This window comes from Centroberyx gerrardi, chromosome 22, assembly GCF_048128805.1.
Source record: "Centroberyx gerrardi isolate f3 chromosome 22, fCenGer3.hap1.cur.20231027, whole genome shotgun sequence".
In the NCBI taxonomy this organism is placed as follows: domain Eukaryota; kingdom Metazoa; phylum Chordata; class Actinopteri; order Beryciformes; family Berycidae; genus Centroberyx; species Centroberyx gerrardi.
Genome location: NC_136018.1, coordinates 4,905,457 through 5,049,635, shown reverse-complemented (window position 1 = coordinate 5,049,635; position 144,179 = coordinate 4,905,457). Strand labels below are relative to the sequence as shown.

General features: G+C 41.4%; 1 protein-coding gene across 2 annotated transcripts; it reads right to left on the bottom strand.

Annotated features, from left to right (window-relative positions):
* Positions 1 to 24,592: 24,592 nt before the first annotated feature.
* On the bottom strand, positions 24,593 to 95,586 carry LOC139908716 (cadherin-18). 2 transcript variants are annotated; one of them, XM_071895514.2, is made up of 11 exons: positions 95,356 to 95,586; positions 83,576 to 83,870; positions 77,578 to 77,697; positions 64,226 to 64,393; positions 62,507 to 62,694; positions 61,121 to 61,374; positions 55,874 to 56,010; positions 51,641 to 51,762; positions 48,810 to 48,927; positions 34,949 to 35,200; positions 24,593 to 25,180 (listed from the first exon to the last, which is right to left on the bottom strand). In XM_071895514.2, exons 1-11 carry the CDS (start codon positions 95,584 to 95,586, stop codon positions 24,684 to 24,686), a joined length of 2,382 nt encoding a protein of 793 aa, XP_071751615.2. In that variant the 3' UTR covers positions 24,593 to 24,683. The 2 variants fall into 2 exon arrangements, with proteins under 2 accessions (XP_071751615.2, XP_078147384.1); XM_078291258.1 differs by lacking the exon at positions 34,949 to 35,200.
* Between the last annotated feature and the right edge of the window lie 48,593 nt (positions 95,587 to 144,179).

The following is a 144,179-nucleotide window of genomic DNA, read 5'->3' as shown; positions in this document are numbered from 1 at the left end:
TAGCCTAATATAATAAATTGTTATGTATTCATCTAAAATTCAGGTCAGTGTTGTATTGTGTTGTGACAGTGTTGTGTCAGCTTCACAGTTGCAAGGAAGTCAAACAGCAACTCTTTTATTGTGGTAGTCCCCAAATTAAGATACAGGTTATGATACCAACCTTTGGGCAGATTGAGATTCAAATGATTGTTTTCAAGGCCATTTCAACAGGGATGCAAACAGGTTATCGTGGGGATTGAACCTGTGACCGACTGGTTAGTCTTTCCAACCACCAGCAAAGAGATGTAAACACAAGCATATTTATTTGGGAACTTGGATTTTTCATAATGTTTGGGCACAGTCTTGAAGATATGTCCTTCTACCTTTAAAATATTAAAGATATACAGGTAAAATGCTGTGTAACATTTTTAGAAGAGTGTAACCTGCATGCACTCGATTATACTGGCTAGTTTAGCAGTCAACAAGAGAGGCGAATAAAGCAAAGATGGCTGACTCCAACTCCTTGAGTGGCAAGTCTGAATTTATGTTCTTCTTAAATGCCAAATGGAAATAGAATTCACTGAGATAAACACCAACCTCACTGTGTGATAAATGCTTCATTATTGAAAAGCGATGATCAGTAATTATCCTCTGATGTCTAACTGGCATGCTGTTCGCAGCCATACGCGCTAAATTAAGAATGCGTGTCAGGAAAATGTTCCCATTGTTCACAAAGTGCTACGCTCAAAGCTTTGTGCACAGCAGACGCAGGTGCAGAACTTGCATCGTATATGGATAATCCATTATTAATTCACCCATAGATAAAGCAACTATCAATCTTTTATAATAACTCTCATATCTAATGCCTCAGTCATAACCATTGAACCGTCTGTCTGTACATTTCAAGAGAGTAGTCTTAATTACCCAAGGTGATTAAGCACAGTGAAAGCCTTTCTAAATGCAGTCATTATGGCACATTCAAATTCAATCTACCGACAGGCAAAAGCTATTACAGCCAGCATGGATTCTGATTACTTGTTATGTGCTTTGATGACTTCGAACCCCTTGCCTGCGTGGCACACAATTTGAAGCAAGCAAACAACCTTTAATATCCATACCTTTATTGTTACCGCTCCCTTCTCACCTGCTGGAGCGATATCTCCCGTGGACTTCCCACTTTGTGATAATGGATTGCACGGGGGATGCGCTAGTTTTTGCTTATGGATGAGCGGAATGCGCATCTGTGTCCTGCCCAGTAGAGCGTCCCTAATACGGGAGCCATCCTATCACCGCATCTCAGGCGCAGTCTTGAAGAATACAGCGAAAGCCAGGTGTGACTGGACATTATCGGTGAGCACGAGCGGTTGACTGTGAAATAGAAAAAGGGTGTCAGAAAACGACAGGAGGAATGGTCACATTGCACTCCTCGGGGTTCACCATTGCTGCTATTTGGAAAATAATGAAAACTGACCTTGTTATTTAGATATTGGTGTGAAGAGAACACTGACATGGCATGGAAAGTCACCGCAGCAGAGAGTCATGGTCAGTCATGGACTGCAGTCAGGCCATGCACAGTCATAATCATATGATAACTGCTTTTCATGGTCCAGCAGCATGCGATTTAGATAACTCTCCAAAAGTAATCTTATCAGAATTGCTCATCTCGGGCAAATGCTTTGATTTTCAGTTCACAATTCTCACTTGATGAACCCAGTGTGTAGCACATTACTCTATATTAGAAGATTACACAATTGCAAAAATGTGTCAATTACAATCTGATCTAATCAAGAAAGAAGTAAGAGCTTTCATTTGGTTTGATAACCTTCTTGGAAGCACTGTATGCACAAAGACAGTTCTTATCAGTCACATCTTCTATATTGTCTGATCTATACTGAATTTCAATAACCCCGGAAGCCTTTTGATATGCTAAGTAATGGGTTCATGCAAATTTAAAACGGCACATGCCTTCATCTACATGTAGGTTATGTAGAGCCAAATGTGATGGAAAGAAGAGGAAAGAAGGGCAATGTTAATGTCAGTGTGCTGTGTGCTACAGTATAGGTCCAGACTCCAGCTGTGATAGTGCAGGCTAAGCATAAAAGTGACCTACCATTATTACCATTTTCTCCTGTCAGGACACACAGTTATTGAATAACACTTGTACAACACTTGTACCACTTGTAACAGACACCAATACAGTCACGGAAAGCGTTGAGGAATCTATTGAAAAGTAGTGGGTGGTAATTATTTGCAAAATGTGTGTGTGTCCTAATCTTATGTAATCTACACTGCACTGCTACACGGCGGTTCTCTTTATCCCTGGCTTTAGCAGACCCACATCGTGTTGTCGAAATCACATGGAAACAGGGAATGGAGTGCACTGCTTAATCCCATTTTTGCATTTAATTACCCAGTACTTCAGAAAGCTCATTGCGCCCCGGCTGCAGGACTGTTTGCAAAAACTAGGAAGTAGAATACCACTCCACAGTGCACTCTCCCCCAGGGAAAAGGGCTTGGCTGAACAATTGTTCATATTCCTCACATACGCGTCACATTAGCATATCTGGCTGCCTGCACAGACATTAAATGCAGGTGAAGCACAAGCAGGGTATTATCACACTTTGTTTATAACACAAAGGGAGCGTGCACGTGCTCTCCCTTTCACTTCATTTCCCACAGACAACAACATCAGGCGGCACGCTTTGCATATTCTTGTATTTAATTGCCTGCTAGGATTCAGATTCTGACCCATAATCTCTGTTCTCGCCTGCTTGTAAGCCATTTTTCTTTTGTCCTGTCCTTTATTTAGATGTGTTGTTCTCTTGTTTGTCAAAGCATTCGCGGAACACCGTCTGCACAATGAACACAGACATTTATATGCCTGAGTATCATCTTAATTTCACTGCAGAGTCAATGCAATCTTACAATGCGAGAATGAGTAATGAATGAATAGTTTTAATGTTATTCAACCCAACCAGGAGTCAATGGTCAAAAGTGCATGCACCACAATTATTTTATTATGGACACAGAACAAGCAATAGCCATGACTTTATCCAAAAACAGCATTTGCATCCAGCGAAAATAACATACACAGTCATTTCCATGGATATTTCTATCAGTGTAAGAGCTTGTATGAGGTTCAGAAGTCTCAATAGCAGCAAAATTATACCCGAAAAGGGAAAAAAAAAATACAGATATGTCCTCTATATCACCTCAAAGGACAAAGGAACAATTTCCAGAAAATTACCTCTTTGAACAACAAAGAGACCATGGGAAGGGATTGAATTAGACGGTTTTTTTTTTTCATTAAAAGTATAGAGGAGCTGTAGTCGTATGATGGATAACAATAATTTCATATCATACAATGGCTCTAATTGCGTAGCCAACAAAGTAAAGAACGGTGCTCAACTTGAGGTGATAATTAATTCAAGAGAACATTTGAGAAATTAAATCAGCTCGGCACACATAGTGTCTGCTGTCCGTATTGCATGTGTAAACACCGGACTAATAGCCTGTCTATGCCAAAACAAAAAACACAAAAATCCTTCCTCGGCCTCCTAAAAACCAACACAGGCATTCGCAGTCTTAAGAGTGTGATTGGGCTATTTACAATTCCCAACAGTGGCAGTCAGAATATACCAGCAATTGAAGCTGGGAACGTCTAATTAGTGGTGACACCTCTAAACACACGGGCTGTGTGATAGCATGCTGATTACCGCACCGACGACACGGAGCAGCCAGGCTTCTCTCCGCCTGCCGCGTCCTCTCAGTTTGACACCTGATAATGCGATGAGTCATCCATTCAGGACGTCTCCGAACGTATGCAAACACAACGCCGTCGCCGCCCTCTCCTTCCTCTTCAGACCACTATTAGTCAGGTTTCAGTCAGGTTAATCCGCGAAGGGTTTTGTTGTGAAGCTACAGGCTTGTAATAGGATCTGGAGGAGCATCTGGATCTGTAGTTCGCCGTGAGCTGTTAAGTTGTGTGAAAGCCTTGAAATAGGGCCTACCTCAGCAAATCATCTTAATGGATAATACCGGATAAAGTAATGTGTGAACGGATAACACGCTAACTGAAAATAAGATCGGACGGCTTACAGTATTTGATGCGATGTTAAAGGAAAAATCCACCCTCGGATACTCTCGCACTGTTATATATGATCAACCTGTGATTACTTTTTTTGGTGTACCCACTTTCCCTCGACCTGCCTCGTCTACTTCTACTTCAGTTAGTGATTTCCTACATTTCCCAGAATTAATTTTGACAACATCCAGAGAAAAAGGGGGTTTCTCTGTGCTGTATAGGTGCAGGTGGAGAGGGCGATAATGATAACGATAGTGGCGTTTTTTTTTTTCAGTCCAGAAAATACTCTTTGATTCTGAGGGACTGACAACAAAACCTGACGTTTACCGTTGATGTTTTAGATCGCCGAAACATTTTCTGCTATTAAACTCCATTGTAGCTCTGCTGGAAATTTCTTGGTGTGTGGCCAGTTATCCGCAGGAGTAAGAAAAACAACAACAAAATGGAAGGAAATGCAAATAAGCTTACTGTCATCATGCACCTACAGCATTGCACTAGGCGCTATGCAATCGCCATATGTGCATTCAAGAGGCTGTGTTGCTATGGATTCTTGCATGGCTATTTGAAGGCCATCATGGTAAATATTTCTCACTGCCTGCTCCCCCGTGCTCTCTCTCTCTCCCCCCCCCCCCCCTCTCTCTCACACACACTCACTCTCACACTCACACACACGCACACTTGTCTCCTCCACCTCTCTCCCTCTCGGCTGAATAACCTCATTGATCATAGGTGCCTCTCTCATTCAATACCAGCCATAGCTTGCTCACCTGGCGTCTGGCAGAGCTAAGCAACCTTTCCGTCCCCGGCCTGTGTAAATGCTGAAGTATGCTAAGTTTATCAATTAGGCTCAGGTAGATGTCTAGACGGGACAGTGGGGGCCTGCAACATACCGGCATTAACGATGTAATTATGTTTTAGATGGATAATGGCTTATTTACAAAACCCAGTCGCCGGTGGGGTCACGTTCATTCCAGATAAAGCAATTTGCTCTGATAGACCCTCAGAAACTGCTTGTCCATGCAAATGGCGGCATTCATTAATATGTGACTGCTCTCTGCGTGGCATAGAGAGGCTATTACCACCAGACACCGGGTGCCATTACCAGACTGAAGAAAGTGAGATGGATAGGCCTTGCTCTTCACACTATCCGTGGTTGATGTTATTAATTTGGCTCCTTGTCTGTGGGAGTGGTACGTGTTGCCTTTCAAACAACCCCCCCACCCCCCCACCCCCCCAAGTTGGTAATTGGCTGGGACATCTATTGTAGACTTGTTCTTCTGTCGGACTGTGATGTTTAGACTGTGCAGCCAGCACAGATGGGGGGATAGTTAGCGGCGTGTGATGGAGCGCTAGGAGTGCAAGCACACACAGTCAGTGTCATTGACATGAGCGGAGATGGCCCCGGACTCAATGACTCATTAATCACGGAGTGCGCTGAGAGAGGGATGACAGGCAGCTAAGAGTGTATACACATGCAGAATCAACGGCGTAATGACACCCAGTCCACACTAAAAACCTCTGCCGCTGTGTGTTCTGCTTGATAATGTTGTAGCTGAAGTGCAAATAAGCTCACATCTGCTTGATAACCTTGGCGTCTGGCTATGGCGGACATCACTACCAGGCCGCTGAGGTGATAAAACACACTCATTATGTGTGTGTCTCTTGGCCTAGTTTGAATCTAACAGTTATGTAAGAGTTAGTTTGAAGTACACACTTTGACCATGCAGCATCGTTGTACTTCACTAAGGGTGCCATCACTCCTATAGTTCATTTTCTGTGGTCCGAACCATAGCGGAAAAGTTTACTTTGTTGCATTTTTTTATTTGGTTCATTTACGTTCACACTGCCCAATTACAAGTGAACCAAGGCTTGTAAACAGAAGTCACATGACTCACGAGTAGCTTGTTTACTGGACAGAGTTTGGTAACCTGTCGTCCCGCCAGGTTAGAGATTTTGGCAGCGAGGGGAGTCCAAACAAATCTGGTTCCAGCCGCTGTAGCTTTAGCTTGCATGATGGACTTGGTGCTGTAATTTACCCTCTCTGGTGTTCATAACCAGTTAATAACACATGAAGAAATTGGTGATTATGAGCGTTGACTGAAACTGTTGTTGATGTTTACATCCATCTTTGCATACTCACAAACTAAACCTTGCGTTTTGGGGCCAATTCCTGTGTGGTTGCTATAATTACTTTCTCACTCTTAAAGAATTGCATAGCAGTTCGCTTGGAAAAGGACTGAGACTCGCATCTTCAGGCGTTTCGGTGCAGTTATTTGGCACCACCCGAGTTCGAATAGCATCGTCCTCACCTCGCCAAACAAACCAAATTGTAAACACTCCAGATTTTGAATAAACTGCTCCAAACATGCCAGGCGTGAATGCGGCTTAAAACTCAATGTGCCTTTTTTTGAAAATCATTTTATCCACAAAAATGTTTCTTTCACTTAAAAAAAAATTGCCCACATTTTTTTTTTTTTTTTAACATTCTCAACACTAAGTCAAAACAGCTCAGCTTGACAGCAAGACTTGGCAGAAATGTATGATCAGTCCTTGACACATCAGTGGGTCTCCGACAACAAACTGCTCCATAACACACCAGGAGACGCAGACGTAAAGCAAGCAACATGATAACGCATTATAGCCCGGTATTTCAGGAGCCGTTGCATCAGCTCTGGCTGACAAGCGGCATATGTCTACCGCTGTTACTGCCCTTCCCCACTCCTGTATGAAAGTACCGCTCTCCACGCTGCGGTCCATGCCAGAATATAAGTCAGCATTCTCCAAGGACTGTGCAGGTGGGGAGCCAGACAGCTTTAGCTTTGCAGGAGAGGCGGTGGAGGAGACAGGGAGGGAGAGGGAGCGAGAGGGAGAGAAGAAGAGAGTGTGTGTGTGTGTGTGTGAGAGAAAGGAAATAGAGAGAGGGAGGAAGTACTTAAGGGAAGATGAGAGACACACTTAGATGGGGGTAGTGGGGGTGCACGGATACAGCCAGAGAGGAAGACCAATAATGGATTGGGGGTAGAGCAGCAGAGAGGGGAAAAAAGAGCCTGCGAAAAAACCTGAGGGAATACATAAAGGTAGGAGTGGTGGTCCAAAAAAAAAAGGGAAAACAATGGGGGGAAAATGTTGAGTAATTTCAAGTGAGGGATATGAAGCAAGGGTTATATATATATAGCATGAGTGAGGAGGAGGAGAGAGAGGAGGGAGGAAAAAGGAAAGAGTTGGAGAGAGAGAGAGAGTTTAGGGATGGAAGTGATAGAGAAAGAGAGCTATATGTGAAAATGCATGTGAGATCACAGCAGCAGACGCTTGACACTGACAGCCAGCGTGCAGATGTTACGATGCACAAAGGTCCCAGTCGCCCATGATCACCGACAGCTTGACTGCGGCCCGCCCGGCTCTCCACGGAGCGGTCAGGTGGGCTGCAGGCAGGTATAATAAGATGGGCTATTGTGTTTGGATGGGACTGCAGAGAGCCAGGGCACTAGAGGTCTAATGAAGCATCGCGTTCCCGCAATCACACTTGAATACAATGCATGGCGGCCGCCCGATCGCTGCGGTCTCGTGTCCGACAGAAATTGAGCAGCCTGTTGGAGATAATGGAGTGCGAGAACCTCTGGCCTTCGATATAAATAACGATAGCATAAATATATAACCGATGGCCGATGGTCGAAATGCTCTTTCCCTTTTAGTACTCCTTTGTGTCTGTGCTTGTCTCAATGGGTGTGTATGCAAATTTGTTGTGTTGCGTTGTGAACATAAGCAGATCAGATGCACATACTGTAGTGTTGGCTATTAAAGGCTGGTTATTAGAGCTTTTGAGACTCTGGATTCGCACAGCTCAACCTTCCTGTATTGTCGGTTTGTTGCCATTTCTGTGGGTTATTTGGAAAGTTACTTTTAAACATGATGTGATGCTCTGGGCTCGAATCTGGCCTGCAACCTTTTTGCATGTTATCCCCCTTACTCAGTCTTTCCTGTCTGTCTCCACTTTCAACTATCAAAATAAAGGCAGAAATCTCCAAAATATAATCTTAAAAAAAAGTTACTTAAAAACAAAGTTACTCTTTACGTGGTTTTTTATTAGGTTTTGTATTAGCCACGTCAAAAGCATATTGTAGCAACATGGCTTGTGCTGCCTAGTGTTATTGATCATTGTTTTAAAATGCAAGACTTTGCTCTGTTTTTAAAACAGTAAGCCAATCTCTTTTATATCAAGCATACTTAGATTGCATTTTTTCAATTTGCAGCATTTTTTTTTTTTATTTGCAAAAAATGAAATATGTAATAAAAGTAGCAACATTCTAATTTTAAAAAAAGTAACTAATATAACGATAGCTACCACAAAAAAGTAATGAGTACTCTAACATGTTACCCACAAAATTGCTTACTGGGGTATGTTATGCCTTATTGCGTGTGTATTGTCAGTGTGACATCATGTGTGATGTTGGCCCACATCATGTTACAGTAACTGTTACTGGGTGACAAAGTGGGCAGCAGCTCACAAATTCAATCCCACATATTCCGTCAAAGTATCCTTGAGCGAAACACTGAGGCCCTACCTGCTCACTCCTGTAAATTGCAGCTGGATATGAGCATCAGCTAAAATGTAAAAAGTTATGGCTTTGATTTACAGCTCTTTTCCCACGCTGCGCACCAGCCCATCCTGCACGCTGGCTAAAGCAAATCCCTGATTCAGGTAAAGAGCAAATGAGCAAGTTGGCTGTCTCCCCCTTGTTCCAGGCTTGTGATCAGAGTGAATGTGTAATCGTTATTAGCAAGGCACCACTCTGAATTCAAAGAGTTCACCTCAAAAATGTTCTATATCCTTTTTTGGAAGATAAAAAAAAGGCATGATGTGATGTCCATCATTCGCTATCCCAATCATAGAAAATCCATCCAGTAAATGTGTCACCCAAGGACTTAAGATACTAATGTAGAGTGTTTTTGTGGTAGGAGGAGGTGTCACTCAAATGGGGGATATCTTATTATGGAAGAAAACTCTTAGTATGTATATTTCTCTTGGCTGTAGGGAATCTGCCATGTGTGATGATGTGGTTGGCAGTAGGGGAGGAAAAAAAAAGATATATGCTCCTCCCATACCGCTCATCATAGCTGTACCATTAAGATACTACATGTCTCAAAGTGTGACCATGGGGCTTTTGCTATTTAAGTGCCTGGCTAGGAGTCACTGCTGGTATTTTCAATCTTCCTGCAATGGCGGCCCTGGGGTATTTGAGTACATTAGTGCTTTTCAGGGTAGCTCAAAGCCCTTACCGTGCCACTGTGTTTGAACTCAGCAGAACTAAGGTATTTCCTTCCGCAGTCATTATTGGATCCATTTTCTTTCTCGATATGGCAATATATCTGCCGTACATTGTAGTGCGATGACTTTAACGAGATATGATGGGATGTGAGGGTCAGGTATCGTACACTTACGGGTAAACGGGTTAATGTCGTAGCTATTTCTCAAAGACTTTAAAAAGGTATCTTGATATCTTGAAAGACTTGGAGTGTTGTATTGCAGTTCTCTCATTCACAGGGATAGAAATTCATACTAAAGCTAGAGATTCACGCAAACTTTTTTTCTTGGAGGCAGAGGTGATCTGGAGGGACAAATAATGTTATTGGTTGAGTTAAACCTCAATGGGCGGAGCCAAAGAACCACAGTTTTTCTGGCTTAGTAACGCTAGACTGAAGCCAAGTGAAAAAGGCAAGAAGAGAGAAGGAAGCTAATTCAGCTAGCTGCTGCCTTGGCCAAGTCTCTCTTGTAAAAGAGATTATATCTCAAGAGACTTGTCAAAGAAAGGTTAAATAAGATAAAATAAAAATAGTATTATGAAGCCTAACTAAAAAATGCCATCTAACCATACCAAATTTGGATTAGGTTAGCTAGTTGGCTAGCTGACTTTCCATGTTCAAACTAGCCATACTAGCCTATAGCTAGCTAGGTAAGCTAGTTAGCTGCCTGCTGACCTTCCAAGATTATGAATGCCATGGTCATGATGAATGAATGAAAAAATAAATCATTGCCATTTATATTTTTTTAATTTATATTTTGACTAGAGTTCTTTGGCTCCGCCCATTGAGGTTTAACTCCACCAATGAGATTATTTCTGTCTCCAGCAGAGCAGCTCTGCCTCCAAGAAATGTTTGTATAACTAAAGCTGTAATCTGCCAAAAAGGTAACTTGTTGGTTGAGAGTTTTGTTTCAGAATATGCTAATTTAGTTTTGTTTCACCATATACTATCGAAAACAGCATGATATGCAGTATAAATGCATGAAGGATAGGCTACCTCTGCATAATTTAGTTGTAATGGAACATCCGCCCAAAGGGGAGAACAGCTTTCCACAAATTACAGAAAAATATTCAAATATTCATAGAAGAATAAAAGAAAGATTCACATTCATCCCTAAACACGTTCTAATTTCCTCCTCAACATCAGGCAGCCGGTGAAACCCAAACTGAGATGAGCGTCTTTACAGTAATATCCCTCACTTAAGAAAAATAGATCCAGTCAGCAAAAAATAAATAAACAAATAAATAAATATATTAGCCTCATGTTCAGTCAAGCTAAGAGAGGGAGGCGGCAGGCGAATGCAGGCTGACATCCTAAAGCGATATCAGTGTTTTTTCTTAATAACAGCCATAAATATTAGTCTGCGCTGCACGAGTCAGCAGATTTGGACTACATGCTGTTTGTGCTCCCTGACAAAAGTGCATTCAAATTCTGAAGAGCATGTTGAGGCGTGTTTGATTCATTCAACTTATTCAAGCATATGACAACATCTGAATTGTACTATGACTCTCAGCGGTGCTTTATAATACACAACTTATTCCCCAAGCTCTTCTGCCTCCCGTTCTACATGGACTTTTTGTTATATTCCTTAAAAAAGTCATCATCCTCAAAATATCACTGATTACTTTTTCCCCCTTGCTATATTTACCAAGCATCAACTGATGCTCTACTCTCCAAAAAACAGCAGGACCAAGGCACTTTTCACATTTACATAAAAATGCATTTATTGATAGAGCACTATACTATTTAACATTTTGCAAGATTAATAAAACAAAACGTTATTGATCCTCATGGGGAAATTGGATGGCCGCAGCAGCAAAAGTAATTAAACAATTAAGAAAATAAGCAATAAAAACAACAGAAAACATATAAGCAATAAAATAGAATATAAGCAATTGTGCAAGAGTATGACAGAGTATGGATTACTTACATATGGATTTACTTACAAAAGCTAAAATAGGAGTTTAAACGGAACGACGCCAGATTAATGAAGTAATTTATATTTGAAAGTGAACAGTATCTTGGTCCTCTTGTTTTTTGGATTCCATTAAAAGTCCCATTATCAAAAAACACTGCCTTCCACTTATTACTTTGATATTTTATTTCACATGAATCCTGCTCTCTTCTATTCTTTCTTTTGACACCGAATCATATTTATTACAACAGATTTAAAGGTAACCAGTGGCTTAATCTTGTGTTGGTTGAGTATTAGGTATAATGGATGAACTTAATTTAACATTAAGTTTCATTTGATGAGCACATACTGTGCATTTTTGGAAATTAAACCACAAATCCTGGCAGTATAAGTGCTATACTTTACCCACTGAGCTACACAGAACCAAAAAATCACCAATTTGTATTTAATATGGAGATAGGGAAGAAAATTGTGGAAGTTAGATACAGTTTTATACTTATAGAGGCCTATAAAAAGCAATTTTAAAATGTTTCTAGATTGTTGGCACATCAAATCCTCTTGTAGACTCAGTGTTTTCTTGGTTTGTTTGTTTCTCTGACATGTTCACCCAACCATACGTGGTTGTCACCGCTGAATACCAGCTGTGAAATGTAACTGTTTTTCAAGTAGGACAGATGGCAGTACATAGAACGCTACCAGTCTTACTTAATGACTGCTGGCAATAGCAAATGACTCATTCTTCATATTTTGCAGTTTATATATTCAGGGGTGACAGCCAAGTAGAATTGTGTCGACAGTCCAAAGAAATTGACATGTCACCCGCAAGTTGATGTTTAGTTTCGGTGATAAAAAGAAAGCAAAACAAATGAAAGAGAACAGAGATAAAGGTGTTTTATTTTAGCATATAAAACTGTGTTACCAGCTTGTAGAGATCAGTGATGAAGTGGTACATAAAAAGGCCAGTAAACTATGTCTTCTAGTTGGTGATCAACAACAACTAGAATGAACCAAATCTATTATATTTTCAGAAAACCATTGATATGTTTTTTTTTTTTCCGACACTGCAAAAACTGACAAACTTGTTGAATTATTTTATCTTGTTTCCAGACTTATCAAGCTTATTTTTGGATTTTTTAAGTGAAATCATCTTACTGCACTGGCAGATAATTTTACCAGTTTCAACAAATATGACTTTTTCTTCAGGATAATGCAACTTGTTTCAGGACATTTACTTGGTAAAATTGAAATTGTCTTGGAGAAAGTTTCTTGTTTCAAGATTTTCTTCATTGTTTTATGATGACTTGTTGAAAGTCATATTGACATGTATCAAGTGAAATTTATTGAAACCAGCAAGATTATCTTCCAGTGCAGTGAGATAATTTGACTTAAAATATCATGAAATAAGCTTGATAGGTCTGGAAACCAGATAAAAATCACTTGACAACATTTTTTGCAGTGTATCCTCATGTAGCTCACATCAGTTTGATACTTACTATGATGCATACTATGAATTTCCTGTATATCATGCAGATTTATGTCTTAGCCTATTCTGCAAACTGAGTTTAGATGGGTTTATCCCTGGTGGTGATGCCTCTTTTTCTTTTTCTATCTTTTCTTCTTCACTGGATGACACTGATGTGTAGCCAAAACGTTCACTGTGACTGCTCGACTCATTCGTGTTTTGAGAGTTTTGGGCCACTATTCCAGTTTTTGCACATATTCAAACCATTTGCACCTCAATTTGTCTTTCTGTGGTGTTTGAATTGGGTGCGTACAGCCTCTGTTTGTTCCACTGAACGCTCCTGCCTCGGTATCTGCACCTGTCACAGCGCCGTGAGAGATAATGTTCTGCAACATGTATAGGATTGTGAAGGATCCTGCAGGAGCGGGAGGCCCCCGTCCTGCAGCATGGGGGGGAAATAGTTTAGTTTCCTAATGAAGTAATCAGACCAGGGAAAGATGTTTATCACCTCAGCAATCACACACAGTCTGAAATTCACTGAAAAACAGACAGATGAATTACTTGAAAAAAGCCGAGCATATCAACAACTTTTCTCTGGCAGCTTTTTATCAGCACGTGCAGCAAAACCAGTGTCTCAGTGTAGCTTCTTGTGACTTGTTTTCACGATATGCCTCGTAATAGAATTATGCATATTGCTACTGTCACATACACACACACACACAAAAAGAAAATCGTGAATGCAATTTTGCAATTTGGTCTTTTTCTTATGCAGGGATCTCATGCAATTAATGAATTACCCTCCAACATCTGCCTCCATTCTTCATGACAGGAGGAAGATGGAAATCGCGTAAATAGAAGAAGAAGAAGAAGAAGAAGAAAAAGTGCCAAAAAACAAATTATGGCAGAAATTACTGAGAGTTTGATTTGCAATGGATTAGTATTATCACTGGAGTTCTCGCTTCACCAAAATACTGTGGTTAATTTGAGCTGGAGTTTTTACTTAACAAATTACAGATATGGCAGATTTGCACGGGATTAAAATCACCAACGGTCTCTGCAATTATCACAAATCACTGGACGTTCTTAAGTAGCCTAATATTAGTCCTGTGCAAAAAAGGCTATAGTCTCAGTATCTCTCTTTTTGCCATGTTGCTCTGAAGAATGAGTATTGGACTATTTCTACTTTGTGGCAAACTTTACTGTGTTCCACGGAAATACAGCCAACCCACCAAACCCTCTGCACCCACATGAGATTCCTTTCTGGGACGAGTCAAAAGCTAAACGGTCACACTGAAGGGATTTCGCTCCGTGAAATGCAACTTTTTTTTTTTTTGTTGTTTTTTTTTGGAGTGAATACCAAAGACAATCTGGAGACTCTGGATGCTGTCATCATTAATTGGCCGCTTGTTTTGTGTCGTCGTTTTTTTCTCCCTTTTTTTCATTGTTGTTGTTTTGGTTTGCGAACATCGCAGTCGCTGAGGGAATACAGTGGGAAGTGATAATAAAGTGCTGTGTAGCGGGGTTTCATTTGTTTGTTTATTTCTTCTAAAGCGTCGTATCAAATAAACTTCCCGTGGAGATTTGGATAGTCAGCTGGGACGCGGGTGTGTGCTGCGAGGCGGCCGCTGCGCAGGCTCGGGATATTAGCTTCAGAGAGGATCTAGGACAAGACTCAACGCCGCAGTGTGATTTCAATATGTCATCCACACATGTGGGTCGCAAACATTTCCCCAGAGTCTCGGAATCGGAGTCTGGAGAACCAATTGTGTTCCTCACACACACACGTACATGATAATCAAAATCATCTCGCCCACCTCTCCTTGGGGAAATCTCTCAGCACTACAAAAAGTAGTAATGCTTTGTCCATCTCTATTTGCTGCTGTGCAGGGTTTTTTTTTTTGTTGACTGAGTGTTTTTTTTTTTTTTTTAACAGTTTATTCGAAATGATCTGAGACATGAACACAGGTAGTGGATGCGAGAGTGGATGTGTTTGTACTGATGTTCCCATTACACTCGCCGCCTCAAACAGAAATAATAGCCCAGTGAACGAATTCCTCAAATCGGTTTGTAAACAGCCTCCCGAAGCTTCCCCATTTAAACAATAACCACCGTTCCATTTCGAGCGGCTTGCTGTTCCCTCTTAATCTCAGCGTATGTTTTGATCTCTGGAGGTTCCCGCTCATTTCGGAAGCAGCAAGATGCTGTTTAGCGCAAAAGTCGGAGCATGTGACCGCTGCTCTTAGCCTCTCTTAAGACACACGGACGCCGCGGGAAGTGTGGACAGCAGAGGAAGAGCCCGTCCCTCGAGGCTTTTTTTCGGTCTCACTGTCTTTTTATCTTCCGAAGAGATAATACGGGAGAATAACAAATCCCCGTGTGCCACACAAATATGCATAATCATGAGGTCGCCAACACTGACGAACACGGACCCTTGTTCTTTGCGTTACCTGTGGCATGTTGTTGTTTCTCCCCGCAGGTATTCCCTCATCACTCTGCGTGTCCTCGCTACACTTCTCAACTCAGATACGTCACTGCCATGCAGACCGGCTTCAGTGGATCTGTCATCTATAAGGAAGCCCTTCATGTCTTTTCCTTAAAAAAATTCTGCTGCTAGAGTTAGGGTTTTTGTTAAATATTAGATATCAGCCAGTCAGCGTCATCCATTGCCGATTTGATGGCGGTTCTTCCTTGATCGCAGCTGCATAAAAGCAGCCCATAAACCTGCAATGAAAATGAATTTTTTTTTCTTTTAATTGCATTCTAATTAATTGTATTTTTCTGTAATGAACCCCAGAGTTTCCCCTATCACTGAGTACATTTACATGCACACCAATACCCTGATTACTGTCGATAATCAGGTTAAGGCAGTAGTTCCATTACAATGTTTACATGGTTCAAAGTATCGTGATTTCTCTAATAACCTGGTTTACATAAATTCATTTAATAATCAGTCTACCGCTCCTCACCGCACCACAGAAGCCGAGAGCGGCTGCTAATTTGCTGCAAATTTGCTAATCCCGTTATGTCGAGATCATGAGAGATCACGACTTAATCAAACTTTGTTGTCTGATGATCACAATATATTATCTCATCATCATTAGATAACAAAACGTGTTTTTCTCAAGATCACGGCTTAAATAGGTAGGTTACTGACTGTTGTTGCAATTTCTACCTGTCAAACCTTGTTTAAATAAATGTGTTGATCAGCTGTGATCTCTCCTCCTGACACTATCAGTTCTACCTCAGACTTTTTACACACTGGGAACGCTATCTTGAGATAATGAGGTAATTAAGCTGCGATCCTGACATAACAGAATAAAATAACATATGAGCAACCATGGCCGCTCTCAGCTTCCGTACTGCACTGTACCATGTTGTTAGCTTTGTAAATTCAACTGCATCTGGTGACATGCGCAGTTTAAAAACGGCAAAAAGAAATCTGATAAGACGTTTTACATGCCCCAATAAATCGAAAAGCTGAGCAGAAATCTAACCGGATTATGCTTAGTCTTAGAGGATGACCTTACCCTGATTAAGATAATCAGATAAGGTGTTTACATGACAATTTCAATTGTCAAAGTATTGCCTTAATCGGGTTAAGATAGAATTATTCAAATAGGTGGCGTGGGTCATCCTGCCTTAAAGAGCAGCTTACCCTAGAAGAATTTGATTAATCTGGGTTTCAATGGAGAGTTTTAGTGTCCCATGATGGTGTAAATACTGTTTCAGAGGCTTTTCCACCATGCCAAGAATAAAATTCTGGGGGGAAACACTGAATCTTTGTAATTTTTTGGCATAAAAATTATCAAATTTAAAGATATTGGCCATCAGAAAGTTCAATACAAAAATACTGGCACCAGCCTTCAGAAAGCCATATGGGTCGAACCCTAACAACAGTGCTCTATGCTGTGTCACACAGATATGAACCGTACTGTACATTTACAACATTGCAGCGCACTTGACCGCTATTACCCGCTATCATCTATTATTGTTATCAAAAATGAAACGCCACAGTAACTCCTTTCAGAGCTCAATGGTTTCGTCTCTTGTGAGTATCATGAAGGCAAATCAATCAAAGTGCTTCATATATTCTGTCCCTCATTCAGTGGAATGTCAGGAACACTCAGCAGTGTCTCCCCAAAGACCTCATTATCCTCTTAATTTCCAATTATTTCAAAGACAAATGAGTACACCTGGCATCCCAAGCAAACCTGTCAATGACGAACACGGGAGACGATGCCATCCGCACTTCCTCTCACCGGAGACGAATGGGCCGACGATCAAACAGTTTTTCTTTCTTTTTTGTTTTTTTCAACTAGGCTGGATTTCAAGTAGGACTTACAGCTCTTCCTTTCATTCGGAGTGATGGGAGTGATGGGTAGGGCGCTGTCCGTCATGTCTGTTGCGGTGTAGCCGGTTTGCGGCTGACACGAGATCAGACACACCTGAGTGTTTGTACCATGGGAGCGGTGTGTGTTTGGAAGCGATGCTTACAGGCGTCCCAGTGGGTCAGTTGGCTGGAGCGCAATATCCTCGACTCAACTCTGGCCTGAGACCTTTTTTACATGTTATCCACCATCATCTCTCCTGTCTCTCTCTACTGTAAACGATCAAATAAAGCAAACATGTCAACAACAAAAAAAAAGCAGCATTCACCCTTGTTTGGATCCCTTTCTGCCCCATTAGAAAGGCTGGCATAGTGGTAATTTGTGAGATTATTGTTTTGATTTAAATAGTGTGTCCCAACAGTGTTCAGCTATCTGTTGTAGCTATCGCTGCTCATGCTAACCACCCAGTTCTTCTTCTATTTATTCTGAACAAAACGCTGTTGCTGCTGCTGGAAATCTAAAACATTTTTAAATATTTAAATTTTTCCCAGGAAAGTCCAACCAGACACCGGGTGTGTAGAACAGCAAATGGAAAAGGTTTCAGAACTGGATATAGGTTGAATCACTACTGCGTTATATCAATTGGCGATAGAAAGTAGCAAAACAGACATTTATTTATATGAAAAAGTTCATTGATTATTACTTTAAGTGAACTATCACAAACCAGTTGGATGACTTCTGCTTATAAAGTTGTCAGTCAAAATAAGGTTGCAGGAATTCTGAGGTCTTTGATGGTTTTAGCAAGACACAACATCTCATGTTGCTAGGCTACTCCCTACGATGCTAAACTAGGGTTAGCGGATGTCAAAGCTGCACAAGGCAACTGTGCACATTGGCAGCTCCAAATGAGAAGTGAGAGGCAAATGTTTGAAAACTGAACTTCAATACCCAGAAATCCTGTAAGGTGACGTCAGTAAACTGCCACAGCCCCGGCCCGTCTGTGATGCTTCATACCAAAGATACCAAAGGGATGAGAGAGGCAAAAGATCCAATAAGTGAATCCAGTTTTCTCTGGATGGAGCGCTCACTTGCTGCTGTTTTGGACAAAGACTTCCTACCAGTGATCACCTGCCACCAGAGTTTCATTTGGGCAAATAGGGGTTTATCTACAGCATCTCAATTAGTGGGGATGGGCCGCTTTTCTCTGTTGCAGCTCCACTTAGTGATTTAGCCTGATAAGAACGGGTGTATTCCTACATTAAAATCTTGCCTATAGTGCAGCTTTAAAGGACTGGCAGTGTGTGGGCGAGAGCTGGCATGCCATTGTGGTTATCAAGTGGGAACCTCCTATCACAGATGTTTCATTGAATTAGGCCCGCGACACGCTGATCAGACCCACACTCACTTACACCGCACCGACAAACAGGCTTACACTAAGCCCACAAGGGGCTGAGGTTATCAAGTTAGAAACACAGCGCGTCTCAAGTACAGTACAGTAAACCGAGCGCCTACCTGCTGAGCGCTGGGAATAATTTAATCATGCATTAGTACAGTGGGATACCGATTCCACGTGTGCAATGCATGTACGCTGCTGTACGTAGCTTAGTTTGGCATTGAATAATTTAAAACGTTATGATTTGCGGATGCCAGAGCGGTGGGGAGTACCAGCACACCCGGATAAATTGTTAATGTTCATAATATGTACTCTGTGATCATTTGTTTTGTTTATGGGGCTTTTCACAATGGGGAAGGTATGATGTATTTGACTCATTCCCAGGGAAGAGTTTACCAGAAAATGATGTAAACACACTCCAAATACTAACCATCTTAACTTAGCGATTTAATGCTGCGTTGAATCTTATTTTTCTTCAAATGAGTGAGCAAAAATCTGCCAATAGTGAGAGATAATTTCACTTGTTTCAACACAATTCAGCTTGATTCCCGAATTGACTGAAAAGGTGACATGATTATGATTATGACACGTTACTAGAAAATTCACAAGTGAAATTATCTGACTCCCCCATCAGATATATATTTACTTATTCCAAGACAAATTGGACTTTAAGACTAAATACACATTTAAACTACATTTTAAAAGATGGGAGTTTTTCTTTGCAGTGTGTTCCTGATTGGGTTTTTTCATTTCTAACCTCATGAAGCAGCACATGAATAAGTCTCATATTCATGAAGAGGTTTCAGTAGCATGATGCAGTGGTTTAAATTAGTCACACACTGGTGAAGCAAGTCAGCAGCCGCCTGTTGCCCCCCCCCCCATAAGTTTTCAAGGCTGTCCAGGTCGTCTGTCTCGCTGACGGTGGCGTTTTAAAACCCCTAATTTTGCATTCTTTGTTGTTTATTCTTTCATTTCATCGGAAATGGCTGCCACAGAGGTGAGGTGTCAGGGAGACATATGCTAATCAAGGAATTTTCAGACATATTTTCTTTTGCCTGGGAGCAACGCTGGCATATAAATGCCCCATAAAATGTGAATTATTTTACATTGGTGTAATTGTATTTTCTAAACAGGCTCACTTCAAAAGCCTAAATTCAGACGACTTTATTTTCCCCATAATGGCCTCTCCACCTCCACAAACATCAATGGAGGAAGATTTGACACTGATAAGTCACTCTGTGTCTCGGGTTGAAATTCCGAATTTAACCAAGTTGCTTTCCAACGGCAAACAAACCTTCGCAGCCTCCCCGAAGTTTGGGTAAAACAACTTTAATGATAGCAAGTTTGAATTTGAAGGGATTTTTTTTAAGTCTCTTTTGATCTTTTCTTTCCAATTCACCTTCAGATACTCGGGAGTCATGAACATTTATAATATGCAAAGCCCTCTTTTATTAAATCATACTCTATCTGAAAGCTTCAAGCCTTCAGTCTTCTTAGAAGTCTCTGACCTCAAATGCTGGGAGAAGTCTGTCAGCAGCGACTCTGCAGGCCCCAAGGCCTTAGCTTACACAACCTACTGGGAAAAAAAAAACATATACCAACATCTACTCACATTCATAAGAACCCCTCCCCCCCTCCCCAATTTATATTCGATAAACTAACACAAGCGCACACTCAACCCTGACCCGATATGAAAAATACAATTAACGTTGTTTTGCTGTAAACAAACCCCACTGCGTGATTCATGGCCGCTCTTTCAGAAGATGAGAGGGTGTTAAAGGTGAAGGAGGCGGTAAAGCATCAAGAGAAGCATCACCACTTCTCCAAGAGTTGTATTTTGTTAGATAATCCATTCTGCTTTTTTTGACAAAAGATAAGGCCGCGGGGGCTATTTCTTCCAACACACATCCGCACGCAGCCTGTGAGATATTGCCCCTGCCTTATCTCAGAAACATATGGGCAGCGCTTTGATAGATTGTGCCTCTATGCGGAAGAAATCTTTATTCAGGGAGTGACGGTTTAATTCCATGTAAACCTCCCTCTCTGTGTCTTCTTTACCACATTATCTTACTTTTCATATTCGGCGCGACGGCGAAACTTGGCGCTCCCCCGTAAACTTTACGCCACTTTTTAATTAATTATCATTTGAGTTCATTTCTCAGCTAAAACTTGTTCTGTTAAGTGTCATGTGTGCTTAATTACCTAACAAGTAACTAATTGCCTCGAGATTAGTTTTTCCAGTCATGGATGAAAAATCCCCCTCTTAAAGTGCTCTATTCCACGCAAGATTTATCTTCCACGCAAATTTGCAAGGCTTGGATATGAGAAGCGCATACTGTGCACAATAAAGTGGACTGCACTGGCTGTAGGGAATGATGTTGATTTCATGTTATCAGTCTAGCACGTAGAGACACTGCAGTGTAGCATTATACAAACCACATTTCCCATTAGGGGTCAAATTCATTGCCTTCAGAGAGAATGGGATTCTTAATTACACACAGTAAAATCAGCTAATTGTGCAACTAAATCAATTAGAGGTAGCAAATGATTTCCTGCTGCAGGGCGGACTTGGATATGCTGCATATGGACGTCATCATGCAAGGCTACAACGGGAAGAGACCGTGAGTTGTTTGAGGCTTTTAAAATACTGTACTACAATGAATAATAGCAGATGTAAAATCAACACTGGATACTTGTCTCCCTCAAATCTGACTGTAGATCTTTGCCGTCGAGTTAAAAAAAACATATATCTGCGACTTTTTCAGGAATGAGGAAAATGATGCTTATTTTCTTAGTGTGACCCATATATTTTCGAAAATATACAATGGGTTTTTAACAAGTTTCAAATGCCTCTCAAAGGGTCCCTCAGCAAATAAATGACCATGTAAACTTTTGATTCAAGTAAGGAAAAGAAAAGAAAAACAGTTGCATGGTTTTTAACTGAGAGCATTACAGTATCCATCTTCCAGATCAGAGTTCCTTCTTCCAAAGCCCTTTTCCTGTTTCCCGGTGCTCAGCTGTGTCCAGACACGGCCCTGCAGGCCAGGTTCTGATATATTTGCTGCCTGAGGTAAGAAATCTCGACACCTTAGGCGCCTGGCAGTCTTCTGAAAGTCGCAATTGCTTGTTGGCTATGTTTACTACGCTAAGAGAGACTGTTTGTTTAGGCTTGAATAGGCAAAAATAATTGAGGAAAGGGGGGGAACGGTAGTTTGCAAGAGTTCCATTGACTGCTGCTGCGCTCATTTGACAATCAAGCAATTAGGTTCAAATGGAAGATGGGAAGCTAATACTTACATCATTACCAATTACTGGCTTTTTGCATCAACTTTACAAATTTAAAAACGAAGAATTGAAGGAACAATCAGGGATAAACAAACAAACCGATAGCTATTGAATTGTGATTTCGGGCTCCTCTATGGTTGGCTCGGGCTCCGGCTACCTAACATGACCTGTGCCGAGGGCCAGCCCCGGGGCTCAGCGCAGACGTTGGAGGAATCTCTATGCCTGTCTCCTTGTTTCAGTCCAATTGTGAAAAGACAAAAACACACTCAGAGTTATTCTGTGGGCAGAAGGAGATAATGAGCAAGAGAGATCGAAATAGGGAGATACAGACAGAGGCAGAGAGAGAGAGAGAGAGAGAGGGAGAGAGAGGATTGTTATGGAGAGAAGAGAGGAGTGATGTCAGGAGGTGCGAGCAGAGGGGTCTGTAAAATATTCATCGCCCTCCCTTCTTCTTTCCTCAGACCCCCGTCAGCGTTTCTGAAGCAGCCGAGACCCAGAGGTCCAGGAGAGCATGACAGGACAGAGCAGTTAGGGTTGGGTGGACGCCTGCTGGGATTACTAAACAGCATGCTTAAAATGCCAAGTGCAACTGATGCAATTTCCGCAAGTTCTGATGTTAGTGCCTCAATACTTCTGTTTCATCCACGATCATGCTATGTCGTAATTATACAGAGTAGAGCTGAAGAGTTTTATGAGAAACTCACCATTTGAGACAGCTATTCACCCTTCATGACATCTGTTTTGCACAAAATGCTTGATATCACAAAATGAAAGCAAATCGCACTACTCTTTGAAGGTTAGTCTGCAACTTTAGTCCTTGGTTGGCAAAACAACACCGCTTTAACAGACCAGACGGATCCTCTATACTTCATTAGTAGTAAATGATGAATGTGAGGCAATGATCTTTTTTTCCAAAATGGACTTCCTCAACTAAGGAACATAATGATGCAATTCCTTTCACTTTAAGCCATATGTCTTACAGATATCACTGTTTTTTACTTTGGGAAAGAATGGCTCTTCTCATAGACAAGACTAGACTTCTCATGGCGGCTGGAGAAGGCAAGAAAGACATGTAAAGGGAAATGTGACATGATTAAAGTTATTGCTACGGTATAAAAGGCTCTAATCAATATTTGTGAACAACTCTCTCGCAAATGCAGGAAGCAGAAGAACTAAGACTTGAACCTCTGATGTCCTCCAGTAAAATCTGGAAGTCCTCTATTGTAAACAGGTATGGTAGCGCGCTTTATAGGCGCTCAGGTGGAGGGAAGGGCGAATACTGTTGTAAGAGAACCACTGAACCACATGTTCAATTGGCTTGATTGACTTAATTGAGGTTGCCTTAGCGACTACAGTTCACCGAGCTCCTTCCTGGTATGTGAGCGCACCACACACCAGCCTAGCGCCGGCTCATGCCCGTTTGACTCCTACCGTACCGCCTGGTGTACGAGCGCACGCTGGATTTCCCTAATGCAGCGCTCCTGGGGCTCCGCGCGGTCTAAAGAGCCCATACCATAATTCCCTTAAGCACTGCACGCTGCAAAAAAGCATCATGCACGAACAAGCTAACGAACTAATGAACCAGCGAGAGTCCGGCGCCTATCGAGGGGCTCCGGAGCACCTCATAAATTGGAAAGTTGACCATGAGAAGACCCGGGGGGATTTTCAGGGGATAAGGTTGCATTTTCCGGTTCTGTGGTTCCAGAAAATCAGTCGCCAATTCATTATCTACAGAGGAGCTCAAGATTTTACATCTTGATAGGATCACAGGTTTGAGCCTTAGCTTTACCGTTTCTGGCTTTGGGAGAGAGTTGTTCACATTCACAATAATAATTGGACTGGCTGGACTATCTGAATACCATACACTACCAGTCAAAGGTTTGGACACACCTGATTGAATGCATTATGTTTCTCATTATCTTGAAGCCATTCTGATCTAAAGGCTTCTGCTTAAATGCTTGAAATGTGTTTCTTAGACAAATATAAATAGTGAAGTTGATCCTATGTATGAATTTCTTTCCAAAGCCTTTGCCTTTCCATCAAGGCAAAGGGCGGCTACTTTAAATAATCTAAAATATAAGATAGTTTTGATTTGTTTAACACTTTTTTGGTCACTGAATAATTCCATTTCTGTTATTTCATAGTTTTGATGTCTTAACTACTATTCCAAAATGTGAAAAATAGTAAAAATAAACAAACATGCATGTGTCCAAACATTTGACTCGTAGTGTATATGGAATACTTGAATTGAGTAGCATAAAAATGTGGGGAAAACATCTGCCTGCCACCACTCAAAGTTGTATTTTATGTGGGTTATTCTGCATTAGCTCGCCTCTCCAAGGTTAACATCAAGCAGGCTTGAGTGACTTTACATTATATTCCCTCTAATGTTGTACATGGCCAATTTCAGTGACCGCTAAAAAGATAAAGCTCAAGTGGAATAAATGAGACAAAACAGAGCCTCATTTGACTGCTGCGTTGTCATTACTGTGCATATGGCCGGCTCAATATCACACTCTGTGCACTGAATCATGAACAACTTGGCTAATTCCTTACGCCAAGATAATCTTAACTGCAAACCATATATCCACTCTCAAAGGAAGAGAAGTGTACGCTTTGTCACATATATCCACTCATATGGATTTCAGGACTTTATTGAGCAATAAAAAATATACACCAAGGAAAATAATATTTTCCTTTTTTCCTTATTGTTGTTTTTCCATCTCAAAATCTGATTTAATACTTCCAGATGAACGACCGATGGTCCAAAGCGACAAAATGAAAAAAAAACAAAAAGGGCAGTCAGTTAGTTCAACAGTAGAAGTTGGAACGACCGGAGCAGTTTGAAAGCATCTCTGTTTGTTTAAATTGTTTACTGTAAATTTGAAAAAAGGATTTTCAAACGGATTTGGTTTTAACAGGAGCGAAATCACAGACTAGGTCGTCACATCTGAATCTGCCTCTCCGTACAGTTGTGCCAGTTTCTGGAACTCGGGCCCCCAGTCGTCCAGGTAGTTATAATCCTGCTCCGAGTGTGTGCCGGGCGAGTCTAAAGAGCTGATGGACCCCGTGGGCGAGCCCTGGCCCTCGTAGGCGTAGGTCTGGAGCGAGTCGTAGGGCGGCACGCTGGTGTTCATGTCGGCCTCCACCAGTCTCTGTTTGATGAACTCGTGCACGTCCACCTCGTCCGGCTCCGCCGAAGAGCCGCGGGGCGGGGCGCAGTGCTGCCTCGCCTCCGGGCGAACGTCCCGCCGGAACTTGAGCTCCTCGGCGGCGGCGGGGTTGCGCAGGGCGATGATGTCGAAGGCCTCGGTGTCCTCCTCGCCGCCGCCCTCGTCGTCGTACGTGACCACGTTCTCGCGGATGTCCTCTTCGGAGATGATGAGAGGCTCTTTCTTGCTCCGCCGCAGAGTGATGAACAGAACCACGATGGCTACGAGAGAGGAGAGAGAGAGAGAGAGAGAGAGGGAGAGAGAGAGAGAGAGAGAGAGAGAGAGGTCATGAAATCAGCAACAGACAGACAGCAGAATGACTGAGCTTATTAAAGATGCTGTGATATGTCTTAGTGGTGAAACTTCTGGCGAAATATATTTTGACAAAGGAAAAGTAAATAAGCAAAGTCATACACTACCAGTTAAAAGTTTGGACACACCTGATTGAATGTACTATGTTTCTCATTCTCTTAAAGCCATTCTGATCTAAAGGCTTCTGCTTAAATGCTTGAAATTTGTTTCTTAGAAAAATATAAATAGTGAAGTTGATGCCTATGTATGAATTTCTTTCCAAAGCCTTTGCCTTTCCATCAAGGCAAAGGGATACTTTAAAGAATTTTTGATTTGTTGAACACTTTTTTGGTCACTGCATAATTCCATTTGTGTTATTTCACAGTTTTGATGTCTTTACTGTTATTCTAAAATGTGAAAAACAGTAAAAATAAAGAAAAATGTGATGCTTTTGGTGAAATATCAGTGCTGATTTTACTAAAAAAACATAAGTAAGCAAAGTCATAAGTGACAAGTAAAGTGATAATAATCCAAATCGAAATACAGAACATACCAAAAAATATGAAGGAGTAATAAATCGAAAGTAGATAATTAAGGGAAATTGTCTTATTCATATAGTATATTGACAATAGACAAACTTCAGTGCTGAGAACCACAACAGTTGTAGGAGAGAGATAGAAAAGAATCAAAAGTGCTTTGTAAACAAAGAAATTAACAACAAACGCTTAGCTGAGCAGCATCACATCATAATGGCACAGTTGGACGTGGTTACAATCCTCAGCCTGCTTTTATGCTAATGCCGCTCGCTGTGTGTGTCTATGTTGTTTGCTAATTCATAGCTCATAACGGATTAACACGTTGTGGTTCGTAAACAGCTAACCAAATGAGAGCCGCACATCAGCCGTTTTTATGTGCATATTTATCCGATTTTCCATCAGGACACTAAAACTAGCCAAGCGTCGAAGAGTTGTAAATCAATAATACACATTAGCCATCATTAGCATTGGCTGTGATGATTCTTTGAATGCAAGCTGCTGAGTTGATGAGAATACACTCATTATCATCTCTGCAGCAGATTTAACATCACATCTAGCCAAAGTGCAATATGGCAGGTTGAGAGAGGGTCAACACACGTCGGCACACTGTGTTAACATATGCAGGCGAGTCTATTCGTTTCACAGTTTTAGGTGAGCTCAGTCATGGGGAGAATGCACCAATTTTGCCACAGTAAATGAAATGTCGTATATCCGTGCTGATAAGTAGCTTACAATGTGTGAAAATCTTATCTAACTGTTAATGAAGTCATGAAGCAAAGTAATATTTGATGACATGCTACAGCTTGAAACTTGCTCCCACAACTAATGAGAGTTATGCTTCTTGAGTTAATGATGACCGCTCTACAAGATGTTAGCACTAACATCCATTTAATAAAATGGCGACAGCGAGGAGAGAACATTTTTACAGCAGTGTGATATCTAAAAGGAGTTCATTATGCTACATTAGCGGAGACGACCCAAATAGATCGCTGCTCCTGCAGAGACATTTAGCACCGCACCCTTTGCTTCACAATCAAATTACATTGAATGTTAACAGCGAGGGAAAGTCAGGGTTCAAACTAAGGAACGAGGAGGCGAATCCTTCAGATGAAAAAGCGTTTTTTTAACAAATGAGATAAGCGCGCCGCACACCTCGGCGCTCCATATCAAACTGCTGTCTATATTTATACGAATCGCAATGTGCTACTGCGTTAGAGATCTTCCTCTCCAACACATACAAGGTGAGAGCTTTCTCGTCTGTGATGCCGAAACCCCTGAAGCAGTCTGACAGTGGGTGGATCTTTACTATCTGATGCATAGGGAGAGACAGAAGGAGAGGAAGGAGGTGGAGAGAGAGGGAGAGGAGGAGGAGGAGGCTGAGGTAGAGGTTGCAGCTTTCACAAGGTGTGGGATGGAGTGATGCATTTGGCGGATCTATTTATTCATGACATTAATTTAGTTGCTGTATGGCACATTGCGGACGTGCTGTGGGACTGTTTCATCGACAGGGATTGAGCCTTGGACCCAGACTAGGCGGGGGCGTTCACACCAAGCATATTTGGAGCAGGTTTACTCCAATACTGGAGCTTTTACTCCTTCGGTTCGCTTCATTAAACCAAATAACCGGACCGAGGCAGACTGTCCTCTTCCAAGTGAACTGCGATGCGGTTCGTTAGGAGCGAGAATGTAATCTGCACCAACTGCAGGAAATGACCCCCAAACATCTGAATAGCATCATCAGGACATCTGATAGCAGCAGTTACTCATGCTTGGAAAGCCCGGCATAACAAAGTGAACCGAAGGCAAAACACAGTCTGGACTGATGCTCGTATTCGGCTATTTGTTCATGTATTCTTAATTTGTATGAACACCGGAGAAGGGAAATTACAGAGTCCATCATCAAGTTAAAGGGACTGGAATCAAAATCTGTATCCTGGCAGGATGACAGGTTACAAAAACTCTGTCCAATAAACAAGCTGCTTGCCAGTCCATGTGACTTTTGTTTAAGCTCTGGTTTGCTTGTAATTGGGCAGTGTGAACTTAAACGAACCAAAAATAAAAAGGCAACAAAGCACATTTTTTCACTATGATTCAGACCAAAGAAAACAAACTGTAGGCTTGATTGCACGCTAAAACACTTATTTAAGACTAAAGTAATCATGCAGAGATTTATGTTTACCTATATATTTCAATGCTGGATTTTAGGGAAACCTAAACCTCCAAATGTGTGTGATTAGTCCACGCTTTAAGTCCCGAATTCACTTCACTCCACCCAGGCTCTTCTAGGAAAACCTGGTGCAGTAACGCTGCCCAACTGGGGTTCGGGACGGTGAAAAAAATAAAAATAAAAAAAGCAATTTATCTGGGACAGAGCTTATCGTTGCAGTGTTTAAAACGTCCAATCACACAATTCAAGGAAGTGAGTGTGTGTGAGGTATGCCGGGTCAATCACTGTGAGCAGGAACTAGGAAATAAAGACTTTTTTTTTTTTTTTAAATTACTACTTTTCGAGCCATTACATTTTTTTGGCCCCGGACTATCTAGAGTTTAAGACCCCACTGTTCTCCAGAAGTGAATAACCCAAATTTAATGAAAACAGGGAAATGATACCCAGACAGCGGGTTAATACAACCCTTAGTGATTTATTCACCAACATCTCAAACGCCTCACTGCACTCTCTATCGCTCGTGATAAACAGTAATCCACAATATTTTTAGTAAAGTTTCCTATCCGCTGTACTCACTATATTGTTATACACTCTCTCCAGTAATGCTCCCATTATGGTTTATTCAGGTCGTTTCATACGCCTGGAGAAGACCAGTTGAGGTCTAACCGTTGCTCAATAAACCTCTTATTACACCAGAGAGCATTAATCCAGTTTGCAGATATCTATTTTCTACAGTGGAAGCCGTTGTGAAAGTCCCCCTCCATGCATTTAATCCTGCGTCTATCCCTCAGCCAGTGCTGCAGAGGCTTCTTCTTTCTTGAAGTCAATGCAGAAGAGCCAAAGGAGTGTATTGTAAAACAAAATGTAATGTTTCTCAGCCAAATAGTGGGCCATTTCGTTGCAACTTCTGAAAGCTCAAAACTTATTTTCCTCTTGGTTCCTCTTGGGGGAAGAAACAGAGGTGCAGCTTTCATTCAGGAGGCATAGAGGAAAAACCGAGACGCACAATACGATAGCTTTTTTTTTGCTTTTTTATGCCGAGCACCTGCTCATGTTTTTGGATACGCATGCACTGCCTCTTCACTGTAATCCACATTTAAGCCACGTTCATGAGAACCACCTAAATTTTCAAGCGTGACTAATCCACTTTAAGGCGGCTGAACCAGGGACAGGACTTAATCTTGAATGACGAGAGTTATCTATAATATTTAAGGGACTTTTAATGGACAAGACATACGTTTGGTGTTAAGTTTCTGTACTGGTAAGCGTCGCAGTCCTTGAGAAATAATCCGGACCTCATCAGACTCAAATGTTGGCAGTTTGTCCTTAAACTTGGTCTTGGAACTGGACTAAGAAATGAGAAGGATGGAAATGATATGAAATAAAAATCATAAAATTGAAAGAAATCACAATTCTTTATACAAACTTGAAAAAGGTGTGACTCTATTTATTATACTATTTAGTATATTTTTAGTATTAGTATTGATGGTTGTCAGTGCCATAACCCATTCTCCTTCCATTCTATAGGAGTTTGTAGATTTAATTTGATCCCTCATTTAGCCCTCGAAATTTGTCCTGTAATATTTAATCATGTTCTCTTAAGCCAGGTTAGTTAAATCAAGACTATGCTCAATTTATGAATATTTTAAGTCATTTAATCAAGTTTAAAAGGTCATTTTACTCTAGAATAGACCCAATTCAGGTCTAGCTCCTGAACTATTTGTAAAGTTTAGTGGAGTGCATAGAGAAACAAAATGTGCAGTGCAGGTTAGATAAAAAGGACCTTATAAAAAAAAAAAATGTATAGAAGGGCCTTGGAAAAAACATCTTACCTCAAAAAGAAACAAAAAACAATCACACAAAAACAAATCACGATGACAAGCCGAGACGCATCTGAATTGAATTTCCAAGCCATGTCTATGTATCTGACACACACTGATGCTCTTTCTTCCTCTGTCACCTGTGGATACCTTCTGCTTTCTGCTGCTTTTCTAACACTCACTTTCCTCAGTCTGCATGTCTGAAACCAGCTTGGCTCTCTCTCACTCCACCCTGTGTGCAGATGGTCTCTCTCTCTCTCTGTCTCTCTCTCTCCTGTCTGTCTTTCCTTATATCTGTCTGTCTGTCCTTATCTCTCTCTCTCTCTCTCTCTCTCCTGTCTGTCTTTCCTTATATCTGTCTGTCTTTATTTCTCTCTCTCTCTCTCTCTCTCTCTCCTGTCTGTCTTTCCTTATATCTGTCTGTCTTTATTTCTCTCTCTCTCTCTCTCTCTCCTGTCTGTCTTTCCTTATATCTGTCTGTCTTTATTTCTCTCTCTCTCTCTCTCTCTCTCTCCTGTCTGTCTTTCCTTATATCTGTCTGTCTTTATTTCTCTCTCTCTCTCTCTCTCTCTCTCCTGTCTGTCTTTCCTTATATCTGTCTGTCTTTATTTCTCTCTCTCTCTCTCTCTCTCTCCTGTCTGTCTTTCCTTATATCTGTCTGTCTTTATTTCTCTCTCTCTCTCTCTCTCTCTCCTGTCTGTCTTTCCTTATATCTGTCTGTCTTTATTTCTCTCTCTCTCTCTCTCTCTCTCTCCTGTCTGTCTTTCCTTATATCTGTCTGTCTTTATTTCTCTCTCTCTCTCTCTCTCTCTCCTGTCTGTCTTTCCTTATATCTGTCTGTCTTTATTTCTCTCTCTCTCTCTCTCTCTCTCTCTCTCTCTCTCTCTCTCTCTCCTGTCTGTCTTTCCTTCTCTCTCTCTCCTGTCTGTGTCCTTCTCTCTCTCTCTCTCTCTCTCTCTCCTGTCTGTCTTTCTTTCTGTTTCTCTCTCTCTCCTGTCTGTCTGTCTTTCCTTCTCTCTCTCTCCTGTCTCTTTCCTTCTCTCTCTCTCTCCTGTCTGTCTTTCCTTCCTTCTCTCTCTCTCTCTCTCTCCTGTCTGTCTTTCCTTCTCTCTTTCTCCTGTCTCTTTCCTTCTCTCTCTCTCTCTCTCTCTCTCGCTCTTTCTCTCTCCTGTCTGTCTTTCCTTCCTTCTCTCTCTCTCTCCTATCTGTCTTTCCTTCTCTCTCTCTCACTCTCCTGTCTGTCTTTCCTTCTCTCTCTCGCTCTACTGTCTATCTTTCCTTCTCTCTCTCTCTCTCTCTCTCTCTCTCTCTCTCTCCTGTCTGTCTTTCCTTCTCTGTCTCTCTCTCTCTCTCCTGTCTGTCTTTCCTTCTCTGTCTCTCTCTCTCTCCTGTCTCTTTCCTTCTCTCTCTCTCTCGCTCTCTCTCTCTCCTGTCTGTCTTTCCTTCCTTCTCTCTCTCTCTCTCTCCTGTCTCTTTCTCTCTCTCTCTCTCGCTCTCCTGTCTGTCTTTCCTTCCTTCTCTCTCTCTCTCTCTCTCTCTCCTGTCTGTCTTTCCTTCTCTCTCTTTCTCCTGTCTGTCTTTCCTTCTCTCTCTCTCTCTCTCTCTCCTGTCTCTTTCCTTCTCTCTCTCTCTCTCTCTCTCTCCTGTCTCTTTCCTTCTCTCTCTCTCTCCTGTCTCTTTCCTTCTCTCTCTCTCTCTCCCCTGTCTCTTTCCTTCTCTCTCTCTCGCTCTCCTGTCTGTCTTTCCTTCTCTCTCTCCCTCTCTCCTGTCTGTCTTTCCTTCTCTCTCTCTCTCTCTCTCCCTCTCTCCTGTCTGTCTTTCCTTCTCTCTCTCTCTCTCTCTCACGACACACCAAGCATGTTCGGAGCAGTTTATTCGAACTCCGGAGCGTTTACTCCTTCAGTTCATTTTGTCAGGTAAGAACGATGTCATTCGAATGCTGAAAATATCTCAGTCCTCTTCAAAGTGACCTATGGTGCCGTTTGCTAGGAGAGATCCGAACCAACTACAGGATACAAACAACCCCAACGTGTCCTTTTTGGGGGTCGGTTTTATGGGTATAAGGAGATGGATGTTGATATCTGACAGCCAGCAGTTCCTCATGCTTGGAAAGCCTGGCAGAACTTAATGAACTGAGGGCAAACTGCAGTCTTGGCTGATGCTCATATTCTGCTATTTCTTCATGTGTACAGAATCCAAAAGGAACGCTGCTTTTGGCTTGTGGACGCAACAATGGAGAGCCGCTCGTCGGAAAACAGGGTGCACATCCAGGATTATCCAAAAAAGGAAAAAAAATCCAAGGCACACTCCCTTACGAACAAAAATTGGCAAGAATGAAAAAGATGAAGACTTAAAAAGAATAAAAAATAAAGGGAGTGTGCCTTGGATTTTTTTTCTTTCTGGATATTCTCTTCATCTGTTCTTAACTGGTTTGAACACCAGAGAAAGTAGGCCTACATGACAAAAAAGGGCACAGACAAGTCTATTTTTAGCTGAAGTTACAGGGACTGGAATCGGATTCATTTTGACTGAACCCGCCTCCAAAATCTCTAATCTCACAGGATGACAGGTCACCGAACCTCCTTCCAATTAACAAGCGACTTGTGAGTCATGTGACTTTTTTGTTTACAAGCCCTGGTTCACTTGTTCATTGGGCAGTGTGAACCGAAACGAACCAAATGCAGATATGAAAATAAACTTTTCTTCTATGGTCCAGACCAAAGAGAAACTGTAGGTGTGATTTCTCCATTTCTCTCTCTCTCTCTCTCCCTCTCTCTCTCCCACCTCTCTCTCTCTCTGCCCTAACCAGTATCTGCCTTGCGCTGATGATCAGTGATGCAACCTCTGTCTCTCTCACTCCAGCGTTTGCTCCAACCAGTGGCGATGGCCTTTTGTTCCTCCCAACCGCAGGCTCCTGGCGCAGAGCGGAGAGGCTGCCGATATGAATATGCATAACCTTCACGCGCTAATGTCCGCAGACAATCACCGACCGGAGGAGGGGAGACAGGCGACGGTGAACTGTGTTAATTATACGGTTTCTCTGACCGTGTCCTGCTGCGGTTTTGTTTGCACGGTAAGATATTTGTTTGTTTGTGGCGTTTTCCCTCCCACACCTCTCAACCCCCAAGTTTGGCTTGACAGGAGATGTGTTTACTTTGGCAAGTTTAATGAGTTTCATTTGATCTTTGACTACAAGCCATTTGCACCTTTCACGAAATTCTGTATACCAAAATAGTGATCCGAATGCTAAGATGGAGAGCTGGAGAAGAACTGGTGATGATGATGAAGTCACAACCAAGAGATTTTCCATATCTTTCACTATGTTGAGACAGCAGGCAAATCCAATTTGATTTAAAATCTGATTTCAAGGCTGACTGTCCACATTTAAATTACAAGTGGCCAGATCAGATAAGTATATTTAGACAGTATAATCATTTGGAGGGATGGGACGACACATCAAAATTCAACATATTGCAATACATAAATGTGACGATACATATTGTGGGGCAGAAAAAATGAATGGTGATATTAGCTCCATGTTATTCTGCTGTAGTAATCACAAATGAGACGACTTGCCCATCACAATTTCACAAGCTCTCCATCCAAATTATATTATTTTCACTTTGTAATGACATTTTTAAATTGTTGTTTACATTCTAGCGAGCTAATGCCATCGCTAGAATCTCAGAAATAAACATAATTCTACACAAACAGACTTTGTCGTCATTGAACTTTTATTTATTACATCGTTTTGTGGTTGTATCGAATCGTATCGTGAGATAAGCAATATTGTCCCATCCCTAATAATTTGCTGTCATTACGCCGTTGGTTGTCATAGTAACGATGCATGCAGGCCGCATTTTCTGTCCTGTTGGATGCTGCAACAAGCTACTAACATGAAAGTTTCGCCATTGTTTATTCTGACTGCATGGAAATCACAATTCTTGAACAGGTGTGACTCTATAAAGATTGTTGGGCTCGGATTATTTAGTATATTTTTAGTATTAGTATTGATGGTTGTCAGTGCCATAACCCATTCTCCTTCCATTCTATAGGAGTTTGTAGATTTAATTTGATCCCTCATTTAGCCCTCAAAATTTGTCCTGTAATATTTAATCATGTTCTCTTAAACCAGGTTAGTTAAATCAAGACTATGCTCAATTTATGAATATTTTAAGTCATTTAATCAAGTTTAAAAGGTCATTTTACTCTAGAATAGACCCAATTCAGGTCTAGCTCCTGAACTATTTGTAAAGTTTAGTCCGCATTTTCTGTCCTGTTGGATGCTGCAACAAGCTACGAACATGGAAGTTTCGCCATTGTTTATTCCGACTGCATGGCGGTGTTTTGTAGTCGCGGTGCAGAACACATCCGTCAGACGCGACGTCAGCGATGAAGGAGGCTGGTATCTGCCATGTTGTCTGGTGCTGCTGTCACCGCTCTCCTCCATGTTTGTTGTTCTCTGCTCTTCTTGTCGCAGCGCGTGATGTTAAGTACGTGGTGGGTGGTGAGTAATGGAGAAACAAAAACCCACTTGAAATTCGATCTGAGTGGTCACTTCAGGCCACCTACGGATGAGGTTCGAGTCTGATCTGAAACGGATCGGATTCCATGTGGTTTTTTGCTGTTCAGACTTTACAGAAAATATCTGACCCGTATCGGCTATAGGAACAAAAAAATCAGATTTGAGCTGCCTTTCTGCACATAGCATGAGTCCCCTTTCTGCCTGAACTTCCCCTCTCCTCCTCCCTAGCAGATTATTCAGTATTCTTTCTATACGCTTGTTTCTTCAATCTCACTGACCCTGCAATCTCCATGCCCCTTCTTCTTTGCTGTCATCGTCCTCACCATCTTCTTTCTTTCCAATCAGCCCTCATCTAGCCTCCCTCTCTCTGTCCTCCTTCCCTTCACCATCACATCCTCCCCCCTTCTCTTCCATCCCTGCCACTCTCAACTCTCTCCATCCTCATTCTGGATTCCACCTGTGTCCTTGCATGTCTTTTCATCCCTTCATCCCTCCTGTGCCCTTGCCCTTGTCAAACCCTTCCACCCTTCCCCGCTCCTCTATGGTCCATCTCCTCCATCCATGCCCCGAGGATATTTGCCCCTGGGCGGCTCCCCCCCCCCCCCCGCTGCCCGCCCGCTACAGTCCCCCGCACGGCTGTCCCAGCTTACCCAGCAGGATGACGATGCACAGCAGGATAGCGATGAGAGCCCCCGTGCTGAGACCTGCCGAGGAGAGGAACGCCTCGCCCTGGCAGGTCCGGATCTTGCCGTAGCGCTGGCACGGGCAAACCCGCAGGGTGAGGGTGCTGGTGCCGCTCAGCGATGGCTCCCCGCCGTCCCACACCACGATGGGCAGCTCGTACAGCTCCTGGGTCAGGTGGTTGAAGCGCCGCCGCTTGGCGATGATGCTGGCCGTGCTGTCTGCAATGACAGAGAGAGATTCGTTAAGGGAAATTAGCCCCCTTGGCTTAGAGGACCGGGTAGCTCAAATTCTGGATGGTTTTCCTCTTTCTTCTCAATTGCTCCGTTCTGTCCATGAAGCTCAAGAGCCTGCAATAACCCATTTCTACAGATGGGCATTTTAATTGAGGGTATGGACTCTCAGCTAAATAGAAACAAAATCCAACCCACAGCATCGCCATCCCCTTGCTTTTGATGTATCACAAGCTAGTAGATTTCTCACTCTGTCTCCTGCTTCCCTGTTTGCCGGGGCTAATTAATTTCCAAGGTGTTCATTCACTATATCAATGTGCTGCAAAAGAGCAGTTCACCTTGGACATCCATAGAAACACTCCTCTGTCAGTGTAACGTGTCACGTAGATAAACAGACATAAAAAGCCTGAAATTGGGTGAGAGGAAAAGAGCAATGAAAGAGAGAAAGAGAGAGGCGTAATGGAAAGGTTCAGCGGAGGAGAGGAGGAAGCAAACAAACAACACACACACAAACACACACACAGAAACACACAAAAGAAACAAGCCCATAATTTGTGATAAACTGCAACCAGTTTGATGCTTTGAAATTGACTCACTCCGGATTAGAATGGCGGATCTCCGGCGCGGCAAAAATATGCAGCAGTCAAGCTCATAGTCATAGTCATGCACAGTATAGTTTTTTTTCAATTCTTTTGCTCGATAATCAATAGTGATCAGTTAGCTGTAGTGACGTCACTCCTCTCTCCCAGGCGGACTTCTCCTTTAACCCGAAAAAACAAGGTCTGAACCATCTGCCAGGTTTGGCCTGAAACATCCCAGAAATAATCAAAACCATGAGTGATGAAACACAGCCGTCTAATTGGCTTGTAGTCATAACAGGCAGTCTGTGCTCAACCACTCAACCACCAGAATATTCTGGACCCTTCAAAATTAATAAATCCCAGCTACCGGGACGCAACCAGAGTGTTTTTAGAAAAGGAAACAGGGTTTTTGGTGGTAAACAGACCAAAAACGCACCATACAACGTACCATGTGGCCACTCTTGTCATTTTAAAGTGGAATTTTTATGTTCGCCTACTGGTACGGCATGAAGGAACCACTAAAAATACACTGTTTTATAATTTTATTCAGCTTATTTCAACTCTTATTTTAGTTTAAGCCTATAATTGCATGATTGTTGTTTTATTGACCAGTTTTAGTTTTACTACGATTGTACATTTATTCTATCTCCTGTGAAGCACCTTGAGATTTCGTTGTATTTTAAAGTGTACTATATAAATAAATAATTATTATTGTTATTATTATTACTGTTTTCTATTAAGTAAAAGTGATGGCATTTTGACATAAAAATACAATAAAAAAAAAAAAAAAAAAAACATTTTGTAGGCATTTGCTGTTAAATAGGTGTACGTTATGATATAGAGAATCAGATAACAGTTCATTAGGGCTTTAAAATAAAAGCGTCATGTTTGACAATCACTGGCGACCTGATCATCCCCGCTATTCAAACCATACGGATGGAAAAAAGAGTGCCAACGGTTGGATCGGGATCCTACTAGCATGTGTTTCTAGATGACTAACTTCCTGTGTGTCATTCCCGTGGTAAAGCAAACTGCAGATGACACATTGCCCTCTGATGTATATTCGTATATTGTTTTAGGTTTCTGATGATGCAGAAAATACTGAAACGTGAACAGGGCAACCTCTTTTTCTTTTCCCTCACTGTGAAAACACCTCCACCGTGCTGTAGTATCATACTGCTGCTCTGAGACCTCGCCTCCCACTCCAATCTCTGCTCCATCTATGAATAATTATAATGATCGACAGTTGGAATGACAACACGTACTTCAAGCTTTATTAAGTCAGACTCACAGTATCACCGTATCAGCAAGCAGATGGGTGGGGGGTTTGAGGGAGTAGAGTGTGAGAGATGCAAATAACAAGGAAGAGAGATGGGGAGTTGGAAGATGAGAGGAGAGGGGGAGAGGGTGGGGGGGGGGGGGGAGAAGGTGTGTGTGTTTGTGTGTGTGTATGTGTGAGCCAAAGACAGAGAGAGCAGGTAGATGCAGAGAGGAGGAGATAGAGGCTGAGGCAGAGTGTGTGTGCGTGTGTGTGTGTGTGTGTGAGAGAGAGAGAGAGCAGATAGATGCAGAGAGGAGGAGATAGAGGCTGAGGCAGAGTGTGTGCGTGTGTGTGAGAGAGAGAGAGAGAGAGAGAGAGAAAGAGAGAGAGCAGATAGATGCAAAGAGAAGGAGATAGAGGCTGAGGCAGAGTGTGTGCGTGTGTGTGTGTGTGTGTGAGAGAGAGAGAGAGAGAGAGAGAGAGAGAGAGAGAGAGAGAGAGAGAGAGCAGATAGATGCAGAGAGGAGGAGATAGAGGCTGAGGCAGAGTGTGTGTGCGTGTGAGTGAGCGAGAGAGAGAGAGAGAGAGCAGCTAGATGCAGAGAGGAGGAGATAGAGGCTGAGGCAGAGTGTGCGCGTGTGTGAGAGAGAGAGAGAGAGAGAGAGAGAGAGCAGATAGATGCAGAGAGGAGGAGACAGAGGCTGAGGCAGAGTGTGTGTGCGTGAGTGTGTGTGAGAGAGAGAGAGAGAGCAGATAGATGCAGAGAGGAGATAGAGGCTGAGGCAGAGTGTGTGTGTGCGTGTGTGTGTGAGAGAGAGAGAGAGAGAGAGAGAGAGAGAGAGAGAGAGAGAGAGAGCAGATAGATGCAGAGAGGAGGAGATAGAGGCTGAGGCAGAGTGTGTGTGCGTGAGTGTGTGTGTGAGAGAGAGAGAGAGAGAGAGAGAGAGAGAGAGAGAGCAGATAGATGCAGAGAGGAGGAGATAGAGGCTGAGGCAGAGTGTGTGCGTGTGTGAGAGAGAGAGATAGAGAGAGAGAGAGAGGAGAGAAAGAGAGAGAGAGAGAGAGAGAGAGAGAGCAGATAGATGCAGAGAGGAGGAGATAGAGGCTGAGGCAGAGTGCGTGCGTGTGAGAGAGAGATAGAGAGAGAGAGAGAGGAGAGAAAGAGAGAGAGAGAGAGAGAGAGAGAGCAGATAGATGCACAGACAAAGCTGAGTGTACTTAGTATTCACCATCACAGCCTTTACACCTTCAACCAGAGATCCGTGGCAGTGCGGGTCCTTGTACGGACCACAACGAGGAAGCGCGGGTCAATTATGTCATGCTAATTTCGCATTAAAACCACCTCTCGTCGCAGGCGGGTGGAAAGGGAGCGGCGCGCTTGTTGATTAACGCCGCGGCGAGATGAGCCATCTGCAGCCACCCGGCGCTCGCACGAGAGGAGAGACGGCACCAAGTGGCGGCGTCACAGTTTAGCGGTGTCGTGACAGCTCGCCCTCCGCAGCATCACGCGGCGTTGCGAGGCAGGTGTCAGCCCCGGAGGCGAGGAGGAGATGGTTAAGGTCTTATAAGTAGGGATGGGACGATATGCTTATCTCACGATACGATACGGGGTTCGATACAACCACGATACGATGCAATAAATAAAAGTTCAATGACAACAAAGTGTGACAAAGTGTTCGATACAAGATATGGGGTTCACGATTCAATACAACCACGATACAATGTAATAAACAACAAAGTATGAAGTAGAATTCTGTTTATTTCTGAACCACAAATCTTTCTAGCGGTGTCATTGTCTTGTTGGAATGTAAACAACAATTTAAAAATGTCATTACAACGTGACAATAATATAATTTGGATGGAGAGTTTGTGAAATTGTGATGGTCAAGCCGTCTCATTTGTGATTACAACAGCAGAATAAAATGGAGCTAATATCGCGATTCATTTTTCTGCCCCACGATACGTATTGTCACATTTTTGCATTGCGATATATTGAATTTTGATACATCGTCCCATCCCTATCTTATAGTATTTCATATTTCATTCAAAGTGAACGTGAACCTGAATGCCGATGCTTCCTAGATGTTGCAATTCACCAGCAACTAAGGTTGCAGTCATACAGTCACAGCACAGCCTCATTTTTCTGGTGTCAAGTTTGCTATTACATGAAAAAAGTCATTGGCATGTGTGTGTGTGTGTGTGTGTGTGTGTGTGTGCATCCATGCGCAGGCGTGTGTGCATTCGCCTGTGTGCGTATGACTGTGCACAAAAACATTAGCCTAATCACTAACGTATTACTGTGTGTGCATGTATGCGTGTGTGTGTGTGTGTGTGTGTGTGTGTGTGTGTGTGTGTGTGTGTGTGTGTGTGAGAGGTTCTTCGCCACCCTGGGGAATTCCCATAGCACCAGGTTCGTTAAGCCGGAGTATGAGCCAGTCACCAGCAAATGGCCTCATTTTTTCACTTTTGCTAAGGCATTATCATGATAAGCGATGTATCACTTATGTAACTTATGTATCACTTATGCATTCCTGTCTCTCCGTCTCTCAAGTTATGAAATTAAATGAGATTTTACAGCAACTGATAAAAACTTTATTGGTAGAAATGTGCAGAAATTAACCGAGTCCTTGGCAAACACTTGCCCTTTGAATCTCAATCATGATCTTTGGTCTCTCTCTCCCTCTCAATCTCTCTCTCTCTCTCTCTCTCTCTATCAATCTCTCTCTGTCTCTCTCAATCTCTCTCACTCTGTCTCTCTCTCTCTCTTTCACCCTCTGTCTCTTTCTCTGTCTCTCTCACACACTCTCTCCCTCTCTCTCTCCCCCTCTCTCTCTGTCTCTTTCTCTCTCTGCTGCCGGTCTCTGTCTCTCTCTCTGCTGTCTGTCTCTCTCTCTCTGTCTCTCTCTCTCTTTCTCTCTCACCCTCTGTCTCTTTCTCTGTCTCTCTCACACACTCTCTCCCTCTCTCTCCCCCTCTCTCTCTGTCTCTTTCTCTCTCTGCTGCCTGTCTCTGTCTCTCTCTCTGCTGTCTGTCTCTCTCTCTCTCTCTCTCTGTCTCTCTCTCTGTCTCTCTCTCTCTTTCTCTCTCACCCTCTGTCTCTTTCTCTGTCTCTCTCACACACTCTCCCCCTCTCTCTCTCCCTCTCTCTCTGTCTCTTTCTCTCTCTGCTGCCTGTCTCTGTCTCTCTCTCTGCTGTCTCTCTCTCTCTCTCTGTCTCTTTCTCTCTCTGCTGCCTGTCTCTGTTTCTCTCTCTGCTGTCTCTCTCTCTCTCTCTCTCTCTCTCTTTCTCTCTCACCCTCTGTCTCTTTCTCTGTCTCTCTCACACACTCTCCCCCTCTCTCTCTCCCTCTCTCTCTGTCTCTTTCTCTCTCTGCTGCCTGTCTCTGTCTCTCTCTCTCTGTCTCTCTCTCTGTCTCTCTCTCTCTTTCTCTCTCACCCTCTGTCTCTTTCTCTGTCTCTCTCACACACTCTCCCCCTCTCTCTCTCCCTCTCTCTCTGTCTCTTTCTCTCTCTGCTGCCTGTCTCTGTCTCTCTCTCTGCTGTCTCTCTCTCTCTCTCTCTCTCTCTCTTTCTCTCTCACCCTCTGTCTCTTTCTCTGTCTCTCTCACACACTCGCCCTCTCTCTCTGTCTCTTTCTCTCTCTGCTGCCGGCCTCTGTCTCTCTCTCTGCTGTCTATCTCTCTCTCTCTCTCTGCTGCCGGCCTCTGTCTCTCTCTCTGCTGTCTATCTCTCTCTCTCTCTCTGCTGCCGGTCTCTGTCTCTCTCTCTGCTGTCTCTCTCTCTCTCTCTCTCTGCTGTCTCTCTCTCTCTCTGTCTCTCTCTCTCTTCGCTACTCTCTCCCTCACGGCTTGTTTTCCTGACCCCAGTTTTGTGGGATGCACAGCTAACTTTAAGATACTCGATCATGTGTTTCCGCACAGTAAATGCAAACATGCTTGTCGCAGGACTGTCCATCTGCAAAACATATCAAGCGCGGCGAAAAAGCAAACCAAAAAGCAAAAGGAATCAGCAGTCTACATACACACAACCACATCTCGACAGATTGCACCTTGCCTACACACGCACTTCGCCGGATTCCTTGTGCACTTCGGTGGGTGTATGTAGGTGTCGCTGATGGGATTCAATACAAGCCTTCTCTCCAGCTGCCACTTGGAGCACAAAACATAAAAACGGTGGCACTATTTTTGGGCAGAATGTAACATTGAGTCACATTCTGAAGGTGGGCACTTAATGCTATGGATTTTTATGATGGCTCAAGTCTATACTGGCTACGCATATCACAGATGTGTAATGTGTAGGTGCTGCAGGTACTTACACTTTGAACCACGAACCCTCTGCTTACAGTACTAACACTATATCTGTGTTATAATACTCTATAGTTTCAGGAATTTGTTTGAAGTTGCTCTTGAGTGTCAGTTAAATGCATAAATATAAATACAATGTAGTCTAATATCCTCTTTCCAGGCCGTCCATGTAAATGAGAATTTGTTCTTAAGTGACCTCACTGACCTGCCTGGTAAAATAAAGGTAAAATAAAATAAAATAAATAAATAAATAGGATACTGCAGTGCTACAGCGACATCATTATTACCCAGCTCTCCATAATAACAGTTATCAATTTGTTTGTTTTGTTAGAGACAGAATGCCAGATGGTATTTATCTTAGGGTTTATGATTGTAAGTTACACTTTACAGTTCAGGTATTTATCTGATGCTCTTCTCTAGAACGACTCACTATAAAGTAATATAAGCAAGTAAGTATCACGAGTAAAGTGTTAATGTCTTGCTCAAGGACACATGGCTGCTGTGGGGACCCAAAAAGGTCTGAACGAAGAATTATTATTAGGGTGTTTTCTCTGAAATTGTCTGAACTTGTATTTGTGAAATAGATATGCATTTTTTTGAATACATATTTAAAGTGTTTTCTTGTTGGTGTATTGATATGTGCTGCGCTCATTCCAGTCCTTCTACTTTGTTGTCGGGCTCTTATGTATTTGAAAACGCGGAGGGTGGCTATTAATTAGTGGCTCTACTCCTAACTTTAAGTTTCATAAGGTTTATATCTTCTGCCTGTGCAAGGGAATATTTAGCCTCCCTTCATTTCCATTTTCCGTGTAGAGGATCTGTATTGTGAAATGATAACAATTTGTGAGATATATGTGCAGAGACATTTAGCTGTATTTTTCAGTCTTCTATTCTTATATTATATTTTTCTTGATACTTATTTTTCCTAAGTGTTATGTTTATGCTGTGGATTGTGTATTCCTGGTAGTAATCCGTACTGAGTGGGGGAAGCTGGTACGTTGATTTCTCTTTGACAGTGACTTTTTGATCATGTATTTTTCATATTGATTGAATAATTAACTGAACTGTATGCATATATGTATTTAAGTGTCACGTCCGCTTTGAGATAACGCTGATGACGGCTTAGTGCTGAAACGCGTCCGTCGTTTGTGCTCTATAGCTGCCCATTCAATTAAAAGACAAAAGGACATTATGAGTGCTGGCTTTTCTTTCTTCAGGCTGTGGGGATTGGACCTGTGACTATCTAACCACTGGGCCACACAGTCACAGTTAACTCCATATTGATGCAACGGGGGAATATAAACTTTGCTGGAACTCTAACTCCAGAAGAATAAATGATGAATGGGACTGAATGTCTGCTCCTTGGGAGAAGATCATATCAGGCAACAAAGCTATTGGCTGCTAACAATAAGCTAACGTTGCTATGGAGGCAAATATCACTGCAAGTCAGCTTTGAATATTGATGAAAGGCTCAATATTGTTCAAACACTAATATCATTTTGTATAGAAATAATAGGGCTTTCATGCAGAATAACAAACAGCACATCAAGAGACAAATGTATCCTTTAAAAGAAGCTCTCCTTTCAGTATGGATTAGTCATTCTCGGTTAGTCTTAGCTTAAAAAATCATTGTCCAGCAGCGACAACAGATAGCAGATGGAGATCAGGCTACTTGTAAAGACCAATATGTTTTGTCCATTGTGTTGTTGAGTGTACAGCATATTCACACTGTCACAGTATGGTATGTTTTTCCATATTTTTTATTATTTTTTGTGTAGGTTAGTTGATTATGGGTATAATAGTAGCATGCTTGTAAGAAAACAAAGGGGGCTGAAAAGGAGGCTATTATTATGTTCCTCTCCTACACAAACAGGACCAAATTGGCTCAGTACTCCAATGGAAAACCAAAGGGTGCTGATGCTGTAGCAGTATGGGTGCAGCACAGAGCTTGTACAATGGAAAAAAAAACATCCAATGAGACATGTCCCACCAAACCCCAACACACTACACTGCTATTTGTTTTTCCCAAACATCTTAATCACCAGCTGACAATCATCCGATCATGAATTAATTTTGATTTAGAGAAGAATCTGAAATTATAATGTTAACTTTAGCGATAGGAAATCAAATGGCAGTGATAAATATCAATGAGCTTTTTCTGCAAAGAGCTTGTTGTGCATGTCTTGACAAAGCCAGCATGAGATAGGCTGCTCTGCCCACTTTGCACAAATCATGCTGTTTCAGCAGATAATGGGCGTTTGGAAAACTAGAAGTACAACACCCATTGCAAGCGAAGTATGAATGACATAAAAGCTAATTAAACTTCCCACATATCAATGGCTTGACAGCACTACTTCCAACACAGCTGATTAACTGTAATATTATAAGGTCTTCTGTATGCATACTGGGGGAAGCTGCCTTCAGAAATCAATTGATCTATTTAAGCATGTGGGTTGTTTAGAGATCATAGCCCCCGTTTAATTGCCTTTTTAGAAGCAAATGTCATCACAATGTGACAGACAACGAGATCAAAGAGCCATTCAATTTCCAGTCATTGTAAAGTAGGCATAGTCAAGTCAAATTTATTTAAAAAGAGCTTTTAACAAAACAGGTTTGTCACAAAGTGCTTTCCCAGAGCAGCAGAGCAGAAGCATCCTTCTTGTTTTTTACCTCTAATGGTTGCTAATATGCTGCAGAACAGTTTGACCTGCATTTATTATCGCACATTCAGCACCTCCACTGCAAAATGACAACTCTGTCTTTGGAGCCCAGCTTCATCTCCACAAATAATGATTGTACTGCACTTCGACACTGAGGAAGATCCTTAATCTGAGTCTCAGGCTGAACACTTGGACTATTTTGATTTGATTTTGTGAAACACAGCTGTAACTGTTCTTCATAAGTCTCAATAGCACCAATGGAATTAAAACAAGATAATGGCTTTTAGCGAATCAGATGCGGTTGCAAGCAGACAGAAAAATAGCCTACTAAAAAAGCCATAATGCTTTAGTTAATGGGTCTTTTTAAAACTCACAATTGTTAAATTACCTGAAATGAGTGAGAGAAGGACGGAGCAATTGCAAATATCATTAGTTATTTAACCCAAGTAGAAGTCTTAATGTATCGCTTGTCTTTTTCTAAAAGCAAATCCTTTATTTTCCTCCGTAAAAACATGTGTGCATGCAGCTGCAAAAAATCACATAAAGTTCAATGAAGAGCCATTACGAACAAACTGTAACGGAGGAGGAAAGGAGGTCACAAGAGAGTTAGTTGTCTCAGTGAGTGAGAGGGATTTTCATCAGCAGCACAACAACAGAGGGAGGTATTAGGCCCTGGCGCAGACCAGCTACCAACTGTCGGTCTGCTACAACGGCAATGGGAGAAGCTGCTTCAAGTGTGAAGAGCTTACTTTAATTATCAGACACAGGAGTCAACAGTATGGTGCATTGTTCGGCGCCTCTCTCGCCCGGATACTGTGAACACAGCAAATAACTTCTAATACGTAGTGACAGTAGAACTTTTTTTTACGGCTCTGAGACCCCTTTTGACTGCAAGAGCAAAAGCAGGCTCCGACCGACTGGAGAAGCCTGCAGTAGCTACAGTAGCTTAACGTTTAGAGGGAGCTTGGTGCTTTGAGACCACAGATGAGCTGCAAAAAAAATGTAAAAGGGATATTAAGTAATCCGTGACTCTATCAGTGACCAAAGAATTGCAACAACATTGACAGCATACGATGGCATTGACACAAACAAAGTCAAGTTCTCTCAGCAGTGACAAGTAAGCTTGCTAATTAGAGCAGAGATCCAACAGAAACATCTAGTGAAGAGATAATATATCGTGATGCAAAATACTGTAATAATTTAATGGTTTGTTATTTGGCTTTTGGGTTTGAGAACAGAATGTGTCGCTCGTCGCTCCATCCTCCATCAGTGAGCAGTTGAAAATGCCAGTGGGTGTGTGTGTGTGTGGGGTGTGTGTGTGTGTGTGTGTGTGTGTGTGAGTGGAGTGGTGGGGTGGAGTGGATCTTTAAACATGAACCACTTTCTGTCTCTCACTTTCCGTTCCTCGTCTAAAAACAAACTAAAATGCGCCCTTGATCAAGGCACTTAACTGCTCCAGTGGAGCTAATCTGTGGTCAGCAGCACAAGATGGTGGTGTAACTCTCCTCCACCTGGTCAGCTGACCCTCCAGGTCGCTGCTGTGAATAACAACATGGCCTTAAACAGCGAGAGAGAGAGAGAGAGAGAGAGAGAGGTCTTTTGAACCTATGTTCGCTTATTGGAATGTATGAAGTGTAGGTGCGAGAACCTTTTGTATTTTTGTACTGTTTTACGCAGTTAAATTGAATGGACGTCCTGTTGCTGTTGCCTGCTGTCTAGTCTCCATGAATCACAGTTTTTAGCACTTTTTGAATTTACCTGGTGAGTCATAGGGGTCTGGCTGCAAGCCTATCCATTGGCAGTTAATTCGGATAGATACTGTCCGACAGATCTGATTGGATGGTCGATGTAGGCGGGACAAACCTACTTATGATGCCATTACAGAGCGCAACACCACTACCAAAATGGCAGCGCTTTTAAAAAGCTTTTATACACGCTGATTGTTCCTGTTTCAATTGATGTTGATGCCATTAAGTTTTTTAAGGAGTGACGAAATCGCTAAATCTAGCTCGCTATCATCCAATTCCTTTGCCGCCGCTTTCATTTCGGTAGTTGTTGTCGCTCTGTAACGCTCGTCAGTAGGTTTGTCCCGCCTACATCAACCATCCAATCAGGTTTGTCGGACGGTATCCGTCTGAAATAACTGCCGATGGACAGGCTTGCGTCCAGAACCTCATGAATCGCCATGCAAATTCAAAACGTGCTACAGACTGTGATTCATGGGGGCTGCACACCAGGCAAGTGTAGCTGTGTGTGATTGTATGGATAAGCAGGTTGTGTGTGCATGTGAATCAGGCGGGGTTGCTGAAGGCGTGCATCAATGAGTGTGTGTGTATTGTATGATCTTTTGGATTATATGTATGACCTATTTTTCTGCACTTGACCCACTGATCCCTGAACGAATGACAATTTCTACCTTGCACTTTCTTGATTAATTTGTGTTAAATTCCCTCTTTTGAATGTGACTCTCTCTGGTGAATGGATGAAGGAATTATTTTCAATTTCCATGTCATGCCACATAATTGGCCCATCCCACATGGGATTATATCACATATCTGCTGAGAAAAACAACAGCCTGTGGGACAGTGCACAGCAGGAGGTGAAAACCCAAAGTGAAAGGAAGCATTATTCAAGCAACATTCCCGCAGAAGTGCCACCAATCCGTCAAGAAAGAAGGGTTTCAGACAATTTTTCAACAACGCAGATGGTTCTGTGTTGTGTTGTCATCTTAAAACAATTTAAGATGACTCATAACTTTAATAATACACCATAGTTTTCTGTACTTATATGCCAAAATGCCATTTTATAGGCAGCAGTACTTTCAAATGGTGGATATTTCATATTCGAGAGAAACCCTGGTGTTTAAGTGTTTAATTTTCACTAATGCGCTCAAAGTAGCTAAATTCTTCATCTCTCTATGAAAAAGAAATGACATAATCACCATGGTACCAACAAGGACGGCGGTAGCCTTAAGATTAGAGAAGTGTGCTCGCAACTGGAAGGTCGCTTGCTCAAATCCTCTGCAAAATCCAGTCGGGAAAACTGAAGGAGACACACTGTCCCTCCCTCAGAAACTCCTGCTGAGGTGCCCTTGACTGAGGCGTTTAACAGTCACCACAGCAAATTTTGGCCACCACTTTACCACACTCTGCCCATACTTATGCAGTATGTAGCACTATGATAGGCTGTGTAGGACATAATTCAAACGTTGTTGTTTACACGCACATTTATGAAATGCTCAAATGTACACATATGAAACACTCACTCACACATACATAGCTGATACAGTAAAATACTAAAATACACTTAAATATTTGCATTAAACTGTATGTGTGTGTTTCGGATAGTATGTGCGTGTCTCACGTGTATCTGAGTGTCTCACATGTATGTGTGTGTCTCACATGTGTATCTGAGTGTCTCACATGTATGTGTATGTCTCACATGTGTATCTGAGTGTCTCACATGTATGTGTATGTCTCACATGTGTATCTGAGTGTCTCACATGTATGTGTGTGTCTCACATGTATGTGTGTGTCTCACATATGCCTCTTTGATTTCCTCAATTTATCCAGAAGACATCTCCCTGGAAACAGAAAGCGGAAAAAGAGGGCGGGCAACCTGTCCAGCCATTATGGCGAGGAGAGATTGCATCATTGTGGCTGACTTGATGCAGGTTCCATTAGTTTTAGTTCAAAAAATTCTCTAACGCAAAATCGGCAAATGATGGTGTGGTTTGCATGCAGAGGTGGAGATGTCGGGTCTTAACAGAGGGTTGTGCACTTACAGTATTATTGTCAGTTAACAAAAAAACTGTTTTAGTGTTTTGTTTTGTATGTGTAACTGTGTGAATGTGAAGCAGAGCTGCTGAAGAACAGTGTTCATGCTCCGTCACCTTCCTAGATAAATACAGGTTAAAAAACCAACAGCAGCAACAGAAATGGATGATCTGTTTGGTTGCCTTGCAGCGCATACATTATGAACACCTGATTATCTTCCACACATTGCACCGTCTTCTCTTTAAGACCGTGCTGCAGTCAGTGCTCGCCTTGTTGAGTTGACCGCCCTCTGGGACTGCAGATGGAGGGGAGGTGAGGAGTGTCGACGAGTGCCACTTGAGTGAATGCAGCAAAACTTGCCTCTGCACCACGATGAAGGAGAAGTGGGCAAGGAGAGGTTGGCTGTGGGAAGCCACTGGACCAAGGGCTAAACAGACTTATCTCCTATTATCACATTGATTTTTTTGATCTCTCTCGCGCTCTCTTTGTCTCCCTCTCTCTTTTTCCACCTCTCTCTGGCTCAGAGATTCATCTGGAGTGCTGTGAACTCCTCTTCGCAGTGGGCAACCGTGAGATCTTCTGGCTGAGAGCTTTAAAAGCCCTGTGATTGCAGACCAACCTAGGGCTAGGTATTCACCTGAGACTGGGATGGTTGCCATAGTAACACCCACCGTTGGCCCTTTGCCGGCGCAAAATAATGCAAGCTGGGGGAGAGACAGCGCCAGAGCAGGTAATCCATCTGACAACACAATGGGCAAATATGCCGAACCTCTGTGACTCTTGTGTTTCATTGAGACCCGACTCAGACCAGACCCCAACGGCTTCTGGGTCTCCAAATGTCAACGATACCCAATTGACAAAGCACATATTTATTATTTGCACCTCTAAGGTAGGGTGGAAATCAGTACAGCTTATTGGATCTTCCAATGTGAGCGATGAGGATGGGGTCCTGCCTCCGAGGCAGAGCGCAAAACTCATAAGAAATGCAAACAAACATATTGATCACTTTAATTACCTTCATTGTCCTTTAGGGTGAAGTTGGGATTAACTGGTAACTGGCTCGGTAAAGCGAAGGAAAACCGCTGTCCGTTGGCAAAGTCATCCTTATCCACTGCTGTGACAGTCTGGATCACCTGTTGTTCGGAAGAGGCGAGATAAATAAACCAAAGAAAACAACACCTGCGACATTCACTTGCTGCTGCACCATTTAAAATCACTTTCCGCACTAATTGCATGCAGCACAGGGAGCACGCTCACTTTCTGATACATGTGTCACGATTTGCTGATCGTAATTGGTCCGCAGACTCATCAAAACAGCTCCTTTGACCTACAGCCAACTGGCCTTGTAACACTTTCTCCTCTACCTGTGCATGCCGCCTGAAGGAGAGCGGATGGTTGCTGGGCTAGGATTTGTGAGCATTTGGCTTGTGCCAGGGGGAAGCTGGCATCAAACGGTGACAGGGTGCTCTCAGGGCAACCCCACCGCCACTTTTGTCAGCTTGTTACCCTTAATTGGTAAAAGGCTCAGCGAGAGCGGGGAGAGAGTGGGCCCTGAGAGGAAAAAATGACCTAATAGCCCCTTCCACTGTGGGGAGTGCTGATCTGCAATGAGAGGATCGCTGCGCTGTTGTGATAGTGGTACGCTGTGACAAGCCTCTTCCTTTAACTGAGCAGTCTTAGGACCTATTTTGTGTGTGTGTGTGTGTGTGTGTGTGTGTGTGTGTGTGTCTTGATTGATATGGTGGTACTGGTGGGGGCTCTTGGCTGCACTGCGAAAAACATCCATCTTAACAGGTCTCGTATTCAGTTTTCAAATCTTATTTTTAGTAAAACAAAGAGACAAATTCTGCCAGTGAGGAGAGATAACTCCACTTGTTTCCAATGCAGTTTCACTTGTTTCGGGAATTTTCTAGAAATGAGTGTCAGCATCTTAAGTCAGAATAAGGCAGATCACTGCACTGCTATCAAGAAAATGACACTCGATTCTACAAAATTCTTGAAACAAGCTGATTTCCATTGGAAACAAGTGAAATGATCTAACACCATTGGCAGATTTCTTCACTTGTTTTAAGAAAATTATGATTTTTGGACTCAATAATAGACTAAATGACTTGTTAAGATGAGGATTTTTGCAGTGTGGTAGGAGAGGGACTAATTTGAAGGTCCCATATTATTCGGTTTTCATGATTTTGTTTTCAAATATACTATGGCTCAGGATAAGAATGTTTTTGATGATAATTTGCAAATAAACATAATTTAGTTCGTTTACTGAATGAATCTGAAGACAACGTCCTCACAGGCAGAACAGTCACAATCCTGGGCCCTGACTGGCCGATGATACAAGCTCCTCTAATTCAAATGAGGCAAACCAATTCTAAAAATAAGCAAGACATTTCTGCATTATAGCCTACTGTTAAGCTATGCTGTGATAATTGCTACTTTGCACTCTGTCATTGGTTTTGTCTCTTCAGCACTGTCATCCGAGACTCTGAGGAAGACCAAAAACATAACTGCGCAATTCACCACCTCCACCGACTGTGGACGGATTATTTGGCTATTCTTGACAACTATTCTGAAATGCAGGAGTACAAAATGGGCGCAGATCGTGAGAAGCAGCCCTTATCCTTATATCAGGAATGTCCTTGTATGAATCAGCAAGTGACCAATTCAGCCTCCGTGATGTCAGTCCGGAGCTGCATGACTAAGACTGCCGGAGAAACATCCCAAACAAACGCAGCGGTGAATTTTCCATCCATGCTATTGATTGATAACATCCTGAAATAGGCTGTAAATATGACAGAAAGTCTAAACCATCGGGTGCGGGAGAGGGAGATGATGTAAACAAGGAGGAAATCTCTCCTGTGTGCATCTTCCCATGCAGAATACATGATATAAACAGTGTTTTAAATGCATCGGAAAACATTCGGGAATCAGTATTTTCTATCAGCGGTGTACTTTTTCGACCTGCTGTGGCCCTGCTTCTTATATCCGTGCTCAACTGCCGAGCGGCACTATTCAGACTCTACTGAATCAGCTTATCCAGGCATGTCTAAAGGGACTAGCTGAATTTCCTCTGATGTCTTTTAAATCTGGGCGACAGGAATCACATTTACAAATGGAATACGGTACAGTTTGGCCCGGGAATCATCTTTTCACACCAAAAATCCATTCTCATACGAACAAATACAAATCTATTCTTGGACATACTGCATGTTGTCCTTCCCTGTCTCTATTAAAATGCACCTCACCCTAATCCCCTGAGCCAATACCCCCCCGAAGCCATAATGTAAATGTAATTCAAACTTAACGCAAACTTAAATTCAAACTTTTCTTCCGCCAGTATGAAACTATTAAAAATGTATTTAGTAGTGTCTTCCCACTCTTTACTCCATCATCCTCTGCCCAACCACCCTCTCAGCCATTTCCATGCGGCTGATTGCTCCATATCTCAGAAACCTTCTTAATTCAAATGAATCAAAGGCTACTGAGAGCAAATTGGAATGAGCTTCGATTTGGAGCTGTCATGGTTTGCTGCTGAGATACTCATTCTGAATGAGGGATGATTAACCAGCTCTCTCCAAGGCCTTTACACTCTCTTATTGCTCGGCTCTCAGTGAGCAACCCAAACTGCTAAGGGAAACAACAGTTCACTGCATAATGCATGTGGTCAGGACAGCTGGGGAGAGACGACTGGAGATAATGCATAGCTCTCAGCACCTTCCCTCCGAGGTGTGTGTGTGTGTGTACGTGTGTGTGTGTGTGTGAGAGAGAGGGAGGGGCAGAGAGAGAGAGAGAGGGAGAGAGAGACGTGTTAAGGATTTTTCTAGGTGAATCCTAGATGCTCACCTGTCCCGGCCTTGCGCTCTCACACACAATGACCTCCTCGTCTGTAGCTATTTCGGGCGGATTGTCGTTCACGTCCAAGACCTGAACGGTAACGGGAACGTGACTGAGAAGGCCGGGGTTGTCTGAAACAAAGACCAAATGACAAAGCAGATGAAAGTCAAACGTACGCCTCGAAGAACTAAGCAGAGAGTCGACGCTGTGGTTTTTTTTGGTGTTTTTTTTAAGTGGGACACACTGCGCTCTTCTTAGTTTAGAGAGACAGCTTATGGCTTTTGTCTTTGGGTATTCCACTATAAAAGGCAGCGAGGGAAGCGATGTTGCAGGCGGTAATCTTGAGTATTAAAGCACATCTGAGCATCTTCTCACAGCAGCGTTTTTCGGTCCCAGTTGCTCTACTTTCCCGGCTGTTGTGATGCACGATTTGTCCGCTGGATTTGCACGAGCAGCGCGTGAACCTTGCACATCGTATGTGTTAACTCATGTCAGGCGTACAGTAAATAAATCCACAACACAGCCACCTACACTTTTGAATGAATTACACAAAGACGCTGCATTCATACGCCGTACATACAAAAAGGATTTGCTTAAGCACCCGTGAATCAGTGACGTTAAGAACCTTTTGCTTTGTTACCGAGTTGAGATTCGTTACGTAACGGCGCATATGCCATTTGGTGGGCGCGTTTACAGTGACATGAATACATACATGTTAAGCTGGGGTGATCCCAGTTGAAATCAAACCCATACCACATGCTGTATCTGTTGAGCTATAAAGTATAAACTATCATTCACGAGCCAAATCAACAACAATATCGATTCCTATTGATGGATTCTTGCAACTCAGGTGCTTCTTGAAACATTTGAAGGAATATGAAGGAATATATAGAAACATAACCTATGCACTGCTCATTGATTAGCTGCATTTACTAAGGTTATGGCGTCCTAGAGCTAGATTTTAATAGTTGAAAGGCCAGTGTATTTTGGTGAGAGGGCCAACAAGCTGTCAATTTAAGGGGGTAAATATTTGTAGAACTATTATTTCCTTGTGTGGTTTGGAAAATCGAACAACACTGGTTTGTACGGAAAGTGGGTCTAGGAAAAGTTATGGAGGGACATGTTGAAAGCTGAGATATTTCACTTCTGGAATTCAAAAAAGCCAATGTACTGGCCTCGCTAATATAAGACAGAATCAGTTTGGCCAGCAAAGCCACATGTTCCTAAAATCTGGGTGGTGAACTCGGTGGGGCAAGTATCGTCAAAGTGCCGCTGAGCAATGCAAAGCGACCGGCAGCTGAAGACGCTGGCTTTACCGGGCAGCTTCCAGGTGTGAATGTGTGCTACTGTGCAGTGTGAATGTGAAGCAGGGCAGTGCTGAAAAATAGCATGCGCGCTCAGCAAAACACTCCCTGGATAAATAATTATTTAAACAAAAGGTCCGCGTGTAGAGAAAAATCAAGCAGGTGCAGCAACCTCTCCATTAAATTAATGTTTTTTTATATTTTTATTTACTTTATCTTGTGCACAGAGTGTTCTGTGCAGGGCCCGTAAAGCCCTGAAGGAGGCTTCGGCGTTGCACATGGCTCTTATTAGCGAGGGCCGTCCTACGGGGCCTACGGGGGCCAAGGAACCATCGACAGCTCTAGATTGTGCTTTTTAATTTACAATGTACTTGGTAAAAACTTATCATTCTGCCTTTTGAGAGTACGTATTTTGGCGTGCAACTGTATCCGTGAATACTAAGGAGAGGTGATGAGATAAAGAAACATTAGCATGCAGCACCTCTGTCTGTTGGCAAGGGATTTGCCTAATTGCGATTACAAATTAGCCAAGTTACCTGATAGGAATTCTTGAAGTCAGCGGGGCCTGCATTGATTTAATTAATTTTCAACATACTACCGAAAGGAAAGGACATTGAAACAATTGGGATTAATTTGATTTGGTAGTTGATTATAATGAAAATACACTCTAAACTATTTGAACACATTCTAATCAATATGCAAATTATAGTCTTCATCCTTGTTTTCTCCACACACTAATTGTTAATTTCACTATTTACTCACCTGGAATTGGGCTCTGTTCGCATGCTAATAGTGTTCATGATATCACTGTTAACAATGTCATTACAACATTTTACTGTAACGCTTACATACCATTCTTAAAACCGGACGTGAGTAAGCATGTGAACAGTGCAGCGAATGGTGGATTCCTGCTCGTTAACCAATAACTGTCAGGTTTCAAAATGTGTAATTGGTGGAAGAGTGGGCCAACAGAGACACCAACAGTCAATGTGTGTCCATCAACACTCATGTTTCCTCTCCAAGTGTCTTTGAGCAAGACAATTGACCGCCTTTGGATTAGAGTGTTTCAGTGGCAAAAATTCGGTGCAGTTTACACACTCCAGATAAGGTGAAAGTGTGCCCTTTAGATCCATATAGGCATTCCCCTGTTTATGGACGTGTCTTACTGCTGATATTGATTTTGACTGCAATTTTACAGTCTATGAATTTAAACCTAGACTTTGTGATCCCCTTAGGATGTCTTGTTATCTTGCCGGGAAAATAAATAAATAAATAAATAGACACTAAAAAATATGGACAAAGGCATAGCACCTATCTATGAACCTTTAGAACCGTTATTTATTTATTTATTTATTTTTTAATGTGTTCATATCGTACTGCTGTGACACAGAATTTGAATGCAGTTAGGATAAGAAGTTTATGTCTTCCTAGCTTGCAGCTAAGCAATCTTCTCTGTCTTTGTAAAACCTGGTTGTAATATAAAGGAAACTGATATAGACATGAATGCTGTTTCTTAACTGCCTCTTTTAGTGGCTTGCACAACAGTATGTCATCTGTTTATTGTGACTCATCCTTACTCTTACAGTTCCTTTAGGTGGAAGATATGAGTAAAATACGCTATGAATACTGAATGCTAATTCTGTGTATGCCAGTGGGTGCAGAGAAGGATATTTATATATGTATGTATCTATCTACTCATTTTCCCACGACCAAGTTTGTAAAATTCACTAATTGTGTCTACAGTGAATACAAAATGAATGCATATTCCACTGCCTCTTCTCAGGCAGAAGTACCTCTGAGAATGCTGGAACTATTAGCAAATCGTTATTTTTACAAAACGGTAAAGGAAAGGCTAATAGGTTTGATACGATCAGACTGAGAACAAAAAAAACTGATCGACCCTCACCATACCTATGAGGTTTAACTCATATAGACAAATGGGCTTCTGTCTTGAGTAAAGGTTCCTACACATTTCCCTTGCCAAAAGTTCCAGACGATATTAGGGCTGAAAGATATTGACAAACAATCTAATCTCTCTAATCTCTAGTTTTATAGTAGTTAGATCATTTTTCTTGTCATACATTTTTTCTTTACTTTAAGACTGTTTAAAGAAAAGCGATTTTTTGTAAAAAGAAAATAGACGTCAGTATGCAGGATTTACTGAGTTTGAGTATGATGAAAGGTTTTCACCAATATTGTACTTGATTCATGGATCAAAGATTACCTGCAGCGCTAAAACACCTTGTTTAGACGCCCCTCTCTCCATTTTGGACGCCTCTCTCTTAAGAACTTAATTGCAGCCTCTGTGATTTGGAAATTGCAGAACTTCCTATTGCGATTTTGATGTTTTTTTCGATTAATTGTCCAGCTCTAGACCATATCCATACCTTAATTTCTGGACTGGACATGAAGACATGGGTTAGTGTTGCACATGTTGCATGCTGATAATGGTCAATATCATGACTGTAAATTAGGCCATCTCACCCTATATCTGAAGATTCTTCTTCACAACAACAAACAGAACAAAGGACGTGTGTCTACAACTACATTAATGTAGTAGTTGTAATGTGATGTCATATGCGTATTGAGGCTGAACCACGATATCTCTTCATGTTTGCAGACTTTTGAAGACAGAGAAATGATCAATTCCTTTTGTTCATTACTTTTCCAGACTTTCCAGACAGACATGCAAAAGAACCATTCTAAGTGATGACACTCCAAAAAAAAAAAAAAACCCTCAGCAAAACTTTCTTTCCTTCACATACGCCTGCACACCCAGAAACACCAACGCACACACACACACACACACACACACACACAGAGACACAAACAAACAAACAAACAAGCACAGCAGGTGTATTAAATTTGAGCCACGCGGCAAACATTTACCAGCCCACTTGTAAACATTTGGTTTATGGAAGGCAACCTGGGTACCTACCAACCTCCGAGGCCATCACAGTGATGTTGTGCCAAGGCATGTCTTCTCTGTCCAGCGGCTGTGTCGTCCGGATCACTCCGCTGTCCTCATCGATGTTGAAGTACCTGACTCCCTCCTCTTGGCTGTCCATGAAATACCTATTCACAAAGGAAATGCATGATATGTGTGTGTGTGTGTGTGTGTGTGTAGCCACTCCAGAAAGACTTTTCAAACAGCTTAGCGATGGATAAAGTCATAGATTAAGTATTTACGAGGGATAATCAACAGCTAGCTACAGACATACTGGAGCAGAAAAGTGGAAACTGGAAATTTGTTTTTGTATTTTTGTATTTACTTATTTATTTATTTATTAGAGCATATGTCTTCCGCTGTTTAACTTGAATTTATATGCACTTTAAATTGTCTATGTCCTCTGCATGTGTGCATGTGTATGTATGTATGTTTTTATGTACGATGACATGTATGTTCTGATCTATTGCTCTTGGCTTTGTGAAGCACATTGTGTTGCTTTTTGTATGAAATGTGTTATGTAAATAAAATTTGACTTGACTTGACATATTTGATTTCTGCAATAACTAATATATGTCCATCAACAGCTTTGTGTCTTGTCCAAATGTCCTTTAGCACAGATACTGAGCCTCTACCTGCTCACTCATTGGAAGTCACTCTGAATAATAGTACCAGTGAAATGCCTAAAATGTAAATTTCAAAGGTCAGAATGAGGGAAACACCAGAGCTATGATGGTTCAGCAGACTTCAAATAGCCAAACAGTATTTGCAGATACTTGTTATGGTTTGTTTTAGCCGACTTAGGTGTCAAATGGGTCGGGTTTGCCAATGCAAGTACTTAAAAGCCAATTTAGTGTGCTTTTCTGTGATTGACAACCTATCTGATACTATCTGAATAGTCCTGCAGTAAACTCTGCTCATCTGTTACTCCAAGCAGCTGAAAACAAACACTAAGAATTATTTGTGAACACTATTTGGTCAGATCTAGGTCTAGTTTCTGATCTGGCTTTAGTTCACGCATTCCAGTGAGGCCATGGCTGATGAATTCACAACCATGATGCACAGTAAATCAAATTTGTATTGGTTTACTTTTTCTCACTTCATATTTTGCCTTGGAGACAGTTGGTCTTAAAACCAAAAAAATATCCTTGATACTGACAAGAGACCAAGAAAACCATGTTGTAAAATCATGCAAAATGCCTCAGACCGCTGCAGAAGCAGCAGACTCCAAAGGAGACGGACTTAGCCTTCCTTGATTTTTAAAGTCTTGTACCGACCTTAAAACACATGAAAAGAAGCATCCCCACTGCTTTTAAATGCACTTTGGGCTTTGACAAAATGTTCTCAAAACACATATTTCTAAGTCAAGAGCAATTATCTTGAATATTTTATAATGACAAAAATAAGGCGATGCTCAACCGGCAATGTTTACACTGTTATAATGGTTTTCTAGCCGAGCACAGTTATTAAACTAGAAGAAAAGCAGCCGGTGCAATAAGGAGTAGAAATGGGTTCAGCTGCTCCTCTCATGAGTCAAGGCATGAAATGAACATTGACTGTGTATTCCCTAATTTATCTCTTAATGACCTATTTACACCTTTAATCCAGCATTCATTCTCCCGAGTAATATAAGTCGACAATTTTCAATTGACGTGGAAAATGAGAGATGGAAATGGTATAGGGATATTAATGCCGGGATTTCATTCATCTGACATAATGAACTATTTTTTAGTGTGGATTGCCTAAAAGTGTGGCGGGCACTCTCAGTAGAGATGCTGTCAAGGTTTATTAAATGCTCAGACCCATAAGAGCGTAAAGGCTTTTCAGCTGTAAAAGTGAGAGTTTGCGTTCAGGTGCTAAGCAGGCACTTTGTTAAAAAAAAAAGCAGAGTGGTTTTTTTGGGGGGTTTTAGGGAAAAATCCACCCTAGAATACTTCAACACTGTTAAAAACAGCTATTGACTAAGTACGTTCCATTTCTTGGCCCATAGTGTTGTTTGGTGGTGTATTTTTCTTATTCCCACGGATAATTGGCTAAACATAGACACCATGACGTCATGTTGAGACATATCCAGCACAGCTGCAATAGAGTTTGATAGCAGAAACATTTTCAGCTATCTTTATCAACAGTAAACGTCAGCTTTTGGCGTCAGCCTGTCGGAATGAAAGAGCAAGGGCTTCTATCGCTCTCTCCACCTACACATATACAGCACAGAGAGCCTCCTTCTCTGGAGGTTGTTCAAAGTCATTCTGGGAAATGTAGGAAATCATAAACTGAAGTAGACAAGGCAGGTTGAGGGAAAATGGGTACACCAAAAAAGTAAACTACAACAATTTAACACAAAATAACTCCTGGAATGCACTGAACATCAAAAATGTCTGATATCCAAAGGTGGATTTTTCCTTTTATATAAGATATCTGCTACTAAACTATATGGCCTTTATTGGTAAAAACATTGCTTAGTTTATTGTATATCACTTTTTTTTTACAGCCCAAGAAATAAAAACAATTCGTAATTTCACGCAAGTTGAGGTTCAAAAACAGCACTGACTGCAAACATGCATCAAATCTATTGGCGTATAGTAATAATAATAGAAGTTGTCATAGGTATTTCTTAATGCATGAGAGAACTCCGGGGGGAGGGGGGATGAGGCGTCAGGACGTTGTTTGGCTATTTGGATGTGTCAAATTCAAACCAACATTTGAATCGTCACTTCAAAAATACCTTCAAAACTATTTCATCGGACGTGTCGGCAAACAACCGACACGGCCATGATCAAAAAGCGCCAAATACTGATCCCTGCTGCATTCAGGGAGCAGTCGCCAATGCGTTGTTTAGCTTTTTTCTGGGTTCAAATGGATGTCAGCGAAACACTTCCCGCTGTCTTCTCCTTTATGCGGTGAACATTGGGACTGATGTACGGCAGAAACGGACGAGGCGGAGGCATCCCACAAGGAGAGCAGTGGGACCCTTTCATATGGAGATTACCTTCTTGTTTACCGCAAATCTTTCACAAAGTCTTATGATTCTGACATGAGGCATAGATTCATTTTTTGCCCCCCGATCTCCCCCCCCCCCCCAAAAAAAAAAAAAAATGTTCATCATTCATCAAGAAGGACTGCAGGTACAGGCTCACCCCTTCCAAACAGAGATATGTCCATAATTTGTCTCTCTGCTCACTGCTGTTGGGGAAATCCCTATAGGCTCCGAACGACAAGGCTCTAAACCACGATCCCATAACATGTAATAGCACCAGAAGATTGCAACTTATTGATGTATGAGAGCGGCTTCATTTCATGAGGAGTTTCAAGATTACAGCTATTCCGTCATTTAGGGTGTGGAAGGAATTAAAATGAATACAAGCAAGCGCGGAGTGGCTTCAGCGTAATGTCATGAAATAAGGTACCTGTGCAGAGCAAAACCTAGGATTAGTCCACTGCCTTAGGCTAACATCAACGGTTTTTCAACAGTACACAGCATGTGTTTAGTGAGCATACAAATGTGCAAAGCAGTTGTATCGCCCGAGGTTACTTGGTGGGCTCTCATACAAAATGAACATCTGTCTGATCAGGCCGAAAAAATACAGATGGATTTGCTATGGGTGTCCATGTTTTCGATTTTTTGCGGGAATATGAAAGGTGTAGGGCAGCGGTCGGGGATCAACAAAAGACTTTTTATTATAGCGCTGTACATCTGTAAATCCATCAGTATGACTTGAGACAAAAGTTCAAAGCTTCTTCATTTGATGGACTTCAATTAAAGGCAACAGTAAGGTATAGTATTTTGAAATTTGTCATGATGTGATTGCTTACTGTCACAAAATGCACTGCATCATATGTTGATGCCTTTCTGAATGAGTCATTGTAACACATAGCATATAGCAGATGCCTATAGCTCATGCCCATGAGTGCGTACATTTTTACGATGGGTCATAACTTGTGGTGGGACGATCTGCTTATCTCACAATACGATTCGATACAAGATGTGGGGTTCACGATTCAATACAACCACGATACAATGTAATAAACAACAAAGTATGAAGCAGAATTATGTTTATTTCTGAGCCACAAATATTTCTAGCGATGGCATTGGCTTGCTAGAATGTAAACTAGAAATAACCGCCTCACGGTTGTATGCCTCCGCCAATAAACTTTGTTTTATCATTGCAAGGACAGTCTTTATTTATTGAACATATATAATTAATGTGATTATTAGGTCAACTTAAAGGATTTTGGTGTCTGCAAAAGTAAGTGACAGCACTTCCACCGTTTTTGTAGAATGAACCAAGATCGTTTTCTCAGCTACAGTGGTAAGCAAAACATTATGATGTCACAGTGAAGTTGACCTTTGAACTTTTGGATATAAAATGTCATCACTTCACCATTTTATCCTATTAGACATTTGTGTGAAATTTTGTCATAATTAGCGTATGAAATCTTGAGTTATGGCCAAAAACGTCTTTTGTGAGGTCACAGTGACCTTGACCTTTGACCTTTGACCACCAAATTCTAATCAGTTCATCCTTGAGTCCAAGTGGACGTTTGTGCCAGATGTAATGAAATTCCCTCCAGGCGTTCCTGAGATATCGCGTTCATGAGAATGGGACGGACGTGAGGTCACAGTGACCTTGACCTTTGACCTTTGACCACCAAAATCTAATCAGTTCATCCTTGAGTCCAAGTGGACGTTTGTGCCAAATTTGAAGAAATTCCCTCAAGGCGTTCCTGAGATAACGCGTTCACGAGAATGGGATGAACGTACGTACGTACGTACGTACGGACAACCCGAAAACATTATGCTGTCGCCGGCGCGGAGGCATAACAACAATTTAAAAATGTCATTACAAAGCGCAAATAATATAATTTGGATGGAGAGCTTGTGAAATGGTGATGAGCAAGCTGTCTCACAATACGTATTGTCACATTTTTGTACTGCGATATACTGAATTTCAATATATCGTCCCATTCCTAGTCATAACCCATCGTAAAACTTTGAGAGTGTAAGGTTGAGGCTACAAATATTGAGCTTTATAAGATGCTAAGACAGCACAATGATATGAGGCAGAGAAAAGAGATGAAGATTGGAGTTCTAGTTAAACAAACATTTGTCAGGAGAAGAGTTCATCTCCAGGCAGAAATAATCTTATTGGCTGAGACAGACCTCGATGGGAAGAGAAATGTTTGTACAACTCAAACTCCAATCAGCAGAAGAGATAACTGAGGTTACGAGTATCTTACCTGACCGGGCTGTTCCTGCTGTCGGGGTCCCGGGCCGTCACAGCGCCCACCTGGGTGCCAACCTGTGCGTTCTCATAAACATCCATGATATAGTAATCCATAGAGAAGACGGGCGATTCGTCCACATCCCCCACTGTGATTTTCAGGGTGGCAGTGTCTTTGAAAGAGCCAAGGTAGGAGAAACGAGGATCCATGTGTACGTTCACCCCCTCAATGTGCAGAGTGTAGGTCTTCTTTCTCTCATAGTTCAGCGGCTGTTGGGAAGAGGCACCATGGGAACATTAACGATTTGTGTTCACAGTAAAATGTTTAGTTGTTGGCGTTTAGTTTGGGTCACAATTTACTTGGACAGTCCAATGTTGATACTTAACTATCAGGTGACAATCAGTAGATGTTCAACAAGGTGTCGCTTGTCTATTGGCTGCCTATCTACTGACTATGTAACCCTAATATTAACCCTGAATACTTTACTTTTCACACTATTGTACAATGTTAAACTCAGTAGACTTTTTAATGACACATTATAGACACTTTAGAGTAAATTTGAGTATCAACATTGGACTATCAAAATAAAGTGGTGACCTTAGTTTGTGCTACCCAATTCAGTTTTATTTACTTTTTTTATTTACTTTCTGTTTTTTTGGGGGGTTACACATTTATTTGTATCTCACCTGTGCAAATGTGTATTTTTTTTCTCAGTTGCTCAGTATTTCAACATTGTTTTGTTTTCATCACCATCACTGTGCCAATAATTGTAAATAATAATAATAAACTGCAGCAAACTACAGTAAAGTAAACAAAATAAAGCAAATTTAAACAAAACTATACTAAAACAGATGTAAGTGAAAACATGTAAAAAAACATGGGCTCATATTTCTAAAGTCTAACAGTTCTCATCTGAGAGCCGCCAATTTATGGCCATGTGACTTGACCAGAAATCGAACATCATTACCTCAACGTTTTATGGATGCTTTAGTTTAGTTTAGTTTAGTTGCATATAAGAACCATCTCACATCAGGACGACAAAATCAAGCAAACAAAACTAAAGCAAGATGAGAAGCAATATAACTGAAACAGACAACAGAAACAGACAACAGAGACTAAATGACAACAAAACTCAAAATCATGCAGGCTCACATGACTGTTTCTATTTCTATTCCTATTCCAGACAGGCTAAAACTAGCAGCAACACAGAGAAGCACAGGAAACAGCTAAAGATGCTGAGGCATGAGATGATGAGGCATTCATCAATCGGCATCCTTCCAAATAGCAAGTGACTGATGCAAGATACTGCGTTGACATCACATGCCTTATGAAACTTCAGAAAACTGTTCTGAGGAATGTCTGAAAGATGATATTTCGGTATTGAAGACATCGTGCGCTTACCTTTTTGAGGCTGATGATTCCCTCTCTCGTGTCCCGGTCCGTGGCTATGGAGAACGTGTTGGCCCCCTCTGAGTTAATGATGCTGTACTTGATCTCCGCATTGATGCCGAGGTCCTCATCATTGGCTTTGATTTTCCCTACCGGTTTCCCAACTTGGGCTGATTCAGGGACGTAGAGCTGGTAATTTTCTGCGGATGAACATTGATGTGTACGCATTCAGACACAGCAAAAACTGATTGAAAGAAAAGCTCATCTGCTCCACATCTTTGTCTGAATATTCTGCTGAAAGAGCTTAGCTAAGCGTTTTGGGTCTGTCACCATTTGTTCCTGAGGGAATGTCATTAAAAATATTCTGCAGTGCTTCAACTGACATTAAATGCTAAACTGGGTGTGATAGGACTGGAATGGAGCAGATCAAACTCTGGGGCAGATAATTATTCAGAAAATGTTGATGGTTTTGTAATAGTTTTCACTGCAGCACAAAATGAATAACTCTAAGCCATGAGGGATTGCAGTTGATGAGGTGCTTTCAAAGACAAAGTATCATAACTTTATCATTACTTAAATGTATTATTAAAATAGAGAAAATCTAGACGCTGCAAAACAGACTTTTGATGGATGCTCATCTAATTTAGCTAATTATGGAAAATTTAACTGCAATATTAGACTATTGAGACATAAAATAATGAAGCAGAATACATAATAGTAAGGAATGCTGAATGCATTATGACTTCTAAGATGGGAAGCCTTCATAATACATGATTAACTCTCTAAAACCTCTCACATTGATATCTGGTTCAATTATGTATGCATGAAAAGTCTATAACAAAAATTAATTAATGACAAAATTAAATAATATGAAAGACTCTTGGTTCTGATCTGAGTGCAAATACTAAAATGTTCCGTGGAGCTGCACAGAAAATACACTCCAAAAGATAATCTGCTTCTGGCTGTGTGCAAACATATGAAGAGTTTCATTCCATAATGAGACACAGTACCCATCACTTTCAATTTGATACATCCTCTTACAAAATAATTGATAACACAACATTTTAAAACATTACGGCAATTGTGAAGGATAATGGGAAACTTAAGTCCTTAGTCAACAAATTGCTAACACGTTTCCAAAATGGACATATAGCATTATAGAATACAACTCTCATATAGAGCGCTCTCAGGTTATGTAACACACCCTGTGGCGGCCATATTGGAGGTCCTCAGCTCTTGGGAAACAATGACTGAGAACAGCTGATTGTGTTTCTGAACATACAACAGAATTTAACACACATGGTTCATTTCTGTTCTGTTTTTGACTGGGAACTGATGATTTCTCCACTGATTCGTCTGTGTTTAGATCATGCCAGCTTGTCAGCTAGCTAACCAGCTGACCTATTGTAAACAACTTTTTTCTGCACAAGCTAATATATCACTAGAAACTACCATGCGGAAACAAATCAGCCTCATCAGATTATTCACTTTTACCTATTTTATCTGAATTGACCTACAACCACACCACAACAATCCTTTTCACAGTATCACAGTATGTTATAGTATCTCTGTATTTTCTAGCCTGGTTGTTCTGTATTCAGCCATTATTTCCAATGGGCCTCCATGATGGCACCAGACGGTGTAGCTAGGACATTTGCAATGCCACTGCAAAACCCCTATAAGAGAAGCTGGCTCCGTAACTGTCATGTTAAGATAATGTAGTATCCATACTTTGGGGAAACTTGGGCGGGTTGTCGTTGACATCTGTCAGAGTGATGTTGATGGTGGTGGAGCCGGAGAGGCCTCCGACCTGGCCTGCCATGTCTTTGGCTTGGATGACAACAGCATAGTGTTCTCTGGCTTCCCGGTCCATGTTAGCTAAGGCAGTCCTGATGATTCCTGCATGGTTGGAGGAAAGCAAACCATGTGAGCTCAGCTGAAGGTTAGATCTCTACTGACACACAAAGAAAGCAGATGAAAAAAATGAAAGAAGATGAAAACAACTGAGAAAGTTGAAGGGTAAGACAGCAGTGTAACATTGTTGTAAAGAAGAATAGGCAATGTCAAGGGAATTCAATACTTCAGATTGATGGTTTCAGACATGTCTTCCTTTGAATAGGAATGGATGATCACTTAGTGGTTAGTTCTAACTAGAAATTACAAACTATGGCCAACTATCAAAAATTACCTATTATAAAATAGCAAAATATTCAGTGGCATGAGAACAAACATGGCAGAAATAGACTGGTAAAACAAAAACAAATAATCATCATGCTTATCCTTTTCCTGATTCGGACAGGAAAGCAGATCCCTGTTGAAAGATGTCAATACACCCTTACAGGCCACGTTTACATGCGCATCAATTATATGCGATTATAATGCGATTAAGGCAATAATGCGAGTAAGGCAGAGCCCATATGAACACCACTCTGATTACACGCTCTTAATCGGAGTAAGCTTAATTGCGGTAACATATGTGTAGTGAGTACTGCAATCTTAATCGCATTAAGAGACACCAGTTAGGACATGTATACATCTTTGTCGCATTTCTTGAGCTGTGATCAAGTTGCACATGTGTCCAGCTCATCATGTTATGTGGAGGTATAAGGAAACTGTCTAGATTAAGGGCTGATTCTTACCAATATCTGTCATCCACATGTATGAGGGCCTTCCCTTTTGTTTAACAAAATCCCTATAGCCATCTGAAGGTGATAGGACAGCCTATAATTTGAGGGATTTGGTGCTTATTTTAAAAGCGCTGTGCAATTGTGCATGCGTCATACGATGTGGTACCTTGATTCAATCTTGTACAACCAGCACCATGCTCTCTCATGCACACAAACTTCTTTACGGTGCTTTTGTGCACATCACACTGGTTAACTATAACTTGGTATTCTGCACAGCTTCCTAGTCTATACCGTTGAATTGCTGCTCTTATGATGAGGGATACAGGATCACGGACGGTGACATCCTGGTGATGCATGGGATGCAGAAGTTCGCCCCAACTCCATCCAAAACTTCTCCCCACTCTACATCACTGAACTCCCTCAGGACCGCCCACTCCCACCAATCCTCATTCCCCATTCACATCTAAAAAACACCAGGGTTGCTGCGGTTGCATCAGTTTCATGAGTCATCTCAGTCTTTCTAACAGGTTTCCCAAAAGTAGCGCTTGAAGCATGCCATTTTGTAATTGCAATAGAGATAGGGCTACAGCTGTGACTAACAACATAATGTGCTGGTGCAGAATCATTGGCTGTAATTGTTTTGGTAAGATTTGATAGTGGCGGGACAGGAAACAAGTTAGTATTTTTAGCAAAACAGAAAAAAAACAAATAATCAAAATAAGTAGTTCAGTCATGTAAACAGGATTATTGTGGCGTGTCGTCAGTTTGTGCAATCATCTAAACAGCTTAATCAGACTATTGCCTTACTCGCGGTATTGGCAATAGTTGCATGTAAACACAGCCACTGTCTCAATGTTTTTCCCACCAAAACATTTGCGAGGTATACTCATACATTCCAGTATCACACTTGACTTAAAAGACTAACATCATAAAACTGTGATTCTCCCAGTCCCTGGTTGTCAAGGTTAGCCTTTCTCCACTTTTCATTATATTTCAAATGACTATGCAACCTTGGTGCAGGGCAGAATGCAACTTTCTAAGGCACCCATTCAATCACATTTATTACTACAATAACACAGAAAACACAGCCATGAACTTTCACTACGCTAACCCAGTGATATATGGCTGCACCCCGGCCCACTATGGAGTAACAGTACACAGGTAAATTGCAACACAGTAACAAGCCAAAAAGACAGGCACTGCAGTACTTGCTTCCTGTGTTGCTGCATTGTATGATTTATTGAATATAATAGGTGCATGTCTTGCACATATACCTGAATGTGTGTGTCTTTGTGTGCGGTGTTTACATTTGTCCGTCCGTCTCTCCCTGGAGAGACAATGTAATGTGTGTATTTGTGCTTGAGGGTTAATTCGCCATCTTAGCTCCTAAAACCACGTAACCACATGGAGCCTGATTCGATATGTGCCGCCTGTTACATCAGGTGTCATCGTAAATCCCTCTTTTCCCCAGAGCCAAGACCCTCTGGCAACCATTGAACTTGTGTTCATTTGAACTTCTGAACCCTGCAACAATAAACAACAACGGACTGGGAACAGTAAGATCCGGGAAGAGATGGAAATGCGTTGATCAAAGGGGAAAATGGACTTTGCTGCTGTTGCCCCTTGTGTTTGTTATTGTCACAGTGATCACAGTGATCTTTGATAAGAAAAGATTAGAGCATGCATCAAGGAATCACTAAGGCATCACTGAAGCCTGGTGAAAATGTCTCAGTTTGAAATGCAATTCATCCAGTGTTGGTTGTTTACTTTTAGAAACTATTAAAAGCATTTGTGAAGAGAATCACTTGTCTAAATAAAACATCTAATTGAATTACATTATATTCTTTGTTTGCCGATTTTCACTCTGTTGTTTGAGTAAAAGAAGCCAAGAAAATTATATGAATAATATTTGTTTTGTGGTACCTTAGTGGACATTTGCAATGTAATACAGTGAATATTATTAGTGTAAATATTGTAAATATTAAAGGGCCCCTATTGTAGAAATTCAAATTTTCTTATATTTATAAGCATATATGATCAAAGATGAAGATGTTTAATGAAGACATTGTTAAACTTTAATTTTGCTTGAGTGGTTAAATTTAAAGTTTTTGCATTTTCAAAAATCCTTTTTTTTTGTACAGGCAGTTTCCGACTAACTCCAGTAAACGCATCACAACTACACTTGATCCTAATTGGTTCACCTCACTAATACTAAACTCACACTTCACTAATACTAAAATCCTTCCTATCAGGCCAGTTTGCAGCATTTGAACAAGAAAGCCTCCACTCAGCAGGTAATTAATTCAGTTTAACTTTTAACTAAACTTCATTTATTTGCAAAACATCACGAAGAGCATTATCCTTATCCTGAGCCACAGTATATATGAAAACAAAATCATGAAAACTGAATAATATGGGGCTTATAAGTTAGGAAGCAACACAGTGACAGCAAGTGCACGGTAATTCATTTAATCCTATCTAATGCATACTAAAGCATAAAGCAATATAGCGAGGCTTTCTTTAATATAAGCTGTTGCTGTTAGTACACAAGGGAAAATGATTAAATATGGACTCAGATGACTGACCGAGTAAACTCTTCTCTCTGTCCAAGGTCTCGCTGGTATTCACTTTCCTCAATGTAAACCTCAACAGGATGCATAACACAGAACTTTATTCTACATTAAATTAACGTACAAAGCAGTATATTGAATACTTTAAGCGTCATGAGTTCCTGTTTTCACAAAAGAGGCACTGATGTCTGTCTGTTCTACAATAGCCCATTTTCCTCTTTCTTTCTTCAGGACTCTATAGGCAGAAACTAATCCACTCGCCCCAGGCGGAATAATCATTAAAAGTGGGTCAAGGAACAAGGCAGCCAACAGTATTAACATCCAGGGGATCTTAGGTTACACATCATCTGTCACACAGGGCTGTGGATGAAGTCCCTTAGACTGCTGCGAACCTGGACCGATCCAGCTAGAGAGCTGCAAGGCCGCATCAACACTGGAAAGACATTAAAAAGAGTATGTTACGCAAGGTAATATCTGCAATTATCCAGGGCAGAATATACAAAAGAAGAGCTACAGTATATGGACTGAAAGGTCTTTTTGTACAAAGGGTTAGTGCTTTTGTCGCATGCGACATTCAACGATTGCCCTTATGTCAGATGGTCAAGGAAATCATCAACCTTTCAAAATGCAGAGTGGAGAAGGTTTGTGAAGTTTCAATAAATGAATGAGTGGCGGATTTCATTTTCACCACTGTGAATAAACTTATTCATGCCTCCTGTTCACATTTCTCTAGTGGTTGATATTTCCAGGCCTTTTCCATGAAAAAAACAACAACAAAAAAACTTTATCAGTAGACTGTTAAAGAAAGTGTCTTGAAATGCCAAATTCCATGGTATCCGTGCTTATATTCCTGCTCTTCACAAGCTGCACAGAAACGCTGTTTGTAGCATGTTGTGAGATGCAGCAGTGTGGCACTGAGTCGCTCTTTGTAAAGCGTTTTGAAACGTGATGTGGAGCTCTGTCTGTCTGTCTGTCTGTCTGTCTGTCTGTCTGATGCACCGTCGCCTCTGGAAGTGTCTGCAGACTGTGTGGTGTTGTTCTGCATCTATTAGTTCCACTCGTGAAGGAACAAGCGTTAAGTGGGGCAGCTAACCAGACAGACACTGGTGTGTTGCAGGGGCTTTATTCCAAGGGATATCAAAGCAAATAAATTTGCTATAGCTGCCAGGTTATGAATCCCCCACCAACTTCATCTCAGGGTAAACATTCAAATGATGGAGCTGCCTCCCTGACCAAAGCTCCATAAAAACAGTCTGTAAAACCCGCAATTAAATTTTATTGTCTTGCACATTTAATTTATTCATTTAATTGTTCAATATTTTTTTTTTTTTTTGGGGGGGGGGGGGGGGGGGAGAGGGAGGGAAATGAATTCTTGATTTAAAGGTAATAATGTATCCCAGAGTTTCCCCTGCCACTGACTAGGTGTGGTGGGTCGGCCTGCCTTAAAGAGCTGCTAACCCTTAAATAATTTCATTAGTCTGGGTCTCAAAGGAGAGTTTTAGTGTGTCATGATGGTCTAAATTCTGTTTCAGAGGCTTTTCCACCCTGTCAAGAATAAAAGTCTGGCTGGAACACTGAATACTTGTGATTTTTTGGCATGGAAATGGAAAAATGGAAAAACCCACATCGGTCGAACCGTACTCAGGAGTACAAACAATAGTAGTAATAAGGAGGAACAGCCATCCTCCCCTCCTTTAGCATTTTATTCAATTTTAGATGTTCAGGTGGAGGAAAAAAAAACCCCAAAACAAACCCAAAACAGAGATGTATGACAGCATAGGGTGACCCGAGTCATATTCAGCAAGCAAGCTATATGCTAATGCATTGTCAGTTGAGCATCTGTCCACTTATGTGCTGCGTGTGCGACAATTTATTGATTGCAGTACACTCTTAAAAAGGATGTGTCATTTTATCACATCTGTGTCTTCTTTGGGACAACACACGATATGTCAATAACAGCAATAACAGCAGTGTTGTCCTTAACATATGTTTTATTGACAAGTAACACAAATGTGCGCTGTCCCAAAGACGACACACAGATTTGAGATCTTTTGAAGAGTGTAGGGAAATTAGGACATTAACTGGTACGTGTGTTGCTCAAGGACACCGCAGCAGGACAGATGCTTGCCAACTATGGGGGTTTGAAACTTGTCTCCCTGTCCACCCTGCTGTCCGAAACTCCAAGGCTCATTCCCTACCATCATGCATTAGTTTGCTTCAATCACATCACAACCCTGACCTAAAACCATGACACTGAATGACAATAAAGATTATTCTCATATTATCCTCCATAAAATTTACTGCATTACAGTTTTGGACAATCCGATCTGACTGAATTGGAAGACTGGAAAGCAAAGATAAAGTCTCCAAACTCCAAAACACCAAAACTTCAACAGGACATTTCAGTTTCCCCATGAATATTAACTGTGTCTGTAACATATAGTGACTCAGCACAGGTGCAATTTATTTTTACCTTAACGTTCCCTTCAAATGCCAGGCCTCAGCATGGTGTGCTGCTTTACGTGCTTTCAAAACAAAGTCATTGCACTTGCAGCCACTTCCCTGTAATGATGTGAACCCTGCAAACTTGATTGGAACTTCTTGGATATTAACTGGAGTCTTAGCATTACTTAACCTGGGGTCCTTGAGAAACAGAGACCTTGGCAGGCGGCCACACTTTCCATTAAAACAACACCAAGACGGACGATCTGACCTTTTGAGTCTCTTATTGCTCCTTTACTCATGAAAGGCGCATCGCTCCTGAGCAATCATTCACTGCAGCAGGTATAGGAACAATAAGCACACACTAAAAAGTATGAAATGTCCTTTGGCCTTGGGGATTTCACTGTCCTCCATCTGTTTGTATCCACAAATAAATGACCCGCCCCCCTCAGATGATCTTCTGTCATTCATTTATCGGAAAAACAAACAGATGAGAAGCCACCCCGGTTTTGAGTCTCATATCCGCCTTCAAATCTTATTTTTCTTAAACTTTCTGCCAGTGAAATTCTGCCAGTGAGGTGAGATAACTCCACTTGCTTCTAATGCAGTTTCAGGAAGTCAGAATAGGGCAGATCACTGCACTACTATCAAGAAAATGACGCTTGATTCCACAAAATTCTTAAAACAAGTTGATTTGCATCAGAAATGTGAAATTATCTAATGCCATTGGCAGATTTTTTCACTTATTTTAAGAAACTTATAATTTTAGGACTCAATAACAGACTAAATGACTTGTTAAGGTGGAGATTTTCTGCAGTGTGGGATTTGAGGTCAGCAAAAACACATTACAACTGATGCAGTGCAGCTAAATTGCAATCTTATACTGACTGACTGACAGCAATTCAATCCAAAATGAAATTCCTTAGTAATACCGAAAAGGTTCATAGGTGTTTCTCCGGGAAAGTTCAAGTACTTGAAAGGTATCTTAATACTCTGACACCGGGATCGCAGCCCTCGTCTCCCGCTCCTGACCGTCTCTGAGCCGTAACACCTCAGGTAGTCTGCGCCCGATCTCTATGGAACTCGTCGGTTAATTTAGAAAATAATTGAGAAAGAGACGACTTCCTTGAACTCGGGTCCATTTGACACAGTGAGGTGGTTGGCCTTTTCCTCAACCCCCCCAGTCTATTAGAGCTGATACCATCACACTATCCACCTCTTTGTCTGGCTGGAAACTTCTAAAGGAGGACAATCTCCTGGGTGAACAAAAAGGATTATAGGAGATTACTAAAGCGCTCTTCAATCTCTGGCTTCAGCAACCTTGGTTTTTGGTCCATCCAATACTGTGTTATCCTTGTGTATCGCACTTGTACAGATTTTGTGTATAGAAATCGATAGTGACAATACTATTACTAGCAATAATACTGATAATAATAATAATAATAATAATAGCGCTGTAACTAGTGATTATATCCATTATTGATTAATCTATGAATTATTTTTTCAATTTAGTCATTTAATCATTTAGTCTATAAAATGTCTAAAATGTCACAAGCTCCCACATCGCTCAGTTTTCATGATTTTGTTTTCAAATCTGCTGTGGCTCAGAACAGAAACATTTTCATGATGTTGTGCAAATCAGTCCAGTTTGGTTAAACAGCAGGGCTGCAACGATTATTGTCATTATTGATTAATCTATCGATGATTTTTTTGATTAATCGATTAATTATTTAGTCTATTAAATGTCAAAAATAATGTCAAATGTCACAAGTTCCCAGAGCCCAAAAGTGATTCTTCAAATTGCTTCCTTACACTGAACAGCAGCCAAAAAAAACGTATTCATTTTATAATGATACGAAACGGAGGAAAGCAGCAAATGTTATGTGGTATTTTCACTTGATAAATGACTAAAACAATTAGTTGATTATCAAAATTACAATCAATTTGATTTTCTGACGATCGACTAATTGATTAATCGTCTAATCGTCTAAACGGCTATCTATCTATCGGACTCTGAGTCATTCAGTCATTAACCAGGTTGGTCTGCTTTAAGATTACATGGCGGCGCGGTTAAGAAGGCGTCTGATTGACAAAGTGACAGCTTTTCCATTGATCCAGGCAGAGGCAGGACTTAATCTGTGAACCGCGAAACGTCTTGATCTGTGTCAGCTCCTTCAATAAAGTCGAACACACCCAAATCCCAGATCAGCAGAGAAATTAGCCTATTTAAAATGCAAAAGGGACTAAGGGGGCAGCGGTGCGGCGGGTCTGTGTGTGTGTGTATGTGTGTGAGTACAGATGTGGGGTAGGGGGGGGAGGGGGAGGGGGGGTCATCCGACTATGAGACTCCAGAGGAACATCCTTGATATCTCTGCGGGTAAGTGACAGATACACACTAGTGATGGGAAAGACAGGAGTTACGACCCGACTATAAAAAGGATAAATGCCGTCATCCACTGAGATCTACTTCTGCTAAGATGTAGAAAGCTCTTATAAAAAGTGCTGGCTTGCACTTTTGAGATTTGCAAACCATGTAATCAAGTAAATCCATTCCACCTACTGTTCTTTAAACGGTTAGAGTGTCATTTTAGCTTGCCACATCATCGGACCGGTTATACTTCCTAATATCGTGCGAGCGGTCTTTCACATTACCAGACAAGTGACACAGCGAAGCCGCCGCAAAACCTGACCGCTACGCCGCCCGTGCATCAATTTCCAGATAACATTTCGGGGCGGTTTTAGCTGACGCTCTTTAAGTCCTGTGCGATTTACATTCAGTGAGCAGGTGGGGATTCAGCGTGTCCGTCTAATGCTGTGTCGTCCTTGTGCATCTGCTCTTACATTTGACCAAAATCCCCAGACGAATCACAAGATAAGCAGCAGGTAGGGGTTCAGTGTCTTTCTAAAGGACACCTTGCCAGCAGTCATGGCGGTTGATAGGGAGACATGATGGTTGTTATCGGGTGCAAACCTGTGGTATATCAGTTACGGGACGCCCTACAAAATCTGTATGAATTGCAAGATATTGCTATTAGAAGATTACCAGTTTTGTTGTTATTGTTGATGACTAATAAAAACTGTAGACACTTGTGAACTATATACACTACCAGTCAAAAGTTTGGACACACCACATTTTTCTTCATTTTTTTACTATTTTCCACATTTTTGAATAACAGCAAAGACATCAAAACTATGAAATAACACAAATGGAATTATGCAGCGACCAAAAAAAGTGTTAAACAAATCAAAACTATCTTATATTTTAGATTCTTTAAAGTAGCCGCCCTTTGCCTTGATGGAAAGGCAAAGGCTTTGGAAAGAAATTCATACATAGGATCAACTTCACTATTTATATTTGTCTAAGAAACACATTTCAAGCATTTAAGCAGAAGCCTTTAGATCAGAATGGCTTTAAGAGAATGAAAAACATAGTACATTCAATCAGGTGTGTCCAAACTTTTGACTTGTAGTGTAACTAGTAATGGTAAGAGAGTGTAAGAGATTATATTGAATTAATGAAAGATGAATTAATGAAAGCTGCACACTCTTGGCCCTCCATGGCACATGGTTGTCTATCACTGGATTAGAGTTATGCTCATGTCTTCAATCTCAAATAAATTAGTTTATGCCTGATTGATACTGCGATGCTTTCAAGAATGATAATTCTTACTTTGTGTTTTCTTTTTCTTCTTTGCAGCTGATCTATGGAAGCCCTGCAGGGACGCAGTGAGGCGATAAAAAAAAAAAAAAATGGAGTGGCATTTGCGTTCCCTCACTATAGTTATTGTTATAGCTGCTGCTATCAACTGGAGATATGCGAGCAAGGCAGTGCTCACAGTCTCACACTGCCCATGCAAATAGACTAACAAGAAGACTGGAGAAGTCTGGATGCATCCTTAAATAACATGTCACTGTCCTTTATATAATGCTGGGGACACAATAGAAGACTTTTAATATCCTAACCAGTTTGGAAATTGAATTGCCTCACACACATAATGCCCACAACACATTTGCCAGCACCATAGCTCCTGCATCACATTGCTAGGTTGTCTGGGAAGCTAAGCAGGTCTGGCTGTGGTTAGTCCTTGGATGGGAGACCACCTGGTGCTGGAACTGGTGTTGGAGGATTAGTAGGAGGTGCTCTTCCCTCTGGTCTCAGGAATAATATCCCCAATGCCCCAGGGCAGAGACAGGGACTCTGTCCTGTGAGTGAGCACCGACCACGAGACGTTAAACCGAGGTCCTGACTCTGTGGTCAATAAACATCCCATCGGCACTCATCGCAAGAGTAGGGGTGTAACCCCGGTGCCCTGGCAAAATTCCCAAAAACAGGCCTTCCTTCCATCATGGCCACCTATCATCCCTCGTTACCTAATTGGCTCTTTCAGTCCTCTACTCTCCACTGACATAGCTGATGTGTGGTGAGCGTTCTGGTGCAAACTGGCTGCCGTGCATCACCCAGGTGGATGAGTTGAGTCCCCCCGATATGTGAAGCACTTTGAGTACTTAGAAAAGCGCTATATAAATGTAATCAATTATTATTAATGATGAATTTCACAGGTTTTTGGTCTCTCGGTCATAACTATGCTCACACTACATGACCAGGCAAGTATGGGCTATCAAACACTTAGCAATATGACTGAGATTATCCATTATTATGAACTCGCAAAATCCAATGTAATACCAATGAAATCAACTGTGGAGGTGGACAGCCAGACCTCACTGTAAACTCATCTGTGATCCCTGCATGTCGGGTCATAAATATCAAACATGTCTGATATTTATATCAGGATTTCCCTTCAAATTGTTGACTTGAGCATATCTGGTGTAAATCGGCCCAATAATCCTACAGTTTAGCTAGTCTAAAAGTCGAATACACATGTATAAAACATTGTTACACATGTATACTTGCAGACAATTTAGATAATTTTATGTACAAGTTTGGAGAAATGACTTTTGCTTGGCTATGCAAAACATTTTTGGGGGGAACTCAAAAGTTATTAACAAAACCCGCTCCGGTTTTTGTTTTTTTTCTCCCCATTGTTAATTTTTCCACTACATCCCCTCAGGCCTTCCATCATTATGCTGATCATATTGCAGGCACTGCTGACTAAGCCGATATTGACAATATTGACTAACGGGAGAAGTATATCAGTTAAACTTCTATCTCTCCAAAGAACAGGTCATGCTCATTTATTTCTTCAGGGAAGCAAATCTACATATTTAATTCCTCTCTCTCCTTTCGTCGCATTCAGTATGACACCATCACAGATGCACCAATTACAATTTTACATCCATGATTGCATCTTATTTCCTACGGAGACAAGCAGCTGTCTTAATGTTGTTCTCTGAGTTAATTAAAGTTAGTTAAGAGATATGAACTCTGCGCCGTACTTCATTGAGCTATTAACAAGTCTTTCTTCGTTATCTCGCTCTGAAACGCACGCTGTCAAATGGAATTTCCGGTTCACGACGGCGTCAGCTCCTCCAGACAGCAAAACATTTAAGGAAGAGTGTGATTAGTGATTGAAGGCCTGGTATCAAGCCCGACTCATGTTGAAGCTTAACTATGATTATGGGTGTGATAGTAATGCAGTAGGTGAGAGGCACTAATTAGACTTTAAGGGAAAAATGATCAGGTAAACTCTTCAGTTCTTTGCAGAGCATTTCCGGCGACTCTTTCACTTTGTTACTTGCTGAGGATTTGGGTCAAGTCTGGGACAGTCCTTTGGGGATTCCTTCAGCACCATATGTGCAGGCCAAATGCTGTCATTACCCTCTGTCCTTACACGATCTCTTCTTCCACCTCACAGGTCTTGTAAAATCTGCCACTGCTATATCAGGCCACCAGTAACAAGGTCAAAAGGGAAGGGGGCGGGTGGGTGCAACTCTTTTAATCCGCCTAATGTTATATGAACTCCCTGCGACGGCGTCTCTGCAGTTTTGGCGTGGCGCAGCGAGATGCATGCAGATAGCAGGATGTCTTAGCAAGCTAGTACGCTGCGAGACAGATGCAGAGGCATTTCCTGCCCAGTGTGGTGCTCAGACGTGGCGCCGTGCCCAGCACAAACCACTTTAAGACTTCACATAGAATATTAAAGATCGCATACATATGCAGCTGATCCAATGTGCACGTTTTCCAATGACCGCTAGAGTTCCTTGTCCTAATTTGAGGGAGTAGGGCGGTTTGCCGGTGGCGACAACAACAGCAGACTTGTATACATTAATATGCATGGGTAGAATACTGCTGTGCAGGGAGTGCAGCTGGCTGGGCCTTCGATCACGTCCCCGCTCCTCTGCACGCCCCACGCTGAATTATAATGCAGACAAGATGCCGAGTCAGCTCAAGCAAAACAACCCATCTGATGTGTCCGAAAGCGTACCGCATATGAAGAGGGGGAAAAAAAATCGCTGTGGAATAACAATGCAATGTTTTTTAAGCTCAAAATCTAATTTAGCATAGGTTTCAACTACAGTACCATATAGAGTTGATGATACAAAATGTCTGGGGTTGCGTGAGAAAGTTCAATTTTCAGACAAAAATTGGTATTGCTTCTGCCTCACTAACGCTGCCGTGAAATTGTTCCATCAATCCGAACTGTGTTTTCCCTTGAGATAAAGTCAGAATATTCAGCAATTCATTTGTGTTGCTCATTCAGCAAAGAATTCATGTCTTACATGGGTTGTGTAGTCTCAAAGGGGCCAATAGTTGTTCCAGACAGCAATGAATCAATTCATACAAGTGGATTGCTGTTCATGTTAACCAACAGCAACAACAGCGACAAGCATACGAAACTTCACCCCCCCCCCCACACACACACACAGAGAGAGAGACAGAGAGAGCACAAAAGCACTCACTTTACTATTTGTTCATCTCATCTTTTTGTGTCTCTCACGCTCACACACAAGCACGCACACACACGCATGCACAAAAGAAGCATACACAAACATTTTTTTCACATCATATAAAAGTTATATATCTTGCACTTTGGAAGGTCTATTAACATTTAATAGATTCTGGTAGGAGCCTCTCAAACAAAAGATGGATTTTGAAAGCACTGAGCGCTGCCTATTGTGTTTTCCCCTTTCAGAAAGCAAGAAACAATGGCTTTCTGAAAGCATATCTGCAAATGTCTCCTTTGACCCCTGAGGAGTTAGTTATGGCCCAGAAATAGTAGATGGCGTGCTAAACAATATAGCAGCAGCATGGGTAGTCCATTACTCAACGGTGGCAGCATTAGCTTTTATGATCTCAGACGTGCTATAATAACAGAGCAGGATGTTCGTTGCTAAAAGTACGCAGTGCACAGATTTCACAACATCATATTCGCACCACTTTAGGATATCAAAACGGATGTTATACAGCAAAGTTATTATTCCAATTTATGGTGACAATCACCACTGCGTCATTCACTTTCCCCAGCCCTGTACATTTATACCGCACCTGTTTTGGGGTCGACAGAGAAATATGGCTGTCCTTGTAGAATACTGTAGACTATTCTGGCACTGTTTCCATAGGTGGGATCATCAGCGTCGGTTGCCGTGACTTGGAACACAGATGTCCCTAAAAATGAAAAAAAAACACAAAAAAAAACAGCAAAATTATTTCACGATAATTACTTTCTTTTTAGAGCTTTTTTAAAAGGTCAATGCAATTTTGACGAGCTTTTCCACTGTGTAGAGGCTTTGCAGCTGAGTCACAAATCTAGCAGCCATGTCTGGTGCCGTCATGGAGGTCAAGTGGAGAATTGGTTGTGCGCAAATGATGGCTTAATATACAGTATCACAACCTAGAAAACAATAGATACCTAAAAAGAGTGTTATAGTGGGAGTGTAGTTCAATTCAGTAATTTTATAAATAAAAGTGAATAGTCTGATAAGGTGGATTTGTTCCAAAATGTAGCTTACTGTGACCAGTGCTGGGAATAATGAGTTAGAGTACTCAGATTACTTTTTTGTGGTAACTAGTGACTTAACACATTGTAATGACGTAAAGTAACTAATTACCTTTAATAGTAACTTATCCCAATAGTATTGTGAGACAGAAAACTTTCTTTTCTTTAGCCTCTACTCCAAAGCACAAGTTGTAGGCTACTAAAATGTTGTAGCTTCAGACTTAGTTAACGTAAACAAACTGCTGTTTTTTGGCCTTATTAGCTAGCTAACAGCCAGCAGGCTAATTTAGCAAAGCAACCAAAGTTAATGTTAACATGTGACTACTAGCCACTACTAACACAGGTTTCTGCTAGACACATTAGTTAACCAGTGTGCAAATCAGACATGTTAACAACAAGACAGTGATGGTTAGCTGACCAGATACTATAGTTAGCTAGCTAACAAGCTGACATTATGTAAACACAGTTGTAGCCCATCAGTGACAAAATGCAATTCCCAGTAACAAAAAACCCCCACAGAAATTAACCATGTTTATTCAATTCCGTTGATTCATCAACAGAATTGAAATACAATCAGCTGTTTACATCCACTGTTGCCCAAGAGCTGAAGACCTTCAATGTCTCTGTGTCTATTGCTGCCATTGTCTGTCAGTTATTTTAAGAAATAAATGATTTTGACAGTTTTCATTACAATGGATGACAAAAAGTAAGTTGAAGTTTCTGAAAACGTACTGGTGTGATGGTTTGTTGTTTACACTGTTATTTAAAAATTAATTCTGAAAACCTCTGTGGTTCAATTTAACACTTGAAGTGTTGCTCATAAGGCATTACAAGCCTCCATCAGCCAATTATAATTGCATAACGAGTGCATTATAATTGCACTACAAGCTTATATAATGCATTAGTATATGTGATGAATATGATATGATTGTTTTATGGGACTTGTGAGCTATATGTAAGCTTTATTACTAGGGCCTGCAGTTCTTCTGGACACTTGCTCTGTTGCTCTCCTTTGGGAATTTAACAAAATTAAACAAGTGGAACTCATTCCACTCTGTCTCACCAGATATGATTTATTTTTTCTTTTAAACCTTGAGGACCAGACTGAAATGCCAGCAATAATGAACCATGTATTCCACACTATGCCTGAGTACTCTGAATCTCTGTCAACCTTACAGCTAAAATTGCACTGAGAATTATTTGGACTTAATCAGTTTTGGGATTGCTTTGAGAAAGAAAGCTGGGCCGATTCCAAATTACCTGTCTATGAAAACTTATCAGTTTCTACATAATTAATGAACTTTGAATTGTTCTTTGTTATCAGCTTTAGTAAAGCTCAGCTATGACTTTTTTTTAAAGGTTAATAGTTTACTGCAGAATGGGAAAGAGTTTTATTATAAAATGCTACGTATCAATTTCAGAAAAACAAAAACATTTGAAATATATCATTCAAACTCTTAAAGGCTTTTTCACACCGTCATAACAGATTCATATTATAACATATTCTGATGCAGTAACAATGCACTCATTATGCACTCATAACGCACTTTAATGTGCTTAAAGTGTGATTGCTCACAACGCACTTAAACTAAAGTGTTAAATTACTTTTTTAAAACTATTTTAACATGAGGAGCACCATATTAAACTGCCTGACTCTACTCATCAAAGGGTGACCACTCAGCAATATAAGTATGCAGCATGTATTTTCTGAACCTTAACCTGAAAAATCTGTTTCACAAATGTAGTAAATCTCTGCTGGAAATGGGGTGTCAAGATTGCTTTGCCTCAACCAGGTGTTTCCAAACTTTTTCATGTAAAGAACTCCCTAGAAAGAAGAGACACTTTAGACCATAGACCTCGTTTTGATAAAGGTTTCAACCCATGGACCCCCATTTAACTAGATTTTTGTTGTCGGTCTATACTGCAAGTAGGGAGATAACAGTAGGGAGCGTGAAACCTCTCGCTTAGCGCTAACGTCTAGTGATTGAAATGATAGTGAAATTAAAATAACCTCCATTTTGCTGGGACCCCCCCAAGGACCCCTAGGAATCACTGGCTTGAACCTTTTAGAAAATACCCAGCATGGCTAACTGGCTACTTCAAAAGGCTTTAAAGTGGGACTGAAATTCTTGCAAAAACACTGATATTTTTCACTTGGCTCAGCCTATATACAGCACATCATATTTTCCTATTAGAAACCCAGTCACATATCTCATCTTATTCTTACCCCCAGCTTGTCCGTGTCCGCTTTCATCACCTCCTATTGGTTTCAATCCATCTATCTCTACTGTCCTAAGTTGACTTATTGCTGTGGCCACAAAACATAATGCACTTTTAAAAGCTCAAGGTTGGTCTTCTGAAATAGGATTACAGCCACCGGCTCTCTTCATTCTTCCTCAGTGAGAAGTAACCTTGCGCAATGAAAAAGGCACTAGTTTTGTCAGAGTCAACGCCCTTGTCCCATTTCAGAGCTTCTAAATGTCCATTTGGTTGGGAAATGAAAACCCCCGATTAACAAGATCTGTGCACTGCTGATAACAGCAATTAGTTAGCAAGATGTTGTGTGACCACAAATGAGTCTGAAAACCAGCCTTAATGGGTTGAAAGATGTCATCTTAATGGGCTAAAAGATGTTAATATGTAGCCTAGTGTGGTTTTAAGCAGAAGTGCACCATCAGACTTTTACAATAAGGGGTTAGAGCTTTGGAAATACTCATGAGGCTAATGAAATACTCATGAGGCTAATGAGTGAACCCAAATATGAATTGAAATTCCCACATAAAGCAAAAACTGCAAAATGTATATTTCTTTTATAAAAACATGGATGGAGGAGTGTAAATCCACTCCATTTTACACAAAATTACCTTTACCTTGGTAGGTCCTCTATGGTAGCATTGATCTGTGTTTTATGATGGATGGCAGTACCTATTGGGAATTGCATTTGAGAGTGGCAAATAGGGGAAAAATAAATCAAAATGTGTGCTCAAGTCCTCTGTGTGGAACCCTGAATGTGTTTTTCTTTTGTTTTTTAAAAGGCTTGAAAAAGACTTACCCATGTGTGCAATTTTGCACAATTTTCTACCATTACTCTCAATAATATTCACTTAATCACAACTATTCATTGAACTAAACAGGCCCGCAGCTCTGCTTCTGCTTTTAAAACATTTATTAAACAGCAATCTTCCCAGAAGTGAAATGGTTGACAGGAATGCGAAAAGAAAAAAGCATCTCCGGCACGTCCATTTAGAACATTTCAACCGGGAGAGTCAGAGGAGTACGAAATTGATACCCCTTTCATCTAGCACTCAAAAAATTTGATTCTACCGTTGAATGGGAGGGTTGAAACAGTAATGTTGGAGTACCTGGCACGTGCCCAGCTAATCAATTTACACCGGAAAAAAAAGAACATCACGACCAATTAGCTGCCACACTCCCAGACATCCCCTTCCTGCGCTTGGGAGCGGCAGTATTGACAAATGCTGGGGGATTAGTGCTGTGGAGTGTGAGGACAGTTGATTGTTACAGCCGATTTGACGCCGCAGACGCCAAGCCGAAGAGGAATTACTTTAATGGACATGAGCAAAAGAGGGGGCGGGAAAAAAAAAAAGGGTAATTATTTTCCCCTTCACAGTCCTTGATTTCCTCCCTTGGGTCATCAACGGTGATTGATTTGTGCTACTTGAGTTGTGCAACCGATGATGAAGTTTGCAGCGGACATTGAAACTTTAAAATGAGTGGTCTTGTTAGAACGAAACAATGGATGCCAATACAATAGATTGGTGTTGCGAGGATATTTTCATTACCCCATTATCCACTCACTCACCAATTAGAGCTAACAGCACCTGATTAACGGAATAATCAAAAACATATTATATTTATTAAACATACTTTCGTCCTAGAGCAGCAACAGTGCTTTTATCTACTTAAAATTCATAAATACAGCATTCAATGATGTGAATACAAGAGCGCCAGAACATACACTACACTGAAAAGGAGATTAAGACATGTGTACTTGACACATCAGACTAAGAAACAAATATACTGACTGGCAATGTTGTATGTGTGTCAGGCGTGTCTGTTCATGAATATGCATGAAGGCATCAAGGGAGATATTGACTGTTTATAAAGAGGGCGCCTACAGGTCTATTGGGGTTTGCATATTTAATCGCTCCTGCACATCCCCATCTCCTCGCTGCGAGAAACTGATGAAGCCGTTCAATTCCTCTTTGAGGTATTTTTTTAATAAGTATCTCTACTTCTTTTCAAGCGACTGAAAGGATTATTTTAGACTGACAGCTATAAAAGGACACATGGTGCTGACACTCTCAAAAAAGTGTCCGCACCGAGAATCACCTATCGTACGCTACATTTGAAGCAAAACCACTCTGATAGCAGTTTGGGCAGCATTTGGACAACCTACATAATGTTTTCAAGGACCTCTGTGAAATGTTTCAGCACAATACTTTTGAGCCATTGCGCTGTGAGGCAGAATCCATTGGACTGAGGAAAGGGTAGCTTTTGTTCACCCGAGCTAAAAACAGAACGGTGGAATAAAGAAATAAAAAAAAGAAGAAAAAAAGCCGCTTGCCACATGATGCTGGGCATACTAGGAGCAACTGTCTCAGAGGAGGTGGATAGAGGCTTTTTTCTCCATGATGTGGAGGACTCCACAGTCTCGACGGCAGGGATGCTGGGGAGGCACTATTGAGCGCTTTATAAAGACCTGCCCACCCGGGGAACCATCACAGAGCCAGAAAACAAAGAGGAGAAAAGAGGACTCCACTCGCTCGCAGAACATCAAACATTCTTGAAAGCATTATCATAGAAGGGGACAAACTGGAATGTTGCATAGGGTTAAAGCGTATTTGATCCTGATTCTTCACAATACTGGGACATTTCACCTTCTGTTAAACCGTCTTGGTGGAAGACTCGGTCACGATTCTACACACATGGGATATGAAGCCAGTGGTCTCGCCATATACTGTATTTTACTCTTTCCTGGAGGCATGGATCAAAATAGATTCTGAGAATATCTAAAGAGTGGCTGAAATGAAATAGAGCTGGAAAATGAAATCACAGTATGAACTTCTGCAGTTTTCCAAATCACAGAGGCTGCAATTAAGGTTGCTTAAGAGAGAGGGGCGTTTTAAGAAGGTGTTTTAGAGCTGCAGGTAATCTCTGGTCCATGAATCAAATACAATATTGCTGAAAACCTTTCATTAGACTCAAACTCAGTAAATCCTGCACACTTTTTTCACAAAATCACTTTCCTTTAAACAATTTTAAAGTTCTAAAAACTGTATGACAAGAAAAACTTGCGATGATATGAATCGCAATTGCAATATTGCAAATAATCACATTTTGATTTTTTGTCAATATCGTTCAGCCCTAAAATGAAACAGTGACGAATAGACAAGCTCAGACTGTTTTTCCAATTAAGTTAAAAAAATATTCAAAGTATAAACCCATTCAAACAAAGCCTCACTGCTGACGAAAGTAGAGAGCGATCACTGGAAGGTCCAATTTATTGAGGAGCGCTCTACTCACCTACTTCAGACATCTCAGGCACCAAAGCTACAAAGGGCCCATCTGGAAATTTGGGGGCATTGTCATTGATGTCTTGTACTTTGATGATGAATTCCGACTTTGGTTCCAGGGCCTCTTCCGTGTGGCGGTCCAGGGCTTGTGCATGTAGGACGTAGTGCGCTTTCCTTTCCCGATCCAGGCTCTTAGTGGCGTGAATATCTCCCGTTACTTCGTCAATGATGAATATAGACCCGGCTCCTTCCCCGCTCAGAATGTACCTGACGGATCCATCCCCTTTATCTGAGTTTGAGTGAAGCTGCAAGGGAAACCAGACAAAGTGTATGAATACAGAGAATAGAACATCGTTGTGTTTTTGATTCATGGCTTCAGAATAAAATGTGCAATGCTCCTAATGTATTTCGGTAACAAAAAAAAAAACAGTTATACAACAATTTTGAGTATCACGGTTGGGATTGTGGAGTTTTTTGGTGTTTTTTTCTAAAGGATACATCTTTATAAACCCTTTTTATATAGCTTGTGTCAGAGAGCATGAGGAGATTTTTGCAGATATACAGATGTAGACATTGTGGAAGTTCCACTTTTTGCTGTACTCTTGCTGAACTATACCGCTGCACTTTTGCTCCAGCACCTAGGAAGAACTGTTTGAGGAAAATGTCGCTCTCTTTTCAGTTGTTGGAAAGCCTAAGGAACAGTCAGGTAACTTGTCAGTAGAGAGAGGCAAGATTTTTGTGTTACAATATCCTAATTTAGTCACATTGTATAACATACTGCAGTATTCTGAAGTCCAAAATGGATTTCTGAACAAGGTGGTTTAGTGTTTTGGTCCATGAATCAAGGACAATATTGATGAAAATCTTTTTTTTTTTTACAATCTTTCTTTAAAAAATGTTTATGTTATAAAATATTTGTGACAAGAAAAACTTCTGGTATTAATCACAATTTAAATTGCAATTGTAATATTTTGTCAAATAATCGCAATTCATTTTCTTGTCAATATCTTTCAGCCCTAACTTTGAACTATTTATACTGTAGGGTATAAATGCATGAAGAGGGACTTGTACAACGGTTACCACTGTGATGTCCATATAAAAGTATAGATCTGGGCTGTATAAGAGTCTTGAATACATTGTGATACATATCTAATACTCTTTGATGCAGGTTCTATCAAGGCTGTATCAGGAGATATCCGTGCTTGTATCTGTTGCAGTGTTACTGCATTGCACGGTGGTACTCAACCCACCTTTCCGCTTGAGAAAACTCATAACACAACTCAGATAACATTACATTATTCAACATTTCACTCTCAGGCTTTACTGTACCCGAGCATCTCTGAAGAACTGCATCTTTAGAGATTAACGTTTTTTTTGGTGAAATCCTTACAAGACTCTTATAGATGGAAGTGCCGTCTCTTTCGCACCAGGAGAGAAAGAAACAAGGGGGAGAACTGAGCCACTTGCTCAGCCATAATTGATACCATGAGGATTAAGACTTTCATGCCAATTGCTCAGCAGGGTTTCAGTTTTAAACTTCATAAATCTGTTTTACAATACCACCCGATTCCCAAACCAAGGCAACCTTTGTAGCATCGTCATTCAAACATTTTCATTTTCACCCATGAATAAAACATGTCATGAAACTTTGATTTTTTTTTTCCAGGAAAATGTTACAGCACAAAATCCATATAAAAGAAAAATCCATATAATTTTCATTGTGTACTGATAATGCTTTAGATACTGGCGATACATATTTTAATATTTTTCAAAGAGCTGTGAACGCAGCCTTTGAATTCCAGGCCACACCTCAGTCCCATTTCATTCAAGATGTATTAAAATGTCGAGAGCAGAAGATACACAGTCTCTGTCTCTTTCCAATGCATAAGTGAGCCATTCTGCACCCATATGGGAATAGTACGGTATGCTTTTTTTTTTTTCAGTATGATTTATGCATAGTCCGGATCGGCATGAGTATGTTAAAAACATGCTGGCAAAGCACTCAAATGTACTTGGGACCGGTGTACTTTCAAAGGGCGTTGGCAGGGTTACGTCTGCACACTCCTCTTCCTCACAGGACATTCACAGCATTCCAATGGAAAACCATTAGAGCTTACAGCACCTGATTAACGGAATACTCAAAAACATATAATATTTATTAAACATACTTACATAGGCTACTAATTATAGGGAAAATAGAGATAAGTACCTCCAATTTCTTCTGGAGTTTCCAAGACAGAACCATGAAATGATGTAGTAGTTATATAGAAAATTTGAAATTCAACAAATAACTATATTATATAATTATATGCATAATGACTTGGGTTATGACCTCTGCCTATTATTTTTTCCCAATAAGTAGTTTATAGTTTTGCAATTCTTTTAGAAATGTGTCTACCACCACTGTATCTTACCACCAGACTACTTACTTTTTCTATATATCTACCTAATAATTTCATGGTTCTGTCTTGGAAACTACTGAAGAAATTGGAGGTACTTACCAACTACCAACTACCATTGAACTCTTTCTCTATTTTCCCTATAATTAGTACATAATTGCATGGTTTCTTTCCAGGAAACTTCCTAAGAAATTAACAGTTCCTTTCTAGGAAATTATTAGGAAATTGTGGATGCGGAAAATAAAGCGTTACCACTTTTACTTGTAGCATTACTGAATCGACCTATACCCACATCACAACTATCTTTTCAGGTATATCTCTGTTTCTAGCCTGGTTGTTATATATTTAGCCATTTGTGCACAGGCAGTTCTCCAGTGGACCTCCATGATGGCACCAGATGTGGTTGCAAGGACATTTGTGACACAGCTGCAAAGCCTCTATACCTGTAAACCGCAGTAGTTGTGCAGTGCAAAAAAACATGTTTTTTCACTGCACCATGTGCCATGTTTTGTGTTGCATTGTACTGACGCTGAAGTCCAGCCCTGAACAACGTCCATTCTTAGGTATTGTCCAATCACTAACAAGCAATAACTGGTACTGGTAAAAATGCTGGCCACCATTAGACACATGCAAAACAGAAAAGACTAAACAAATTAGAATGCCCTCCATCTCTACTACCATCACACACACACACACACACACACACACACACACACACACATACACACACCTTTTATTTAGCAAGTTCGGTGGAGGTTCTGGGGACAAATCTAATCAAAACTTGGACTAGCAAATGAATTACTAATTAGGAAGCTGCTGTTGATTGCAGGCCTGACTCTTGATGAGAGCAAAGTGTCCTTTCTGTGGTAAATAGCAAGCCTGTGATTAGGTAAGGAGTCAAAGATCGTGTTAAATCAGTTGCTGGATTGTAGTAATATGAAACATAACTTTCAAAGCAAGGAATCAAAATGCCTTTACACGTTAATGGCAGTGTGGACCAATTACTATGTTGAGATAGAGAGGCCCGTTTTCCCATTCTCCTAATGTTTAATCTAGTGGAAGCCATTTAGAAATATTCAGTAGTTCTGCTGGATGTAGTTTGATCATCAATTCATACATACAGATTTTAGCATATTAAGTCAAAATGCAGAAACCCAGCATTACTATTCAGAGTAGTGCACCACTCTCTCACTATTACAAGGATATATCCACTCCTGTCCATGTCTTAAGGAGCACTCCACAACACCAGCACATAAATTTAATTTTGCCTCCAGTCAAAGTGCTAATTTAGCCATTGACTTCTTTGCAGGAGCTAATATATCATGCTCAGCAAAGTGTGAACCACCGATGCATATGGTGACTACTGCCTTCCCAAAGCTATGGGTGATAAAAGTGTCAACAGGTTGCGAGTCATTACACAAACATCACATGCTTAAAGTGAAGCTGTGTTAGGCCAGCTGAGAGTGAAACAGGATACTGAACGTCCAACCAGGTGATACCCAGAGCCAGAGAGTTTAGGGGTGAGCTGCTTAAATATGACTATTCCAAGGTGTTTTCATTAAGTCAGGGGGTATACTTTGAATAGAGCTGAACAATTAATCGAAAAAATAAAATAAAAATAAAAACCGCAATATGAACTTGCAATTAATTGCTTAAGACAGCGGGCCGTCCAAAATGGATTTCTGAACAAGGTGATTTAGTGTTTTGGTCCATGAATCAAGTACAAAATTGATGAAAATCTTTTTTTTTTACAATCTTTCTTTAAAAATGTTTATGTTATAAAATATTTATGACAACAAAAACTTGTGATATTAATCACAATTTAAATTGCAATTGTAATATTTTGTCAAATAATCGCAATTCATTTTCTTGTCAATATCTTTCAGCCGTAACTTTGAACTATTTGTGTCTTTGATTCTAAAGTCATTGATTTCACAATAAGTTTCTTTGCTTATACTCTGGCATGAGCCTGTGTGGACTCATGGTAGATGTTTCTTATGCTATATATGAAGGGTTAATTTTCAAATTGCTATATATTCAGAAGTTCATCAATCATCAGTCAATCTCTAAAACTTCCAGTCTCCAGGTTGAAGGATCCACAGGCAAGATACAGTTTCTGAAAGCATTATCATTTTATCAACCAAGGAGTTAAGTTACCATCTAGCCATCAAAAAGTACCATAATTTTATTTAGCTGTGGGCTGTTAAAGCTACACAAGGCAACTTCACACGCTGGAGGATCCAAATGGCTGTTAGCAAAAAAAAAAAAAACTGACCTTCAGTACCCAGAAATCATGTTATGTAACGTCAGCAAACTGCACACAGCACGCTCTCATGTTTACCAACCGGCCGGTCTGTGATGCTTTATACCAAAGGAAACCAAAGGGATGAGGGAGGAGAAGATCTAACGTTGGTGAGTCCAGCTTTCTCTGCTGGTGTTTAGGAGACAGTTTGGATTTCTGTGGGTGGAGAAGTGTCCATACCTGACACCAGAATTTAATTTGGACAAACACAGTGGATCTACGGGGCCTCAATTAAGAAGGGATTGCAGCAGTACTTTATGAGTTAGGCTGGTATTTTTACATAAAATCTTGCCTAATGCAGCTTTAAGCATTATGCAAAAGTACTAGATGTCAAATTTTTTTTCAAAGGGTGGATATCACGCTTCGGAACAAAACCCTTCTTATGTCTGTGTAGATATGAAATCAGCTTATCCAAATCATACCTGAACCCTATCCATTAGAAATGAATGAATCAAAGCTGACTATAGAGAAACTGGCTTGGGGCAACCTTCTGTCTCATGGTTCCCAAGACAGAGCCTCCTCCATTCGTCTGCAGTGGGTGCTCCTAATGCATTTGACTTCAGCATCGGGATATTTTATTTATAGTTCATTAATTTTGATCACACAGAAAATTTCATGACTCCCCGCCTGAATGTAATTAGTGTCAATTTTGTTAAACCGCGGAGCAGGCCTGATATGAGCTTAACATATATCACCACTGTGTGCGGCAATCCAATAGGGGGAAAAGAAAATGGCTGCAGTGTCCTACAGTGGGAACTGAAGTGGCAGTCCATGTAATAAAAAAAGAGAGGAATTGTAGAGATAGCCTCTAATACTGACTGATCAATCAAAGCAGATGTGGCATCGTGAGAATAGAGATGACATGATTGTTTGCAAAAGGAGAAATTATGACCTTTGCAACCTTGTTTTTTTTTTTTTGTCATCTCCCCACAAAGACTTAGAGGGATCTTTTATCTCCACAGGGCAGCAAAACAAGGGATTGTGTTTATCTCTCCCTCTCTATGGGTGACTTTATTAAGGACTAGTGGAATAGATGACTGGCATGTGGCTGGCGGCTGGCAGCTGGCAATGCATTTCTCAGGAGTTTAAAGAGATCAACAGAGTCTAGGGCCGTAAAGTCGCTGGCGAGAACACTCTGATCCCCAGAAAAACCTCGGTTATAGTTTCATCAGATGCCCAGAGGTGCGGGAAAGAAAGTGTATCTTTACTTTTCTTCTGTCAACAGCCACACATTTCCGCCTGGTTGGTTGGGGTGTGATCGTCTGTGCTCGTTGTCAAGTGCAGCCTTAAACTGTTTGCGTTTTCAAGCTAATTGGTGCTTAGAGCCAACAGTTACAAGAGTCTGTTATAGCGCTTGTCAGGTGCCTAAGTCAATTATAAGGTGAGACAAGTTTTGAGGAAGTAAGGAACCCAATGACCTGACAGAAAACCAACACTCAAAAATCTGTTTTTTACAATGTTAATTTAATGTTAATTTAATGTTAGTAATGTAATAACTGCTGCATAGTCTAATAACCTGTCAAAATATAATAGAAATGTCACCCTAATGGGTCAAAAATGGAATGAAACCTGGTAATGTAATAAATTGCCACATTGCATTATTACATTACCCGGCAATTATTACTGCATAAGGGCTGTAACATATTTTTAACCGATGATGTCATAATAATACCGACAAATAATGTAATTCTTTGTATTCTTACAAGATATCACATTAATAGTCAGTATAATTATTACTTCATAAGTGCTGTAACATATTTTTAACCGATGATGTCATAATAATACCGACAAATAATGTAATTCTTTGTATTCTTACAAGATATCACATTAATAGTCAGTATAATTATTACTTCATAAGCGCTGTAACATATTTTTAACTGATGATGTCATAATAATAATACAGACTAATAATGTATTTCTTCTTATTCTTACAAGATATCACATTAATAGTCAGTATTATTATGACATCATCAGTTAAAAATATGTGACACCCCTTATGAAGTAATAATTACCAGGTAATGTAATAATGTGATGCTATATTATCTCTGAATTAATTACATTAGCAGGTTAAATTACATTTTCAAACCATTTAGAGGGACATTTTATTAGATTTTGACAAATTATTACTCAGCAATTATTACATTATCAGTTGCTACATGGGTTGGCCTTGATCTATTGATCTATGATTGATCTACTGTTCTTTATTGCTTTGATCTTATTAAATGTACAGATCCTGATAATGTATGTGCCTGGAAAACTAGCCTAGTTCACTCTGGTTATAAAACAAGATGCTGTTTTATGGCTCTCATCATGAGTTGTGTAGCTAGGTGAATAAGACGGATATCTTTCTGAGTATGGAGCGCTGACACAATGAATAAGTACATAAAACTCTCCATCTCTGTTGCTAGCTGGATGTGACTATTATATGAAATCCAGAATAAAAGTTTATACCAGGGAGTTTTAGGGAGAGAACATAAAATATGTCATAATATAACCAAGGTGCCTACTGTACATTTCCACCGATTGATCCCATTCTGATTTATGACAGATTTTCCAGGGAGTTTGAATTTCAGCGAAGCCTCAACTTTACGGTATAAAGCAGCCTATGGGCTACAGCGGAGTGCAGCACCTACCTGTAAACAGTTGCCCTGGCGACAAACTGTCACTTTTTCTTTTGTCACGCATCACTGTGAGCTTAAATATTCTGATTTATTTTACCATGCCTTCACAAGCACTCTCTATCTGTGTGCCCTCGCCAGCGACTTCAGGCCCCCAGACTCTGTTGTTATCAGACAAGCACTGGACAAACATTAGTGACATTTACTGCATGTTGGTGTGGAAAGATTCATTAAAACTGCATCACTTTGATCTTGAAAGCAGGCCTGCTGATGCAGAAATGGGAGCTGGAGTTGAAGGTGGGGGCGAGGGTGTGGAGCATTTATTCCATCAACAAGCAGGGTGGAGGGGGTGAGGAGGAGGAGGAGGAGGAGGAGAGATGAGGAAAAGGAGCGAGAGAGGAAGGGAGGTGCTTTGGTTGATGATCAGCGCCTGGGCCTCATATTCGCAATTAGTGAAGGGGGGGGGGGGTTCGTTTTTGATTAAATCTCGGCTCTTATACTTCACTCAAGAGGACTTAATCACTTTTTATGTGGGTGTGCTTGATTGTCTGATTATCGCCACGTTTTGGCCATGCTGCCTCCCAATCAAATCCTCCGAGCGTCCCCTTCTCCGCGATTGATTTGTAACAGTCACAGTAAACCTTGATGATGGAGCGCGCGGCTAATGACCATCCATCAGCAGACAGCGATGAGGGGCGTGATGAAGACGTGCCGTCGATGCGCATCGCGGCGATCCGCCCTAATAGTTGTCCTCTATTTTGACTTCTGCGGGGGAAACAGAAACAGAATGAATCGTTGTCTCGCGGCAGGATGGTTGACTTCTTGATGTACAGTAATGAGATTATTAGAGTCCCGGAATCAACTCTGACACTCATTTAATGACATCGCCTCTCACTGCTGCGAGATTTTGATATTTCATAAAGTCTGGGTAATGACACAGAAATGAAACCGTCAGCAGATTAACTTTAGAAAACATCGAGTTTAGGCCTTTCGCTCTTGCAGTGACTAAATGCCAGTGATTTTAATCTGAAGTGTCTGCATGGTGCTAATATGATTGAACGTTTATGATGGAGGACAGCGGAATGGACTCTGGGAATTATGCGAGCCTACGTGAGCAGCAGCCACGAGCTTGAAATGCTGTTTTCTGCAGTTGTTGAATCGATGATAATTAAACTGTAATTCACTTGGCTTCGGCTTTGTTTACTTCTTTGTTTTGATCATCTTTTGTTTGGCCAAAGTGTGACCGGATCAAGGACAAGGCATTACGCATTTCTAACCCGACCAGATAATGATGGGACATGAGCCCTTTCCACACAAGGATAGTGTTAATCCAAATGGCCTAAAACACAGGTGAGAAAAATCAATGCATCTTTCTCTGCTATGCACACACACTTGCACACATAACAACACACACACACACACACATATAAATGTCTCAGTGACACCAAATTCATCAGCGATTGGTAATAACTATCTTGTTTTTTGTATTTCAGGGTGCGTCCCCTTTTAACGAATGCAGAATGATAATGCTTTCTGTGACATTTTTCATTTTATTTTCTATTACCCCGCAATGGGTAATAAACAGTGACATCTGTACACACTCTGTCCCTGCATTGCAAAGCATGCCATGGATGGAAAGCAATTTAAAGTAAAACCCTTGCTTCACTTTCTTTTCCACTGTTGAGCCATTACATACAACAAGACAGTTGCCTGATTCTGTCACAGCACAATCCATTTTTAGCTGTATGAATAAAACATTTAGGCACCTTTCTTAGAGGTTGCCATTTTGCTCTGCAAATGAACATAGGATAAGATAAGGGGGTATTCCTTATAGTCTGTAAGCACCCATTCTGTCAGTTCTCACCATATTTATATTTCAGTGGGTCTCCTCAGCTGACCCAGCCGCCGAATGATACTTCGATTCAAAGTTTTCTGACCTATAGGATCAAGTTCTTTTTGCACCCAGCAGAGTCACACCAGACAGTTCACAGCAGTTCACATCCGCTCTACGCGATGCAGCAGGGTTGGGATTTGCATCGTCTTCTAGAAAGTGCAAACCGGTCTACGACTTGCACCAACAACTTCAAAGCGCCACGCTGAGCCTGTGATTGACACAAAGACATTCACACCTCCCGTTGGGATAGTGGGTAGTCTCCTGTCTCGTATCTGGACGAGGCCTGTCCCCCTGCCAAGCATTTGCGTCTCACTCACGCACAAAGCTGTCATTTCCCAAATGCATCAGCCCCCCAGAAGGGTGTCACTGGGGATTATGGGATACCTCTGGGGGATTAAAAATGTTCTTGACAGACTGGCCGCTTCGCTCATTCCCAGAAGTCACTGTGCTGGCCTGCATCTATTTCCCTGTGTGAGTGTGTAGCTAAAAAAATACACATAACATGGGCAACTGCCAAGGCAAACTCTCACCTTGTGGTTAAGGTGCGTTATGTTCGACCTTGTACATTCCTCAGTACACAGCTCTTTTGATGTTGACTCCACAATCATTGAAATTCCACTGCGTTGCTTTGGAGTATTTACTGTGTATCTTATCATGGAATGTCTGCTTTAAAATTTACTATTTTTAATGAATGCAATTATCAACAAAGAAGAAAGTGCTGGCAATTCCCTGTAGTAAAAACTGCTCATTTGCTGCTTGATAATGTCCAGAGTTTTTTAATCAAGCAAGGAGAGGGAAAAATACAGCGCAGTGCGTGCCAAGTGGATTAATCCTCCTCCTCCTCCTCTCCTGTCTTGGTCTAATTAAGGGTCATTCTGTCTCCTGGCCACATTAGGACATCGCACACCAATCCCAACCCACATAATTAAATGTTTTCTGTGCTAACCATCGGGAGACCCCATCTCTTTAAACGTGCGTGTCAAATTGATTCCTTAATAATGTTTATGTTTCTTCTCAGTGCTTTATTATCATTCAGGATTAGCTGTTTATGTTTGTTTTGCTCTTGCTTTCATATCCCCAACCACCACACACACGCACACACTCACTCACTCACACACACACATACAACAACACCACCACCCCTAAGGTAAGCTAGGGATAGCAAGAGCACACCGGTTTTAGCATAACAGACCAATGTGATAGAGCCAGCCAGCCAGCCAGCAAACCAAACAATCATGAACTTCAAAGGCAGCGGCGGTATTTAATGTTATAATATAATCCAGGAGAGTAATTACTCCTTCATGCAATTAGCACACTGATAAACTGGCATTGTAGATGAAGGCTCTTCCAGTATACTGCAAATTCCTCCAGTAATATCCGTGTAACACTCAAGATACAATGCCACATAAATGCTGCGGGAATGTTTCCGTTGGCACCTTGGGATTTTATGGTTCACTCATGCATCTAATAACGTTAGCAAAAACATGTTTCACCAGTAAATAACCTTTCTTTCCTGGTTTGTCGGCATGGCAGGGACATCTGTGATTAACACCCTAGTTTTATTCAATAAACACATATTTGAGGTAGAAAGTGATATTGGCTGTTTTTTTTTTCTTTTCTCACCCTCTTCCCAACTGTGTCATCTCGCTTTTCTTTCTTTTTCACTTCAAATTGTACTGTTGTTGAAATGCAGACATATGTGCAGTCAGAGGAGCGATCCGCCTTTCTCATTCTCTTTCTCTCGGAGTGCGGTTGAGGGGATTAGTGTGTGCCTGAGTGCCTGGAATAATGATCACTGCAGCGGAGAAACACATTTTCACATTTCAGGAGATAAGAGCAGGCAATCTGCAAGCAGAGGACTTAACCAGGTCCCTGTGGCTTATTGTGGAACTAACAGAAAAGTCACCACCAACCACCAGGAACCAGACATCCAATGCTACCCTTAGCCTCAAAGCAAATAAGAACGCCAACAATTAACTCCATCTTTACACTGCCGGGAGCATCAGTTGTTCTCAAAAGGCAGCATTCAGTGTGGCGATATTACATTCATAAACTTTTCTAACTATTAAAGCGACCCGGCGACCCGCGTTCCCATTGCACTATTGTGCAATCTCTATACCGCGAAGGTTCATTTCCCACAGAGAAGACCAAATCTAATTTTTTTTTTTTCAAAGATATCTTGATGTACACGGCTATTCTCACTTAATCCAGTCTTGCAGAGCTGGCTTCCCGGAGCGGTAGACATGCTGAGAGGAAGTCCTTAATTACAGAGAATGAGAATAAAACATTTTTTTGTCCATTATCATGAGAGGAACTCGGTCAGACATTGTAATGATTAAAAAAAAAAAACCCTTAACAAATGGGATCTGAATTTCCACATCAGACGACCAAAAAAAACCACCTACAATGCCACTGTGGCAATCTACCTCAGCAGAAGAGCTTCCTCTTGCCGTAAAACTCTTCTCAATAAACAAGAGGACAGAGAAAAATGCCAAGTAAGCTCTTCAAAAGCAAGCTCCCATGCAGGGATCAAAAGATTTTTACAGTTTCAGCCAGGCGATTCGAACAAAACCTTACCTTTCCCACATACTGAGCATCTGGTCCCATGTGTTCTTCTAAAACAAAGAATTGGTTCCAGATCCAGCCGCGCTTGGGCCGGTGGTGCACCTCCGTCTCCCCGTTGGCCAGTTTGGTCTGGTTCTTGGAGGGCACTTTGGCGGAGACGTGGTGGCTCGCCCCATAGCACCTCTGGATGAAGCAGAGGCACACCAGAAAGGGACAGAGACAGGAGGTGGTGGATATCCTCATGGTGGTGCGCGCGTTTGTAAATTTATCCCCGTGTTCGCAAGTGTCCAGGTCCTCCCACCACCGCTGCCGCCGCCGCCGCCGCTGCCACTGCCGCCGCCGCCGCCTCCACTAGCCACCGCTGCAGGCTCGGGCGGGTGGTCTCAGCCAGAGAGGTTTCTAAATCCAAACTGAGAAAAAGGTGGTCCCGGTAGATCCTCTAAGGTTCATGGCCCACAGCCGCAGGTTTAGGAAAAAGCCGAGATACATTTACATCGTGGAATTTCCCCGAGACGTAAGACGCTGTTGCAAATGGAAGTGAACTTCTGGATGGTTCTACCAAGAGCAGAGGTTAATCCCAGCAGCCATTCTGTATTTCCTGGGAGAGAGAGGAGAGGAGAGGAGAAGAAACACAGAGTTAGAGATTAATTTGATGGATATTATAAGTTAAATGTCCGCTAATTCCCTTCAATTAAATTGCAGCTCATACAAATCCATACAGATGAGGAGCAGCATCTCAAACTGGTTGACTGTGATAAGGTGCAAAGAAGAAGCCGCGGTTCAGTATTCTAGCCGCTGTCACCATTTTGGAGATGACACAAACAAGTTTGGATTTTGTGAGTTAGTGTGCTATTAAAAGGTTGTGTATGCCTGTGAGGTCGCAGCGCTGCTTGGTGAGTGATACTGCCCACTGAGGTCAGGGCCATGTGTCAGAGCAGCACAGCGCCGGCCCAGTGACTCAAAAGATGAGTTGGTTTTGTTAAAAATATCAGAAAAAGAGGGTTTTATTTGGTTCTTTTAACACCACCAGGGCATACTGCAAGGCTTAGTGTGTGCCTCACCACACTGAATAATAACCGTGGCAGCAAGAAATACATTTACTATGATAAGGACAGACATTAAGCCACTCAAACGTAAGGCAGAGGGTGATTTTAGAAAGCACTGGGATGGAAAAGAAGAAGAAAAAAAACAGTTCTGGCAAATGGACTTTTTCAAAATCAAAATTACATATTGAAAATGGCATTGAAGTGGTAGAAAATAACTGCAAGCATTGTTGAATTTCAGTTATTTAGCATTTTCAGTGAAAGCTCTGCAAGTCCTTCATCCCCTTCACAAGGATGTGCACTGGGCCTGCATTTGCATTTGTAATTCCACGGCTCTTGTACAGGACCTGCTTTGACACGTGACAGTTGAGGCCAATTATGAGAGCGAATTGAGTGAAGATGGCAAAACACCAAAGTGAAAATAAGATAACGTCATTACACAAGAAACTGAAATAATAAACACCATTTGACTTACAACAGGAGTGCCGGTCCAATATTCACAAAGTGCTACTGCAGAATAGCAGCTTCGTGGGGATTATTGAGAGGACAAACACATGTATTTGATATTTAATAGGATATAGGAACTGACAGACTTCAAAGGCGGCTGCTCTCTATCTCTTACAATGCATGTGACAACTTTAGAGAAAAATGCTGAAACGAGGCATTAATACAGTTACGACTGTCACACACTTTGGAGGATAATCGCCGAATTCTTTATATATATACGTATATTTTATGTATGTGGATTAAGATATGCTTAGAACCCTTGACTAATCCCCATGTTTCAAATATCTCAACATGCAAATTACGCAGCTCAACTATAGTTGTTGGTGATGTTCGCTAAGTGGAGTGTAATACCTAGTGCCAGCCCATGCAGCCACTGAAAGGCAAGGCGAAGACCGTTCCACATTGACTTGGATTAAGGCAGGGGTGGATAAATACTCAGCCACACACTAAACATTTGTAATCTGGAAGAGGATTCTCATCTGCATAGGTACATGAAAGCCGAGCCTAAATCCTGTTTTCCCTGCACTCCCGCAAAGAGTCCTGATTGAGCGGTTTATGCGACAATGAAGTTCTTTCAAATATCTTTTCAGTTTTGAGTATTTCTTTTGATTCAACAGCAATAATATCCTAATTCAACCACATACTCTAGCACAATTTCCTACATGGATGAGCCATCGGTTTGGCAATCTAGTTACCTGAGTGAGTTAGACTCAGTGTCAGTGTGAGAGTTTCTTTTCCAATGGTTTCACTGGGGCCTCCTGGGGCTCTCTTCAATCAGTCTCCTAATTGTCTGATTATCATGCTGATTCTGAGCAAAATACATTTCATGGAGCCATGAAATCAACAGCATCTGGCTCTGTCAATGGAAATAATTTCCCCACTTTATGACGATGATATTGTTTTGAGCAGCCTTCTGCCCACGGCATGTTTATGCATGTACAGTGTTTAACAGGATGGGTTATGCACTGCGGCATGATGCAAAGACATGTTCAGCCACACAAATTTTGGCAGGCCGCGAGCAAATGTGGCAACGTTTACACGCACACTGAATTGTGTTTCTGTAACCCGGTTACTCAAGTAATCTGGCTTTGCGTCGACGGATGTAGATGTTATAACCGGGTTACAATAATCTGGTTAAGATCATACTCTTATGAGAAACCCAGTTAAGATGCCTGGCTTATTCCCATCTTAAACAGGTTACTGTGCCTCTTAAACATCCTTTCACTCTTTGGTTTTCACCGTCTGTGCACAGAGAAAAGAGATGGTGGCGAGCAGTACGCACTATAATTACAACTCATTTATTTCCCCCTGTATTAGAAGTAACCACAGAACTTGAATGGATAGAAAGGTCATTCCCATTCGAATCAACGTTCCTTGACGGTCGGAGTGGCAGCCAATTTTATGGGCTAGCTTCTGTATGAGGTGAGAGGTGAAAGCAGCTTCTCTGTCTCGTTTGCTGCCATGGATTGCTAACATGCTAATGTTGACTAAGAGCTAGAGAGAGAAGTAACAGTCTTCGATAAAGCTACGTTAGCCTCGCCGCTACGTTAGCTTTCAGTTGAGTTTTGACAGTTCGCAAACGGACTCATCTGCACATTTCTCAAGCAAGCGTGACAGACTTTACACCCTTAATTCTCAGACTTGCATTGTCACCATAGCAACCCTTAAAATTCCATAATCGCCATTCTATGCTGTAGCCTACTAGCCAAAATTACCATGGCAAACAGTGGAAGGACCGTTCTATCCATTCAAGTTCTGTGGAAGTAACCTATGACTCAGTTAAAACCATTTTATACTTTTTTGCTGGCAGACTGTTCAACCTCTGAACGGGACACCCCAGGTAGGAAGAAATATTCTTTTAGCTGGTTTATTTATGGCAAAAGGCAATTGCAGGGTATCAAAGGTTCATGGAAACAGCTAAACCTGAAAAAAAAGACCTTAAAGACGAGATGAAATGAAAAATGCCTTTTTAACCCTTTTAGATCACATTCCCGGTCATACTGTGCACCTATTTAACAATATATGCCAAAAAAAAATACCAAAAATCAATTTCATTGTATTCTTATATCAAAATTCAATCATGTTTTCTTCCTGTAAAACAAAATATGCCGTGTGCTTACGTAAGCATGCCCGTAACTAATTTCAACCAATAATATCATGACATCCACCCATCAATCAATCTTCAACTTTTAGCGCACAGAGCTAAGAGGCTAAGATTCATTAGTTAGCTAGCTAGCAACAGCACGGTACTTCGGTGTGTCTTCGGGTGTTATGACACGCCCACTTTTCAACGTTCAAATCAAATTCCTCCCAACGTTATGTCCCGCCTGTCTTTCCTGTTTAACTCGGAAATACGTCACGATACGGAAGTTAGATACTCTCGAAATGCCGTTTCATCTTGACTTTAACCGGAGTATGGCCAATAGCTGAGTTACAACTTGCATGTAAACAAAGCCATTAATACATGGTAGGTGGTTAAACATGTGGAAAGGGCAGACAGACAATAGATATAGTGAGAGAGAGAGAGAGAGAGAGAGAGAGAGAGAGAGAGAGAGAGAGAGAGAGAGAGAGGCAGAGATAGAGAGCAACCGAGATGCACCATGATTCAGTGAGACAGGCACAGCAGAGGGAGAGCAAGCCCCTGTCGTCTGCCGCTAATAGCTAATGTTTTGGACTCCTGCTGAGTGCTCACCCACTGCATTCGATTTCACAGCATCAGCTTTCTGCCGATGTCAAACACCAGATAGCAGAGGAGTGGGGCGGGTCAAACACATATCACTGAGCCGCTGTTCTGTCCTCAGAACAAAGAGGACCACAGAGAAAGAGTCTCTTGACTTTTCACCTCTCCCAAATGGAGAAAAAATACAAAACATTTTCCGCCCATTTGCGGGAAGGCCTGTTTGTAGCCTGTTTGTGTTCTCAGGCAACGCTTCGCTGAGTTCAGGTGAGTAAACAAGAGGCTTGAAATAAGTACAGGAAGACACGAGCAAGAGAGGAGGAAAATAGTGACAAAGCAATATGCATTTATGTGAAATCGGAGAGAAACGTCGCTGTGAAATGTTCCTGAGGCTAAACGTGAATTTATTTTCATTTCTCCGTCGTTTGGCACGTGCCAGTTTCTGAGAGTGCTATCCATGAACCTGTTTTAATTAAGGCCAAAATGGAGGGCAATACTCAAAATGTGATCTGCGCCAATGGATCCATCATGGCTCTTGAGTGGTCTAGCATCCTGGCTGGAATGATTTATGGCTGCTGGCTTTACAAATGCTTTATGGTTCCTTGACAGTGACAACAGCCAGTTTTGTTAGAATTGACATAGCAAATATTACGCCATGCCAACACAAGCAAAAAGGCATTTGATTTAGGTGCACCTATTTCTAAAAAATATGTATTTTTTCGCTGGGAGTCTATCAGGAGATTTGACCCAGCCCATTGTTTGTGAAAAGGAGGCAGATTAGTCTGATCAGCCTCGCAACCGGGGCAATCCTCTGCATTTGGGGCAGACCCTGGAGGGGCCACGAAATCGGAGGAGACAAATAAGTGGTGAGAGGCGCCAGTAATTCAGGGTTTTAACCAAGCTGATGGTAATATTTCCACAATAACATCTTACTAGAAAACATACTGTGTGTCTTTGCTTAACCGTTATTTATCCTGAGGAAGACAGTCTGAGCCTGTGTGCGCTTTCCCCCGATATTGGCCTTTTACTAAATATTGGATTGGATTGGATATGTCATCCACTGCTGATGTGATGGAGGTTCGTCCCTCATCACAGCTGCATAAAAACGGTATGTTTCTTTGTAAATTGATTCTTCACTTAAAGGCAGTATGTTTCCCTGCCTTTGAATACGTGTGTTTTAGTGTCCGATGATGGTATAAATGCTGTTTCAGAGGCTTTTCCAAACTGACCAGAATAAAACTCTGGATGAAACACTAATAATTTTTAGGCATGAAAATGATCAAATTTGAAGATATTGAACATCAGCTCAATATTGACTACAAAATATCAGTTTTGGCCTGCAAAAAACCCATATTGGTCAAACCCTAATCCTGCTTCACAATAATTCTGTTAAAGACATTTAGAAATGGAAGCAGTCCTGAAATACCGCAACCATCTACTGTTGGCTACTGAGCATCTCTACTTGAGCAGCTGTTAGGTGCCTTGCTCAACAGCAGCACCCTGAAAGTAGTTGTTGACGCAGGAGAGAAAAATGTCTCGTTCACCTTCTTCATCCAAGTTTGCCCATCTGGGATTCAAACCAGCAACCTCACGGTCACCCACTTGCTTCTCTAACTTTTAGGCTTCCCCCACCCACAGTTCATTGAATCTGTATTCATAAGTCTCATATCCAAGTTGTAACTACTCTAAATCCATAGAAATATCATTACAATTGCCTTTTAATGAAAATTCGTACACATTTCACGTCAGTTTGAATGCTTTTCTGGCAAGTGCATGATTGATATTTTCCTCTCAGAGTTGACTGGAGCACACAGCCTGACACCTGCAGAAAAATGGCTCTGAATTCATCACACAACCAGAGGATGGTCGACAGAAAACAACCTCCAGATCATCTAATAATCATGACCTAGCTCCAAAGATAACACTTCCCCTCGACTGTTCATCTTGTCAAACCGAGATCTGAGGAATCTGAGAATCAACTCTCTTTCTTCTTGCCTGAAGTGATGAGGCAGAGAGTAATTTAGTTTTGAGGCTCCAGACAGTGCAGCTGTCTAAGTGAGATTTTAAATCAAGGTGTAAGCTGGGAAAAAAAAGAAAAAAAAAAAAAACTTGGTTGTCAAATACACTCATGCAGTAGAGAGTGTAAGGACAGTCAAAGCCCCTTGTGTAAACAGTCTAGGAAATACAGAACTACACAGCTACAAACTGATGCTACAATTAGGCACCTGAAGCTGGAACGTATAACACACCAAAACCTGAATCCATCTCGCTCTGCTTCTCTCACATAAACACCGAAACACACAGACAAATGCCGCAACCTTGCATTTCAATCTTTTTTTCCCAACACTTGCGGGTAATTAAAGCCAATCAACAGCAGGTTTTAAACACAGATTAGGCCTGAAGGTAATTAGGCCCGTTGCAGTAATGACTCCCACTGAGTCATGTGGGCAGGATGGTGTGTCAGTCACCCCCTCCCACCATTTCTCCCAAAGTCAACAACGCCTTGTCCTTCCACCACGCTACCCTCCAAACGCCATCTGTCCTAACCCTCCACCGCATCAGCCTTGATTACCTCAAACCCGACCGCGCCGTCCTCCTCGCGGCGCCCGGCGAGGAAGAGCTTGCCGAGACGAGAGAGCGGCCTCCGATGGCTTCATCTCGTCACACGCCAAGTTAAACAACCATAATTATATCTGCGGAGGAGGAGGAGGAGTCCCTTTTTTTTTTTTTCCAGTGGTGTCAAATTAGAAAACATCCCTGCACTCGTCAACCCCACTATATGTTGTTTGGCTGCTTAATGAGAGCTGGGTGGAAGATGGAAAATGTCCCATCTGTTGTGTGTTTAATGGCTGGATTCTTGAGCTCTCATCATACAGCGGGAGTGCCAGGATGGTGCAGACAGCACCCATCTGCTGGCCACTGCAGGGAAAAAATACACAGCATTTCAACTCCCATCATCATCCCTCTCCAGTCTCACTGCAGCGCTGCCGCAGAACATCTAGACAAGGGTCCATCATCATTATGCACATGAGGTATAGAAAGCAGACAAATGAGATTCGGCTATACTCAATACGCCGACGTAACGTTATCGCGCTTTGAGTCGTCCGCCAAATGAAACAGAAGGGGAAAAACAAACAAAGTCGGATGCAGGATGGTAATATATTCGTATCACCTACAGTTCTTTTCATGTCTGGGAAGTCTAAACTCCGGTTGAGGCTACTGGAGTTTTGGCAGGCTTCACCGTTTCACACATGCTAAACACACAGAGCAGGTGGGTTTTACAGCGGGAAGAGGGCCCCTGTGCTCTCATCCACAAAGTAGGGCTGAGGCTATTCACATTAGCATTTCATACACAGATAAGCTTGCTTTCTCGCTGCCAGGTAGATTCCCTCATGAGAGAGATTTGGAGTTTCGCAGCCGCTCTCTGCACTGCTTTTCAAGTGCCCACAGAGGCTCGTGCGGGGCGCAAGGAGCAACAACAGACAAATATGCTGCCTCATGGTCCCAAGAAAGACCAGGCCGGTTGTTGGAGACGGCAAGGAAGGAGGGAGGGAGGGATGGAGGGAGGAGAAGAGGCAGAGGGAAGGGAGTGTAAGGAGGGTGTGTGCTGTGTGGGTAATGTGTGCCACCAAAAACATCTTTAACATCTAAAACTCAATACTATACACTAGCAGTCAAAAGTTTGGACACACCTGATAAAATGCACTATGTTTTTCATTATATTAAAGCCATTTTGATCCAAGACTTATGCTTAAATGCTTGAAATTTGAAGTGAAGTGAAGTTGATTGCCTATGTATCCATCAAGGCAAAGGGTGGCTCCTTTAAAGAATCTAAAATATAAGATAGTTTTGATTTGGGTTTTTTTTACACTTTTTTGGTCACTGCATAATTCCATTTGTGTTATTTCATTTTTGTTGAAGTTTTGATGTCTTTACTATTATTCTAAAAGGTGGAAAATAGTACAAATAAAGAAAAATGTGGTGTGTCCAAACTTTTGTGCACATGGCAAACAAGAAATATCATCAATCAGTGTGTTACCATACTGACTTAGATTTATGGCAACTTTTGCACAGGGGCTTTGATGTCGGTTGGGTGTCCGGCTCATTAACCGAAATAGTCCCATATTTGGCTCCTGGCACCAGATTTGTCAACTATTTTAGGTGGACTGGGATTCACTTCAGGGCGTGGTGGACTGTTTGAAGTTGTTGAATATTTTCAGCTATTTTGCGCTGTCTGCTGACTCCACTGTCAACTCAAGACCCAGACTGTGGCTCTGTCTATTCCAGTCTTCCCTTGGTCGTGATCATATAGGTTATATGTTTTTTTTCTCCTGCTCAAACACAAGGCGTAGCTGTGAGCTAGTATCAGAGGGCAACAGCTCAACGGATGCAAGTAGCATTAGTTCATTCCTGTTGCTCATAGCAACTATCTAATTAGCGTTAGCCTGCTAACCTGAAGTAGCAAAGGGGATAATGTTGCTGAAAACAAAAAAGACGTGAGAAAGTTTGCGATTGCTCTGCTTGCTTTTGAAAAAGAAGATGAGGAGCCCCATTCCTAAACTGAGGTTGCAGCTACAGCTAATGTTACTCACTGGGAAACTGTAAGGCTGCTTATTTCCCTCGAGGTGCTGCTAATTTTTTCTCTGCCTGACACTGATGTAAAGCACAGTACGGCTAAAGTTGAGACATGTTCAACTTGGAGCTCCCAGCAGAGCCTCCTGAAACGTGCCAGGTCCAAAAGGCAAGGCGCAAACCATTGAAAATAATTGGAAAAAGGAACACAGGAGCATTCAAAAAAGCATCCTATGTGATCACAGCCTTCTTCTTCTTCTTCTACTCCAATCCATGTGCCATCAGCATGTACACGCCCTCTGGGGGTGACGCTGAAATGGAATTTCAGCTTGCAGAACACATCTGGTGAAAAGTATTGAACATTTATGAAATTCAGTATTGACTTCACCCTTTCGCAACGGTATTGAGGTAGTATTGAAATTCTGGTTATGGTGATAACACTAGTGGACAGCGCCCGGCGGCTCGCCTCTCATCCACCTCAGATCTGTGAATTAGTAGGGACGCCCTGTCCATCTCCCTCTCTCTCTCGCGCTCTCACAAAGCGTCGGCGTGGCCCAATTAGCATCTCTCTCACATTGCCCCGTCTCGGCGTTGCACGTGAAGGGTGAGTAGGTCTGACAGGCGCAGCGCACACTAATGTTTTATCAGTGCCACACATCAGGGTTTCTCTTTGCACTCTAACACCGACAACCTACTGACGAGGTTCCCTTTCCTCCCGGTTGGCTGCTGTACTACATGGCCTGTCAGTGAAACTCCATACTACATTGAAAGGAATATTTTAAGTTAGAAAATATGACGTCTCTAAATACTGTCATTTTTCATGTGCTAAAGATTTATTAGAGGGTTTCATTCCAAAATGCTAGATATCAGTTTTGGAAAATCTTTCAACACCGCTAAAATATAGAGGTTCCAGTCTGTAAATGTGTTATTATTTTGTCAACAAGGAATATCCACTATCCCTTAAAGTAAGAAGCCGGTTTTAATTGTGCTATCAATATACTATATGACAGTTTTTCAGATGATATAGCATTTTGAAATCATAAAAGGGCCATTAATAATAATAATTGGCATGGTGGACTAGTGGTCAGAGAGACTGTCCCATTACCAGACGTTCACAGGTTTAATCACAGCCAGTGTGCGTCCATCAACAGCCATATATTCTGTTGAACCCTCCTTGAGCAAGACACTGAACACCTACCCAGCTTATTCATTGTAAGTTGTTGAGGATAAAAGTATTAGCGAAATGCCTAAAGCGTAAAATGTAAATCTAGAGAGGGTTGACTACGATAAAGAACGTGCCCAGGTGAATAAAACACAGGCTTTTCCTTCTGAAGAACTTGAAAACCTCCAGAATGTGTCCAAGAGGCATACCCACCACCCCGATGCTTTTAAGCAGAGAACAAAATAAAATACTTGCAGGCAGCCCTCAGGATCCCAGGCACAAACGCGCACAGATTACATAATGATAATTCACCCTTAAGAGCTCTTTAAAAAGGAAAAGTCTGTGAGCAAACACTCTCAAATGCAAGAGGGGAATCCAATCCCCTATTGGCACATTAACTATTCATGCGACCCATTGCCAATCAAATAGTTCTGTTTTCATCGCCTGCAAAGACAATTTTTCAATAAAAGTAAAACACTGGCCAAGTATATAGACGTATTCTGCATCCCACTGCAGCAGCATTCATGTTTTTTTTCTCTTACATCACATTTTGGAGGCTTTGTGACTAAATGTTGAGTCCATTTTCATAGCCAACTGTTGGAATGCACTGAAATCCCAAGCCCTATTCTAAAAAGAGTTTAGGTGTTGATTTATTGGTTTGTATTTGTATGTATTTCACGCCTACTGTACTATGCTAAATCTGGCTGAAGGTATGAGCAAAATGTTCCAAAACTCATCGCCTTTCCATGCCATGGCGTTTAAAAAAAACAACAAAAAAAACACAGAAGCTTTGGCATGATCAGACTTCCTTTTATAGCGCTGAGTGTTCTTTAAGGAAATGGTTTGCCGCCCATTTGTCACTGACAGTAAGAGCAGGAGATGAATCATTCTACTATTGCTCTCACCCATGCTGAAGGAACCCAGAGTGAAATAATGTCACCGCGCTGCACACTGCTCCCGTGTCCCGTCGCACGCCATGGAAGTCAGAATCGCAAAAAGGAAAAATGCTAGACGATCACGCTCAGAGAAGCTACGAATGCAGTGCAGGCAGGAGTGCAGGAGTGTTGAAGCACAGACCTCCATCCTCCCTCCTCTCCTAATGATATCGATGAGCCAAGTGGGTTTGGTTTTAATCAAGGACTCGGTGATGCCGATTGATTTTTGTTTTCCTCAAAGCGAGAGAAGTATCCCACCAAGGCATGCATTGTGCTCATTCTCTCGATTATTATTGGAACATTGTGGTACGTAGATGCAAAGATGCAAGGCAAAGTTTGAGTTTTGAATTGTTTCATCGGACATTTAAAGACCCCATGAAACGGCATCTTTACTTCCTTGATTTGATACATTTCTTGTCGAAACAGGATGTTGGGGGCGGGACATAATGCAGTGAGGGATCATTCAAAAGTCTAAACCAATGGAATATGAGTCAGGGAGAGAAAGGCGGTTTTATTTGATGGGAGGGGTCAGGAGGGGCGGGATTGTTCAATAATCTGATGGTTTTATTGGTTAGAAATGTCTATTTACGCCTACTGGTGCAGCATGAGGTCACCATTAAAGATACTGTGTTTTCCAGAAAGCAAAAGTAATAGGAGTTCATTTCATAGGGACTTTAAACAAGATCTGAGCCACTAAGTCACTATTGAAAGGCAATGCTGTTTGTAGTATTTGACAGCCAGTACAATAGAATATCTTACATGTCTATAGAGAATCAATACACGGTTAATATATGAGGATGACAAGTAGACTTAATTGATAATGGGATGGTAGGCAGTAACAATGGCAGATAGGCTCTGCCACAGCATGATTAATGAAGGCACCTAACTCGACACAGTAATGTCACTGAAACGTCTCCAAACTATAATCTTAGAATCAATTTAATTGGACTTCACGTCATCTGGAACAAATAAAGGAACATGCAGGAGAATACTAAAACTGTTGGCAGATGTTCAACAGCACACTCGTGTCAATATGGAGTCTTTCAGTCTTGCATGGTTATAGCACGGCAAATTCTCACCCATGTATATTTTTCCCTCAGAGCTGTTGTTAGAGAAATAAAGCTTCTCTTTCAGGAAGCTGTCGGTGAGGATTGTCTAATTCTAAACAGCTGTAATAGAAACGTAACCTTCAACGTCTCATTGGCACTGGCAGTGTTTTTTTCTCAGGTGGGCTTGTTTGCCTGCCGGTTAGGGATGTAAACAAATTCCTCACTGCAGATTTGAGAGAATAAATCACATTCAAGCACCGTAGGAAAATGAAAGTGGTAATCTGTGAGATTTTTGTTTTGTTCATTTTGGTGTAAAAGCGCTCATTGCTGTGGTGTTTCTGCACTGCACCGCCCAAGAGATCACCTGTCAATCAAACAGTGTGGGCGGATTGGATTGGAAGATTGGATTTTATGTTGTATAAATTTGAGTTTCTGTAGGTGGCGCTCTTTTCTTTGTCTGTTCAGCTATGGTGGCTATCACTACCCAGTTCTTCTTCTTCTGTTTATTCCAATACAAGCCGCTGTTGCTGCTGCCAGAAATGTAAAATGCTTCATTGCTGTTTGCCGGGAGGATTTTTCACAGGAAAGTCAGATGTTGAACCCTGATAACAAGCACCAGTCTATCTGTCAAGAAGTGGCTTGCAAGCCAATATCAATCTTCTATCAATAACATCCTGTTTCAGCAGACACTGTAAGAGTTTGGTGCCAGTGGTCCAGCAGGAAGCAACCATACAACACTATTGGTATCTTAGCAATAAACTGCAAGTCCCTTTAAAACAGCAGTTATCAGCATTTTACAGCCATAGCTGCACTGTGCATTTATTTAGTTGTTGAATTCTAAATAAGACAGATGTGTGTATGCGAGTTGGAATGTGTGATAATGTGTGGTGTTTCTCTCTCTGTGTGTGTGTGTGTGTGTGTGTGTGTGTATGCTTACTCTAGCATCATCATGGTTGAGCAATTTAATGACAGACAATTGCCTGCAGCATCTATCGCCACAGGCCACAGGTTAATACATCACAGCACGGCATTTGAAATTGTGGCTTATTTTACTTTGTTTTATCTCGGAGTTGGAAGAACATGGCGGAGGAGTGGCGAGTGGCGAGTGGCGAGCGGTAATGAACAGTCGCCCCTCCCGAGCCGTAAATCTGACTTGCAAAATAACCCCACACTGCCAGGCAGAAGACAGAGGCCCACTGAAAGAAACACTTTTGGTCTGCTGTCTGTGAAGAGACCGAAGAGACTGAGATGGGTTTGTGTTAAAGTTTGGAGAGAAGCATGATTCATCTTTTGAATGGCCCTTTGACTGCGCCACCTCAACAACAAACCACTGTTTTCTTTCCCTGTCCAGTCTACCAGTGATATAGTCGAGAACGTTGTGGCGACCAACGCGTTTTCTTCTTCCTGAGAGCCATTTCTGCGCGGTCCATGATTCTTCAATGGACCATGCTACTTTTTAGTATTGATTTACTAGGGACGAGGAAAGATTTACCCATAAATAACGGAAATTATATTCTAGCAGGGCCTTAAATCCATACTAACTTGCATTTATGCATACATTTTTAGTGTTGGTGGTCCAATTGGGAATCCATCCATCAAATCTTAAAAACACAAACTATCCAAAACTGCCCTTTCCAAGTTCAAGAGCTCAGAGTCCAGTGATACATCTTCACATGGTTTACTAATTTCTACTGTGCTTTGTTTTGCTCAAGTGCAGTGTGATCAGCAGGGGATTATCAGTGCTGCAGTGGGTTGCAACATATAAGGTAATTAAGCGACTAAATAAGTTTTGAGAATGACTGTTAACGTGCCATCTGAAATTGAGCCTAGTTTGAGATAACAAATGGAATCATTACTTTGTGATGATGGCATCATGCTGAACAACATACAGTATATAGGTCTGGTGTTTGAAATGTCTGCACTGTACGCTGTGAGCACATTGTAATGAGAGACTGATAATTGCACACTGCTCACGCTTCACTGGACGCAACACTTCAGGCTGAGGTTTGCATTACAGGTGTCAAATCAGTGAGTCTGAATATGTACAGTTTGGCCTGTATGCAATTATCATGTTGTAGATGGTTTACATCATACACAGTGCACATTTAAACAATTTGACTTAATTGGAGTCTTCCATGGGATTAACATTGGCATACTAGCACTATGCCCTTTCCAAATAATAAAAACACATACTGGGGGTGGACAAAACACCGGACAATGGAAGCACCTGACAATGTAGGAACATAGGGCCAGCTTTTTCCTTTAGAACAGCTGCAATCCTCCTTGGGTTGCTGTCATATAAGTCCTGAACTGTGTGTAGTGGGATATTGGACTTCTCCTCAAGGTGGAAAGTCTCCAGTTAATGGAGGCATTAAGGAGGTGGAAATCAGACTAGGGAGGCCATGGAAGGCATTTGACTTCATTCACTATAGGCAATCACATAGCAAAATGGCTTCCCATACCATTACAGATCTAACACCATGTTAAATAGTTGGCAACATACATTGTGGGTTGACAGCATCCTTTGGCTTTCTCCATAGGTAAACCTGTCCAAATGTACAAATGAGGGTCAAAGATGACTCATCAGACCATATAAGCGCTATATAAAAAATCAGCAGTCTGGGTTTTGTGCCTCTTATACCAGTTTATGCATCTTTGTGCGTTGGCCTTGGATAAAACCACTTTCTGAACAGCAGACCTGCCATAAATACCAGCTTTGTTAAACTCATGATGTATATTTTTTTCCTTGAGACTGTGTCACAGAAGGGTTGATTTAATTCAATGGTTATTTTTCAGGCCGTAGATTTGTGGTATTTAGCAACTATCCAGTTAAATGTCCATCTATCTCTTTTTCATATGGTATCTTTCAAATACTGGAAAAGTAGCTGATAATGGCTTGTATATGGGAATAAATGACCACTGAAACGAAAGGTTGACCTGATAAGTGGTTAAGTGCAGTGCCTTCTCTCTGGCTGTTGCTGTGCTGCTACCTACAGCGCATGCCATGTTTAGTGCGTGTTACATGTAGTGTGCATGTTAATAAGTCTTCAAAATCACCAAATTCCTTATGTCTAGTCGACTGGCCAGTGAAGTGTAACTATCCAGATACATAGAAAACAAACAACTTAAACATTTCACAGCCCTTTGACATGATGCTCTATACGTTCTCCTATTGAATGACACTTGCCATATGTTTCCAAAACATCTGCAAACATGCCAGCGACGTCGATCCCTTGCGAAAATTCAGCTCTAAAGATTAGCATCCATGCAGTTCTCACCTTTCTCGCTAGAAATCAATCAATGCAACATTAATAGGGACAGCTACGCATCCGGCACTTGGCTCCCACATCTTTCTACAGCCACACACACACACACACACACACACACACGCACATTAGGTTGTCAGAGCATTTCACAGCACTCCGGGAGGCTCTGTTCGTGACTAAGGCGTCCAGGCAAAACGTTTCTCTTATTTTTCTTCATCTACAGGGAGATGGAATCTGATGCGGAGAGAGACCTCGACTTATAAAAGGCTTGCAATCAATGAGTGGACTCCTGTTTCCTGCAGTGCGCGTATATTTCAGTCTGGCTACACCAGTGCCGCACATGTATCAAAGGGATCTGATAGCATCCAACTCACACTCCGTTACAGGAGCCCGTCCATCATTCATAACTCCACTGAGTCGCTGAGTGCAACACCCCAGGAGAAGAAACAGGGGCGGGCGAGAGGCAAACACACTCATTAGCACTGGGGAAAAAAAAAAAAAACATGGGGAAAGTACTCCTTCTCTCCTGCCCGTTTCTTTCCTCTTTAGACCATAATTTCACGCGCACACAGGCGCAAATGCAAGCGCGCGCGTATCCCCCATATGCGCACTCTCCCAAAACACAGACTCGGTGATCACACACACGCGCGCGCCCATACACGCACGCTCTCAAACACAGACTCACTGCTGAGACGCGCGCCAACACACACAACCAAGCATCCACTGCTTCTTTCAAACACACACACGCAGTTTCCATATACATACGTATGCTTAAACATGCGCGCACGCACGCGCGGTACAAAGTCACGCTCCCGCACAGGTACGAATACAAAGTTACACTCACATATACGCATCAGAGCACAAAGCCAGCTGCGGGTAAAGTAAAAGTTATTCCCCTCTCTTACCTGTTAGGACTCCCTTGGACTGACATGACAGCGCTTCAATGTTGAACAAGATGCAGGACTTTCAGTGCAATCCTCATATTTCTCCCTCTCTCCATCTCTCTCTCTCTCTCTCTCCTGTCCTCTTCTCTCAATTTCCTCCCCCTGCCTCCGTCATTCTCTCTGGGGCAGTGCTCAGTGCGCGGCTTGCGGAGCGCCGATACTCTCCCTTTCCCCCACTGTGTGTGTGCGGGCAATGGGATGAGTGAGCCGAGCCAGTGCGTGTGTGTGTATCTCTCTGTGAAGCGTCCTCCAATCCTGCCTGGCTACTGCAGCGGCTCAGCCAGAGGAGGACACCTGATTGGTTGGTTTCCAGCTCAATCCATGACTATCAGGTTTGAACCAGCCTCCCTGTGTTTCCCCCCTATACCTCTCTCTCTCTCTCTCTCTCCCTCTCCTCTCCTCTCTCTCTTTCTCTGTTAACACGTGATTATAAAGGATAGTGATCAGGAAGTGATACATTATCTCTTTTTCACACACACATGCACACACACACCCACCCACACACACACACACACACACACAAAATGCCAGACATAGCCTGCCTTTTACATGTGTGTCCTAGTGCAGCCTCAACATAGAGAGAATACATCTTAAATCAATACTTTTTACCATTTTATAACGGTTTTATTCAAACAGCATTTTGAAATCCTTTACTTCAGAAAATAGGTTTAAAATACCCATTCTCCTCTAATGAATTAGCATACCTACCATAACTCAGCATGATATTAAAAAAAGTTCCTTTGCACCATTAACCAACTTTAGGTAAGTGTGTTCAAGGGCGCAGATTTCATTTCAACTTTAAGCAGCAAATCACACTGACATACTATGGGCATAATAGCACCTTCCCTCATTTCATCTTCCCTCATTTCATCAGAAAGAAAATATGTAGATTAATGTGAGAAAAGTATGCAGGTGTTAGAGTTATTATAGAGACAGGAAAATTATTAGTCAGTGTGAAATATAGTAAGGGGAAACATTAAATATGAAACATGGCAGTCTAATTTGCCTATAATATCATGCATTAGCAGGAGTTTCAAACAACTAGGAGAAGGGCTCCATGTTTTTTTTTTTAAAGGTGAAGGAGTGTTTGTGCTTGTGACCAAAGGCAATCACAAGATGTGCCTCGGTAAAACTCAACTGTGCTTCTGAAAGTGCAGAGCGAGTCAAAATACAGAATATGCATTTGAGGCAGAAATAATTGGGGCAGGACAATTTACCCTTCACCTAATAGTAAGTGGGACATGTCCCCCTGTTTCCCCTATGTGTGTGTGTGTGTGTGTGCGTGTGTGAGTGTGACTGACAGTACTGACTTCATCTGTGGCTGTTTTTTCTTTACCAAGATGAAAATTAACTACACAAATAATCCTTTGCTAGTTCACAAGATGATACAAATATTAAAAAGTAAATAGCGGAACAATAGAACATTTGTAAAAAAAAACATGCAACGTCTTTTGGGTTTTCTGGTTGAGGTTTTAATCATGAAGAGAGGAGTGTTACTTTCATCCTGCAGAATTTTAATAGCGCCATCAGAAAAGCATACGGCTACCAATTACTCCAGTGAGTTCAGAGGACTTACGGGAATAAGGTCAACTTCTAAGAGATGTTTCAGGAAACACCGACTACAAGATAGGGAAAAATGGTGCAGTTTTCAATAGATAGAAGAAAAATACTTATGAAAGGCTAAGGAAAAGTGTTTTGAGCACAAATGCTCTTCATCAGAACAAACAAAGTGTGCCACACCCATACATATACAGATTAGATTAGTCACAGGGACTAACACCACAAAATTGGTTATATAGTCAATGGACATCCAAAATGTAGGGGTTCACCGTAATGATGCTAGAACTTCTACCCTAAGGTCCCTCATGTGGAACCATCATTACAAACACATGTTTTGCAGTCAAGCTTTGTTGAAACCCACAGAACTTTATTATCAATTCTAGTCAAGATCCCAATGCTTCTAAAGATACCAAATATGTCATGCTGAATTACATGGAAATATGTATAAAATGGTGCACAAGATATCTAGATTTCTTTTCCATTTGATGTAATGGTGCAGCCATAAATCAATGGTGCCTAATATTTCACTCAATATGCATGATATAGCTTGAAGCTTGAAGCATTGAAACAAGCAGATACAGCATATGTGTGTGACATTGTCTTACAGTATGGAGAAAATGTTGTTTCTAACTTTGAAGCTGAAATGTAAGGGGAAACTCAGGGTGCAAGGGGGTTTAAAACTAATTACAATATATACATAGGCAACGTATACAATAGACCATATAAATGTATCAGTCTGTTTCAATTAGATGGATAATAGTTTTTCCATTGGGCATTTCCTTGTAATTGGACAATTAATCATCTAATTGAAATGGCTCTTGCCGTTTTTTGTATCAGGCAGCTTTCAATAATGCCATTCGTTACTATACCAAGCTCTGTAAAATCCTTTGAGAGAGGATAAGACATTATGTTTGACATTTCTCCTAAAACCAAGAGAGATGCATTTTCATAACTTTGCTTACAAGATAAATGCAATTACTCTCATCCCCTACAAACAGTCTTGTTGACAGTATGCAGCAGTGTCCTGGATTTTTGACTATAAAGAAATAAGAAAAAACAAAAAAAATCCCCATCAAACCTCTGGCTACATCGGTGAGCTATGCAATTTTTCAACCCTAAAGTCCCTGAGAAATTTTGCTGCGGCTATGATACTAACAGCGGCCAGAAGTATTTGAAGTCAGGAAAGAACATTAAGTTAACAGAAAAAAAAAAATACCATCTTCTGATTTCATCTATTTCAGCTAGTTCTGTCTGTTCTGCTCACCACACAAGGATGATACAGGTATCTGTGGATAGATAAGAATCCAGACTTTAAAGTCCCCATGAAATGAACTCCCATTACTTTTACCTCCTGGAAAACACAGTATCTTTCATGGTGACCTCATGTTACACTAGTAGGCGTAAATATACATTTCTAACCAATAAAACCATCAGATTTTTAAGCAATCCTGCCCCTCTGCACCCTTCCCATCAAATAAAACTTCCTTTCTCTCCCTGACTCTTATTCCATTGGTTTAGACTGTTGAATGATCCCTCACTGCAGTAGAGACCCTATTCCCCACCCCATCCCACCAGAGATTATACCTCTGCCTATACAGCTTGTGTTTCCAGACAACACAGACTACATCAACCCACTTGTTGGCTGCTGCTTTGAGATGCATAAGTGACACTTTTGAGGCACTCAGCAGAAGATGGCGTTTTGTTCTGAACCGCGGGACGGTGTTTCAGACCGCTTAGGAGTGCTTTCTGACATTCAAAGCTCCGCTGGTATCTGTAACTACATGTAGGCCTCTCTATCTCCAAAGATACACTTTCCTTCTGAAGTGCACACACATACGGTGTCACAGACGGTCTGTGGCAGGGTCTGTTCCCCTTGGGACAGTTTTATGATGTTCGGTGTCTGGTCATAATCTGACTGGAGATTGAACCCACATACGCTCAATCACACGGTGGACGAGCAGAACCACAGGGAGCCCAAACCTTTCTGCAGGCCAAATATAGGCTATTGGACATTGCTTATTTAAAAAGTCATAGGCCATGTGTCATCAGGATGATTGGATGATTGTTAGGGATGGGACAATGTATCGAAATTCAATATATCACAATACAAAAATGTGACAATACGTATCATACCATCACAATTTCACAAGCTTATTATTTTCACTTTGTAATGACATTTTTTAAATTGTTGTTTACATTCTAGAAAGCCAATACCATCGCTAGAAGGATTAGTGGCTCAGAAATAAATTTAATTCTGCACAGTCATACTTTGTTGTCATTAAACTTTTATTTACTACATCGTATTGTGGTTGTATGGAATCGTGAACCCCCATATCGCGTATCAAATCGTATTGTGAAATAAGCAGATCATCCCATCTCTAATCATTTTCAGTATGTCCTGCAATAAACAAGTTATGTAAAAATCAAACCTTTGACAATTAAATTGCATTGCAAAACAAATATGAAAAATAGAACTATCTCTCGCTGAACCCTTTGGAGCTCCCTAAAAACCTCAATAGCCAAATTTAGCTCCTATGCTCCAAGAGTCAAGAGTACTTGACCTAATTAACAAAATATGTACATAATCAATAAAACAGGTTTGCACAGGGCAGGCGCATAATAGAGACAGAAGCAGCATCATATAGTAAAACCGTTACTTGTCAGTGCGTACAGCTCATTTTAAGCCTTCATCCCACTTCAGAATGTGTCCTGGTTTTTCACAAAGCGCAGTAAAGAGAGTAGACAGGTGTAGCTGCGTGCTAGTTTGATTTGAAGCCATATTGGTGTCGTATGCAGGTGGAGAAGTCAGTCAAACTCAAACTGCATTCTGGTATAAATCCTTCTGTGTCTATCATGCTATAGCAAGGGTTTGAGAATGGGGCTGCCATCCCAGCAGGAAGCTATAGACCTTGCTAGCATGAATTACATTACTTTTGATTATGCCCTTTGATGTACCAAAAAAAAACGACAGCAAATGAATTTTCCACCTCCAATTTGCCAAAACGGAGACTTTGGCCCTCTTGTTTAGTCTTTCACCAAACATTAATGCCGTTTTAAAACACATTCACAGTCTCAACCCCTGTACATGCCGCCTCTCGGCCTGGTCCCACTGCTTTCCTTGGTTTCAAAACACAATCACCTCCTGCAAATGACAGTTCTCAGCTTGGTTGCACTGCGTTTCTAGGTTTCAAATCATGCTGCTTCAAAACACTCTCTTTCAACGGGGCACTCTCTCTTTCTGACTCTCACTCTTTCGCTTTCTCTCTCTTTATGCTTCTGTCAGTCAGTTGGTCAGTCTGTCAGTCAGTTATTCTCTTTCTTCTTCTCTCTCTCTCTCTTCCACAGAGATACACACACACACACACACACACGCACACACACACATCGCTCAGGTACCCTTGGGCCAGCTGTTGAGTCTGCCTCTGAATTCAGCTATGCTTTCGCTCTCCCTGGATCCAACGGGAAACTTAATGAATAATGAACAGAGCAGTGAAAGAGGGGGTGGGGGTAGTGGAGATGGGCAGTAGGAGAGAAAGAGGCCCTTCAGGACTGTGACACGCTGGCGGGATGGAGGGAGGGCTACTTGCAAGTGTTCACCCATCAATTAGGCAGTGAAGGAGAGACGAAGAGAATAGAGGGCGATGCATCGTGGAGTGTGAAAGAGGGAGGGGTGTGTGTGTGTGTGTGTGTGTGGGGGGGGGGGGTGGAAGTCTACAAACTAAAGAGGGTGCTTGGTGAAGAGACAGATTAGGCTCTGGAGACGGGGAGGCGAGCGGCGAGATGAGAGTCGGGAGGAAACGGACATGGAAAGACAGGGGTCTCAAAGACGTCACCGGCTCCTCAGCGCAGCGATTCCAGCTTCATCTATCATCCAGGCCTAGTTCTCCCTGCCAGCACAACTGTGTCTCTGGTTCACATCCAGCTTCAAAAAGTCTCTAAAGTAGATGTACTCTGTATATATATATATATATATATATATATATATATATATATATATTTATAAAAAAAGTAACCAGGAGAGAGATGTTTTCATTCTAAGCACTAAAGAATCTTCCTGAGGTTCAGTGTTTTTACATTGCTGCCATCGATTTGATGCTCACCTCGGAAGTGAGCATGACATAAGTATCTGGGTTAAAGGCCAATACTGGTGTTTTGGTTTCTGCCCAAAAATAAAAGTACGAACTGGAACCGAAAATGGTTCTTCGAAGTGATGCCATAGAATAACCATTTCTGGTTCCACAAAGAACCTAAAAGGTTCTTAATTCTTAGTTATTGGATGGTGGGTGATGGCATAAATGTGGAAAATAACCAAACCCCTCCATAGTAGGTATTGTGCAGTTGCAAATGAGGATATACAACGGCAGATAAACAAATACACAATGCAGGAGTCTAAGCAGAGGAGAGCAGGGATGGTTCATTAAAGAACCTTCTTTGTGGAACCAGAAATGAACCAAAAATGAAGAACCATTTTCAGTTCCAGGTCATACCTTTATTTTTCTGTGTGCAGGTTGCCCCTCTCCTTTAAAATACTCCTGGTTCTGTCTGCACACTGTCAGCATAGTTGGAGATATCAGGACTCCTTTTTCCCACCTTCAGCCATTTGCTGCCATTCATTCTTGTACAATATGATAAACAACTTCCACAGACTTGACAATTGCCCAAGGTAGATAATCCATCACCGTAAACATGAAGTAAACATGATTTGATTTTGTCAAAGTTTCTCTGTTTTATCGTTATTTTTTTGTGCCTGAGTCGAGTGTTTTCATATCAGTGGATTGAGAGATCCTCTCATTGGACAGGAGAATATTTCAAGCTCTTTGATTGGATGAATGAGTTTGGAGGGCGTACGTGTCACAGTGTAAACTAGGTAAATGTCGACTAGGTGTAGACAGCAGCAAATGGGCTATAATTCTGAATGACACTGCTATTCTCCTTTAAGTCCATATACAATATTATGCTCTAATAGAAATTGAATGGAGTTTATTGATGGTTTATTGATGAGGGTCAGGAGAGCATCCATGTTCATATTTGACTGTGTGAGACTCTGTAAGCATAAACGCTTCTCCCTAACGCCAAGCTACACAGCGCTTTGAGGGATACTTGGGTATTGATCCGAAGGGCCATTTCTCTGCATGATGTCCATTTCCCTGACGGGTTTGTAATGACAGGTCTCTAAATCATTTCGCCAGGGGGGCTAATTGCTGAAGAGCCTTTAACAATACACCGAGATTACCAAGCGACGAGATTGCAAGCGATTAACTTGCGAGGACATTTTTGTGCTGTATACCAAATAGCCAGTGTGGCTTTTGGAAAAAAAAACCAAAACACATAGAAATGTTGCGGTGTGAGCTGGTTCCGTGGTACCCTCCATATAAGAAACATTTGGTCAATTAATCACAGCTAAGCAGAATTGAGGGATTATGCACTTGAGTGAATCTCATTTCAAGCTGCTGGTTTGGGTGGGTGTGTGCGTGGGAATGCCGGGGACACAGACAAATGGTGGAGGCAGCGGGCTCTGCTGGAGCTGGGAGACGCATATCAGCAGGGTAGAATTGGGAATTTGTTTGCCTTCTGCAACACGTCTAATTTATATGTGGTGGACGAGCATCAAGGTTACACCGTGCTCCACCATTAAAAATCCATATACTACTCTTCCCCGTGTAGAGAATACTGTGAGTACTGTTACCCCTGAGCACTCGCCCAGCCAAAACAAATTGCTGCTCAGGCATCAAACAAATAGTTGTTTTCACTCCCTACTCTGGAAACATATTGTTTCCTCGTTAGAATGCATCAGACGTCTTGCTGGAGAATATGCAGCCCCACAAAGGCCAATATTTTGCCTTATGTACAATGACTTATACAGTAGCTACTCTTGGATGTGCATACTGAACCTTTTTTACAGTGTATATTTTAGGGATTTAGCTGATGCTCCTATGCACAGTGACTTACAATGAGCAAATAGGCCAGGTACAGTGTCTTTTTATTGAAGATATTGCTTTGTTTTGAAGACCTAACTAGTGACGTTTCATTTCGTGTTTTGGTGTCTCTAACCGAATAATGAGAACAGCAGATTTTTCTTTTTTTTTTGTCTTTGAGGCGATGGCAAATCATAGAAGGATTTCACATTTCCTATCCGCCATTTATATTCTCATTAATTATGAATTAATGGGATCTGATTTACAATACAAACAGAGGCGCTGCTGGGTGAGAAGGGAGGAAAAATGTCAAGAGTCAATCTGCTTTACACAGGGGGAAATTTACACACAGCTTATTTACATCCAGCGCAGGCACTTGATGGATAGTTTGACAATTTTTAGAGGAACTCCAAGTAGCTGCAAACAACATCTGACATCTGACACAAAATATTAGCTCTATAATAGAAACATGTGAGGTTTACCTTTCCCCGAATAATCAGGCATCCCCAAGAACTGCTATAACTTAAACAGCTGCAAAATGACACACCGAAAATGATCAATCCCACCATGAAAACAAAATCAATGAATTTCAAATCCATGTTTCTTTGCACTTGTGTACTGAGTGGCACCATGTGTCTGTGCTCTGGTGCTCTGAGTGATGACTAAACACAGGAAATGGTGTGAGTAGAAAGACATTGTCAAGAGTGATAACTCCTAATAGACTGAGTGCACTCTCATTGAATGATGGAACAGCTGCTAATGAAAACAAGAGGTACAATTATAGAACTGGGTCAAGGCATATGAATCTCTTTCCAAGTACGGAAAAATCCAATCTCTTTCAAATAAACTCCTGATTGGTTTACCCAGTCAGAATAAAATTAATGTTTCTTGTAGTCTAGCAAGAGAACAAAAGAAAAACATTATTTATGATGATGTTTATTACCAAAAAAGGATAATTCTGATAGAGTGTAGGGTCTTTAATCCCCAACCTCTTGAGGACTATGCCCGTTGGTAGCCCATTAAATATAATGATTCATTGATGTGTGTTGAAAGGGCATTGTGCTCCTGGTAGTATCATACAACCATACTACACAGCTTTCAACTGCAAGATAGGTGCAATGCAGAGCAGAAAAGGAGACTCTATTCATGGTTTGAAATGACCTTGACAATCTCTCTAATGCACGGTGATAAGTCAGGCTCCAATGCACTCATTCCCATCTTACCTTAAGGCTTTACAGAGGGGTCAAAGGTCTCTCGGCAGGATACTATTATTCTACCCTTAGAAATGCTATGGCAACCTTGATCAGCGTGTCTCTGAGCTATGGAGGAATAACAATTATTGCCGGCATGAGTTGGGTTTTTTTTCCGCTCCCTTCTGCTCCCTTTTCCTGTCCGTTTCCTCCAATGGGAAAGAGATATTTCACATCTTGTTAAGCGCCAATCAGTGGAGACTTGGTAAAAATCAATGACACATAATGACACTGTTATTTTCGTCTGCAAATTAGGAGCTGCTGCCATTTGCCTACACCTCCATCAAGACAGAAATCATGTCCAAATTGCAGCCACATGGATGGAAAATGAGTTCTGTGTTTTACGTGGCGTATTGCTTGTGTACAGCCTAAGGAAACTATTCCAGCAAACAAAGTTGAAAAAGATAGTGTATGTGTATTTGTAATTGTCTATTGTGGCAGTAGAACAATAAGTAATACACTTATAATTTTAGAGATTGTTAAACCTCACTTGTTTCTATTGACTGACTATATAAATCAGCAATCTGTGTTTTGCTGCTGTCGGGTAAAACTCATGAAACTGCACGTTGTGTTAGGCTATTCTTTTTCTTACTTGAATTGAAAGTTTACACTGTTATTTGTGTGAGTTGGGTCTTTGAACCCTCCTGTAAAATAAAAAAAAATACATGTGCATCAATGAAAAACCGAGCATTCGTTTCTTCATTTGTGAAAAGCTTACGTTTCACAGCAATGGCTTCTGTCTGACAAGAGCAAAATGTAGCTCCGAATGCATTATTTAACACTTCACATGTTGAAGAATCCACCATTAGTTATGCACTGTTGTGTGAGCATGTTTGTGTGACAACGCGGGTACTTGCTTGCTTGCATTCATACTCACATGCGAGTGAATAGCGGTTCATTTGCAGCCAGATGATAACATTATATCAGTATGTCTCAAAGTACGCATGCTTTGCAGTTTAATGTTCAAATTTCTCCACCACTGCATGCTCATGCCTCTGGCTTCGCCCCAAGGAACTCTGTCCTTCCCTGCATAAAGATCTCATTTACAGACCCACAATAACCAGACCCACAATAACCAATCAGGATACATCCGAAGAGTTTAGTTTCAAACTGGGACACCTACTCTCAAAATGATAGCACAAAACTATATGAAATTCTGGTACATTTTAGAAGATAGTAGGTAATTTATGTCCTCATGTATTGACATATATGGAAACCACATATCATAAAATGTATATTTGGGGGTTGACACATAATGGAAACACCACATGAAAAAGGACTTGGACTTTGAAGTAACTAAATCACAATTACAACGGGTGAGTCACATTAAGCTGAATGCCAATTAGCAGTATGTGTCAGCTTTAAAAAAGGACCGACAACCACCACTTGTACGTGTGAGTTTTCAAAGTAACATGAGGCAACTAACAGAATCGTCAATGCAATCGCAGGTGCATCGGCCGCAAAAACTGCTAAATTATTTAGCGTTTAATTATTTAATCATGTAATGTGGTGAGGTGAGGTGAATAGTATGGAAAATCATGACAACATATGCCAAACACGCACAAACCGCAGCGTGTGGTCAAAAGACAAAGCTCACCAACATACAGATAATTAACAGGATAGATGCTACAGACCACAAAACTACAGCCTCAAAAATTACCACAGAATTGACTCAACACTCTCAAGTGTCTCACTCTCAACAAAAACTGTACATTGTGAGCAAAGATGCATAACCTGGTGCAAGGAGCACAAAACCTGGACCACTGAGCAATGGAAAAGTAATAATGGTCTGAAAAGTTGTCTTTCACTCTTCAAATACTCTGATTAACTTGTTCTACTCAAAACACCCCAGTGAGTTCAGCGGTTTGCTCATATCCAAGGATATATTATTCATAATTATATTTACATTGAAATATATGAGCTAATCTCAGGATACATTATTCATGAATGCATTAACTGATATTTTAAAATATATGTGCTCATCATATTATACATTATACATAAATATCGATTTACATTTTGAAATAGCTTATCTCAGTATATGTAAATAATGAATGTGGTTATTTATATTTTTAAATATATGTCAGACTCTGCAATGTATATGGCTTTTTTTCATATGAGGATAATACTTTTACAGACTGGATCTTCTATATTTTTGCGATATTGAACTACAGGTAATGATTTTTTCCCCCTCAAAATATAGTGTTTTGGGATAGAACGTGTCATGCGGTCTCACCAAATATTGAAAACCACCCCACAGTGTTGATGACAGTTTAGGAGATGAGGCGTTAAAGAGCTCTCTTAGTAGGATAATGGGGCTTACACCCACATCGTCTCAAAAACTGTGGGTAGCGTTTTTTTAGGTCAGTCGCCCCAAAAAGCAGAGGTAACTAACTTGAGCTACCAGAGGACTGCTGAAATGGTATTGTAGTTATTAGAGGGATGATGGATAACCTTGCTGGATGTACAAACAAAAACCAGGCAGCCACCTTTGTGAGATGTCACAGCCGCAGGCAAAAAAAAAAAAAAAAAAAATCACATTGGCTTCTGAGATTTTCCACTCCACTTAATTAATCCTTCTCTAGAAATAAAATTAAGGTGAGGTATTTTTTCATTGATGACAGGTCCCAATTTAAAAAAAAAGTCCCCCAAATTTAAATCCCATTTTCTATAGTATTATGTTTGTTTGTTAGTCAGTTGATGGCTGCTTGTGACTCACTTTGCCCTTTGAATCACTGAGGTGATCAATACTGAGTCCCAGCACTGCAGCTGCAGATGAAATCCAAGTCAGGACTTTAATATCAGGGCAGGCACAGTGACCACAAGCCATTGAATCATCCATAATAATAGCTGGATGAGAGACTGCATGGCGGATGATGTTTAACATCTGATGTACTATGAGGAGTGCTGCTAGGACGATTAGGAAAGTTAGGACTTGCAAATATTCATTTCTCTTTATTAACCCTTTACCCTAGTTGATAAATACATAGTTAAGCAGCAAAATCACTTGCAAAAGTGCAACAGAAAACAAAACATTTTCTTTGAATGGCATCTGCTTTTTCATTGATTGTGAAACATGATTTAACTCAACAAAATCACAGTGAAATGGACATTGATTTTAAGAAGGGGCAGCAGATATCCAATACTTGTATACTGTATCATCATGTCGACCATCACAACAACATACTATTCACCTACATCATTTTTTTTGTACTTGTACTACAAAGCGGGGTATTTTCTAGGAGATATTCCCTTACTAAAGGCACAATCTGTAACTGTTAGTGTTGTGTACCACAAAAACGAATAAAGGCGATATTAAGTGACAGTTGAAATTGCAGCCTTTTCTTCGAATTGCAGGAATACAGTGTGACTGTTAAATTCAAGGGACCAATTAGAGTAATATCCTTTTACTGCTGAGGTCCCAGTCAGCCTCTGCCTCTGCTTGTGACCCACATGCTGCTGCGAACCTACATATGTGAGCATTAATGGGCCCAAAGATCTGTTTCAATATCTTTTACAAACTCCGCTGGTTAAAGAAAGTTAGTTCAAAGGCACCACTGGCATGGATACATAGCCACATTATGGTAGTGTGCTTTAAGAGTGTCTCTCTCATTATGCTGGGGTCCAGAACATTTGAGGAAACGTGAAGTGACAAGCACATTTTCTACAGCATCACCATCTAAATGTCTGAAAGGGATTTGCTGAAGACACTTCCATAATGGTGCCTGAAGGCTCAAGTAAATTGTTGGCTGGATATCTTCGTTGTCAGATGCCATTCACTTGAGCAGGAGGCTATGGATAGAGACACCTGTGCCGCTCAGGTTGTGTTAGACTCCGGGACTTGGAGGGGCGCAGACAGTGGTGATAGAAATTGATCATAACAGAAAGCGCTCGGCTCCTTTCAGCGGATTGGAGTTTTGGTTTTACAAACATTTCTCGGAGGCAGAGCTGCTCTGAGGGCAGAAATATTGGCATTGGTTAAGTTAAACCTCAGTGGGCGGAGTCAAAGCACATTAAGCAGCGTTAAGCGTTACTTTCAAATAAGAAGCGGTGAAACCCATTAGTTCCAATGGCTTGTGCATGAGCAAATTTCCTCGGTGCCCTTATTGTACCTAAAGTTCAAACTCATGCCCTCACGTTTCCAATGGAAACACGGGAAGTAGTCACTCAACAAGGGAAAGAAAATGGAGGAAAAATTGACAGTGACAGTATCAGAATTTTCCGAATTATAAAACATAAATCTGAAGTACCTTGGCAGAAAAGCTCTAGAAGCATGTTTCTAACCAAGTGGGCATAGCAGGTTTAAAAACGACTGCCAGTCTATTGGATGTTGTATTGTAACACTAAGAAGATAACGAGCTGGGAATGGCTCTTTTCTCCACTTATTGAAAACTTTGCCTATTCTTTCATGCTAAGGAGGTAGGTAATATTACGAAGCCTGGTGCTCTTGTTACTCACTGAAAAAATGCAAATCTAGCCATACTAAGTTATCTAGGTTAGCTAGTTAGCCTAGCTGACCTTCCAAGTTCAAACTAGCCATACTAGGCTATAGCTGTCTACGTACGCTAGTTAGCTAGCTGCTGACCTTCCAACATCATGAATGCTAATGAATGAAAAAAGTCATTGCATGTATCTTTTTAATTTATATTTTGACCAGAGTTCCTTGTTTACCATTCAAGTTTGCAGCTGACAAACTTGCGCTTGAAAAATGTTTTATTTTGGCTATAATTGAGGTTTAACTTAACCAATTATATTATTTCTTCCTCCAGAGCAGCTCTGCCTCTGAGAAATGTTGATATAACTCCAATCTGCCTCAATTGGAATACACACTGCAAACTCTCTATTTTGTAACCATCATTCTGTAAATGGGTTGTGGGTGCCTGCATTTACCAGTACACAGGATTTGATGTTGCAGTCCTTTGTGCCATAATCCAGAAGGAGCATTCGAACAGAAGCCCAATTCAGATGTCAAAGGAATGATGTACTAACCCACAAATGGTGACCATAAATGACATCAGGCTACACCGTCATAAATCTACACAACCATCAGACAGGCAGCACCATTCACTAGCCACTTAATCGAAATATTTCAGGGTTGAGTGTGTGAGTGTGTGAGTGTGTGTATGTCACTGGGGTTATCAAGTGGGCTCCTCTCATCACAGATGTTTTGTTGAATTAGGTGCATGACACCTCCAGAAGGCTCAACAGTGATTTCTGGCATCCCAGAACCCAACCCCCCCCCCCCCCCAGCCCCCCGTCATCGCCCCCGACCTTGACACCTGCTCTCGACACCAAATACAGCTGAAGTCGCCCACGCTACCCTGTACCTCCGCTTAGGCTCATCCCTAGTTCCCAACATCGATTAGTAATTTCTACGCTTGCGGTTGATTTCAGCAAAAACAGGCTGAAAGGTCGACTGACACTGCTGGCTTGGAACAGCCCACTCAGCAGTTAGGAACTGGATTGTAAAGGAACGGCTTGGGACGGTCCGCTCAGCTGATCAGAAACTAAATTCTATCAGCAAACAATTATACCAAGAGCTGAGAACAAAATATTACAACTTACTCCGGCTACAAATGTCCATCTTAACAAGTCATTTAGTCTCAGCCTTCAAATCTTATTTTTCTTAAATCAAGAGAAAAATTCTGCCACTTGTTTCCAATGCAGTTTCACTTGTTTCAGGAATGTCAATATCTTTAAAACAAGTCAGAAAAAGGCAGATCACTGCACTACTATCAAGAAAATGAAACTTAATTCTACAAAATTCTTGAAACAAGTTGAATTGCATTGGAAACAAGTGAAATTATCTAATCCCATTGGCAGATTTTTTCACTTACTTTAAGAAAATTATGATTTTTAGGACTCAATAATTGACTAAATGACTTGTTAAGATGGAGATTTTTTTGCAGTATGGCTCCTGCCTTAATCAGAAGATAGATATTCATAAAACAGCAATAACTGTGTGTTCAATCAATGAAAAGAAGACAACATGGCACAAAAAGGTCATCTGAATATTAAAGAACAAGCAAAGAAAACTATTTTGACGAAGTATGGGAAACGCAGCCACAGTTTAAACTCGACAGTATAGCTACAGCCTGTGAGAGAATCATTTTCTTCTTCGGTCTTTGCTGTTTTGGCACAATACACTGTCTTCTTCTCCTGCGAGAGAAGGGCTCCATAATCTTGGAGCAACAAGATGCTCCCCCGCTGAGAAGTGAGACTTGATCACAAATGTTACAAGCTTTCTTGATCTGTATGCAGACCCTGCTTCAGTTTCTCTCTCCCACACAGTGTGAGTCTCTGGAGACGGCGGTCATTATGTTCTCTCACACTAAAAGTACACTCTAAATGCATGGAACATGTGTCAGATTTATGATCCAAACCAGTTGTTTAGGGTAGGAGGCTAGCTGTGTCCAAATCGTCTCGGTTTTGATCTCTGCAACAGCTAGCAGATTGGAGTTTTAGTTATACAAACATTTCTTGGAAGCAGAGCTGCTTCAGAGAGTTGAACTTCAATGGGTGGAACCAAAGAGCCGCAGTTTTACTAGATAAGAAAACATTAGAGCAGTGATTCTCAACCTTTTTCATGTCAAAGACCCCTTGTTTGGAGCCACAGACCCCCATTTGATGAGATTTTGTTTCTCAGACCCAAATCTGAGAATATTTTTATTGTTAGATATGATTGTGTCCAGAATTCCATGACTATCTGTGTTGTAGGCAGAGAGATAATAGTCAAACTATGATCAAAATAGTCATTCTTCTACATTCTCTAATTATATTAACTTCTTGTAAATTAAATAATGCTGAAGTTTAACAATTCATCAATTTGCTGGGGACCCCCTGGAAATCCCTCAAGGACCCCTGGTGGTCCCCGGACCCCACGTTGAGAACCACTGCGTTAGAGTTTGCTGAGTTTAGCTATGTGGTCCGAACCTGATTTTGTAATTTTTCAGTGAAAACATTAGTAAACTATAGCTGTACAGCTGTATATGCATAAGTGTTATAACACAATTAACACTACTAGACTTTGCTCACATCCACATCACATATCATATCATATATTTTATGTTAAAATAAAGTGCTAATGAACTTGTTTTCTTCTCATGTTTGAAGTTATTAAAGGCAAAACTCAAGGGTAAGACCAGACAGAGTTTAAAAGCGGCTTTGAGACATAAACCAGCCTCAATTGAGGTGTAAAAGTGACATATCTAGGATGTGGTATGTTTTTTTTTTTGTTTTTTTCCCGATGAAACCTAACAAACAACTTCCTTCTCCACTCACTAGTGGGAAAAATCATTATCTAATGAGAGCAATGTTTGGGGAAGCTGGAAATAGCTCAATGAATATTTTAGAGCCACTGGCTCCAGCAGCTATTTAGTGAGAGCTAGTTCGAGTGCGGTTCAGGAATAATATTAACAACAGTGGACAGGGGGGGGGCAGTTGGGTGTGTCACTTCTCAGCCTTGCATGTGGTTGATTTCCTCAGTGCTAATCTTTGCAAGACAGAGCCGGGATTAGAGAATCAGGAGCGTATCACCAGGTAATCCAGCTTGTGTGTCTCGCTGGCAGAGGTCAAGCATGTCAGCGTCTGCTGCTAAATATGGCCTCCAGCCGACATGTTGCAGAACGACAGGGAGAATCCAGCGGAATAAGCCTCTCACCCCCGCTAACAAGCACCGTTTGTAAGTCAAGTCAGTCTCTGCAAACCGGCCACCAGTAGATTTGTGAATATCCTGAAAGCGTGTGCCTAGTTTATGCTCCATTCCGAACCTTTAAATTTCTGGCACTGTTGACCCTTGGAAATAAACCTGACCGTAATTGCTTCACTCACAAGGGCTATAAACATTTAATAACATGTAATCAATGTCAGAGTTTATGAGGTCAATTGCTGCCCTTGCTGCTCTCCTGCACAAAGGAAAGAGCGGACAGTATTTCTCGTAATCTCTGCACGCTGACTCCAGGAGAGCGAGGACGTCGCTCTTTCACACCCTCAAACAGATCAAGAAAACAGATCTCACCAGAGGGTTGAGGGGAAGTGTCACCGTTAGATACCTGTACCCCCCCCCCCCCCCACCATAAAAACATGATTCAGACTCCGTAGCCCATGCGTTGCAGACATCAGGCTTTAAAACCACAGGCTCTCCACAGACAGCATCCAGTTCAAAAACGGAAATATCTTAGTGTGAACTCCCGTGCCATTTGAAACTGCCTTTCACGCCCGGCCCAATCAATATTACCTACCCATAACACCCTGCAGCGTTGTGATGCAACACAGACACTGGGTAGCATCTTGACCTGAAGAGGCGGAGGCCCTACCTCCCAGGTTAATACAGAAGCTGAAATAAATCCTTTCCTCTGTCAAGCTACAACCACAGCTCTTGGAAAGCGTGTTGCCTGTCGACGACTACTTAGCTCACACTACAGCTGCACCTTCTCACACTGAAGGACAAACAAGCACCGCTAATGTTGTTTTTTACATTACCAGTCAAAGGTCTGGACAAACCTGATTGAATGTACTTATGTTTTTCATTCTCTTAAAGCCATTTTGTTCTAAAGGCTTCTGCTTAAATGCTTGGAATTAGTTTCTTAGACAAATATAAATAGTGAAGTTGATCCTATGTGTGAATTTCTTTCCAAAGCCTTTGACTTTCCATCAAGGCAAAGGGCGGCTACTTTAAAGAATCTAAAATATAAGATAGTTCTGATTTGTTGAACACTTTTTTGGTCACTGCATAATTCCATGTGTGTTATTTCATAGTTTTGATGTCTTTACTATTATTCTAAAATGTGGAAAATAGTAAAAATAAAGAAAAATTGTGGTGTGTCCAAACTTTTGACTGGTAGTGTATGAATTTATAGATGTTTAATTCCAAGAAGCAATATATCTATTTTTAGAAAAAAAAAAAAAAAAGAATAATTGAAAGGAATTAATCAATAATTCAGAAATAGAAATAACTCAATCCTCAAACATTTTATTTAGTAGGCAGATGTCTTAAAATAGCTAATAATTTACAGCAATTATGTTTCAAAACAAGCTTATACTGTTAATAAAGTCTGTTAATAAAGTGGGTGTGGGTTATTTTGAGCGTCATTCTCTCTCTCAACTCTTCAAGTACTACACAGAGGTTAAATATGGATCTTTAGGATTTACCAGTATATAATCACAACATAATTGCGTCGTGCAATAACCTCTGACATACATAAAATGAAAAATGTCTAGCCAACCTAAGCAGTCAAAAAGCCCTGTCAACTAACCCGCAAATTCCACAGTTGGAAATTACATCCAAATTAGAGATTCGTGCCGTAATCACCAAACACTCCATCACTCTCTCCCCAAACAATGCCGAGCGAGGTAGCGGCTGAGTGGAGTCATTTTGAATCCAATGTGTTAATAGAGCCTTTGGTATGTGAGGGCAACATCTTAATCTCTTACCTCATTAAGCTGTATAATGTGGAATAATATTCTTATTCCAGGCACAGAAGCGGAGAGTGTTGACTTTGGAGTCCAACGTTCCTGCCAGTAGCAGCGATGATAAATCACACATGGGCAGCGGCGGGCTCGCTGTGTGAGAAGCAACACGCGACGAGTGCGGGACGGAGCACTTCTACCAGGGGTTTCTGCTAATACCTGGCTAATCCCTCCTTATCAACTTAGGGATATAAATCACATAAAGGGATTGCCTTTTTATAAATGATTTCCGACACGTCTGTTCAGTATGGACTTTTTACTTTTTAGAGTTTTTTGAATTTCTAGATAACGCTCTCAACCAGAGCAGCTCTCACTGTGTAAGCATGCGGGAGTTCGGTGTCTTGCTGTAGGACGGTGGCTCTCAACTTGTGGGTCGGGACACCCACAGGGGGTCACGAGATAATATTAGGGGGTCGCAAGATGATTTTTGGGGGTTGGAAAAAAACATATTTCTGCTATAAAAATGTAATATCATGTCTATTTTTTCAGACTTTTCTCTAATTTTTGCTTTTTTTTTACTGAATAGTTTTCAAATGAAAGGAAAAAACATTCTTTGGTTCAACTGTTGAATTATTTGGTTGCATATGCAGCCTGTGATGGGAGGTTGCTTCGTTTTAAGGGGTCACAAGCCAAAAAGGTTGAGAACCACTGCTCTATAGGCCACATCGACAGGACACCTGTGACCTCTTGGTTACGGGACAGTCTCTCAAACCACTTGGCCATACTATCACCCTAAGGAACCTTTGGGCTTTGCATTTTTAAATCTCCAACCTGAGCAGCACTCAGCAGCCATGAGGTACTTGATGCAAGACTGAAATCCAGAGAGACATCTAGTCATCTAGGGTTTAATGTTGGAGGATGATGGAACTTTTGATGTAAAGAGTTTTTGATTGTACAAGTGAGATAATGAATAGTTAACGCAAGAGTTTGGGATGACATTAGGCTTTTATTATGTCAGATATCAGCCAGATAATGCCATGCACTGCAGATATGATGGAGGTTCTTCCTTGACCAAAGCTACATAAAAACCTTCAATGGAATTGACAGAATTTCATCTGTCCGTCTGGGTTTCAGTGGAGAGTTTTAGTGTCCAATGATGGTCTCAATGCTGTTTCAGAGGCTTTTTCACCCTGACAAGAATAATATGCTTGAGGAAACACTGAATCCTTGGGATTTTTGCAAATGGTAAAATGTAAAGATAATATTGGCACAGTATATTGACAATCAGTAGCCTGGTTCCAGACTCCTGAATCGTGTCCCGTCCATTTTGTCGAGCGATTCAGACAGTCTGCCGTTGCTCTAGTCAACGGCTTGTTCTCGCTCTGAGAAACAATCGAGCCAATCAGCACCTTTGTGGGCGGGACCAAATTTTGAACCGTTCGTGCAACGGTTTTTCATTGCCGTTTTGGCAGAATAGATTTGTTGAAATCACCCCCAACATATTGTCTCTGCAAAGACAATATTTTTGTCAAAATCGACCGACATTCTTGGTAAAGTTGGTAAACTTTACGTTGGTAAACTGCATGCTAACTTCAGAGCAGCCAGATATGTCAGTCGTGCACACACACACACACACACACACACACACACACAGAAAAAACGGCTAACAATGACGCACTCTCAGGCTGAAGTGCTAACAAAATGGCATTCAGTGTGAATATCAGGCTAGACTGTCGGTGACTTTAGCCAGCCTTCAAAAACCCATATGGATCGAACCCTAGTTAACACATATAAAGAATATGTACAAAGTATGATTGGGGCTAATATGATTGGGGCTAATGAACCACACAAAGCCTTGTGCAGACTCTGTGATATCATCTATCGTTTGCATTTATTATATGCCAGATTGTGCAATGTGAGGTAGAATCTGAACATGGCAAAAATAACAGTGCTAATGTGGTTTAACTGTAGGATCTGTACAACTGGCGTGACGCCACACTGCAGCAGCACGTACAGTAATTACACTTAATTGTGCATGCTTGTATGTACTTACTGTGAGAGAGCATTTCATCTTGAGTCTACTGCAGACATTGCTCTCAATTTGCCTCACTTTAGGCATCGTATAACTTGGCTTCCGAACATTATGAGCAAGTGTCAAAGGCAGTTACAGTAAGCAACATGTTCATTTTAGCTCTCGGATGGTTTGTTTTCTGTTGAATCTAACGCGGACGGATCATAATCAACCTCCTAAATGAGGAAATAATCAGTATCTCGATGCTTTGTTTGCAGCACCACAATGTCAGAGCCCATATAAGACATTATTTTCTTCCTGCTGTAATGGAATGATTCTGCAGTCACGTCAAACTACAGTCCTGTGTCGGTCATGCAATAACAATTCATCCCCAGATATGGAATCGCTCGTCAAACATAATGCATTAAGACACAAAGCTGTCTCATCGATCTAATCCCAAGGGTGCTTTAAATTGCTCCACTACCACTACAGCAATAACAGCAGGAGGATAAGTGTGTCCAGATGAGAATCTCCATTCAGCAGCCCTACCGCAGCCCATCCTTAATATATCCCAGTGTCCTATAATAAACTATCTCGCGAGGCTGTATAGGATACTCCAGACAGCCTTTGGTCCAGACGCCTTAGATTCTCCCTGCCTGCATCGCCAACAGTCTCCCCAGGGCATTGCCTGCTCCAGAAATTTCTGTAGGAATGCGTACGCTTCTGCTCTGTCAGTCCCAGTGATCTTCGGGAGGAATGGCCCTGAGGAGATAAGGCAGCCGGACAATGGGCATGTCCACCTGGCAAGGAGAGATGCTCCGTCACAGGGCCCAGGGTTACCGAGGTGTCGGTAGCTATCCAAGCCCGCTACATTGAAGAAGTGCCATATTCTCAATGGGCCCTGGCAGATACAGAGGACCTCCTGGAACACTTCAACCTCTACGCCTGGTATTGTACTGTACTCGGTGTCCGGAATTAAAGCTGCACTAAGCAAGATTATGTAAAAATACACCCATTTTATCAGGCTAAATCACAAAGAGGGGCTGCAGTAGGGAAGAGTGTCCCATCTCCACTAACTGGGAGCCTGTAGATTTGCTTTATTTGCCCAAATTAAATACTTTTGTTGGTTATTTACACTTCTCTGCCCACGGGAAGTGACAAATCAAAACTTAAAGACCCCATTGGTTTAGACCAAAAGTGTAAACCAATGTGATATCAGTCAGGGGAGAGCAAGGCAGTTTTATTTGATGGGAGGGGTCAGGAGGGGCGGGACTGTTCAAAAATCTGATGGTTTTATTGGTTGAAATTTATATTTACGCCTCCTGGTGCAGCATGATGTCACCATTAAAGATACTCTGTATTCCAGAAAGGAAAGGTAATGGGAGTTAATTTCATGGGGACTTTAAGAGCGAAATACAAACTGTCTCCAAAACAGACAAAAGCTGGACCCACCAACATTAGATCTGGTATAAAGCATCACAGACAGTTTACTTAGGGAAACGTTACATGATTTCTGGGTGTTGACGTTCAAATTGATGTTTAAAAACTTGCTCACTCACTTACACAATGAAGCGAGTTTGTTATTCATGTCAAAGTGACTCGCCACATGGGAAGTATGTCAAGTTTCAACCAGTGTTAGGCTAGTTCACCATCCAGGCAGCTACCACTTGTTTGATATAGAGCCATTGTTTTGCTTTGTACAGAGGCCAGCAGGGAAAAAAAAGTTTGAGAACAGGCAAAGACTGTATATAACTGGGCCATGCACTTGTTATCATCTCAAAAAGTTACTATCCAGTGTGGCAAAAGTTTGTTGGGTCTTCATTTCGGGAACCTGACTACACTATAGCCTACTATACTATAAAATATAGGAGCACAAACTAACTAGCAATATACTTAGCATTTTTGCAACAGACCCATATAAGATGTTAAATAGCCCTGTGAGTGGATGTGCAGAATAAAAGGAAATGGCTTTTGTAAAACATATTACTGTACCTGCTTGTATTCTAATGCACAAACAATGTGTAACAAGACTACAGAGACGATGCTAATGCCCAACATTACTTCTGGCATTTGCAGCAGGATTCAAGTGATTCAATAAAATCCTTTAATTTCATATGAAGACGCACACTTGCATGCTGGCTCTGCAGTATGGTTACCTTGAAAATAAGTCAATAATGAAATCACGTGAAGGTGGATGCTTTGCTCTGCCCTTTACGGTTGCTTTTTCATGGTAAACACATGAAATGCCACCTGCTTGATTTCCACATGAACAATCACAGTCGGTGCATTGCTCTTTTTCTCCGCTGCCATCTTTTTGAGGACACAGGCTTTTAACTCAGTAGCCTGAAGAGTAATTCTGTATATATAAAAGTATACAAATACTTGTGGAGCATGTATGGTACATGTGCTATGCTTGTTGCTTGTTTTTTTCCTCTATTTAGTTCAAAACATACACATGCTACCCAAAAAAAACGAACAAAAAAAAAGCATGGTCCAGGGTGCATATTAAATCACTAATGGTGTTATACTCTTTTTAATTGCCTGAATGTGTGGCCCAAGTCTTATTTTGAGCAGCTGCCATCCTCTTCTTTGGTCCTGCAGCACTTGGTCTTGAGCTGAAGTGTTGTACAAAGTGTTGCCCACTTCTTAAATCACACCAGATGGCTCAAGAAGCGACACAAGAAGTAGGTAATCTGGATTTATGACCTTGCACATATGCCGGGTGCCGGGGCATCTGCTCTGATGAAAATGGCAGCTATTTTAATGAAAGCGGGAACTTTGCACTAAGCTCTCTTACCTTCACGCAGAGGGGCTTTCGTGATGGCATTATAGCAAGGTTGATCCTACACAGGTCATGTGCTTGGCCTCGGTATCATCAGGCAGCCTTGAATTGTGCTCAGAGAGGATTGAGATCACCATGCCGCTTCTCTGAAATCATTTATTCAGTGGAAAAATGCTGGAAACTGAAGAAAAGTGCCTTCCGTTTTCTGGTACTGCATGCCTTATATCAGCAGGTATGAGTAAGGCTCCGATTGTGTTTAAGAGTTTTCATTACAAGGTTCCCCACCACTTAAACTGCTGAGGGTTTAGCTAGTAAAAACAACAGATGCACTCCCTCACTGTTAGTGCTTCTTTATTCAGTCAGGGATAAATAACTCGCAGGAGTTGTTAAAGGGGAGGGAGATGATGGAGAAATAGATTAGATGGTGAGCTGTGCTTAAGTGAGGCTGGAAAAACAAATGCCCTCTGTGCTAAAAAAAAAAAAAATGTCCATCTTAAAGTCATTTAATCTTATAGTCGGGCTTAAAAACTTGAATATCTGATAAAGGAATGAGCTAATCCCACTTGCCTGCGATGCAATGTCACTTTCTTTATTTCAAGAACTTTCTTGAAACGAGAACGAATATCTTGAAATAAGGCAGATCACTCCACTTGATTTTTTTTTCCTGCGTTCCCTCACTGGAACAAGTCATTTAAGACTTGTTCCAGTGATTATTTCTTACATTGTAGCGAGAACTAGAGGCTTGTTTTAAGGTGTGTCTCCTCTCAGTCTGACTCCTGTTCCTGCCGCCGTGATCGACAGCCATGCCACTGATCAAGCTATTTCAGAGGCATTTTCCCCGAGTTAGACAAAGGGTGTTTCTGCCAGAGGAGCGAGTTTAACTGATTTATTTAAACTCCGTCACCTAGGCTTTGCTCATGTTTCCCTTTTCTCTCTACAAAGTTGCAATTTGATATGACAACCATAACATGTAATCCTCGCATGGAGATGGCAGAGTCAAAATATATCACGTCACATTGTCTCCGAAATAGAGGCTGAATCGGTGGCGGCTCTCTGACGAGGGTCTCGCATAGCCGCAAAATAACAACCTGTCCCAAAGTCAACTGACATACTAGTTTTAATGAATTTACAATATATTGACCAGTTTGCTCCTATGGGAGGACCTGGATCTCTTTAAATCTGACGGCATTATTGTTATATGGAAATAACTTGACATCCTCTCAAGTTTGACAACCCTTTTCAACGCGGTCTAGCAAGTAGGAACGCGAGCTCTTATTTCGTCCTCAACTGTATTGCGCTTAAAGCTTTAAGCTTCATGACTAATTGGTTGTTAAATTATTTGAATGCTGGTGTTTTCCTGCCCCCTCATCAGGGGAAGCGACAAAGGCAAACAACATCATCCATTTGATCTGCGATTGTTTGATTCAGAGCGGGGCTGCTTCCATCAGAACAAAGCCAAATCCTCATTAGTGATCTGAGTTGTCAGCTTCAACAAAGTCGTTTCCCACATTAGCTTGTAAAACAGTCAGGTTAGGGTTGGGTTGGCAGGCAAATGGAAAGGAAGAAAATAGTGTGGGTTTTTTTCCCCCATCTATAGTCATACAGTCCAAAACCATGCCTTTGTTATGCATTTTCTGCAAAATAAATTACCCCCTAGGTGAACTGTTGCCCATTATCAAATGTGGGGAAAGGGCCAAATATACTCAACCTTCCATATATGGGTATATTCCAGGAGTGGGCACAGCTGACACTGGAAATGATAAATGAATAAAAAGGATGTCGATAAGACACCTGAAATGGTTTTCTGAGCAAAGATAAGGGTCACACTTTGTGGAATAACTTTGCCAACCTTGCCAATTTTCTTCAGCAACCACTTTTCTTTTCACATTCCACTCTTCATTGTGCATTTCTCAGCGCATGATGGGAGGGTGACGCTGACGGGCGGATTGAAATGCCGGTGTTGCTGCATATAATGGCAAGTAACATAAGGTTTTAATATACTTAACATGCAGTTGTCCTTTCCTAAGAAAACTTGTTTGATTGTTTATAATCTGATTGAACTGGTATGCTGCAAAAACTGACATGTTATATTACATATTTTATCTTGTATCCAGACTTACTGTCTTGGAGAAAGTTTCTTGTTTCAAGATTTTCTTCATTGTTTTATGATGATTTCTTGTCATATTGACATGTATCAAGTGAAATGTATTGAAACCAGCAAGATTATCTGCCAGTTCAGTGAGATAATATACCTAAAAATATCATGAAATAAGCTTGATAGGTCTGGAAACAAGATAAAAAATCACTTGACAGCTTTCCATTTTTTGCAGTGTATCTGTGCCTTTCCCCACAAAATGTTACCAATAAGTTTTTTGGCGTTTCTCTTTGCCCTTATGGCCCAGGAGAAGAGGGGACCACATACTTAGGGAACCTCAGGATTTACAACACATCAGGATTATTGGCAACATTTCTCTTCTGCAACACAGGCCGCTGATGCAGTGTAAATTAAGGAGGCCCGGTCCAGTCCAAGTGACAACACCTTCACCCTGAAAAGTGATCTAGAGATGGCAGGTTGTGAATCTTGACCTATAAAACCCCTTGGCTCCATCAATTCTGGTCAGCCTTCTCCAGTCAGACGTGGTTTATGTGGGCCTACTATGGGAACAACACACTCGGGTAGGGGACGGTGCGTTTTCTTGACACGGAAAGGCCCCCGATGTCACTCCTTCAAACTGTAACTCCGACTCATAAAGCTTTTGGATACAGCCATCCTTCTTGTATTTCTCAACAGCTTGGGAATGTAATAGAGATGGTCCTAATTCACTATGTCCGACTGGTAGCCAAGTGCTTTAACATTTTGTGATTTTTCCGAAGGCTGGCTTGTTAAGATTGCTTTAACCACTTAGAACCTGTCAGATATGCCTCTTTCTCTTTCCGATGATGAACGCAAGTGTGAAACCAGATTTTTAGCCTCATCTCGCATCCGTGCTTTTTTTTTCTTCTCCTCCCTGCTACTGCGTTTTGGATATATGCCTACTACCCATGTCCTGAGCTGTCATGGTGGATCCTTCCCTCTTTTGCCCACTTTGAAGTGCAATTACTGTTGATGAAGATCCAATGGAGGCTGTGTAACTGACAATCAAACCGGAGCAAAGTCAATTTGTTTTAATTGGTTAGAAATTAACTGTGGAACCGCCATTGCAAGGCGCTTCGGCTTTAATTGTGGCACTTCCTGCACTCACTAAAAGCCGCTCACTCTTCGTCTCACACTTTAATTGATTGCAGGACAGCCAGTGACACAACCGCCCGCGGAAACCCCTGCTTATTCTCTGCGGGGGGTTTGGATGGTGAACACAGCGCCGATGCCAACTGTCTCCGAATGCTTGGAGGGCAAGAGTACCGCTGCATGACATATGCTTGAAATTGGCTGTGAAAAGGTGAACAAGCTGGCTGACACATATGACTTAGTTGCTCCCATTGCTGCAAGGTGGCTTGATAAACAGACAGCTAAATTAGGGCTTGATGCAACTCGATCCAGCCTCCCTAAAGAGCCGGGCTTTGTATTGACAATTTGCTAATCAAATTAGAGGACGGATTACGAGTTGAGCATCTGGTCTTTGTAATAACACTCATTATTAAGCTCCATTGCGTAGCAATGAGCAGACTGTTCAAACACCTGCATTCCTGTATTCATATTCCAATATACTACATGTAGGCTTATTGTTTATGTTGCACAGCATATGAAATGACTATTTGCTCTGTCACATTGGCTTTTCTTTACCCTCTGATCTAATTTATTTTTACATATGCATCTGCAGAAAATGAATAGAATATTTCATTTCTTTCCTCATATTGTGGGAGATGGGACACTTCAATCTTGTGGCTGGTGAGATGGCTGGCCCCTCAGAGAGCTTATCATCACTGATGTATAAACTTCAGTGTAATTTAATGAAAGTCATTTTTCCCCTGCTGTGCAGCACATAGCCGTGGTGCATTATGTTCAACCCAATCTCAGAATCACAATTTCCTACATGCAAGCCTGATTGTCCCTGCCAGGAGTAGCAACTCTTAATAAGATACAGTGTGTTCCCTTTTTCCAAATAGCCTTTAACCTCTTAGTATGCATGTTCTTGAGAACAGAGAATTTGTATTCATTATTGTAATTCACAATCCATTAAAATATAAAACCGCACATTATTGTCATTAGAAAAAAAGAAAAACATGTCTGAGGGCAAGCAGATGCATTTTCAGAGGTCATCCAATAATAAGACTATTCTCTAGCAGCAACATTGACATTCATATCGTAAATATGAAAATGCTAATCAGATGCAATTGGTTATGGTTAGCAGGCACTGCTAAACTCTTAAATGTACAGTAAATATTAGTTCATTTTGCATTGGTGACATAAAAACAAGTCTTGCCAAGGTCGTAGTGTTACATTGCTAATTACCTCCAGATGAAATAAAGATTTAGAGTAATTACATTTTTTCCTGCTTCGTTCTCTTATTTAGCATCAGCAGTGCACACTGGCAGTCATAAGGGGACTTACAGCTGGGATTACCAAAGTAAATCAGAAAGCTTCTTAGCCCCAGGACCTACGGCAGTGCTAGCACTCTGAAAATTTGTGAGTGTCTGTATGTGCTTGTGTGTGTGTGTGTGTGAGAGAGAAAAACTGTTTATTCTGCACAGAGGCGCGTGCTAAGAACTCAGCAGGACGGCTCCAAATGAGAGCAGTTGTAATGTGGGATTGTTCTATTAATTCATCCCCTACTGATAGATGCCACCTCATGCCACAACACAGAATCCACAAGCTGCTGTGTTTACAGTTTGTTAAATCAAGAGGTCTCCTCCCCTGGGTTTGCTACACGCAAATTCTGTCTCTAGTCTCCAGTCACGCTAATGGCTTCACTGTTATTGTCTCCTAATATTGCCTTGCTTCTCTATTTGCTCTTGCTTTTAAAACCAATAAACCTAATAAATACTTTAATTCTTTTGCTTTCACGGTAAAGTAGCACCGTAAACAAGCGGCTTTGTGAAATGCTGAAAGTGCACTTCAGATACGTCAAATGAATGTGGCATTTTTAGCTCTCTAACTTGCTTCTCCAGCTCCTGCAAATGGTCACACACACACATAAAAAGGCAAACGCAGCCCAGCGAATGCGGCACGGCAGCAACAAGACACCGACCTGACGTTTCCAATTCCTGATCAGCGCTGGCCGCGGTTGCCATCTCATTGGGAAGGTAGGATTACGCCGCTTCCATAGGGGGTTGGAGCCAATGAGTGAAAAATGAGAAAATGAGTGACCGATGTGGCCTGGCACGACCCACGCTGGGGTTGTGTGGCAAAGCAGATGATCCCCGTCATCATTCTCCTGTTAGGGTAATGGGAGTCAGCGACTAGCCTGCATCGATTTGCTCTTTTCCTAGCTGTGTCTGCACCATAAACAGTTCAGGAAGGACGACGGGCCTCTTTCTCTCCGACTGTTGTCTCACAACAACAATCGGCGTCCCCCTCAATCATCACTGTTGGGCAGAAAGTGACCACCTTTTGTTGTCCTGAGAAGCCTGGCACAGTCAGTAGCCTGCATTCAGAATCATCAGGAACATAATTGGTGCGTGTGTGTGTGTGTGTGTGTGTGTGTGTGCGTGTGTGCGTGTGTTGGCAAACCACACAGCTGCTGGGGGAATCCAAACAGGAGAGAGAGAGAGAGTCAGCGGCTGAGATGGAGAGAATTTGAATTCTGAATTCCCTCTCTTTGTGCCAAGAATTTGGAGAGAGAGAGAGAGAATTTGTCTTCCCAAGAAAAGCTATGTTCACACAAGCAGCTCAAATCCGATTTTTCCGCATGTGCGATATGAGTATTTTTTTCTAAAACACCACATGCAATCCGACCTTTTCAGATCAGATTTAAACCACATTCGCTGGTGGTTTGAAATTGGATTCAAACTGCATCTCTGAAAGTGCAACTCCGTCTGACCGCTTAGATCAGATTTCAAATGTTTGTTTTTTTCTGTCGCTAACCATGCAACACGTTATTCGTCACACGTTGCAACAAGAAGAGCAGAGAACAACAAACATGGGGGAGAGCCAGCAGGAGAACGCCGGTGCAGTGACAGCAGCGTCAAACACAAACAGGTACCAGCCTCCTCCATCGCTGAGGTCTCATGCGACAAATGCATTCTGCACTGCGACGAAACAATGTCGCCATAAAAACAGAATAATATACATATGCAACAGTGAAACTTCCATGTGAAAACCTTGCTGCAGCAGAGTTGTTGGGCAGAAAACACGGGCTTAGTCAGCGTGACAACCAATGACAGCAAATCATTAAACTGTCTAAACAAACAAGTCTGAGGTGGACACTTCAAATGACAGTGTGGACAGTCAGAATATTAAAAAAACAGCAAATCAGATTTTCCTACAGACTGAGTATAGCCAAAATATATTTGAGCAATTTCCCCTTGCATTGCAGTTAGAGTAGATCCTCTAATTTCCTAATGCATAGAGCTGCAACTGAAATATAACACTTTCCTCTCACACTTTCTCACACTCTCCAAAAAACAAACAAAAAAAGTCCAACTTAAGTCATTTAGTTTCATATGTAGGATATAAAAAAGTGAAAAAACCTGAAAAAAGTGTGGTGTGATAACTTGCTTCCAATGCACTTTCACTTGTTTCAGGAGTTTTCTAGAAGTGTCAATATCTTGAAACAAGGCAGAATGAGGCAGACAATTCCGCTTATACCAAGTAAATGACACTTGATTCCTGAAATAAGTTGATTTGCATTGGAAATAAACAAAATTATCTCACTTAGTTGACAGATGTTTTCAGAAAAATAAGATTTTAAGACTCAATACTGTATTAAATGACTCATTAAGATGGATTTTCTTTGCAATGTGCTGGGAATTACAGTTGTCCCTCAGCCCGCATCCCTGTTAGCTTTAATAACATTATAATATCCACAAATAATTAAATTTAACAAAATATTCCAGCCAAACAATTAAGGTCACGCATGCTGTGCCCCTTTCTGCCAGTAAAAACAGCATTAATATTGATTGTTTCTGATAGCAGCAAAGGAGTAATAGCATAGAGCCATAAAAAAAAATTGTTCAACACTATAAAAGGCAGACAATTGCTGTTACATTTCACATTTCATATCCAGTCCTGTCACTTTGAGAATGCCATCATGCCATCTCACACTACAAGATCGTTCAGATTGTCCTGTGATAAAATCTAACGTTTTGCTATTATTATTATTTGCTATTATTAGAAGCCCAACAACTGTTTCAGAAGAGCTCAGATTAGATTCTTACACACAATCTCAATTAATGAACAATGGTGCAAGCATCACTTTTCTCAATTAATGTTATTTGTATGTTATTTAAAGGCTAAATCCACCATAAAACACCTTGCATTTCTGGGCCAAATGTGTTGTTCTATGGTCTATTTTTCTGTGTGACGTCACACATATGTCACTCATATTTCCAGCAGCTACAATGGAGTTTGATTGCAGAAAAAGTTTCAGCGATCTAACACATCAGGTTTGGGTGTCAGTCCCTCAGAATCAAAGAGTAAAGGTTTCTTTCTAGAGCCGCCATTTTGCACCAAGAGACGATCAACAATCACACAGGGAGAAATCCATTGTAGAAGAGGCAGAGAGACCAATTTCTCCACCCACAGCAGCCTGAATAGACCAGAATGCAATTCTGGTCTATTCAGGGCGCAATGCAATTAAGGGGCGCAACTCCTACTTTTTTCAACACTGCAAAACCTCTCGCTTTATCGTTACTGCTTTTGCTATCGCTCTTTGTACGTATAACCCACAGCTGAATGCAACAGGTTCTCACCTCTTCTCTGCGGCCTGTTGAACGGCATTCTGGGAAACGTAGGAAATCACTCACTTGAAGTAGAAGTAGACGAGGCAGCTTGAGGGAAAGTGGGTACACCAAAAAAGTAAATTACAACACTTAATCACAAAATAACTCCTGGAATTTGTTGCACATCATACATTGATGCTATCTAACAGTGTAAGAATATCAGAGAAAGTAGAGGAATTTTCCTCTGTATAGCAAGTATGAGGGTGTGTTTTTCCTCGTGACCCATAGTTAGATCACAGAGTTAGAGAAAGTAGAACAAAGCCTGTGTTTGTCCCAGTAAGGCCTTCATTTTCCCCTCCCCTTGCTGTTAATTGCAAAACAGCAGAGCTTCCACATCTAAGAGCACAAAGAAACAGAAGGACGTTGTGAACTCATACGCTCTGCTTACGCAACCAGTTTTTTGAACACCGTTTTATAATCAATTCCATCACCTTTTCATATCCAAATCGGCAATAACTTTCCTCTGCGTGTTTAGTCAACAACGATTGAGTGTTTGACTGAATTTTGTGGTCAGACAGAGGAGACTGTGATCCGCTAAAATGATGACAGCGCCTTGCTGCCTCTCGGGAGGAGCAGCGTTTCCCATTAAGTTGTGCTGGCTCTGTTTCACTTGATTTGATTCAATATGCAAAGGCCCTTTGAGAAATCAGACAGCCTGTAGGGTGTGTACTATGGTAATGTGGCCCTAAAAGAAAAGCATGATTATGAAGAGCGATCTACAGAGCGCACAGACAATGACAATCCTACTCGATCCGTCTGTCCGTCTTGTCTGTCTGCCTCCATCTTAACAAGTCATTTAGTCTTCAAATCTTATTTTTCTTAAACCAAGAGAACAATTCTGCCAGTGAGGAGAGATAACTCCACTTCGTTTCCAATGCAGTTTTACTTAATTCAGGAATTTTCTAGAAATGAGTGTCACTATCATGAAACAAGTCAGAATAAGGTAGATCACTGCACTACTATCAAGAAAATGACACTTGATTCTACAAAATTATTGGCAGATTTTTTCACTTGTTTAAAGAAAATTATGATTTTTTGGACTAAATTACTTGTTGGAATGTCTGTCTGTCTGTCTCCTTTCTCCTTTCCTTTTCTTTCTCCTCCTCTCCTCTCCACCAGCCTTCTCCCTCACACACTTTCAGAATTCATGTTAATTGCACCGTCAGTAAGTGGCCCTGACCTGCAAGAGCCACTTATGTAACAGGGTGAGTGAACAGCAACATGGAGGGACCGTATGCTTCTGTGTCCACTGGGCGCCACTTTATTTAGCTGGCAGTGCTAATCGGTTGCATGTGGGAAGCGATGGTCATGGCTCTTGTTGTTGCTAAGCGACTATTGAAAACTCATTTGAAGCGTGACGCTCTTTTACTAAAAGTTGGATTATTTTTAATTCCTGGTGCTTGGCACTCTATCCGCTAAAAACATGCTAAGCTCTCAGGAAAAACTGACACTCTTTCTATGATTCAGACAGGCAGCTCAAATCCGATTTTTTGGCATATCTGATACGTCGCATATTTCTTCTAAAGTCTGAACAGCAAAAAAACACATGGAGCCCAATCTTGTCAGATCAGATTTAAACCACAGAGGTGGCTTGAAATGGGTTTCAAATGGCATCTCTGAAAATACAACGTAGTCTGACCAATCTGACCGAATTGTGTTTTTTTTTTTTTTTTTCATCATGCATTTGACATCACATGTTTGTGAAAAGGAGAGCAGAGAACAACAAACATGGAGGAGAACCAGCATGAGAATAGCGGAACCTGGAGAAATGAAGAGGTTTAATGCCCACAGGTGGAAAGTAACTAAGTATATTTACTCAAGTATTGTAGTTAAGTACATGAGTATTTCCATTTTGTAAGACTTTATACTTTTCCTCC

What these genes read in the sequence shown, in the direction of transcription:
- LOC139908716 (XM_071895514.2), bottom strand. Translation starts at nt 95,586, where the DNA reads ATGAGGATATCCACCACCTCCTGTCTCTGTCCCTTTCTGGTGTGCCTC. An exon ending in CTCTGTCGACCCCAAAACAG is followed by an intron (nt 64,394 to 77,577) that starts GTGCGGTATAAA and finishes CCAACCATGCAG; the next exon opens with GAATCATCAGGACTGCCTTA. An exon ending in AGCAGGAACAGCCCGGTCAG is followed by an intron (nt 56,011 to 61,120) that starts GTAAGATACTCG and finishes CTTTGTGAATAG; the next exon opens with GTATTTCATGGACAGCCAAG.